Consider the following 144,179-nt stretch of genomic DNA (forward strand, 5'->3'; position numbering starts at 1 on the left):
TATTTGGGTCTATTGTGAAGGGTGTCGTTTCCCTAATTTCTTTCTCAGCTTGTTTCTGTTTTGTGTAGAGGAAGGCTACTGATTTATTTGAGTTAATTTTATACCCAGCCACTTTGCTGAAGTTGTTTATCAGCTTTAGTAGTTCTCTGGTGGAACTTTTGGGATCACTTAAATATACTATCATATCATCTGCAAATAGTGATATTTTGACTTCTTCTTTTCCGATCTGTATCCCCTTGACCTCCTTTTGTTGTCTGTTTGCTCTGGCTAGAACTTCAAGAACTATATTGAATAAGTAGGGAGAGAGTGGGCAGCCTTGTCTAGTCCCTGATTTTAGTGGGTTTGCTTCAAGTTTCTCTCCATTTAGTTTAATATTAGCAACTGGTTTGCTGTATATGGCTTTTACTATGTTTAGGTATGGGCCTTGAATTCCTATTCTTTCCAGGACTTTTATCATGAAGGGGTGTTGAATTTTGTCAAATGCTTTCTCAGCATCTAATGAAATGATCATGTGGTTTTGTTCTTTCAGTTTGTTTATATAATGGATCACGTTGATGGTTTTCCATATATTAAACCATCCCTGCATGCCTGGGATGAAGCCTACTTGATCATGGTGGATGATTGTTTTGATGTGCTCTTGGATTCGGTTTGCCAGAATTTTATTGAGTATTTTTGTGTCGATATTCATAAGGGAAATTGGTCTGAAGTTCTCTTTCTTTGTTGGGTCTTTGTGTGGTTTAGGTATAAGAGTAATTGTGGCTTCGTAGAAGGAATTCGGTAGTGATCCATCTGTTTCAATTTTGTGGAATAGTTTGGATAATATTGGTATGAGGTCTTCTATGAAGGTCTGATAGAATTCTGCACTAAACCTGTCTGGACCTGGGCTCTTTTTGGTTGGGAGACCTTTAATGACTGCTTCTATTTCCTTAGGAGTTATGGGGTTGTTTAACTGGTTTATCTGTTCCTGATTTAACTTCGGTACCTGGTATCTGTCTAGGAAATTGTCCATTTCCTGCAGATTTTCAAGTTTTGTTGAATATAGGCTTTTATAGTAAGATCTGATGATTTTTTGAATTTCCTCTGAATCTGTAGTTATGTCTCCCTTTTCATTTCTGATTTTGTTAATTTGGACACACTCTCTGTGTCCTCTCGTTAGTCTGGCTAAGGGTTTATCTATCTTGTTGATTTTCTCAAAGAACCAACTTTTGGTTCTGTTGATTCTTTCTATGGTCCTTTTTGTTTCTACTTGGTTGATTTCAGCTCTGAGTTTGATTATTTCCTGCCTTCTACTCCTCCTGGGTGTATTTGCTTCTTTTTGTTCTAGAGCTTTTAGGTGTGCTGTCAAGCTGCTGACATATGCTCTTTCCTGTTTCTTTCTGCAGGCACTCAGCGCTATGAGTTTTCCTCTTAGCACAGCTTTCATTGTGTCCCATAAGTTTGGGTATGTTGTACCTTCATTTTCATTAAATTCTAAAAAGTTTTTAATTTCTTTCTTTATTTCTTCCTTGACCAGGTTATCATTGAGTAGAGCATTGTTCAATTTCCACGTATATGTGGGCATTTTTCCCTTATTGTTATTGAAGACCAGCTTTAGGCCGTGGTGGTCTGATAGCACGCATGGGATTATTTCTATCTTTCTGTACCTGTTGAGGCCCGTTTTTTGACCAATTATATGGTCAGTTTTGGAGAAAGTACCATGAGGAGCTGAGAAGAAGGTATATCCTTTTGCTTTAGGATAGAATGTTCTATAAATATCTGTTTAGTCCATTTGGCTCATGACTTCTCTTAGTCTGTCTACGTCTCTGTTTAATTTCTGTTTCCATGATCTGTCCATTGATGAGAGTGGGGTGTTGAAATCTCCTACTATTATTGTGTGAGGTGTAATGTGTGTTTTGAGCTTTAGTAAGGTTTCTTTTACGTATGTAGGTGCCCTTGTATTTGGGGCATAGATATTTAGGATTGAGAGTTCATCTTGGTGGATTTTTCCTTTGATGAATATGAAGTGTCCTTCCTTATCTTTTTTGATGACTTTTAGTTGAAAATTGATTTTATTTGATATTAGAATGGCTACTCCAGCTTGCTTCTTCAGATCATTTGCTTGGAAAGTTGTTTTCCAGCCTTTCACTCTGAGGTAGTGTCTGTCTTTGTCTCTGAGGTGTGTTTCCTGTAGGCAGCAGAATGCAGGGTCCTCATTGTGTATCCAGTTTGTTAATCTATGTCTTTTTATTGGGGAGTTGAGGCTATTGATGTTGAGAGTTATTAAGGAATAGTGATTATTGCTTCCTGTTATATTCATATTTGGATGTGAGGTTATGTTTGTGTGCTTTTCTTCTCATTGTTTTGTTGCCAAGACGATTAGTTTCTTGCTTCTTCTAGGGTATAGCTTGCCTCCTTATGTTGGGCTTTACCATTTATTATCCTTTGTAGTGCTGGATTTGAAGAACGATATTGTGTAAATTTGGTTTTGTCATGGAATATCTTGGTTTCTCCATCTATGTTAATTGAGAATTTTGCAGGATACAGTAACCTGGGCTGGCATTTGTGTTCTCTTAGGGTCTGTATGACATCAGTCCAGGATCTTCTGGCTTTCATAGTTTCTGGAGAAATGTCTGGTGTGATTCTGATAGGTCTGCCTTTATAACCTATTATCCTTAGGTTTAATCTTCTCATTGAGTCCTGGATTTCCTGTATGTTTTGGACCAGTAGCTTTTTCTGCTTTACATTATCTTTGACAGTTGAGTCAATGATTTCTATGGAATCTTCTGCTCCTGAGATTCTCTCTTCCATCTCTTGTATTCTGTTGGTGAAGCTCGTATCTACAGCTCCTTGTCTCTTCTTTTGGTTTTCTATATCCAGGGTTGTTTCCATGTGTTCTTTCTTGATTGCTTCTATTTCCATTTTTAATTCCTTCAGCTGTTTGATTGTGTTTTCCTGGCATTCTTTCAGGGATTTTTGTGACTCCTCTCAATGGGCTTCTACTTGTTTATTTATGATTTCCTGGAATTCTTTCAGGGATTTTTGCGATTCCTCTCTGTAGGCTTCTACTTGCTCTCTAAGGGAGTTCTTCATGTCTTTCTTGAAGTCCTCCAGCATCATGATCATATATGATTTTGAAACTAGATCTTGCTTTTCTGGTGGGTTTGGTTATTCCATGTATGTTTTGATGGGAGAATTGGGCTCCGATGGTGCCATGTAGTCTTGGTTTCTGTTGCTTGGGTTCCTGCGCTTGCCTCTCACCATCAGATTATCTCTAGTGTTGCTTTGTTCTGCTATTTCTGACAGTGGCTAGACTGTCCTATAAGCCTGTGTGTCAGGAATGCTGTAGACCTGTTTTCCTGTTTTCTTTCAGCCTGTTATGGGGACAGAGTGTTCTGCTTTCAGGCGTGTAGTTTTTCCTCTCTACAGGTCTTCAGATGTTCCTGTGGGCCTGTGTCTTGAGTTCACCAGGCAGGTCACTTGCAGCAGAAAAGTTGGTCTTACCTGTGGTCCCAAGGCTCAAGTTTGCTCTCGGGGTGCTGCCCACGAGCTCTCTGCGGCAGCAGCAACCAGGAAGATCTGCGCTGCCGTTTCTGGGAGCTTCTGTGCACCAGGGTTCCAGATGGCGTTTGGTGTTTTCCTCTGGAATCAGTAATGTGTGCAGCGTGCAGTCTTTTCTGGTTTCCCAGGCGTGTCTGCCTCTCTGAAGGTTTAGCTCTCCCTCCCACGGGATTTGGGTGCAGAGAACTGTTTATCTGGTCTGTCCATGTACTTTCTTCTTAAAGCAGTAAACTGAGTCACAGAATAAAGCATACTTTTACTTTTACACTTCCTCAATGTGGTGGTTTATGTATGCTTGGCCCAGAGAGTGGCACTATTAGGAGGTGTGTCCTTGTTGGAGTAGGTGTGTCACTGTGGGCCTGGGCTTTCAGACTCCTCCTAATTTCCTAGGAGCCAGTCTTCTCCTAGTAGCCTTTAGATGAAGATGTAGAACTCTCAGCTCCTCCAGAACCATGCCTGCCTGGATGCTGTCATGTTCCCTCCTTGATGATAATGGACTGAACTCTGAACCTATAAGTCAGTCCCAATTAAATGCTGTCCTTATAAGAGTTGCCTTGGTCATGGTGTCTGTTCACAGCAGTAAAACTCTAACTAAGATGCCCAAAATCTTACAGTCAGGAATGTAACAGAGAGACTGAGATGGTTCAGTTGGGGAAGCGCACTCACAAGGACCTAAATTCAACTCTCTAGCATTCACATGAAAAATAAAATAAAACAAACAGAACAAGAACTAACGCAGCAGCACATGCCTACAGTCCCAGTACTGGGTAGAACCAGGTGGATCCCTGGAGCTCACTGACCAACACACTGGGCTGGATTAGTGAGCTCAAGGCTCAGAGAGAGACCCTGTCTCAAAAAAGTAAGATGGATAGCCATTGAGGAAGACATCCAACATTGATCTCTGGCTTCCATATACACATGCTTGACTGTACACACAAATATAACCCCATGTATACATACAATGTACACACAAAACATGTTATATAGAAGTTTTGAACCGTGAGATTGTACTACTTTTAGAAGTTTTGTGTGTTGGGATCTGTATCCATGTATGCTTGCAGTTGGGTATTGATTTTTCTGTGTGCAGTAATATTGGCCACACTATTTCATTTGAACAAAGTAAGTTTTCCTTGGTATTTCCGAGGAAACAGAGCTGCAGGACATATTTTCCTGGCTTCTAATAGAGCAGTTCCTGACCTGAGCACTTCTAGTTTGAACCTATCAGTAATTATATTATTCCCAATCTTTTTACTGTTCTTAGTAATGCCCATGCCTTTGGAACTTATGGTAGGAGAGGAGAGTGGATGGCAGATCAAGGCAAATTAGAATTATTTTTCTTTTCAAGAATAAAGGGATCAGGGATTAAGAGGCATGGTGGACTTAATAATGTTTCTGTTTTCCTGCCAAGGCCTGAGAGCTCAGTCGCCTCTGTATGTGGAAGGCAGCCTAGCATCTCTCAGCATCTCTGGTACAAAACAAGAACTCTGCAAAGCCTCATTTGTAAAAGAGTCACTTACTGGACGCTGTGAATAGCCCATGTCAGAAAGTTGAACGATTCAGAGGATTTAGACCCATAGATCATTTCAGATTTTGGAGCTTCAGTACCACAGACCCACAGCCCAAAGCACCATCACTTACTATTTCGTTCAATTCAGAAATGGCCAAGGCATGGCTCGGCGATGATAATCAGAAGCTAGAAGAGCAGCTGTCCTTGCTGTGGTGGGGGGAGAGGCAGTCCTGTGCTTTGTAAGACTGGACCTGTGCCATGTCATTGCCGTCTGGGTACCAGAAAGAGCTGTCAGTTCTATTTCCTATGGCTCATCTCTTGGTTGTGTTTTGTAACATGTGGTCTTTGGTCAGTCATTCTGGTTTTCTGTTCATATTTGGTTTGGCCACCCTCGGTGGAATCTTATGGAAGAATTAAGCTGAGGCTTCCTGTGGAGATGAGAATCTGTGCAATCTTTAACCTACTTTGCAAAGACTTCAAAATGCAAGGTTATGCAATCTTGGCTCTAACAAGTCCTTTCTTTTACCCCTTTAGAGGCCTTTACTTCCACAAATGTTTTATTTTCTCTTTTAAAAAATTTACATGAGTACTTTTCTTATAAAAAAAAATTGACATTTCCCTCCACCCCCATACAGTGTATTTTGGCCATTGTCCCCTCCCACCCCCACCCCCATCCCTGTTCCCTAGATCCTCCCCATTGGTTTCTCCACTAACTTTCCATGCTCCAGTAACTGCTATTGTCTTAACATTTTACCCAGGGATTTTATATCCTCAACGTCAACAGCCGCCTGAAAGGCTTTCTTTTTATTTATTGATGGAACAACTTATTTAAGTGTTTGTCTTGGACAGAGTCTGTGCTGGGTGCTGTTGGAAATGTTTGCCGTTGACATAGATCCCCAGGCTAAGAAGGGCATGCTGGGATTGTTTCAGCTCAGCCCTGCCTCCATGGGTTTGTTTAATTCCCACATTGTTGACAACAGCACTGAGAAAGAACAGGAGTCAGGCTGTCTCTCTCTCCCTTGGTCTTTTCTTTGGGGAAAGATGAGAGCAAGGAAACCTTTCCTAATAGCTTCCAGAACTTTCCCATCCTTTTTTTTTTTTGGTTTTAGGATTAGCTAACAACTATTCTTATTACAATGTTTGGCCTAGACATTTCTGATAGAGTTGAGAAAATAACAAGCATGTTCAAAAAGTCATAAAATATCAAGATGGAGGTGAACCAGAAGGCAGACATAACCGGCATGATTTGGCAATGAACTTAGTTTTTATGAACGTGCTAACTGCTGACTTGGTGACTGGCCTTGAGTGGAGAAAAGGGGGAAAGACACTTTAATTTGCCAATGAGGCGATAGCAATAGGATAGACTCAGGGACGTAGAAGGTTATGGGTAACATTCTTTGGCTGAGGTAAAGGTAGTGTGAAATGAGTAAGCTTTGGTTGTTTCTGCAAGAATAAAACCTCAGACACTTGCAAAGCCTTGCTCGCAGGTGTCCTACAGCCTAGCTCAGCTCTGTAGATGTCTTCTTAGTCCTGGACTCAGACAGACAGACTAGCACCATTCCTAGGACATACTTTTTTTCATGACAGAGACTAGAAATCAAGCATATGAGGTTTTCAGGCATCCAGCGAACTAGAGAATACTGAGTGTCCCATTTAAAATCTTACCAGATTGTTCTGTCTTAGCCCTAAAAAGCAACCCTAGCACCTGGGGACATGTTTGGGTCCTGCAGGCAGCAGATGTCATGACCAGTTGTGCTGTTGTCCACCAGGCATCTAGGTACCAAATCATCTTGGAACCAGAAAGTTTTGCAAAGGTCCAGGGGGAAAAAAAAAGAACACAGCCCCCACTTACTATACACTGTTTTACAGCGTGGGCTATTTGATTTACCAAACACGGTGGTGGTTCAGGTGCCTGAGACTGCAAATGGGGCCTCCATTTTGACTGTGCTATAGATCATTGGTGTAGAAACGCATAGCTATGGTTCTCTACTGCAGTTACCGCCTGTTTGTGCCACACAGTTGTTGGCTTGCGATGGATGGAGACTAAATGTGCGGAACATGAGAACCAATGGCCAGCAGTCAGAGCACAGCCGTCTCCATACAATCCTGGCCTTCCGTTTTCTATTCCAAACTCTGAATGATGGCTCACATTAGAAAATTCTAACCCAGAGCAAAACAATGTAATCTGTGCTTTCAGTGTAAGGTAGAGGAGGTTCTGGGAGAGATGGTGGGGAGGCCGAGTTGTCAAGGCAACCAGTACAGATAAAAAGAGGGCCCAAGAGTATAGAGAGAGATCAGGACAGTACTTCTTTATGCTGTTTGTCTGACTTCTGGGACAATAAGAAAAAAAAAGCTGGAGACAATCGGCGTATGAATAGGAAAGATAAATATGACAATCTGCTTTGGAGATTCAGTCTCTGATCACTCAGTGCATTGCTTGGGCCTGTGGTGAAGGTGGCACAGTATACAGCAGGAGTATGTGGCCAAGAAAACAACTCTTCTCATGGCCAATGATCAAAAGAAGAAAAGGAAGGGGCCTGGCTACGGTTTCACGAGCCTCCAAAGACCCAAGGACAGTCCATTAGGTCCCAACCTTCAAAACTTGTACAGTTTCTCAAGAGTATTGACCTGGAAACCAACACTTTAATATATGCGTCCAGCTTTAGCTAGAGCCCTAAGTGCTATTATTTAAAGACGATAGGTAGAAGACTTTTTTTTTTTTCCGGAGCTGGGGACCGAACCCAGGGCCTTGCGCTTCCTAGGCAAGCTCGGTAGAAGACTTTAAAACCTTAAATATGAGGTCTTGAGTGATGGGCTCTAGGACTGAAAACACTTGTTGCCCTGGCAAAGGACCGGAGTTCGTTTCTCAGTGCTCACACGGAGGCGAACAACCTGAAGAGGATCTAATGCCTTCTTTTGGCCTCTAGAGGCACTGCACACATGTGGTGCACAGGCTTATGTGCAGGCAAATAAATACATATTTTTAAAAAATGTTTAAAAAAATAAATGTGTAAAAAAGTTCCGTGATCGTGGGTTGGCTTTGAGCTTTGACTGGGACCCAACAGAACCATAGTAACACTGTGCCTCTGTGTTTCTTAAAGTTTGGAATGGAAAATGCATCTAATTTAATCCTCATTCCTATGTCCTTTAAATTTTTATTTTATCCTGATCAGGTAAATTTTTAAGGTAAGGAAACTGAGACTCTAAAAGACTATCAACTGACTCAACCTTCCCGCTGCTACCAGGTACATCAACTAGCATCTAATTAGGTTTCTGGGATCCCAGAATCCAAACACTTCCCATTACCTTGGGCCATTTCCCCTCATGAACTAGGTCACAGAAATGGAGTCCTATACCCTGAGGCGGCCCAAAAGGCAAGCAAGTCAGAGGACCTAGCATCTCCTTTCTTGTATTTGTTTCTTTATGAGTTCCTTCGTTCAACAAGGAACCTACCTAATGCCCAGAAATGTGCCAACCCCGAAATGGATGCTCTTGCTGTAAAAACAGAAGGATTAAGATCATACAGCTCACAGGAAATTCAAAGAGCACTATGTTAACCTGCCTTTACTTGTGGAATTTTAAGAGTTATATTTAACTTGGATCCAGGTAAATTGCATCCAGCCATAATTACCGATTTAACTCCCAACCACCGCCAAGTGAAACCCAAGCTCCAAGAGGACAGTCTACTGTTGCGTTCCTATTGTCTATTTTAAGATAATTTCTCAATAAAGCAAATCCTCGTGTGACTGAGTGACTGACTGAAAAATTTGGGAAGGATAACCCTGGGGTAAGAATTAAGTGCTAAACTTTCCTTCACTCATTAACCAGATCTGCTCACAGTAGCCCAGTACCCCTCTAAGCCTCTTCTAGCCTAATTCTCCCTAATCACTTACCACAGGGTACAGTATCTGAAGCAAAGACCTCATTCATCATATTAGCCTTCTGATGACAAATCTCCACAGTTCCTCCATTTGACTCAGAGTTTAATGGTACATCTGAGACCTCGGTGAGAGCGTGCACACAGTCCAAACTGTCTGTCTATACTGAAAAGCCAAACTGAAGCTTACATGGCCTAGATTGCATACTCTGTCCATAGGGACCATTTGCAATTTCTCAACGACTTCAGGATCTCCTCTCCTTCAGGACCTTCTCCCCCTGAACTCCAAATTATCCTCTGTGGCACAATTCAAATGTCTTGACGGTCCCACCAGTGTAGAGTCATTTGTCTCTTCTGAGATAAAAGGTACTTTGTTATCCTGGTCCCTTCTGATTGTGAATATTTGTTGTCTCTGTATCCCCAGACACTGAACTCAGTGGCGTCCGGCTACTCATCTTTGCATGGGTGATTCCTAGAGCAGTATTGTGCCGATCATAGGCGTTCAGCCCAGGGTGGCTGGACAAAGGAAACTGTCAACAAGAAATAATGAGGCTACTGCTCATCAGTAAGGCTTTAATCCAGGTTTCCTTTTCAGAGTCTCCACACGGGCTTCAGATCGCTGTTTGACCCCCTGTCACTGCCAATGAAAAAAATCTCCCATGAATGTGTAATGTACAGGTCATGTCTTATAGTCACAAGACCTCTCCGGAGAGGAGCAGTAATGTGAAGGTGGTGTCTGAAACCAGGGAAGTCCTCATAGGCTGTCTGGTATAGATTCTGATAGGTTTACATCTAAGTGGAGCTGCTTGGGTCAGCCTGATCCACATTCACCCTGGCTCTGTTACTATAATCTCCTCATAGTAAAAGCTACTTTGTGAACACAGCACCGAGTCGATCATTATGTGAAACAGGTGCTTGCGCTGTGAGTCACTCGGTGCTGGCCTATCAAAGCAGGCTCTCAACAGGAAGCAGCTACGACATTTTTTTAAAGCCCAGGAATGTCAAGAGTCTGACCGGATCTGCTCGCTTACAGCTGAGAGCTGTTCTCCTCTCCTTTGTGGCAAGGATGAGGATGACAGCAAACTTTCATCTTTCCTGACAGGATAACTCAGACGTTTTCCCCAGGGAGAGGCGATTGATCATTAGCTTCTGTTCAAAAATAACGGGGAGCACACGAAAGCTCTCACAGAGCTGCGTCCTTTGAAATGCTTCCTTTGAAAACCTATGAGAACCCACAGAATGTCCATCGTTAGACAAGGAGGCCACTTGTGATTTGTTTCTTTCTTTTTTTTTCTAAAGGCTTTTGGGTAGTTGGTCCTATGACTGAAGGCCCCTTCTGCTCTACGACGAAGACTGGCAAAACTCGCCTCAGCCCCCAGAGCAAGGCTAACCTATCCACTCTACTCATCACAGATCACCCTTCTCTCTGATATCTAAAAGGCGCTTTCTGCTTGTCACTTACTGTGGGATAGTCATTACTTCTAATGTATCGGACTGTGTACCCTCGTCTTAGGTTTTCTGTTGTTTCTAGTAAAGTGAAGGTTTCTCAAGGACGAGGGAATTACAGTGTGCTTTATGGAGGTTCCGTAGTGTCTGCTGCAAAGCTGAGTGGAATAACATCTTCAAAAAATGCAACTGCACCTGGAGTCAAAGGCACAAGAGATATTAATCATATCGAGTCAACCTGTTTTCAGTCAACTGTGTAAAAAGCTACTGATTCATGGCTGAGTGCTACTTCTTTGAGGCAACCTAAATAACAGACAATTCTTTTCTTTTCTTTTCTTTTTTTTTCCTGGAGCTGGGGACCGAACTCAGGGCCTTGTGCTTGCTAGGCAAGTGCTCTACCACTGAGCTAAATCCCCAACCCCGACAATCCTTTATATAGCCACCGACTTGCTAATTTGCTGGCAACCTGAAGCTGGTCCCTAATTTGTGCTAACAAACTCTATCTCTAAGAAAGAGATACAGAACTTGAAAAACAAAGATTAAAAATAATAATAATTAAGTGACCACACCGTTACAAGTCCCAGAATCAGTAACCTAAAGCTACTTGGGAAACAATAAAATTTCAAAAAAATAATAATAAAATAAATGATAAATAATAATATAATAATAAATAATAAATAAATAATAAAATAATAATAAAAATAATAATTGCTTCAGCTTCCTGCTGCCTTGGTTTATCATGATGGACTGCATTTTGAACTATGAGTAAAACTCAGGACAGATAGTGTGATGGTTTGCATATGCTTGGCTCAGGGAGTGGCACTATTAGAAGGTGTGGCCTTGTTGGAGGAAGTGTGTCACTGTGGGGGGTGGGCTTGGAGACCCTCCTTCTAGCTGCTTGGGGATGCTTAGACTGTTCCTGGCTTCCTTCAAGTGAAGATGTAGAACTCTCAGCTCCTTCTCTAGTACTATGTCTGCCTGCGTGCCTCCCACAATAATGGAGCAAACATTTGAAATTGTAAGCCAGCCCCAATTAAATGTTGTCCTTTATAAAACTCACATTGGTCATGGTGTCTGTTCACATCAATAAGACCCTAATTAAGACAGATAGTACGATGGTTATTCCTTGTTGTCAAATTTACTACATCTGGAATGAACTATAATCCAGAATTCAGGACACATCTGTGAGCCTATCTTGAGGCATAATGGCCATGAAAAGCTTAGGCCCAGGTAAGGTGGTATATGCCTTAAATCTCAAGAGACAGAGGCAGGCAGATCTCTGAGTTCAAGGCCAGCATGGGACAGAAGAAGTTCCAAATCCAGGCAGAGTTGTACACACCTTTAATCTGGTCCATACCTTCTGCTGGAGGCTTACATTAGGAAAAGGGGGAAAGGAAGTGTTCGTTCTTCTTCATCTGTTTGCACTGGCTTGTCACACATCTTTGGAACCTACCTCTTCAGGATTCCAGCTTATACAGATGTCCAGCTGAAACACTTAGCCTCATGGGACTGAGTTGCCCATTTTGGGGTTAGCTGGATTGCAGACTGTAAGTCATTCCAACAATATCACTTAATGTATACAGACATTCCATAAATTCTGTGATCTAGAGACTAATACAGATGGTTAGAATCAGTATCTTATGAAGGAAGTCAAGACCACGCTGTATTCCTTCTAAATTAATCCTATTACATTTTTTTTTAATGTGAGTGCACCCATAGGTGGGCTTGTGTGCTATAGTGCATATGTGGAAATCAGAGGACAATTTGGGAAAATCAATTCTCTCATTCTATAGTGTGGATTCTGGGGATTGAACCCAAGTTGTCAGTTTTAGTGGCAACTGCCCTTACCCACTGCTCTGGGTGTTTTGTTTGTTTGTCAGCTTGTCACACACAAGAGTCATCTAGGAAGAGGAAACCTTAATTGAGAAACGTGCCTCCATCAGACTGGCGTGTACATTGCCCTTATCAATGGTTAATGTACAATCCACAACAGGCAATAGCATTCCTAGGCAGGTGGTCATGGCTTATAACAAGAGCAGGCTGAACAAGCCAGGAGGACCAAGCCAGGAAGCAGTGTTCCACAGTTCCTGCCTCCAGTTCCGACTTGAGTTTCTGTCCCAAATTCCCTTCAGAATGGACTGTAATTGAGATGTGTAAGCCGAATAAACCCTTTCCTCCTCAAGGTGTTTTTTGATCGTAGCGTTTTGTTGCAGCAACAGACAGTACACTAAAACACCCACTGAGCCCCATCACTTGGCCTGGGCTGGGTTTATGTACTGACGAGCAAACACTGGGCTTACAAAACTCATATGCAGTGACTTTCTCAGACTCACAGTGATGGGGAGCTGAGGAATTCTGTTATTCCACTATTATATGCCTTCAAATTTTTTCTCAAAAATTGCAGTGGATGGAAGGGGTTAAGTACTATGCATGTGGATTGATTGTTCCCTTCCGACTACAAATGTAATATGACTGACGGCTTCAAGTTCTTGCTTCCTTAGTGTATCATGATGGACTGCATTGGAAAAAAATTCTGCTATGGAAAAAATTTCACTACAGCTACAGTACAAGGCATTAACTTTGTATATATTAGTATATATTAATTTTATATAATGGGCTTCATTATGAGGTTTTCATATATATACATATATACATACATGTATATGTATGTATATATACACATATATATGTATTATATATATATGAGATATATTTTGATCTGTTTGCTCTCAGTTACCCTATTTTATTTCCTCTCATCCCCCACTTATCTCCTTTCCCCCCAACTCATCCCTCTAGAACTTCCATGTCTCGTTTCTTGAATGACTTAGAGAGAAACATTAAAGCTGCTTAAAGGAGCATTGGTGAGAGCTATTTACCACCCCACACACCATCCATGAACTGAGTCTAAGTCGTCAGGAAGCAGCGCGAGGGCGCGTGGGCTCTTCACACTCCCTGACAGGTTGTTGTCTGGCCCAGTCTCTCCAAGCTTTTGCACAGGCGATGGCAGCCATTGTGAACTCAGGATTGTTCGTGCTATGGACCTCCCGGCCATCAGTTTTCTACACTTCTCCCCTGACTCCTGAATTCTTTGTGAGCCTCCTAGCTAGCCTCAGAGCCTTAATGGAACAGCCTGGGATACAGATGTCATTACAGCTGAGCATCTGACTTGTTCATTCTCATCACACCCCAGGTCTGAGCCTCTGGAGTGACTATCATTCCCTTTAGAGGAAGCTTCTTTGAGCCAAGCTGGAGGCTGCAGTAGCATATGGGTATAGAGGGTTATTTAGAAAGCTCAAGGTGTACACATCATGACCTACAGAACAGTTTTGGACCAATAATGTACTATCCATTTTCTGGGTCTTTATGTCTAATAGAATAAGGGGGTTGTTTATCTCACTATGCTTAGAAGGCTTTTCTTTCAAAACAAACAATAAGGGTGATATGGAATATGAAAACGATGCTCGTGGCTGATCTTTATATGTTGACTGGCCTTCTGTTCCTGTGATAAAATCCCTAGGAATAATCAAACTTGAAAGAGAAAGCATTTTATGTGGCTCAAAATTTAAGAGATTCCCATCTCGGCCCTGATCCTTTATGCCATGCCTCTAAGAGTACATGATGAAGTCTTCGCTGAGTGCCCTGTTTAATTCATGCTGGCCAGAAGAAGATACCTTTCAGTGGCATGGACTCGGTGATCTAATTTCTTTCCCACAGACCTCACCTCCTAAATGTTTCAGTCACTTCTCAGTCAAGCCTGGGGCTGCTGACCACACCTTTACTATAAGAGTCTTTGGGGGAGATATTCAAGATCCAAACTACGGCAGTTTACTACGCTCCCACTGCAAATGGCTGCTTATTAGGTTTTATTGATTTCGATCCATTTCGCTACATTTGTCGTTTGTATGTTAGGTCTGCTAACACTAGCCATAACATGATTTGAGAAGTCAGCAGTGACAGGCAACTTCACTGGTTTGTTTTCCTTTGGGTTAACCCGGGATGGGTGGGTCTGATGGTGAGTCAGATACAGTCTTGGTTTATCTTTTCCTTTAATTTTCATGAGCCTGTTTGACCAGTTGGGGAGTGTCAGCTCCTCTGGTGATGAATTTCTCTCTCTCCAGGTCCCTGTGCAGGGATGGTTACCTGGTAGACACACAGCACATTCCCTTTCACTTGTATGCTTTACACTTTCCACAGCCCTGATTGTGAACTTGACATAATGGTGAGGATGGGTGAGGACCACTCTGAGGAAAATATAAATATGATGAATGTGTATCCCTTCAAGACCTATAAGGGAGCCCACACACAACATATTATTAAGGCAATGAGAAAACCCATATGTCCCCAACCAGCTCGTTAATGAGTGTGAGAGATCCTTGATTATTTCCAACTATTTTGTCAGCATCTGTTGTATGTAGGCATGCTCTTAGATGCTTGGGTTTGAAATCTCTGAACACTGTAGAAATAGTAAAAGAGAAACTGCGGGCACTCCAAATGGCTTAAAAATAAATCCCATACATCCTCCAGAAACTCCCCCTCCTAGGGGAATTATTAACTTGTGAGTATTGTATAGGCATTCTCAACAGACCCCGTCATGTCTCAGGGTGTCCACTGTTCACTTTTTAGAATGAACCTTTCTCATATTTCTCGTGGACTCCCAAACACACAGAATGGCCCAACAAAAACAACTGTTCTTCCCACCATCATTTTTTTGTACTGATCCCCATCCTTCCCAGTCTGTTTTGGCATTTCCCTTGGGCTGTCAGCCTCTCTGAGAACTTACTGTTGGCCAGTAGCTATTGGAAGGAAATGATCGAAGGTGTCATGCGTTTAGGGAACCACAGTACCTGGTCTTTGATGCTCATCACAACCTGAGAAGTTCTAAAACAGATTAGTTTTCTAGAAAGAAAAAAAAAAAAAAAGCATGACATTTCCCCCAAAGACAAAGCTGAACTCTGTAGAATTCCTCCCCCTTCTCTGATTGGTGCAGGAATCTTAGATGCCGGCTTGCAGGGTTAGCTGAGTTTCCTGTGGTTGGTGGGCAGGGTAAGCCAAGATGGCTGAATTCCCAAGCTCTCTGGATGTGTGTGAAAGTTCTCAGCCTCTACCTAAGCATTTTTTTTCTTTGTCTGCCAAGTGGTATGATAAAACTTGTGAGAACAGGTTTTCCCGAGGTACCTGATGCATCTGCATCCATTCCTGGCAGGAAACCAAAGGAAAAAGAATTCAAAGCCTTCCAGAACACTAGAAAGGGCTTCATCTCAACTTCCGGGTTAAGGATTATTCCAAGGAGCGCTGTTTATTTTGACTTTACCTAAGAAGTCCCCGTGGTGGTTGTGCACAACACCAAGCAACTTGAACTGGCTGAGGCTTGCGCCAGCCTTGTCCATCTGGATGGATTGTAAGGTTTATTTTTACCAGATGAGCATGAGGGGGTCTGTGACCTGAAAGGTTCCTTTCAACAAGGAAGCTGTTGTGGAAACTCAGCCATCTTGATAGCAATTGATCTTTAGATGGCCAAGTCCTTTTACATGAGTGTTTTCTTTAGTCTTAGGGGGAAAGACTCCATCTGTTGTGAAGGCATTGATATGCATATCTTAGTTAAAGCACGCCTTCCCTCCAATAAGAAACAGAATCACAAGAGAAATATGTGCTGTTGGCTTCCTTCAGGAATGAGCTCGCTGTCCCACTTTCTGGGGAATGGGTAGAGGTCTTGATGACAATACTATGATAGGATTTAATCTTTGTTAACCTTAGACCTGTGGGAGCACTGAGAAAGGCTGTCCTGCATGAGGAAGCTGAGTTCCCCTTAGCTTCTCCTTTTCAGTTCTGCTTAGAAAAGCCCACGGGAGTCCAACTGCCCAATACATATTTTGTGGAGAGCAAGGACTTTTCTAACCCAAACTTGCCTCTTTGAAAGTCTCCAAATTATCTTCTAGGACAGAGATTGTATTGTTATGGTGATGGTTTCAATAAACAATACATGGGTAGGGGGGTGGGAATACAATTCCTTGCTGCATCGTTGATAAAAATAACAATGGTGTTTCAACAGCATTAACTTGGTTTTGCATCATGGCCCATATATGCTGGCTCATTTGTGTAAATCTAGCATATCTTTGCTAGTCCAAGCAATATCTGTGAATGTTGGCCTTACATGGAGATTGGTCAATGATTTCTAGAACATTGGACCTGGACATATGTCAGAACCAGATCCCTAATGTCCTGCGTATAAATGAAAGTACGTGGTGTCAATTTTGCTCCTCCACAATACTGCCTCCAGCCAAAGAAAACTCAGCTGAGGCCTCAAACACAGAGTGAGCCAATGAAATGGATGGTCCCTGGATGGGAACGCCAAGCAGGCTCAGTTTAATTTTGTATTATTCATCTTCGGTAACTCTCAAGATTCAAATTTCCCCAACTTTTCCAAGTCTAGAGTCTACGCCCAGTATATCTCAGGGGAGAGTATTCGTGTGAGTAGTTTGAAGGTTTCTAATGAAAACAAAGCAGTCCATTATTTCTGTTAATTCAGAAATCCTAGACGACATAGTTTGGAGAGAGTCCATTTAACTGGAGTGCTATTGAAGATACTTATGGATAAGAATTTTTTTTGTTACTGTTGAGCAAAATCTCTTTTTGGTAATTGGTAGTTATAAGGGACCAGGAAAGGTAGAAGAGGAACTCGTGAAAGATCCCTGAGAAAAGGATTCTTCCGTTCTACTCACTTCTGTGCTTCCACCACGGCCTCTTCTGTTTTGGGTTTTTTTGTTTTGTTTTGTTTTGTTTTGTTTTCTATAACATATTATTTTATTTCAATAAAACTGTGTCTAGGATCTTTTTCCCTTTCTGCCTTACAAATTTCACATAGGATTCATTTGGAAATCAAATGGCAAGATTTCAGAGCCTGAGAGGCCCCTTCCCCCATTATCACCTGCTTTTCTGTAGCAAGCTTCCCAAGGGGTCCAGGGCTACTGTGATGTTTGAGGAATCCCTTTGTACTTGGTGAAGAGCCACAGGTGTCCCCGGACTTGGGTGATGTATTTAGGAAAAAAATGTAATCTGGTCCTCAAGTTTAACTTGTTTCGTCTGGGCCCCAGAACTCAGAAATTCAGACTCTACAAGACAAAAGGACCCCAGAGGGGCTTGCCTCTACCTTCCATTGTGAATGCTCAAGAGCTAAACAAAATTTGATCTAGGGCAAAGGTCAGATTCTTCTCTTCTAGGTAGGTTACTGCACCAGTGACTCATAGGCCTCTGGATGCTCAGCTAACTCTCCTTAAGTGAGTGATAATTTGAAGAAATAATAATATCATTATTTTAATTGTTTGTGTATGAATGAGGACACGTGGTTGCCATGACCTACATGTGGAGGTCAGAGGACAAGCTCTCATGAGTTGGTTCCCTCCTTCTACTGTGGGATTCTGGGTTAAACTCAAATCATCAAGTTTGCTTACCAACCACCCTTACAGCTCAGTCGTCTCGCCAGCTCGCTTTTGATACGATAGGACACTTGTCTGTAAGTTTCCACCCCTGGTGTATTTTCAGCCCACTTACGTTCTGAATCTCTGACTCTGGAGCTTTGCACTCCATTCCATTGCTCATAATTCATCCTTAATACTTTCTACCTTATGAACTTCTAGGTAGTCTATAAACATCTTCTAGCCCAAATCTTACACATCATTATACACCTAAATCCCAGCATTCCATTTGTTATTCCTGAGCAAGTTAAAACCACTCTGACTGATCATTCAATCTTACTGGAAAGCTCCTTTAATAGATTCCTTTGATGGAACAAAATCTGATAATAGCCCAAAGTCTATGTGACACAGAAATCCCATCCAGAAAGTTGGAGACATTTAACATATCCATGTCTCAGAATAACATTTACCACGGGACACAGACATAAGACCTTTGTGCTTTATTCTGATTTTCTTTCCTTTGAGAGAAGACTCCAAGTAAACATATCTGAGGCTGGCTTTGATCTCTTTGTGTAGCCCTGGTTGTCGTACAACTCTTCTGCCTTACTGCCCTGTGTGCCGGAAGTACATACTCCCACCACCCATGTTCTGCTATTAGTATTTTTTTTAAAGAATAAAAATAGTATTTTCATAGTTTCTCCTTTCTCAAAGTTTGACTTTCTACACATTCAGTTAGCCATGGACAGTAGTAACATGATGAAAACCCATGATGTCCTATTCTCTCCTGCCAGAGACACAGATCTGTGATGTATATGCTACCCGCCCATGTATTACTTACTTAGAAGTCATCTTCATCAGAAGCCAAGTTCATCAGATCAATTACTGCAAGGTCCAAGTCAAAAAACTCTTATATTTCTTACTTAGCTCCAGAAAGCACATGAGTAGGGTTGTTGACAGTTCACATACATCAAAAAAGAAGCAGTCACTTATTTTAATTTATGTGTTTTTGTGCCTTCTCCCTATGTAACCAAAGCTAGTCATGAACGTTCACTGTATACCTTGTGGTGGGACTATATACCATTACATATGGCCTTGAAGTGTGTCCTTAAAGAGAAAAACAAAAATATGTACATATAGGCAAAATCAAATATGTAAAAACTAATGTAAACTATGGCTTCACAGACTCACTAGACTACTTGGGGTATATTCTCTGGGATTTAAGGGGGTGATTATTCTCTGCAAACAGACAAATTATATTATTGTTTTTCAATTGAATTAAATCTCCAGATCATGTTTTGGAGTCCTAGTTGTTTACCCTACTTAGTATGGATAGTCACTAACTTGTCAAGGAACACATAGTAGTCATTCAGCAATTATGATCAAATGACCTCTACTCCTGCCTTAAAACGGTATGTCCACTATCTGACTTGGCTTCCAAAAGTCTCCAAGATGCCCCAGATGCTGGAAAGTTTCAGAGCAGGGTCCTAGCAAATCTTCCATAAGTTAAACAAACTGGCTGAGTTCATTCAGTCTGCTACCTTACCATGGTTGCTTTCCACAGCGAGATGCTCAGCAATTCTAAGAGATGGGGCTTGAGCAGACAATACTTTCAACGGGAACAAAAGCAAATAGTATCCTATTTGCCATCGACATCTCGGAAAACCCACTAAACAGAAACAGGGTATTAAACAGAAAACAAAGAGTATCGATATTATAATATGCCCTTCGTTCAAGTACTCATGTACATATACCAAAACAAGGCAAACCCCTTTTAGGGGCAATATTTGTGGTAGAAATAATTACTGTCTACTTATTGTTGTTGGAGCTGTGACTCAGCAGGGAAATAGGGCAGAGCTGTGGGGGAGCCAATGGGCATTAAGCAATTTACAAAGGTCTCGGTTTGTTCTACCTGGAGAGAGGAGTGTATATTTTAAAATATCACGTTTAATTAACACTTGAGGAGAGGAAAGAAACGGCTCGCACCAGTAATCCTAGGCAGCTTTTGTGTGGAACAGACGAAGGAGAAAATAATCTGATTAGGCGCTGGCCTTAAGTACAGTTTCCGCAGATTCCCGTTCGCCTCCTTACCATATAATAACATGGCTTAAAATTAGTTCTGACAGCTAATCAGAGTGAGTGGCCTTTTCTTTTCCTGGAGTGGTTAACAAGTACTGTGCATTGTGCCAACAAACTATACTGCGGCCTAGCTGTAAGAAGGGAAGAGGGCTGGTTTGTTCTTTCATGGCGGGAAGCTCTGTGGCTCTTTTGTTAGAATCGGAGCCTTCTGCAGTACGAGAATCTGCTCTGTGACCCAAGGCAGTCTGGAGTTATCAGAACCCTCCTCACTGGATAGGACGGCTTTTCCAGTCCACCCCATCCTTCTCTGCTGTCTCTCACTCAATTACTTCTGTGTCTGACCGCTCCCTGGCAATCTGGGCTATAAGAACGGAGTGATGGGCTGTTCTGTGACAGAGTGGGAGGAAAAAATATACCTGACTGTCTTTTTAAGATAAGGACTTGGGAGCCAAGAGGGTATCTGAGGCTGAGGACAGACACCTGTGTTTAACTGGGTCAGGCAGAGGTGGGGCAAGGTCAACTAGGAAGCCTCTCTTTCTCCCAGAGCTGTCTATCTTTATGTGGATCTGAAAACAGACGTTTCCAGATCCCAATTCTCTTTCCTGGTTTGGGATTCAAGAGAACACCCATTGCTCAGGGGGAAGTGACCGTCTGCAATGGAGAACTATCAAGACTTCCCATTTGAAAGCCGGACAAAAGGATACAAGAAATTGCCCCCCGATGTAAAAGAAAAAGCAACAGCAAAAGTGGCTTTGGGGGTGGTATCTGGGCCCGACGTAGTCCACAAGATCCCAAGCCTGTGCCAAAGCTGGGTCACATTCAAAATCCCGAGCATCTGTGGGAGTTGTCCTGACACCTCCCCTCTAAGAAAAGGAGCAGGGGAAAGGCTTAGGATTCAAATGAGGCAAGCTCAGGCCTGAAATGTTGGCAGGTCCCCTAGCCTATCTAGGTAGTAGGTCAAAGTGAAGAAGCTTAAGGGCATAGCCAGGCCCTACAAGGTTCTTGACTGGGCTCATAGACTAGCTCTCCTTAAAGTCGTTTTTTGAGGGAAAGCAGGAATGCTTGAGGTCAGTCATTTTGAAACTTTAGTGTGTCACTTAGTACAAACGCCCTGCCTTCTAAAGGTTTGCTGTTATCATGTCCATGCAAAAGGAGAAAGAAAGAAAGAAAGAAAGAAAGAAAGAAAGAAAGAAAGAAAGAAAGAAAGAAAGAAAGAAAGAGGGGAAGAGGGAGGGAGGGAAGAAAGAAGAAGGAAGAAGGCTTGAAATCACTTTTAGAAATACACATCTAATATCAATCACAACCAGGTGGGATGATACATACCTTTAATCCCGGCTCTTGGAAAGAGCCAGCAAATCTCTTTGAACTTGAGGCAAGGCTAACCTCCATGACAAGTTTCAGACCATCCAGGGTTACAAGGTACAAAGTTGTCCCAAATCAAAACAAGCAAACCGCGTTAAAGTCGATCTTGGTGATTCAAGGCCTCGGCAGTGCAGACGCTGCAACAAGAGGATCTTGAGTTTCCCATCAGCCTAGACTATTGTATAAGACTATTTCAGAAAAAAAAAAAATCAAAACAAATGAAACCAAAAGCATAAGTTACACCTTAGTTAACTTGATACTTGTCATTTTTATTGCATAAAAAGTACAAAAAACGTATTTCAGTCATCTTCGGTGTGCAGCTTAGTCGCATCACATGTGTCTGTGAGACCACAAACTGCCAATGTTGTCTTTTTCCAGGATGATTTTAATACTCCACAAGAAAACTGTGCACAGTCCTTCCCCATTCTGTCCCTGCCTTCTGGTCTCTGGACATCCATAACCTATCTGTTCTCTGTGTCTAGTTGTCTGCACTGGACATCCGTTGACATAGGCTTCTTGGTGTATGTTGTTTCCTGTCTTCATTCACAGAGCACCATGCCTTCAAGGTCACTGATGTTACAGAATGTTATCATGGGCCTCACTCCAGCACATGTCAAAACCTATTTAACATATATGCATCATTCAGCTAGTGTTTGGGTTGGCTTGATTCTGTGGACACTCTGATGAGCATTTGTGCTTTTATTATTATTATATTTTATTTATAACTTTTATAAAACTATTTCATTTTACACGTATGACCGTTTTGCCTGCATGGAGGTCTATGCGCCACATATGTCCATGATGCCCTTGGAAGTCAGAAGAGGACATCCGATCCCACGGAACTGGACTGAGAGACAGTTATGAGCCACCTGTGGGTGCTGGGACTCAAATCAAATCATCTGGAGAGCAGCTGGTACTCTTTTGAGTCAATTCTTTTTCTGGGTAACTGTGATTGGATTCCTAGTCTCAATGCTTTGGGTCATTCCGAGGAGTGGAACTGCTTAGTCATAGGATATCATGTTTAACATTAATAAATGCCCAAATGGTTTTCCATAGAGGCTGGTGCACTTCCCAGCGTTGGGGTGGGAAGGTGTTAGCTTCTAAGCACACACACACTTGCATTATTGATGTCATCTTATCATGCCAGTGGAGAAGGGCTATGTCATCATCCCTTCGATTTGCGTTTCCTTGGTAACTAAGGGTGCTGTCTATCTCATGAGACTGTTGGCCATTGGTATGTTTTCTTTCCAGAAGTGACTTTTCAAGTTCTTAGTTTATTTTATTTTCATGCTCTTGAAAGTTGTAGTGATTTATGTATTCTGTATAGCAGGCCCTTATCAGAATGACTTATAAATATTCTCCATCTCTGTGGATTGCCATTTATGGCTTTCGATTTTGTGGGTTTTCTTTTAAAATAAAGATTTATTTATTTTTATTTAATTTATTTTTATTTACTATGTGGATGAATGTTTTGCCTCCAACTATGCAAATGTGCTGCTAGTTTTTCTGGTGTCCATGGAGTCGAGAAAAGGATGCGCTAGGCTCTGGAACTAGAGTTCCACCTCTGTAAGAGGAGAGAACGCACCGAACTGTCTCTTCGGCCTGCAGTGCTCTTGTTTTGAAAAGGTAGCTAATGAACAAAGCACTCGGGTATCAATGGGATGAAAGCCACCATAAAAGGTTTGAGCAGAGAGGTCTCTGTGTCACCTCTCTCCAGTCCCTCATAAGCAGCGCACACCCAGCTTTGCTGTGATCACTACAGCCACCTAGGCTGTGTGAAGACTCATCTCACAGCCGTGTACCCTCTGTGTCCCTTCTGCTGTCTGTGGGTATCCTGCCTCATAAGTGCTGGTGCTTCCGTTTTCCAGGGGAAACTGAGGAACAAACACTTCAGTGAGTGACTCGAGGCTTTGCTGCCCCATAGCAGCAGAGTGAGGATCTAAACCTGTCTGACCGATTTGACAACTCAAACCGTCCATCCACACTTGTTCACTAAAGTGCCCTCACATGCTGTGAAACATGTCTGCTCACAGGTAGGAGGGTCAGAGGAGGGTTCCGGTCTTGGTAGCCATCCACGCTCCAACCGTGGCAGCTTGGCTTTGCTTTCTTTTTGTAATTTAGGACTCTGGAATCAGATTCCAGATTCTTGAGAGACAAGAAAAGAAGATAATGGTGTTTTTAAAAAAGCATTTGGGAAAAAAAAAATGACAATGAACTCATGTCACTTTGGTGGAACAAATTCCAAAGCCCTTGTAACTTCTCATTAGATGGAGGTTTCAAATAAAGGACACCCAGTTCTAAGCTTAGAGACAGAAAAGTTGGATTTGTGCATACTCGCATCTGCACATGTGCTGTCGAGTGGCATTTCTATGCCCTATCTTTATTTCCAAACTCATGCCCGTTTCTGGCCCAGGGCAATGCCAGCCGTAGAAGGAGTTACCTCTAAACTCCCACTCACTGGGGAAAAAAAAAAAGTAGTGGCCACACCCACACTTCCCAGAAGTCCTAGCTGCCACCATCATCAGTCAGCTATGCTGTCTGCTCACCTTCGAAAGGCTTTTCAGCAGCCAAGCAACTTTCTAAACCAGAGCTGCCCATCTCAGGCTTTGCCTTTCCGTTAGCAAAATAAGCTCCCATCAGCCCCCAGGGAGGCCTTAGCTTTTCATCATTCCTAGTCATGAGGCTGAAATCCGGCAACAGCTATCCTGAGGATCCCTGGCAAGGTGAAGACAGGTCGTAAGAGAAATAGCTTGCACGTGAGTGGCCCTCCTCCTTGCCTGGCTTCGGGCCAGGGCAGAAAGGGATGGGTGAGATCAGGGGAGGGGCCACTGGACCACCCACTCCCTCCCACAGAACACTTCTTATCTTCCAGACAGAGCTTGTCTTAGTAGGGTGGTGATCTAGGCCAGGAAACTCCCCTGGCCACTGGAAATCGAGCTTGACCTCAAGCTCTCTGCATTTGCCTTGGTAGAAGACCCAGGTAGCTAAGGTGAGTGCTCTGTCTCACCACTACCTGTGAGATTCAGAAGCCCATGCAGATGAATAGTCGCTGCACAGTCGCTGGGAGGGTGAGCCTTTGAAGTGGACGGGAGGGGAGGTAGATTTTGTGTAGCTTCCTAAGACTCTATCTTGATTTTTCTGAGTGCTCCGATGTGCCAATAAATCACTACCAGATGGCTGCTCAAATATAGTTCAAGTGTGAGATTCCATGAGAAGGTTTGATGTTATTAACTGCTTTGGGAAGGTTGGGGAAAGGTGCTGGAGAATGCTCCTGCCCGCTAGATAAATTGGACGGAGGGGCAGAATCTTTTCATCTTCTGTCCCTATCTTCAATTGAACATTACATAAAGAATGTTGTTGGCTCATGACCCTGAAGATTCCTCAGCTAGGGGTATCAAGCAACAATTCCCTGGCTTGATGATGCTTTCTGGTTCCTTTAAGAAAGAGCCAAGGCAGACTGGGACTCACAAGCCACAGATTAAAAACTGCAGTCTCAGGTGGCAGTGGGTGCTTTCAAAATCCTCTCCAGTGACTTGCCTGGGTACCAATCCTTTCCTGATCCAGCCTAAACTTTCTCCAACCGCCGGTTGAAGTCAGCAGTCATTAGCCAACCGATTGGACTTATGGTACTGAAAAGGACCCTGGAAAAAATAGCCCTTGTATGGCAGGCTCAGCTGCACAGTGACCAACCATTGTGGAAGACCTAACTCATGCTGATCAAAGCACCTAGGGTGTGCCCTTCCTTTCACAGGCAGCCTTTGGTTCACACCCGTACTAGCTGTGCTTGTCAGCAACTGGCTCATCCAGACTTGCAACTCCCGTCCCCAGACACAGAGAATGAGTTAGTTACTCATGGAAAGTTAGATGCTCAGACGTGCAGAAAAATGCCCTCGCCTCGTCTTTCTTCTGTGCAAAGCCTAGAGATGCGACTGAAATGTATGCCCTTCTTTGCAACGGGAAGAGTCTGAGACAGAGTAAAACATTTGGTGCAGCCAAGTCTGCCTGATTTCCAAGACCTCAGATCATCTTACATGCTGTGATGTTTAGTCTTTCAGTGACACGTGATCCATCTGGGAGCACAAGGGAGAGTGGAGAAGGTCACATTCACCCCTCACATACCCAATGGGAAACTGCTATTGGCTCTATCATGACAATTAGACCGTCACGGTGCCTGGCTGCTACTCCCATAACAATTCTTTGTGTTCTTGCGGGGAGGGGTGGAATTAGCCCTTAGATACCTGTGGAGCACAATGGAGAGGGAGAATGTGTTTGGATTAGAGTCTAAGCTAGCCTCAGAAGGAGGCAAGGGATGTGGGAGAGCAGCTGAAGGCAATAGGAGGAGACCCCGTCATGACCTGGTATTTACGACTGTCCTAGCTTTTAGGATTTCATAAGGAAGGTGCATAGTAGACCTCGGGGATGCTGGGTTAGACATCTCGTAGATATGTTATAGTTAGGATCATCTCCAGAACAGTGTACCAGGTTTCAATAAGAAGCAAATACGGATTTACACTTGAGGATAGGCATTATTAAAAATCAAAAGAGAAGATCTATCCTTCTGCTCACATGAAAGGAGCCCCCCAAAGCCCCGTTCTCATTACTGGGACCTCATAGCACAGGCTGCAGACAGCGTGTGGGAGAGAAAAACAGCACACTGTTGTGTTAGACGTTCACAATGTGATTGGGACAAACCCGCTCCCTCTATTAGCTACAGCACACAAATGACTGGGAACAAGGAAGAAAGGACCTGAACTCACTGGCCAATTATGCTTATTAACTTTGTAAAAGATCATTTCTCTCTTGATTGTTTCTCAAGAGAAATAAAGCTGATGGCTGTTTAAATATTACCGTGGGTGTCCGGGAAGACATCTGAGACATTGTTTCATTTCTAGTTCATAAAATAATTCTTTGCTTCATCGGCGCGGCATCTGGGGTTCTATCTAAAGGAGTGGATGTTCAAGTTGGAGCATAAGCAGGGAGATGGGTGTCCTCGTTGTGTTTGGAGACTAATCCTGTTGCCCTCGGAGCAACCTGGCTGTGGAAATCAGCAGAGTAGGTATTTAGCAAACTGTGATTTCAACAGCACAGTGCTATCTGCTCCACTAAATGTTCAAATCGTTATCTGGAAAGGAATAGCAAATTTCCGTGAAAATAAACAAAGTATTTAAAAGAATCATTTCTGAGAGATTCAGTCAGAGAAACCCACCCTGGTGTTTCCTGGTAGTCATTCTATATGTCTCTCCTTATGCTTAAAGTCTATATTAAAATGTCTTTATTAATTATATATTATGTATACATATTACCTTAAAATATGAATATTAGCTGCGATGTTGGCCATTGCTTGCCATTTAAGGGCTGGAGGGAGAGTTTCATTTTAATGGAAATCCCTTTACATACCTTACATATTTTAAATCATTAAACATTTCTTAGATCCATACCCAAGGGGAAAAACAATCCTTTACTCATTTCAGGATGAGTCACCCTCTTTAGCCCAGGTTGTCCTATAACTTATCAGTCTGTCTAGGTATGTTTCATAGCTGGGAAGTAGGATCAATTATCTGTGGTCTATTGTTCAGCTTTAAAAAAAAACCAAGTTAAACACTCTTAAATGACTCACTTGAAGCAAATAGCACATTTAAACATCATATGGTATTTGTACTGTGAGTTTGGTACTTCAGTAATGAATGTGTCTTGGGATAAAGATTCACATTTGACCTAAATCTCATTATTAGCCATGAACCAAACTGTCCGTCTGAAGCATACTTGATATTTAAAGACTAATCAGAAATAATTCCTTATAGGTATGTTTAAGTGATAGTTTCTAAAGGGCCATTTAGTTTACTTAGGATAGATCGTTCTTTAAGAGAGAGAAGGAAAATTGTCACTTTTGAATTTCATGGAGAGAAACACGAATTTATACCCTCCACGGATTACCTCATTCACTCCTGTCAATTCTGGGACAAAGTTCATGCTGTGTTCTGAGACTCAGATTGTTTTGTTTTAACCAATGCCAAGGGTCATGGTATTAGTGACCTGTTAATCTTATTTCTCCCACAATGCTGGGGTATATGAGGACAGTCTTCATGGGGTGAGGGCAAGGTCTCAAGGCAAAGTTCATTCCCCACCCTTCCCCAGACAAGTTAAAACAGAACTTTCGGGTGCGGGATTCAGAATCCTATTTTAAGACAACACTCCCATGTGCTTCTTATGCTCCATGTAAGGAAGTTTGCTAACCACTGTCAAAGAAGAGGGAAATTGGTTTGTTTGTGCATCTATTGACTGCTGGTATCTTTATTGATTGATCAAAAACCAATTGGGGACAAGGACCTTTAGCATCTGCACATGCAGATTCCCAATTGAATCAAAGCATTAGAACCAATCTCCAACAGTTACCAATCAATATACATTTACTAGGAGCAGAACACATCTAGTCTTTGTAGTGATAGGATGTGAAATCAAGAGTTCCTTTCGTCAGGACCCTAACAGTTGAGATCAATTTTTGCAACAAGACATAGTTCTAATACCATTACCAGGACATAGTCACATGTAATCCCTCTTAAACTTATTTGTAATTTAATTGAAGAAAGAGTTGAAAGGGGTCCTTTTCTGGAGGGAGAATTCAAGCTGTAGTTGGGAGGTAGGTTAACTGTTGGAATGCACAAGCTATTGTAAGAAAACAAAATTCAATTTTAAGAAATTGTCACGGACTGGAAATTCCCTAGAATCAGGAACACAAAGCTGTTGTAATATTTTTTTAACATGGAAAATGTTAGCATTTGATTAACCTCCAGAGTGGCTTTAAGCCACCAGAACACAGGCACCTCCAACACCCTCAATCTTCTCTTCAGCTCTTCTGCTGGAGCCTTCGGCCTTCACCATGACAGGTTGCTTAGGGAGCTTCCTCTTCCCCGGAACTTTATAGTAGCCTGATCAAACAACATCATGAAAGCAGCTCTAGTCTTGTTTTTGTTGCACTGATCCATGTCTGCTCGCTGGCCAATGTCCATCCAGGTTGACAGTTGGGCAGAAGCTCTGGTTCCTCTTCAGGTGGTAACGCCTCAGACTGTCTTTCCTGTTACAGTATTGTCACAGTTGATCCTGTGGAGATGCTCGCCTCCAGCATTCCTCTGGCCTCCTCGGTGCTTGTGGTGCTTACTGATGCGACTGTGACTGTCGCTCACGTGGCCCTGGAATTTCCGGGTCTTCCTCAGTCTGCCTGACATGGCGGTGGCAGAAAGGAAAGAGAGCAAAGCTGTCATTTTTTAATGAGGCAACCAGTAGCCTTCTGTTCTCTGATGAGCTGAAAAGTGACATAACGAGCTTGACGATCTACTTTTAGCTCATGGTTTCATGAGCGTTTAGTCTGTGGCTACTAGGCTTACATGTTTGAGCATCAGGGTGGTGGACCTTGTGGTGGGGTGGGCTCTTTCTTTCTAAACAGACAGGCAGCAGAAAGAAGAAAAAAATAAAAAACAGAGAACAATGGCAGAGAGTGTAGGTCCCAAAGACAAGCCCCCAGGGCCCTACTTTCTACAGCACTGATCCTCTCTCCACTTACTTTTTATCTACTTACCAATAACATCATTGTGAGTTTTTCAGGATAGTGGTCTTGTCACTCAGTCAGAGCCTCAAGATCTAATCTCTTCTGCAGAGATTGTCATAGAACACATAGAAGTGTGTTTGGCTGATGTCCTGAATATTTCTTCAGCTACCAAGCTGGCAAACAATATCAGCTATTGCAGTTTACCCGACTGACTTAGCTTGCCTGAGAAGGCTTCAGAATCAGTGAATCCTCAGTAAACTTGGATTGCCCAGTCACCCTAATATTGGCACATGGGATTATTTAAATAAAAATTAATTTTACTTTATGGTACTGGTCCTATTTCAATTGTCCCAGGACAATCTAGTAGCTAGTTGCTATGTTGATGATCAATGAAAAATTAGAAATCGTCACTATTACAGAAAACTCTGTGGGGTGGTGGTGAGCTTAGAGGTTATTTCTTACAGTTTCGTACAACTAGCGTCCTTGGAAACAGCACACTAGTCAAGGACTGGGCATGCTCATCCAGTGAGGATACTGCCTCAGTGAGCACACAGAACCTGCTGTATCAGGAAACCTTCAGTGAACGGTTTCTCAGAGTTTGTACCAGGTTTTTCGTCTCTGTGCCCTCAATCTGCTTAGCTCCCAGGAATGTATGAACACCTACTGGTGCTTAGTGGAAGTAGGTGAATGACATTACAAATATTTAATGCATATGCAAAACAAAACCACTTGATCCTATTTTAAATTGCCCACTAAGCATGAGAGTCCCAGTCATTTCCTTCCATTAGAATATCTCCCTTGACGTGCCACACTGCAGAAACGATGGCTGATGCAGCTTGCAGCTGAGGGTGGGCAAGCATGAGGGAAACTGCCTTTTTGCAACCGGATGACTTGTAAGTCCATTGCAGCCCTACCCCAAGCATCATTTGGATGATGGGATGTAGTGGCCATAGTCATAGAGAGGACCACTCTCTTCCCTAGGGCAAAGGCAAATTAGCCTCAGAAACAGAGACAAGATGCCCGTCTGTTTGAAGACCTACTCTGGGAGGATCTGAAATGTGAACACGGGGATTTGTGCAACTTTTATTGACCACTACTCTTGCTCCTGGGGCATTCAGACCAGAGAGAGAGAGAGGTGACAAGAGAGAGAGAGGAGACAGGAAGGAGAGTGGGAGGGAGGGAGAGAGAGCAAAGGGGGCTAGCACATTTACTGATTGTAAAGGTATGATGTAAATGAAAATTTGTGAAGGCTGTGTTTGCAACGATGGCGGTGGTTTTAGGATGATATCTAGTGTTTATTGGGAGCTTCCCATAGGACAGGCTCTCTTCGGCTTTATATGGGAAAGTATAAAGCAATACGTTGGGAATCAAGATGCTGAAAGGAGCCTTGGATGAAACGTGACATTCTATTTCTCAATATTTCTAATAAAATTATCACGGAAGCAGAGTAAAACTCTTGTCAATTATATGTAGAGAAAGAATCTTAGACTAATGAAAATGATGGATTTTATTCTTAAAATGATCATTTTTGCTGGGCAGTGGTGGTGCAGTCCGTTAATCCCTCAGCACTCAGTAGACAGAAGCAGGTGGATCTCTTTGAGTTGAAGTTAGCTTGGTCTACTACAGAGCTAGTTCATGTTGGAAACTCTTAAGATTTTTATAAGCTTCAACAGTAGCAGCACTGAGTTCCAATGGGATAACAGGGCTCTGAGTTGATATAAAAATTATTTTCATAATGAATATTATAATAATAAGTTTTGAAATTATAGCTGACATTTCTGCCAGTTGTCCAACCTGTATGCTTTAATAACTTACTTAACTCGTAAGCATACTCAGATGGCTTTCTTTAGTTGTCAAATGACATAACGATGTGTGCCTTGGTGTTGGAGAGATGGCTCAGAGGTTAAGAGCACCGACTGCTCTTCCAGAAGTCCTGAGTTCAATTCCCAGCAACCACATGGTGGCTCACAACCATCTATAATGAAATCCGATGCCCTCTTCTCATGTGTCTGAAGACAGTGACAGTGTACTCACATATATAAAAATAAACAAATCTTAACAAAAAAAAACAAAGAAAGAAAGAAAGAAAGGAAAGAAAGAAAGAAAGAAGGAAAGAAAGAAAGAAAGAAAGAAGAAAGACTTGAGAGACTGTGTACAAAGTGCTTAGCATGCTTGGGCCATTTGTACACTTAATAAACAGTTCTCTTTATTTATACAAATGGTATATTTGCCTTAATAATTTTATGAAAATAATATATAATATTAAATGGACACTGTCTCCTAATGCTTACTATAATTCCCTTTTTTCTGTAGTCCATTTCTTTCTCAGTTAGAAGTTCACACTAAGTCACGTGACTCCACCATCTTTTCGCCTTGTATCATTCACGACCTTTTTCCTACTTAAAGAGACAGAAGGAAGCTAGACTTGGTATACCCTCTGTCTTGGTCATTCATGTTGTTTTAACAAAATTCATAGTAGATCAAGTAGCTGAAACAACAGAAACATTTCTGTATAGTCATGGATGGTCAAGGTCAAGGTGCCTATCCACTCAGTTACTTGTGAGGGTGCTGATCCTGGCCACATCCTCACAGGAAACAGAGAGAGGACAAAGTTTTCTGTGGTCTTTTATGATAAGGGCATCAATCCTTTGGGATGCGAGCTTCCCAAAGACCCCATCTCCAAGAACCATCTCACTGGTGAGTGGAGTTCCAACATAGCACTCATGTTCTGTTCAGGGACTCACTGGCAAGGGAAGGGAATTGTGTAGCACTGTCTTAGGCATTCTGAGCATGGGAACAATAACTTTCTTTCTTTGTGGAGCTACTAAATGACCCACTGACCAACTTCCTATTGTCTACTTCTGAGCTATAGAAAAAAGTGTGGCAGAGAACTAAAGTACCAAGCAACTTCTACAGTACCTATTTTTCTTATCATCCTTAGTTTGCTGACGTCATGAGCATTAATTCTATCTTTAAATGGGGTAAAAAAGTTTTCCAATCTTTCGTGGAATGTAGTTAGTTAATGTGGATTTCCTTCATTATTGATTTTTTTTTTATGGTTCCACACGGAGAGGTTTAATGAGAGGAGGAGAGGAGAGGAGAGGAGAGGAGAGGAGAGGAGAGGAGAGGAGAGGAGAGGAGAGGAGAGGAGAGGAGAGGAGAGCGAGGAGGGGCGAGGATTCATCATTGATTTAACATCATGCCTACTACCTGATTTCTTAAGAACAAGTGTTAAGAGCAAAAGAGGCATCTGGGAAGAAAGTAAAGCACACAGGAGCACAAGTGTGGTCTCCTCAAAGAGTCAACAAGAAGAAAAGACTTTAACTGATCACATTTTGGGTTATATATTCAAAATTGGTTTTTTGACTCCTCAGAATTTGATAGGTTATTGAATAGATTTTGATTTCCCATCTTTTTTACTGTTTCACTGAAAATACTTCTAATTATAATTTGATCTGTTTTACCTAAAACAGATGTCAACTCACCATGGTTTGCTTCCCTTCCTACCCATACTTTTTATTTTTATAATCCTAATTCATTAGCATTCTGGTTCCTTCTATCTCTCACACTTGATAATTCACCACCCTTGGACTTCAGGTCAATTTCAGATGCCCTTTCCAGTTCCTGAGAAATGTAGGAGGGACTAGTGGGAAATTCTGGGTCATTGAGGTCTTAATGGAAATCCCCAAATTAAGAATGAAGGTTTTCCTTCAGTTTGGAAGCTAATGTTGGCCTTAAGACAACTATGAAATATTCTTGGAAATTATTCCCCTTGAATATTTTCTGGAAAAAATCATAATGCTAATAGTGGGCATCCTCATGGCTGAACTGTTGCTTCTACCATGCCTTTAGCAGAAAACATATCTCTAAGTTATTCCCATAGATGCACCTCCCAAAGCCATACATTTCTGTGGATCACTAGAATGTTTGTTCTCTTCGGTTGGTAGTCACAAGTTATAACATTCTCGCTCTCAACCTGTGGATCCCAACTCCTTAGGGGTGGGTCCAATGGCTCTTTCACAGAGGTCACCCAAGACCACTGAAAAACACAGATATGTATATATATATATATATATATATATATATATATAATGTTTCATAACAATAACAAATTACAGTTATAAAGTAGCAACAAAAATAATTTTATGGCTGGGTGTCACCACAACATGAGCAACTGTATTAGAGAGTTGCAGCATTAGCAAGGTTGAGAAATCACTGCCCTAAAAGCTATTCTTATCATAAAGCCTAATACATGTTGAATATTCACAGCCCTATGGGTTGTGTACAGCATCCATAAGGTCTGTCTCATTTAATGAGCCTTGGAAAGCTGTGAATGGGGAGTTATATTACTGCCTTCATTTCACACTCAAGAAAACAGGTATAATGTTTTACTGACTCACACATGAGTGGGAAGAACTGAACCCATGACTTGACTTTGGAACAAGCACTGCTGACTGCTTGTGAAACGGTTTTCTCTTTGGAGCCCACACAGTTTCAGAAGCAAGGCATGGTGTGGTCCAGCTGTTACAAGCATTTGCTCAGTCCTCTTCTCTGCCCTAGAATCTTAGCAACACTATCACTGATTATAAACAGGTTTGACCAGCGGTTAGGTAGTAGGCTGAGGGTGAGAGTTTCCTAACTGACTCTGGCTACTAGATCCAGTGTGTTCTCCCTTAGCTTCCAAACAATACCAACCTTGAAAAGACAGCTGGTCTTATAAAAACATGGATGCCCATACGAATGCCACTAAAAATCCAAAAGAGTATATAAAATCTACTTCCTGCTAACAGAGTGCAGGCCAGATTATCTTTGGCAAGAGCAGTAGTACACTGTCACTGAACATAATCTAAGCACTATTACGTCTCAGAACAGAAAAGAAGTCATCACCCTAGCTACTCAACTAAGGGCACACGAAAAGCATCCTCTGTGGAAGACAACTTTGAAGAGCTTATCTTTTTCTCCATCTTCACCTTTTTCATATCCTTTTGACAGGACTCCTTTTGAACCTTAAAAAATGGGCAGAGAAGGAAAGGCAGAAAGAAGGTCATGGCAGGGATTTTGATACCATTCAAGACAAGGAATGCAAGGGCTGAGTCAGCGTTGTGGAACTGTTGCTCTGAACATCTAAGAACTAGCTACACTTCTTCTGTCCAAGGAATCCACAGTTCATAAAACATCCTCATCCCCAGGAGGCTGAGTTTTCAAGAAGCTTAGTTTTGTTAGAAGTCATAAAGAGAATTGAATTTGATTTCATCTAATTTATTTTGGGCACCTAGGAAACAAATTGGAGTTGCCCAGAGTGCCCTCAGATACCTTGAACATTCTAGAGGACACTGGTGGAAAATGGTCAGTGACCATGGGTGCTCCCAACCCAATTAGAAAACACCTCCGTAAAAGCTGAGTATGGCCTCAGATGCCTGTGACCCCAGCACTAGGGGACAGAGGCAGGCAGATGCTGGGAGTTTGCTGGTCAACCATAACACCAAAACAGCAAGCTTTGACCTCAATGAAGATTCTGTCTGAAGGGGATAAGGTAGGGAACGACAGAGGAGAATATTCATTTTCCTTTTCTGGCCTCTATGCGCACACACATGAGCATGCTCACTGGAATACACACGTGCATACACATGCACACATAGTCAAGTCTTCTGATACCCAAAATTTGCGTAATATAAGTGCAATGAAGCAGTCATGCCAAGAATCAGGAAAAAAAAACACATCTAGAATAAAAAAAAAAAACAAAACAGTTCAATCAGATACTATAATCATCTGACAATGACTTTAAGACAACTGTTATTTTTAAAAAATCTTCCATGAGTAATTGCAAACTCTCTTGAAGCGAGTGAAAATAGAAAATATCATTAGAGAAGCACAAATTATAAAACAGAAACAGAGAACTGAGAAATATATTGGCAGGAATAAATATAATGACCGCAATAAAATATTGTTCTCGCCTCGTGGGTGCAACCATGAAGCCAAGAGGACTGTCTGGCTGCAGAACCAGAGAGGTGAATGGTGCAGTCACCGAACCCAGCCGGTCTGAAGGCCAGAGAGAGAAAGGAGATGGATGGAGCAAAGGGAAAGTCAGCTGAACTGTCAGACAATAATAGAAGACTTTTAAAGCATCTCATTGAAAAAAATAAAGACTGAATGTTTTCCAAATTAAGTGGAAGATACAAACTTACAGATTTAAGAAAATGAAAAATCCAACAGGATTAGAGCAGGCAAATTCATATCTCAGCTCATCATCATTACGTTTCTGGATGTTTTTTGACGATGTCTTTAAAAGGAGCTAAAAAATTATGCACACAGGAATGCAAGTTAAGTAATTGTACATTTTTTCCTGCAGCCACGAGGGCTGAAAAGAAAGGGCACATGGCCTTTAACCTGTGTTGTAACTGTGGCCAAGGATGCCTTCAACTTCAGAAGTGAATTATTCAGAAAAGAAATACAGAGAACTCACTCCCATGAATTGTCCTCTGACCTCTGCATATACACTGTGGCATTAGAAAGGCACACACACACACACACACACACACACACACACACACACACACACACACAAATGTAATAAAACTTGTACTAAAAATAAAGGAATTCAAGCTGAAAGACAATGATAAAAGAAGGGAATTTAAAGCATCAGGAAAGACAACCAATGGGATGCATGAAAATCAGAAATAACTGAGAGGAGTAGGAAGGATACTGGGCATGGAGTTTTCTACTTACTGCCCAGCTCCCTGGGTACAAGGAGAGGGCGGCTTATAGTTGTTAATTCAGCAGCAGCAGCCACAAAATGTTGAAGTGGGGATGAGGACAGGGAGATAGTGGATAGAATGGGGGATGACTAGGTTATCTAAAACTATGGGTAAATGAAGCCTCACAGAAATTAATAGCTTGGAAGTTAATTAAGATTATAATATAAAATAAAGGATGTTGAATAAAGGATGAGAAATAAACTCCAAGGGCAGACGATGTTGCTCCCAAAGATGGCATGAGTTACTGAATGGAAAATCTCAGTGCTGGGCACAGCATACCTCCCTATGAATTATCATCGATCAGGGAGGCCCAGAGGAACCCAAATCAATGCAGGCTATGCTCTTGACCTTGGTTGCCCAAGTTAACCAGATAAGAGGGCCCTATTGCAGAAGATATCACTAACTTTGGATGTTGGACATAGAAATTAACCTTAACTGACCAGAAAACTCTCCCTTGATGGCTAGCTTACATGGTACCAAAAGTTGCTATACAGAATTCTGGCTCAGAAAATATATAAATGACTTCACTCAACACTGGACCCTGTATGGTAGAATACCAACTTGCTTCACAGGGTATCTTCACTGTTGAAATGGAGGTATACAGGTTACAGAATTGACCAAGCTCAGTCTGATTGGATAGGAGGCCTGTTGCTCAAGATGGATTTCAAAGCTGGCTAAAAGCTCATCACTGGGAAGATCATAGATCTCAAAGGAGAACCTACTATTGTTACATTAAACAGGCTCACTGAATTCCAAATATTTACACTTATACCCATAGGTTTGTGCTGCTTTTAACTTTGGTTAGAGAAACTTTCTTTTACAGTGGGTAGTAATTAATGCAGAGACATATAGATGGTCAAAATGTCAAGGATACATAACTATAAGCAACCCCATGTGGTTAAAATATCTATACTAACACCTCACCCCCTCACCAAAGGCTTGGGAAACGTTCCAGAAGAGTGAGCAGGAAAGATAAGGAGCGCTATGAAATGCAGATTTTTTGACCTGCCATGCTGAGGAACTTAGCAGTTCACAGCAGTTGGTGTTGCTTGTACAAGACTGGCACAAGATGAAACCAGTCAAAATTCCAACACATATGGGGAGGGGGCTCCTGAGGATCCACCCTTGGAGGAGAAGCTATTAGCTCTAGATGATTGCAGAAGGAAGGGGTCCTTTAGTGTATAGTCTCTTGTAGCTTGCCCGTATTCCAGAGGCTGGCCCCATACCCAATTAGTGCATACGGGTAGCACTAATTGAACTCAGGGGGAAGACATGAAGTTGTGAGGGAGATGGGATGATGGACATAGGAAAGGTGGATGGATATGATAAATACATTGTATAATATATGAAAATTTCAAACAAATAAGTGAGCAATGAATACTCTGTGGGGGGAGGGGGGATGACAAACAACACCTCCTTGCCCACCAGCTGCGGGACAGTCAGAAATAGAGTGACGCTTAAGATTACCATAACAACCAGAAACTTTTATTTGACTGTTGGGCAGGCTTTCCCTGATTGGTCATAGGTCTCACCTCATTTGCATAGGTCTCACCTTATTTGCATGCCAACAAGGGGCTATCTGTGACCCAGTGGTTTTTTAGGAAATTCAGGTTGCCAGCAGCTTCTATACCCTTCCTTCACTGTTGGACTCAACAGAGGAGGACCATACAAAAACATCAGAGCCAGTGGTTGATGATAGGAGACAGTCTCTAGCCAACAGCCACTTCAATTATGCATAGGATAAGAGTAATTCTTTTGCATCCTGCTTAGAAATTAGAGTGAGTAGCACCAAGTGAAGCAAGACATAGGAACATAGGAAAGATAAGGGCGTCAAAACAGAAGGATAGAAGGAGGCCATATTTCAACTAAAGTAAAAACATATATACAGGTAGAATACAATGGACTCTGGGTGTATTGTCATGTTCAGACATTCAAATGGATACAATCAAAGCCATATAAATAAATCAAGATGAAATCTTAAAATGTATTCAAGTAATGTAGAAATTCATGGAAGTAGGATCAGAGGAATAAGACACAGCAGAAATGTACTGAAAACAAAGAATTAAATGGGAAATTTGAATCCTGACAGGTAACAGCTACCTTAAAACACAAATAGGTAAACAAGACTATAAGGCCTATGTTGACACAATTAAAAAAAAAAATAAGCCAAGAGCCAGCCTTGGTGGTACGCACTTGTAATTTTAGCATTTAGGAGACTGAGATAGGAGAATCGTGATTTGGAAGTCAGTCTGAGCTACAAAGTAAAACCTTACTTACAACAACAACAAAATTAAACAAATTAAAATATTGCCTGGTCATGTACGACTTACAAGACACTTACTTTCATTGTAGATTGATTGCTAGAAACAAAAACTATATAGAAAGAAGTCATTAAAATGGTTTGCCGTGGGCCCTGCATTGATAGTTCTGTGATGTTGGGTAAACTCCTCCATCTCTCTGAGTTTTAATCTTCTTATCTGAAGTATAAAGAGGTTGGACTGACTGCAAATGCCTTTCCTCCCTGACCTAAACTCTTAATGTGACTCAGTCTGATGCTCTCATAAACAGATGAATCCTTTGGACCTTTAGCTACAAGTGTACCCTGGAGACTCCTTACAGTGATCCCGTCTCCTCTCAGGGACTCTAGGAGCACACAGAGCCCTGCGTTCCACCCCAAAGCAAAGCTGGAGAGCATGGGAGAAGGCTCCTCTGAGCCAACGACCTCAGTGTAGCAGGCAGAGGGGAGCTGAAGAAAATAATTATCTTTAAAATGGAAGAAAACCAAGAACCACCTCCTACGTCATTCAACACCAGTTTAATGTGGTCACTAGAAATGCACGTGCTTTTTTCGAAACAGACTTCAGGAGGTCACCTAGAGCTATAGATTTTTAAGAAAGGGGCCATTCATGTTGGTTTTCCAGACAAACAAGTACTCCTGGTTGTGATAAAAAAATGCAGCTCAGTGGCCCAGCACACCATTCTAACCAATTTCTTAGCAATGGCCAAGAGCTCTTAGGGTTGTGAAATCCCCACTTGGTTTCTGTGTACTTTGACTTTAACTGTTTGTGACACAGTCCCAGTTATTCTAGAATCACCCCCCCCCCATTCGGAGAGAGGTACTATAGAAGAAGACAAGCTGATACAGGTTCAGAGGCACTAGGGGATTGGGAGAGTACATAAAACATCAGCGGATGAGACCACAGTCAGTGGCAGCCCAATGCCACCCTTAGTGATTATCACATGATGCCTGAATGCATAGCAAATCTTGTGAGCAACTAGAATTCGCCTGCCACCTGCCTAGGCCAGGTGCACAGAGATATGTCAGACGTCACCAGAAGAGTTGCCAGTTCACTTCCTGTCCCAGGATGTCCCATCTTTCTTGGGGAGGCTACTATTACTTTGGGGGATGAAGGTCAGAGTTAAACAGCTCTTGAGGCCCCTGATGAACTTTTAAGGGAACCATCTATCCATCTTAAAAGGGCTCTTCAAGTAGATTGAGCAGTTAACCTAGTAAGCATGCAAACTCCCATTCAAGTCTGGGTCCCCTCGCTCTCTCTTCTTCCTGCCTTTTTACAAGGTGACTGTGAAAATGTAGATCCTATATTTATCAGTGTAATGACTATTCCTAGTTGTCTACTTGACTATATCTGGAATGAACTACAATCCAGAATTGGAGGGCTCACCTGTGATCCAGATCTTGAGGCTGGAAGACACAGGTTTCTGACCTGGATCTTGGCATGGAGACCTTGAGGCATAGTGGCCACGAAAAGCTTAGGCCCAGGCAAGGTAGTTCATGCCTTTCATTTCAGGAGACTAAAACAAGAAGATCTCCGAGTTCAAGATCAGTCTAGGACAAAGCAAGTCCCAGATCCAGGCGTTGGTGGTACACACCTTTCATATGGGCCACACCTTCTGCTGGAGACCTACAGAAGGACACTGGAAGAAGAAAGATTTTACTCTTCTTTGTCTGCTTGCATTTACTTGCCAGCACATCTGTTGGAACCTACTTCTACAGAAGACCAGATGAAACCAGCCTGAGAAACTATTAGACTCTTGGACTTCCCATTCACAGCTGACCGTTGTTGGGTTGGTTAGACTACAGACTGTACATTATCACAATAAATTCCATTAATATATAGAGACATTCCATAAGCTCTGTGACTCTAGAGAGCCCTGACTACTATGATCAGGAAGAACCGTTGGTCTTACTACTAGTACGGTCTGTAATTTATCTGTTGCCATGAGGCCCACTGAGGACACCAGACTGGTCCGGATCCACAGAGAGGCTTCGCCATCCCATTGGCTGTACCTGTTGTGTTCCTGAGGCAGCCCCCTCCTGTGAAGGGTGAATGATGAGATTGAGAAGCTGGGGAGGACTCTCCTCGAGTGGGTGGCCACGGGGTGACTTTAATATTTTTTCTTCTCCTGTCTAGCAACTGAGTTTCCGGTGATTTCCTCAATGCATTCAACCCTAGTTCAATCTTTGGAATATTTTAAATGACAGAATAATCTGCAGGATAATTTAAACTCCATTACTACTTTATGCATATCCCCATTATAGCACTTATCACATCTTGCTGTAATCTTTTGTTTACATATCTGTCTCCTCCACTTGGCTTTGAGTTCCTCCAGGACTTCAGTTAGATAAATTCTTCATCCTAGATTCTCCCTCCTCCTCTGAATAACAGCTTAAGGCTCTGAACAAAGTAGGTTTTTAATGAATGAGTCAGCTCTGAGAGGCTCAATAGCCAGATGTACCTGCTATTCATATAAACATTTATCTGTAGACATTTTTACAGTAATGATTTGTTTGTAAGAAAGTGTGGAAGTATACAAATGGTTAAGCCAAGCTTTACTTTACATGCATTTTGTGGTGAGAATACTTCAAATCTTTTGGAAGTTTTCTTTTTATTGATTTTATTTGTTCTCTGACAATTTTACACATATGTACATAATGGATCCTGTTTGCTTGTGACCCCCACCTCTACTCCCTCCCTCCCACCATCACCACCTCCTTACCCCTTCCCTCTCCCCCATTCCCTCGGGTCCCCTTCCCATATTTGTCTTGATTTTCATCAGGAACATCTGTGTAGCCAAGTCTGGAACTATCCAGGAGAATATCACATACCAGAAACCATTAGAGTATCATGGTATATAACTGAAGGGAATGACTGCCCCGCCTCCAGATCCGTCAATAGCCAATAGTTTAGCAGGTAGGTGTGAGGCCATGTGAGCTCAATTGGCTATTGACAGACCCTGTCTTGTGCAGGCAACTGTGGCCATTGTGAGATCACATACACAATGGCTGTCATTCTTTGGAGACAGCATTTTGTATCTCTTCTTCCTATCTTTGGCTCTTATAGTTTTTCCAATCTCTCCTGCCAAGTTCCCTCTTGGAACACATGCATAATACACTGTTATTAACTGTAGTCACCACGATATATAACTGATTTATTGAACTTACTTTCTTTGGAACTGAAATGCTGTCTATGAACAAACTCTAATTTCTACTCCTACCTGGGCTTAATTCCCCACAAACCACAGTTCTATTCAATGCTTCTATAAACTTAGGTATAGACTCTTCATATAAGGGAGACCCTGCAGTGCTTGTCCTTATGGCCCTGTGCATACTTTGCATATTGTTACTAAGTTGAGCCATGTTGCTATTAGCAAGATTCTTCCCTATACAAGGGCTGTGGCACACAAGTATCTATCAACTGCCATATGTCGTCCATGCCATTTGTTTACTGCTGGGCATTTAAAATGACCTCATACCACAAGTACTGAGGATGGTGCTGAACTAACACAGGAGGGCAGATGTATATTTGGCATTCTGACCTCATCTCACGAGGAAGCATATCCAGTTTTGATGATGTAGGATCATATGGTGCATATTGTGGGGCTGTTTTGATTTTTAATGGAATCTTCAAAGTCTACAGTGGCTGGATCAATTTCAATTCCCACTCGGGATATACAAGGGCTCCCTTTTCTCCACAGTTTCATCCATATTTATTATTTTTTTATAATATTGTGACAGAAGTAAGTTGATATCTCAACTTTGCTTTTGCATTTGAATTTAATGAGGATTAGTCATATTGAACATCTTGTTCATGCATTTGTTGACCATGGGTATGCTTGCTTTTGTGAATCTCTTCGGGTCTTTTCTTTATCTTGTTTTATATATTGTATCTTATTGAAATAAGTCATCACTATGTAGTCTTGTCTGACCTGGAATTCACTATGTAAACCTAGCTGGCCTCAAACTCCTGCCTCTACCCACCACACCCAGCTTCTTTACGTTTTTTAAGTGAGTTGTTCTTTCTCTTATTTGACAGACATTTGTAAAGCACTATGTACACAGCACTCCTATGTGCTCGACTGTCTGATAAGTTTTAGGAATTACATCAGCATCTCTGAACCCCAAAAGCAACAGGGTATTTAACAGTTTCATTCTTGATCATTTTGCGATTTTTTTTCTGAGATGCTTGGAGTGTCAGAGAAGAGATAAATGTTAGGGAAGAGGTGGGGACCATTTTATGTGCCTGGATCAGGCAGGCAGGCATGTCAGGAGGTCAGGGAGAAATTCCAGAAAAGAAGCTAGGCTGTGCTTCAGTGGATGATTCTGAGATAACCAGTCAGACTTCTGGGAAATCTAGGAATGTGGGCACATGTAACCTGGGTGGGAAGAGGTGGGAAGTTCTGTTTATTTCTTGTTCTTCAAGGAGCAACGTGTGACAGCAACAGATAAGGCTGAGGGGAAAGTGCCAAAGTCAGGTAATAGTGGGCGACTCATCAAAGCTTGTGAACACAGATACTGTGTCATTACTGATATCCATACATCAAAGGAACACACATCAAGAATGACTTTGGCAGCTGGGCTGTGCTGGTGCACACCTTTAATCCCATCACTGGAGAGGCAGACAGATGGATCTCTGAAGTCAAGGCCAGCCTGGTCTACACAGCAAGTTCTAAGACAGCCAGGGCTGCAGAGAGAAACCCTAGGCAGGGGTGTGGGCACGTAGATGACTATGGCATTGCAGAAAGAACCACCTCTTAATTGTAAAGAACAGGGTTGGGGAAGGAAACTGGAGTAAGGACAATCAGTGAAGAGACAGTTGTTTTTGCCAGTGAGAGACGAAGACCTAAACTAGACCAAGGAAGGATGGACAGAGAGAGAGAGACTGCTCAGAGCCCAATTTAGGACGCAAACTGGCTGGTTTTCTTCCTCTTTACTCTGCCTCTGCTTTCAAGAGAATACACTTCCTGATATCAGGGAATGGGTTTTTATTTCTAAAGAAACCCTTGGATGAAGAGCTTCAAGTGGTCAGTGCCTGCACACAGTTGGAGAATTAGTCTCTCCAGGGGCCCATTCTCATGTAGGTTGGCCCAGCCCAGTGGGGCACCCCTGGACACATGTACAAACAAGCAAAGATAAATGGAGCCAGTAGGTCTCACATGTAACAGTGATAAATTTTAAAAAGATGACGACTTTGGGAAGGGAGACCCTGGAGGAGCTGGGAGTGGAGGGATTGGAGTGATGTAGATGTAGAGTTTATGTGTGGAGTATTCAAAAAGTTATAAAACAAAGGAAGAAATGTCCTTGGCCTAGTTAATTCCTGGAAAAGTGCTATTGTTTGATATGCAGTTCTTCGACACCAGGATGAATTTAAGAAGCTAAAATCTTACACCCTGTCTCCTGAGAGCACAGAGCTATGAGAAGCACTTTTGTGAATCAAGTTGTCTATGCAATGTTTAAAGTCTCATTATTGCCTCTTAAAATTAAATCTAAAAGGCAGCCCCCTTTAAAAATACAGTTTAGTTCTTTCCTTTCTCCTCTCTATAAAATGTAGCTTCTAATTCTTGATGAAAGGGGGCATGCAGGCAAAGAACAGACTAGACCTGTGTTAGTTCAAAAGTGGTACCATTTATTGCTTGTTAAAGTACTCCCAGACCCTGGATGGGAACTAGTTATCAGAGTCCTTACCCAGCATCATGAAGCCCTAGGTTTGATCTCTAACACTGAACACTGAATTAGGAGTGGCAGCCTATAATTCTAGCACTTAGGAGCTTGAGACAGGTTGATCAGAAGTCCCAACAGTCAAGGTCAGCCTGGGAGATGGCTCAGTTGGTAAAGTGCTTGCTCAGAAAGAACAGGGACTCAGTCCCTAGCACCCACATACAAATGTTAGGGATGATGGGACATGACTATGCTATCCTAGAACTGGGGATATGGATGTTAGGTCTCAAACCTGAGACAAACAATTAACTGAGGTGTTTATTGACATATCTGATACTAGCTGTCAGGTTCTCCCAACATCCCCCAATCCCTACTTGCTGTAGAGTCTTCCTGGATGGCATACCTGAGACCCTACCTTAAATTTCTCCACCCCAGAGAAATGGTGGAGTCAGACATTTTTGGTCACCAGCCTTTGTAAGTCACTTTGCCTTTTGGTGGCTACTCTTGGTTGCTGTCCTCCTGGTCTCTTGATTCCTGGTTCTCCCCTTCCCCCCTCCCCAACTTGTTTCCTCACATGGCCTGGTTCAGTTTGCTGGCTATGTTCATTCTGGACTCCCCCAAACACCTCTGACTGTGTTCTCCATTACATTATAATGGAAACCTCAACTCCTTAGGAGTAATCATGGTCTCTTTTCATTTTTCTCCCATTCAATGGAGACAAGAGGACTCTGAGAGTTCACTGACCACCCAGTCTAGCCTAATACATGAGTTCCAGGCCAAATGAGAGACCTTGACCCAAATCAGGTAGGTATGTTTCTAGAACAGCGGTTCTCAACCTTCCTAATGCGGTGACCTTTTAATGCGTTCCTCATGTTCTGGTGACCCCCCACCCCACCCCCTGACCACAAAATTGTTTTTATTAAATTATATTTAATTACTTCATAACTGTACTTTTGCTGCTTTTATGAATCATAAGATAAATATCTGGTATGCCAGACACCTGATATATGACCACTGTGAAAGGGTTCTTTGACCCAACCCCCAAAAGGGATCACAACCCACAGGTTGAAAACCATTGTTCTAAAGGATGGCATTTAAGATTGTCCTCTGGGGGTTGGGAATTTAGCTCAGTGGTAGAGCGCTTGCCTAGCAAGCGCAAGGCCCTGGGTTCGGTCCCCAGCTCCGAAAAAAAGAAAAAGAAAAAAAAATAGATTGTCCTCTGGTCTCCAACACACATGTGTACAAATGGAGATACCCTGTGTACACAAGTGTAGTTCCCCGCAACACACATTTAAAAAGTTTACAATCGTCCTTAAGTACAGGAGTTCTGGGACAACCTGGGTCTATTTCACAAATTAAAAACCAACAGCAGCAGCAACAACAAAAAATCAGATAAATCAACAACAAAAGTGGCAAAAACTCCACCTGATGTCATTGCTGGGGACAGATATGAAATGAAAGCGGCTCTGGTCATTCATCCAGGGATATTTATCGTTGAGGGCTGGTCTGTTGCTATGTATTGTAATGCTAAACCCTGGCTTACCTTAGGGAAAGTCTCACGTGCTCCAAATGATGCCATGTAACTTTGCCCTCCCAAGTATTTCTGATTGGTCAATGTCCTAGCCAGGGTTTCTATTCCTGCACAAAACATCAGGACCAAGAAGCAAGTTGGGGAGGAAAGGGTTTATTCAACTTACACTTCCTCATTGCTTCGTCACCAAAGGAAGTCAGGACAGGAACTCACACAGGGCAGGAACTTGGAGGCAGGAGCTGATGCAGGGGCCATGGATTGCTTTCCCTGGCTTGCTCAGCTTGCTTTCTTATAGAACCCAGAACTACCAGCCCAGGGATAGCACCACCCACAATGAGCCCTCACACCCTTGATCACTAATTGAGAAAATGCCTTACAACTGGGTCTCATGAAGGCATTTCCTCAACCGGGGCTCCTTTCTCTGTGATAATTCCAGCCTGTGTCAAGTTGACACACAAAATCAACAAGTACAGTCAATAAAGATGCCCACAGTCTATAGCTGGGCATGTCATTTTGGCCCTAACATCGTTATGATCTTTAGTGTTCAGAGAACCAACATTAGTAAACCGCTCAGAGCCATGCTTAGCCACAGTGCTGGAGAAGCAGGAGACACTATTGTTATTTGCAGTTTTAGCCCTAGCCAGCATTGCTTCCATGTCCTGGATTGCTCTCTCCGTAGTGAATGGTTTTCTGTTTTAAGTGTGTGTGCCTTTGCCAAATTCATAGAGTGAAATCCTAACTCTCTGAGTTGATGATATTAGTCACAGGTACGGCTATAGACAAGTCCTGGGGACATAAAGACAGAGCCTTCTCAGGATTCTGGCCCCAAAGGTGCCCAAAGGAACTGTTCTGTTTCTTTCCCATGAGAGGTCATGGTGACAGGATTATCTGTGTTAAGTAGAAAACAAACCCTTACCAGACACCAAACTTGCCAGCACCCCGGTCTTAAAAATGCTAGCCTCTAAAAATAGGATAAATAAAATTTCTTGTTTATAAGCGTACAACTGTGTAATATTTTGGTACAACATTTCCGACAGACTGGGAAGCGGTTACCCTGCAGGCCTGCTGGCTCAGGGCCACTGTCCTCCTCCGGCCTATGAGTCTGAATGTTTGGTCCAGTTGACTTTTCAGAGGGAGAGAGTCATGTTCTGGCTTTATTTGGGTTCCCATAGCTCCTTATGGCTCTCTCTCTCAGTTCTTCTAAGCCCTGGGGAAATGGTGAATAACGTCAACTGCAGACTTCCCTAATGCCTCCAGGGGCATTTCTCAAAGAATTTGCTCACTCCTCCGAGTTGCCCAGGGAAACAAACCAGTGATGTCACAAGGCATGACGCTTGCAGTTCTCCTTAAGTCCCCTTCTGCACAGGTGGAGGTAGGGACCTGTCCTTTTCTCTCCCAATCCAATTATGTCTTGTACTCCCCAGCGCAGTACAGAGGCCCTTGCTACCCCTGACATATACCCACGACCAACCATGTCTACACTCAGGTATGATGGCTTGCCAGCGGTGGATGTCTCTCTCCTTATGCTTCTTCCCTCCGGGAACAAATGCAGTGCGGATGAAATGTCTGGACACCTTTCTGTAGTGTAAGGGGAGCGGGCAGACCCAGACTCCTTTGAGCCTGTTCTCAGAGGATCAAAGGCTTTTCTCAAGCTTGAAAAGGCCTCAGAGATTTCACAAGTAGAATGACTACACCCTATTTCCTTTCTTCCGGCTATAAACACATCCAAGTCTGTACTTCCTGGTTTAAAAGGACCCTCCCCTTCTTTGCTGGGACGCTGTTGCTACCTAACTCTGACCTTTCAGCCAAATGAAAAAAGAACAGAGGCATGACCTTTTACCTAGATGGCATCTGTAACCGGTTCTTTAGCAGGCTAAGCCCTCTGTTCAAAGTGCAACTTCCTTGCTCTCCTCAAAGCCCTGTTTTGAAATGGGTGCAAACTGTCAAGTTATCTAAACGTGGATATCTCTGAATTCCGTACTTGTGAGGAAAGGTGCCTCAGAGCGAAGCAAAGTCCAGCCTGTGTTGAAATGCTCATCCCCAGAGGGCTTTGTTTCTGCAGCTCCGGTGTGAACAGAATGCAGCTGTGACTCCCAGGACCGAGTGAGAGCAGAGCAGGTACACCGCCACCGCCTTCGTCGTCGTCGTCATCGTTCTGATCCACGGAAACCATGACGAAAACAACTACTTGCTTGTATCACTTCGTTGTTTTGAACTGGTACATTTTCCTCAATTATTACATCCCACAGATTGGAAAGGATGAGGAGAAACTTAAGGAATTCCATGACGGTGGACGGTCCAAGTACTTGACACTCCTGAATCTGGTAAGTTCATTTCTCCACGTCTAGAACCGAGTTCTGATCACTAACGGGAGAGTTTTCCCACACACCACTTTACTGAGCACAAGCCCCCCACCCCCGTACGTCTTCCTTCTTCATGATTGGTGAGTTTTGGGCTTCCCCTGATCACTAGTAATTTGTTCTAAGGAACTAAATTTGGAGACTCTCCGTAGCTCCTGGGGTGTCTAACTATTAAATACTCTTTTACAAAGACTCTTGGAGCCCAACTAGGGGACCACAGGCTTGAGTACAAAACACAGGAGAGATTTTTGAACCTTGCTCGGGAACGTCTGTGAGAAGAAGGCAGTGTCGAATGTTGAGTAGGAAGTGTGACTCCCAGTGGAGGAGTAATGTTATTTGACAGCACACACCGACTCACAGATTTATCCAAGAAAAGCAAACACATTTTGCCACCTTCCTCTCCCACCATGATTTTTTATAGGCTCAAGTTTCATCTGAGAGGAGAGATCACCCGAGCCAACAGCCAGTGCACAGTTTCAGCTATTACAGATAAAGCAAAGTGAAAACCAAACTTATAGCTTAATTCCCTGATGTCTTCCTAACCTGGCTGACCTTGTGCTAATGGACAAAGTCTGGATGAGTTGAAGAAAACTGCCTTGAAAAAAGTATTTTAGGGGGCTGGAGAGATGGCTCAGCGGTTGAGAGCGCTGACTGCTCTTCCAGAGGTCCTGAGTTCAATTCCCAGCAACCACGTGGTGGCTCACAACCATCTGTAATGGGATCTTGGTGCCCTCTACTGGCATATGGGCATATATTCAGGCAGAACATTCATAATAAATAAATAAATAAATAAATAAACAAACAAATAAATTAAATAAATAAATCTTTTTTAAAAAGTATTTTAGGAATATACTTTTAAAGTTAAAAACTAAAAATGGAACATCCTTCAGACATGAGGATTGACATCTGAATTTTTGTTGTTGTTGCTAAAATACACAGTTCTGCAGGGTGGTGGTGGTGGTAGCCATTAACCCCTGCAGAGGCAGGAACAGAGGTGCAGAGGGGCAGAGGGACAGAGGGGCAGAGGGGCAGAAGGGCTGAGGGAAAGAGGGGCAGAGGGGCAGAGGGGCAGAGGGGCAGAGGGGCAGAGGGGCAGAGGGGCAGAGGGGCAGAGGGGCAGAGGGGCAGAGGGGCAGAGGGGCAGAGGGGCAGAGGGGCAGAGGGGCAGAGGCAGAGGATCTCTGAGTTTGAGACCAGCCTGGTCTACAGAGTGAGTTCCAGGATAGACAGAGGTATACATAGAAACTTGTCTCAAAAATCAAAAATAGGTAAATAAATAAATAAATTAGTAAATGTAAATTTAAAATAAAATATACCCAGTTGTAAAATTACCTGGTGTCAGGAAGCTGCAAAATATTTCCTGTTCTCAAGATTTATTTTTATTTTGACTTTATGGGCATGAGAGTTTTTCTTGCATCGCCTATGTGCATGTGTCTCCCATATGTGTGCCTGGTGCCTGTGGAGGCCAGAAGGGGGCGCCAGATCTCCCGGTACTAGAGTTAGAGGTGAGCTGTCAAGTGGGTGCTGGGTTCTGTGAAAGAGCAGAACGGTACCCTCAGCTGCTGCCCTGTTATCTCTCAGGCCCCGGAATCAGAATGTGTGAATCCCTCAGAATCTTCAGAACCACAATCCTCATTTTGCGACCAGAGCCGAAGCATGGTCAGAAAGGATGGCGAGGTGCTGAAATGTCAGGCTGGAGATGTGGAGCTCAGGTTGAAGAGCCCCCTTGAGGCCCTATCCCCTTCCCTCTGGCCTTGTGCTCTCCTCTGGGTATTAGCCTGGATAGTTTAAGCTCTGGACACAGCTCTCTTGTGCTAGAAAGTGTCAAGGTGACTGTTTCCGTCTTGAGATTTTTATGAGGGAAAAAGTTGACTCATTAAAAAAGAAAACAAAGACTGATTTTGTGGTGTTCTAAGAGCACTATACATATAAAACCATGAGGTATTTTTAATCTCCGTTGCATAAACTGGGGGTGACTTTAATCTACTAATCAAAGGCAGGCTCCTCTCTGGGCATTCTATTTCCTGTAACTCTGCAACAGGACAGATTGATCACAAAGCTCCATAAGCCACCTCCCTGACCTCTTCAGGCTTCTGATGTCACATATTCTGTCTCCTGGCAAAAAGAAAAAAAATTATAATACTTTCATCTATTTTGTGTGCATGTATGTATGTGTGTATGTGTTAGGGTCACAATGCATGGGTCGAGGTCAGAGGAGTCAGCTCTCTCCTTCCACCGTCTGGGCCCTGAGCTTGAACTCAGGAAGTCAGGGCGAGCAGCAATCATCTACCTCGTGAGCGTCTCCTGGGCCCAAATCTTATTCCAGTGTCATTCCTTTTTTTGCCTTCCTGGTGAATTAGCCATCAAATCACATCCCATTGGCTTTTCCTTCCGTTGGACGCACCTCTCCCTCCCCAAACTTCCTGCTGTCTCCTTCCTAATTCTGATTACTTTGCATCAGAGGACTACCACACTACCCTGTCCTTTCCTATCCAGAGATCTGCCCATCCAATACTCAGATCCCAGGTTAATCTTCCAGAGCTCTTTCTCTCCTCTCTCTCTCTCTCTCTCTCTCTCTCTCTCTCTCTCTCTCTCTCTCTCTCTCTCTCTCTCTCTTGAATTCCTTTAAACAATGTGGCCTCTTTGGTTTGGGGAAGGGTCGGGGGGGGGGTGTCAAGGAAAAAATACAAAAAGAAACAACAAAACCAACCAACCAACCAACCAAACACCCAAATTCACCGCTCAGGTCCCTTTTTCCCCCAGGATAGCTAGTGTCCCTCTGAGAAAGGACTTGGTCTCTAGTTTTACCTACAGGCTTCCTTCCTCCTTTCTCTGCCCATATCCCCTAAGGCCAATTCGCCTCTGTTCAACACTTCCTCCGTTGCCTTCCGTAGACCACCTAGAGTCCTGTTTACAGCAATGTTTCCTCGTCTTTTCCCTCCCCTTTATGTAAATGTAAAAAGCATTCGAACTCTCACTAGCTCAAAACCAGTTCTGCCTCCCACACTCTTATCAACCCAACCCACTTACAGTTCTCCACTTTGCTCACGTGGTCGGCTGTGGGCGTGGCTAAATTGAATAGCATCTCCTCTGGTTGCTTCTGCCCCAGCCTGTGAGCAAAGGAGCCCTGATCTGTAGGGATTTGTTTCTATGCTCTTGAAAGTTTGACTTCGCCGAATCTTCCCCAGCTGACAAAGACGGGTTTAAATATATTTTAGGGAACACATCCAAGGATGGTTTTCAAATAGATTGTTCATCTGTGCCAATTCATTCTTAACTGACTTATATTTTAATGGAATAGAATGATCAGGTTATAGATCTCCTAACTTACTTTTTTTTAAAAAAAAAAATTGTTTATTTAATGTATGTGAATACACTGTTTCAGACTCACCAGAAGAGGGCATCGGATCCCATTACAGATGGTTGTGAGCCACCATGTGGTTGCCAGGAATTGAATTCAGAACCTCTGGAAGAGCAGTCAATGCTCTTCAGTCCCGCCGAGCCATCTCTCCAGCCCCTCTAACACTCATGTTTATTAGAAACTGATGAACTCAGTATCCAATTCAAGCTAGTAAGAATTATAAATTTTATTATATTGTATTTTACATGTTAGTTTTTTGCCTTAGTTTTACATTAACTTTTGCCTGCATGTTTGCATGTGTACCATGTGTGTGCAGGGCCTGCGGAGACTAGAAGAGGCTGCCAGATCTTCTAGTGCTGGAATTATAGGCAGTTTTATACCAACTTACAGGTACTGGGGACTGAACAGGAGTCCTCTAAGAGCAGCAAATGTTCTTTAACCACTAAGCCATCTCTGTAATCCATCCACGTAGCAGGGATTGTATCCCTTCTCTTCTTATTTATATCTTAAATCAAACATAACTTTTAACATCTTTGTTATGTGCCCTGTTAACCTTCTATATGTGCTTTCGTGTGAGCAATACAAACAAAAATGGGCATTTCATGGAATTTTCATACCGATTTTGATTTTATTGATCCCCACCCACACTTCCTTCCTCTGCCCTCCTACCCTTCGCCCTGCTTGTCCCCAGTAGTCCCCAACCTCCTTGCATGTCACGTACATCATTTGACTTTTTTTTCTTTCTCCCCATGACTTCTTTCCTCCCCTTTCTAGTTTCATGACCTAGAGGCTCCATCCCATGCATAGAAACAGTTACATCTAGAGCCTACATATGAAGGAGAATGTGTGTCTTTTATCTTTCTGAGTCTGCTGTACCTTCCCTCTCAGACATTCTAATTTCTAGTCTGCTGAGTGCATGTCTGTGTCCCAGTTGAATAGCAAAGCCTGTCTTATTACAAGTCAGCTTTCAGAGCTTCACGCCATTTTTCTCCCGAAACTGCCCCCCGGGAAGTCTCAAAAGAAGCTATGGAAGCTGCCAAAGGGTTGGTGGCTAGTAGAGAGCTTCTAGCTAAGAAGAGAAAGGGCAAGGGGACAAGACAGAGAGGTGGCCCCAGAGAAAGGGACTGTGCTCTGGTGGTTATGTCCACTGTAAGGGTTCCTCTGTCCTATTGCTTAGTGTCTGTGACCCAGGGCTAAGGACTTTATGCTGTCCATTCCCATATTTGTTAAGTAGGAGAACAAATAGAAGCCAACAGCATGGCCATAAACTTAGAAGGCTCTCAACATGGTGTAAGGAGAAAAGAAGAGAAGACAGAAAGGAAACAGGAAGGTTGGAGTCAGTCTTGTGTTTGACGGATGGTTAGTTACTGTGGGACATATTGGTTTAGTGGAGCATGGGTCTCCTTGATAAGTTCTTAGTGGGTGATCTGGATGAGAATCAACCACCTCATACTACCTACATTCTACATGCACAGCTCCCGTATGTGCCTCTCCACCCTACACTCCCTGTCATTAGCTAGGAAAGGATGTCAATGGAGAACTCTGCTCTCTCTGCTGTAGCTGTTGGGGTAGACACCCTTGACCCGGGGGCTTTGGGGGAGGTACAGCTTCAGGTGTAAGCTGAGAGCACTGAGTTCTAACGAGTGATGAAGCCCTAGCAGCTGCGTATGGAGATCATGCTATGCACAATTTTAGTCTGATTGTCCTACTTCAGTTCAGTCCTTCACAAATGTGCTTCCTGGTTTCCTTTACTCCCTTTCCATCCAAGAACTGTCCCTGGCCCTAAGGGACACCTATTAGTGAAAGTGACGAGTCTTCAGCCACTTCTTGATGTGCAGGGTCATTGGGTTTGCTCAGATTTCCCATTTTTAGGAGCCCCTAGGTAAGATTCTTAGAGTCTCTCCCCCTTCTAGCCCAAATCTCTTTCTCCAGCAGACACGTGCTTTTCCTTCATTCCTCTCTTGTTTGAGCGACCCAAACCTCATGATCCTCCAGTTTTCAGCATGACAGCAATGTGATATCATTGCATATGTCCCCAGAGAGGATGATTCATGGCTAGAGAAAAAGAAGTCCCCTCCCTATTGGCCCAAACTCCAAGACAGCCTACAAACAGTAGAAAGGCAGGGTTCCATTTACATTACAGTTCCCTCTCTGGTACCTAGAAGGAAACCCTCAATTCCTATCACCGAGTTTAGAGCTTAATCTGTGAAGATCTTTAGCTTTACAGGGTCCAAAAGACACAAGACTGATGGTGGTCACAAAAATGTTTAAAACTCTTCCTGACTTAGCACTCGTGGGTCTGAAGGGATTGCAGATGACAGCACAAAAGGAATGGACACCAGCAGCACCCGAATAAAGCAGCTAGAATGGATTAAGTAGGCAGGATGAATAGCATTTTTGATACGTTCTTTAAACCCAGTGGAGAGATCTGTGCTGAGAAGCCAGGTTTCTGGAGCTAGAGCCCTGGCTGTCTACTTACTTCCTGTGTGATTCTAAGAGAATTGTTACCTAACTTTTCACATCTCGGTTTGTTCCTGTGTGGCACTGAGGAAAACATATCCTCCCACCTCACAGAGCTGAGAGATTCATTCCACAGCTCCCAGATGGTGTGTGGGCTTCCGGTAGGTCACAGGTGATCTCTCTTCCCAGAAGCACCCTCAGCTGAGGGAAGCTGCCTCCACTAGGGTTTATCCCCCTTCCCTGGGGGCTGGCAAAGGGCTGATTCAGGGAATATCTGCAGGGTAGGGCAGGGCAGCTCAATACAAGAGCTCCTCTAGATCGGCACTGCCCCAAATCCTTCTTCCTCCCTGTCACAGATACATCGAGGATATTATCCTCAATGCATTCCCTATAGGCACGTCTCAGAATCACACAATTTTCCACTCATCCTGGCTTTTATCCTACCAATAACAAGTTACAGAAAATGTTCCTTTCTCCCTCCTCCTCTTTCTCTTTCTCCTCCTCATCCTCTTTCTCCCCCATCCCCTTTTCCTTATTCTGACATGAGCCAGCCCATTCTATCTCTAACACAATTCTGGGTTCCTAACTGGCACTCCAGGGATATTGGCTGAATGGATTGTCAGCAGTACATACTTCTAATAGGGATGAGCCACTTACCAGGAGACCCCATCCTCTCTGTAGGTTGCTGTGTCCCAGGGAATCCTGCTATAAGAAAGCTGCTGCTCTTAGCCCCACAGTCTTGGCCAAGGCTTCCTACCCTTCTTAACCAACACATCCCACAACTCTTCCTCTCCCTATTTTTCTCCTTGTTATTCCAAATTGTATTCTTTACATTTGTCCTTCTGGTTTTGTTTGTTTAACGCCCTCGTTTATCTCAAGGGAGTTTTGTTGTTGTTATGTTGATGTATTTTTATTTAATTTGTTTGAGGATGTCCTATATGAGTACCGTATTTACATAATTTTACCACTCCCTCTCCCCCTCCTACTCCTCCACATCTGTAACCACTCCCACTCAAACTTACAACTTCTTTAGTTGTCAGTGGTTTACACCTACACGCTCCACTGATTCCATAAACTCAGGTGAGCATCTGTTTAGGGCTCACCACCTGGCTTGGATAACCTATCAGGGGCCTCATCCCTAGAGAACACTGATGCTCCCTCGGCAGTCCTGGATGGATTGCTTGTGGCCCTTGATTGATGGGTGTGGCCATGTGAAATGTCCCACGCCCACCTTGGCATGCCAACAAGTTGGTATCAGTATGCTTGTCGTGTTTAGACAGCCAGGTTGATGAGATTACATGGACGAAGGAAGCATTGGCATCTTGTTGCTGTTAACTTTTGATTGGTTCACTGTAAATTCCACACCATGTACTCCAATCCCTCTCTCCCCTGATACCCTCCCTCCACCCTTGCAACCCACCGTCCCAACAGAGAAAAAGAAATCTCATTGTGGAAGCTGTAGGGTGCCCCACAGTCTACCCTTTTGCCACACATTTCAGCATCTTCCTCAAATGCACATGAACTATGAGTGGGATTGTGCTCTTCATAGACCCAGATAGCCTTGACTGAGAGGATCCTATCCACCTTCTGGTCAACCTTCTCTGATACCACCAGGTAAAACATCAAATCCTGTTAGTCCTTGTGTTCTCTTTAATTTTAGAATGGTCTTTCGCTGCCAGGGTTGCATCAGGTTGACAGAAGGGTAAGGAAAGTCCCAGTGTGGCCGATTTAGGTCTGGAGCCTTGAGCTTGGCACTGGCTTGCTTGACTCATCCAACAGGAGTCATAATGTCTTGTTCAGGGAACTTGTGGAATCTCCCTCTCTAGAATTATTATTCTTTTTTTAATGGAAGAAATTTTCATTTCCTGGGGTTGTTTAAAAAGGTTTTGGCTTTAGGGCAAGGAAATAAACTTGATGACTTAGAGAGGGTAAGTTTCCATGATTTTAAGATCCTCGTGGACTTGTGAAGACATGGAATATATAAACTAAATACCTTTCAGCTACAGTTTTTTTAAATTACGTTCGTTATTTTTTTAAAATGTAAATTCAGCTCTGTCACTGGTCGTAAGTTTGTTAGCTAGCAACAGAAACAAAAAGACAGCTAACACATTTAGAGCAGCAGCCTTTCAGGAAAAGTCCCAGAACATTCCACTGGAGTAGAATCAGGGAAGAGCTGGTAGAAAGATGAATCAAAAAACATCAGCTGTGACAGGACACCATGAAGTTTACTTTCCTGGGCACCAATGTCCCAGGATGATCGAAGAACAGACCACTGTTTATTCAGATGAACTGAGATGATCCAAATGTGCACTCAATACCACACAGGACTCCCTAGAATTCGTGTGTGTGTGTGTGTGTGTGTGTGTGTGTGTGTGTGTGTGTGTTATTGTCTTATTATTTTCTTCTTGGTAGATGAGCAGATCACTACCCATCTGGATGACCTGGTTGACCCTACTGTACCCTTGACACCCCTCCAGACTCCCTAGAAATCCAGGCTCCCACTACTCCATATCCTCCAACTCTGTTCAGTGGCCTCTTTAAACCCTAGCACTAGCCTGTGTCTTTGCCTAGGCCAGGCCTTCACCTCATTCTCTCCTACACCCACATGGGACCTGCCACTGCCCTAGTATTCCTTGTTGGTACTGAGGTAGTGTGTCAGCACCACAGATCAATCACAGCAAGGCTGCTTCACACTGAGTTGACGTCTGGTATATGTCTGCAAGACAAGACGACATGTGTGAACTGGGGGGTGGAGGGGGAGAGGTGATTGGCACATTTACAGTAGGGAGCCAATTTGTATTGATGGGGGAGAAACCTCGGAGGAGCTGAGTAATATGCTATCTTCCTTAGTCTGATTTCCACACTCTGTGGCTGAGAGGGGCAAGGAAAAGGATGGGCTTGACTCCCTCTAAGACGCTTCTTTGGGGGTTGGGGATTTAGCTCAGTGGTAGAGCGCTTGCCTAGGAAGCGCAAGGCCCTGGGTTCAGTCCCCAGCTCCGGGGAAAAAAAAAGAACCAAAAAAAAAAAAAAAAAAAAAAAAAGACGCTTCTTTGACCAAAGGACATCATGGGGTGGGGAGGGAGTATAGACTTCACTCTCAGAGAGGGCAGGTCCAGAGGATGGTCAGTGTGTGTGTGTGTGTGTGTGTGTGTGTGTGTGTGTGTGTGTGTGTGTGTGTGTAGAATGGCTGTGTTGATCAACAGAGACCAGGTCCCAGGGTTGCTTCTGCAAACTGAGGCAGCAAAGGGCTGAGTATCTGGAACTGAAGTATCTGGAACTGCAAGAGTATCTGGAACTGAAACTAGGGCTGAGAGCTATGTGAGATGGGGAGAAGGCTGGAGAAGAAGCAACTTCTGATATCCGTGTGCAAATGACTTCATACTCAGAACTCTACAGCTCGTGGGCTTTGAGCCAAAGGCACCAACAGTTAGGGCTAAACATTCTTCAGGGAACCTCTGATAGCATTTAGAACTGTGACTCTTTCCCTCCTTCCCACACCTACCCTCTGCCCTTGGGAGGCCTCCTCCTCCTAGAGGAACCTTTGGACTCTCACCCAGTCTGTGGGTCTACCCCAGAATCTGCCTCTGTGACCTTGAATAAGCCTTGCCTCATCCTGTGCCTCACCTGAGGTAACTTCCTGGCATTTGTTCCCTGCTCACAGTTCCCTCAGCAATTTCATTCCACCTGAGAGGACTGACTGACTACCTAGGTCTTCTCCCAGCCTCGTCTCTCTGTAACCACTTGATAGTTGTATTTCCAAGAGGAGGTTTTACTGGACAGGTAGGCTTCAGTCTCGGATACCTAGGATCAGCATTCCCCAGGGGTATGGCTAGGGAAGAAGGCTCAGCTGGTCAAGGGCCTGAGCACAAACACCAGAACCAAACTTCCATCTCCACCATCTACATGTAAGGCTAGTCATGGCGGCATGACCTTGAAATCCCAGCACAGAGGAGCTGAAGACAGACAGGTCCCTAGGAATTGCTTGCTCACCAGCCTAGCTGAGGCAGAGAGTCCCAGACCCCAGTGAAGAACCTATTTCGAAACCCAAGATAGATGTTGTCTCCTGACCAAGGTTGATCCCTGGCTAACCCTACCACCGCATACCCAAAAGAAAACAGAGCAATCTTGGGAAGATTTATAAACCCTAATACCTGAGCTGTGTCCCCTTAGGCCCATTAAAGGGGTAAAAACAGCACAGTGTTTTTGTTTTTTTGTTTGGTTGTTTTTTTGTTTTTGTTGTAATTTATTCTCCTAGCCATATAGAATTGTTTCTCCTCAATTCTGCTCAGGAAATCTGATGTTTCTTAATTCCGGCTCAAGAACCAGAAGCCTTGGGTTATAAACTTGCAAGTTTATTAATCTCTCTTTAGCCCATTTTTCACATCTTTAAATGGAGCTGAGAGATTAATCCTGACACATCACTAGGACAGTTGGGAAACACAAGCGAGTCTTGAGTCTGGCATAAAACAAGCCAGGACCAAAAGTCAACTGGAGTCAACTGTTGGAGTTGTGAATCCCTGGTAAAGACCATGAAGGATGGATGTCTAATCCAGAGGGTTCTGCCCACCCAAGGACCCCATAGAGTGCTTGTTAAAAAATCACCGCTTACACCTCCTTCTCAGGGGCTGTGATTCCAAAGTCTGTGGGCAGAGAAGAGTCCCAGCTTTCTGGGAAGCTCCAGGCAGTGCACTTTCTGCTGGTCTGAGAACTCAGCTGCCAATCATGAATCATTCGTTTCTCCCCATCCCCCTCCTGCTCATTCCTCAGCCTAGGGAGTGTCCTGAAGTTAACTTTAGATCCTTGCTCAAGTCTAAACTTCAGACACTGTTCTCCAACAGCCAGCTCAGATCAATTATTAACCCAGCTCCCCGGGTCCCATAAATCTCCCTTCTCATACTCTAGGCTAGAATCCAACAGCCCCTCACATGCCAAGGCAGAGCCTCTAAGAACTTATATGACTTCTAAGGCAAACATACTTCGAATAAACCCAATCTTTGTATAGCCAGCACCCACCAGAGCTTAAATTAGCAGCCATAACATTACACAAAACACACAAGGCTTGATTTCTAGGCCCTGCTTACTATCCTGAATCCAAAGATCTGACAATTGACTCTAAAAATCAGAGTGTCTTGGTCACAAGTATGATGTTGCAAATAGAAAATTTCACACAATCTAACTTGATTTCATGCACGAATCATTATTAAGAGTATGGTACAAGGTTACCTTCAAGCTATTTTTAAGAGGCGAACATAAAATATGAATTAATTTTGTTTGCATGCATGAATTCTCTCTTCATTATGAGTCAATATTCTAAAATCTGGACAAAGAAATCCTCAGTCCAGAGTACTTCTAGTGCCAAGCATTTAGGATAAAAGGCTTCAATCTTGCTGACGTGAAAGGGGTTCTACTTCTCTCCTGCTTTGCTTCAAGCACCTCACAGAACTCAGCAGCTGCCACAACTCCTGCACTTGCTTCCTGGATCCCATGATTTAAATCCTTCCAATTATCAGATGGCTTCCCTACAGCCTTCGGGCAGCGCCCTGTAGGTAGGGGCTGTACTGGTTTCTCACTCAGAGTACGGTGTCATGATGTGCACTTTCTTCAAATGCCACAGAGCTCCATCCTGGTGTTCATGACCCTCATTATGACTTTCTCAGTGAGAGTTCAGTGCGTGTGTGTGTGTGTGTGTGTGTGTGTGTGTGTGTGTGTGTGTGGTGTATGTAAAAGAGAAAATATGTTCATGCATTCATGCGTTTATGTGCACATGTGTGGAGACCAGAAGCCAACTTTATTTCACGAGTTTCTTTCTTTCTTTTTTTTTTTTTTTTTTTGTGGAGGTGGGAGGGTGGGACACCTTTCTCTGCCCTCACCCCACAGTGCTGAGGTTACAGAGTTACAGACATGTGCTGCACCCCATCCTGCTTTTACGTGAATACTCGGGATCTGAACTCGGGTCCCCAGGTTGTAAAGTAGCCATTCCACTGACTGTTGTTTCTGCCACCCCCTAGGCTTTTTTACCTCCATTATCTTTCCCTAGAAGGGACTCCCGACCATGTCCCACTGTGCCTAGCCCTTCACCCTGAGCTGTATATTTGGTTCTTACCTCTGTGCAGCTACGTATCACAGCTCATTACTTTCTCTGTTTAAACTCTATTTTGTTTCCATTTTAGCCGAAGACCATTAGACTAAATACTGTACACACTATTATCTCCTAAATGAATTTCCTCAATCAGTTTTAGTGTGCAAGGGTCAAGGCCCAGTGAGCTGGAATCCCAGCCCTCAAATTGGCTCTGCACCCAAACAACCCGGCATCTCCTCCTCCTCAGGTCCACATTGCTCCCAGAGGGCTGCAGCCCTCCATCAGGGAAGGATGTATTAATTAAAGCCAATGAAAACACTCATTTATTGTAATGAATTTAGCTCTTGCAGGCCGTTTTCTTTGGGGTCGCCTGCCTGGATGATGTGCTAAAAAGAGTCATCGGAAGGAAAGACATCAAGTTCATCACCTACTTCAGAGATCTGCTTTTTACTACGCTGGCTTTTCCTTTATCCACAGTAAGCGCCCAAATGTTTGTCCAACACCATCATTTCATACAATGGATGGATGCTTCTCTTGGAGCAAGGTGGTCTGGAGACTGATTGCTATAACCAGAGCATCTACATTTCCACAGTTTCTGTCTCAGAACTGACTGCATTGGCTAGCATCATCAGGGAGTGGGGTAGTTAGCAAGTGAGGTTATCATTAAATTTCTATTTTGGGGGAAGGTTTTGTGCATCGTCCTTGCTGGCGATATCCTTGTTGTTGACTGGCAGGAAAGCACAATCAAAATAAAACCAACTCTCCATGTTTGGACTTTGCACCCACAAATTCAACCGAGTGCAGATCAAAAGTATTTGACAAATGAATAAAAATCAAACTGGAAAGACTTGTGACAACGATGTGACATTTACATCGTACTGGATATTATAAGCAGTCTCTGGGTGGTTTAACATACACAAGGAGATGTGTGTGGGTTCTATGTAAATATGACTCCACTACATATAGAGGGTACATATATGAGCATCTGTGGAATCTGTAGTATTCTTGTGAACGCTAAGGGATGACCATATTAGTGGGACAGCTTGGCTTTTATCATGATGATAAGGAGGAGAGTCCTAGGTGGGAAAATGATCTACTCTCTTTCTACACGTCTGGGAAGCTATCAAATACAAAACTTGTAAAAATTAAAGGACATAGGACCTCAAAGTTGAGCCACAGAAAAGACACATTAAGACCACATGACAGCCCAGTGCAGAGAACAGGGAGGCTGCTTCATTTGGGTCCAGTGGACAGAAATCAGGTAAAGCGAGCTGTGTACAGCAGAAGGAAGCTTGTTTTCTGGTGCTGCCACACGGCCGTTCCATTGTCCACGCCTTCATTCAGAGCTAGGACTGAAGCAGACGGAGATCACGCATGCTCCCTGCACAGCAGGGCCTGGCATTAGAAATGGCGGCCTCATTCCTCCACCCAGTGCTTTCTGTGTCTCTGAGACTTCAAAACTCAGTGCAGACCGGAGCTCTCCACCTCTGGTGGGGCTCAGAGGCAGCAAGTGCTTAGCATTCCAGGTTTCTTTGTGGAATGCCTCCACCTCCACTCATAGAAAATCTCTTCAAGTTCAAGGTTTTAAAAGGAACAGTGGAGTCTGTTCATTTCTCTTGCAAATCGAGCCTATGCGTGTTCAGAAGGTAGTGTGAAGGGAGAATGAAAAGATGGTCTCATCTCCACACAGAACACAGAGGGCAGACACAGTAACAGGACATACAACGGGTACAGCAAAGGCAAATAACCCCAGAGTTCTAAGCAACTCTTGCGCTTAGATTGGATTAGTTCTAATCCAACTTGCGCTTTATTAGCTTACAAATGACGTAATGCTCAGAACTACTCCAAGCCTTCCTGTTGTTCTTGGCTATGGCTACTTAAAGGGAGGACGGGGCAAGCACATACATGCATATGCATATGCATAAGTGTGTATGTGCATAAACATATGTACACATACATGTACACACACAGATGAGAAAGGCATCATTGATGACAATGAGGAGCTTGTGGTCCATGCCTCCTTTTTATTCCTGTCTTCTCTGCCTGCCACCATGGTCTTCGTCATTGCTTTCTAACACATTGCCTTCATTGACGAATCCCCAGAGAGCAAGGATACAGACAGCCGTTCTACAGTAAGCGTTTTCTCCTTCATTTACATCTATAAAATTATGTTTGATATCCTTCAAACTGCCATCAATTTTTTACATTGTTGTTTCTTTGGTTGGCTTACAGACCTCTCCTGAAAAACAAACTTAATCCTGGTGTTTTTCTGTTTTCTTTCCAGTTTGTATTCTTGGTATTCTGGTCCCTCTTCCACTACGACCGGAGCCTCGTTTACCCCAAGGGCTTGGATGATTTCTTTCCAGCATGGGTTAATCACGCAATGGTGAGTGGCAGAGAATTCATGAACACCGAAGTCAGTGGCTTCTATACTGAATGCTAAAGTACCTGTGTGTGTTTCCAAACTGTTCAATGCCCTCCAGTTCACTCCGGTCTCTCGACCCTATCACTATTTTAAAAGCATCCCGAGGGGTGCTAGAGAGAGAGATGGCTCAGTGGTTAGAAGCACCTGTTGATTTTCCAGAAACCTGGTATTCAATTCCCTTCCCAGTGGTCCACAACTGTCCATTTCTACCATTCTAGGGGATCTGATGCTATCTCTGACCTCCACGGGTACCAGGCATGAGTGTTTTGCACACACGTCATACATGTAGACAAATACGCATATACACATAATAAAAATAAATCCTTTTTTAAAAAAAAAAGCATACTGAGGATGTAAGTGAATAAAATCTAGTGTTGGAGCCCGGGGTCCACTGAAGCAGATGAAGAGATAAGCCGTTGTTGTGTTGCTTAGGAAAGTCGTTAAAAAGTCTTGCTAGCAGGAAAAAATGACCCTTGGCAGTTCTGAAAAAGAAGTGACTTTTGCCCATGACTAATAATGAAATTCATTTCCAGGAATGAAATAAAGGAAGGTTTAAACAAAATCTATGCCCATGTCCAAATAATATTCGGAAAAAGGGCTCACCAAGATTTTCCAGGACTGTGTACCACTAACGGGACTAGTACTTAAATATTTCGATCTGTTTTATCCAGTCGTGCATTTTTTTTCATTGATTCCAATGTTTTTGAGGAGTTACACAGAAAGCAGAACCTGTTCTGAGATGTTCAGGTCCCTGGTGTCTGAAGAGGCAGCCGTGACCCACACAAGCAGGGCTAGAGAGAGTACCCAAGTCTCCACACAATGCTAAGCCCGAGTCATTAGAGCTGTGTATAAAACGTCTCCCTGGGCAATTGTGGCTCAGCAGCTCAACGCTTGCAGATGCATTTCCACCATATGAGGCAGTTTAAATAGGAAGACCTCAGATTCTAGGAAACAAGACATGTAAAAGTCAGGAGAACCCATAGAGCTTAAAACTCCCAAGGTCACCCAGAGACGTTCTTCTACCTTTCAAAGGTCCTATTGGCTGCAAATTCATGACCATCAGTGTGGAAAAACTTCTCTGCCCACTAAGACTACCCCATGCACCCCACTCCCAGAAAAAAAAAACTTTAAATATTCTTCTGAGAGACATCCCATTGGCTGAGTGCTGTGCTCTGGATTCTGATCTAATTTAGTGACAAGATCCAAATCTAAGCGTTCGATAATCCTCTCCTCTCAGTGTCTGTCTGTGTTAGGTTTTCGTTAGTATTCATTGGGATGCCTTCATAGCGAAGATTCCCAGTGTGGGTAGGTCACGGGGTGTTTGTCTTCACATACATAGCTGGGCATTCAGGAGTGTGTGTGTGTGTGTGTGTGTGTGTGTGTGTGTGTGTGTGTATCTGTGTCTATATCTGTGTATGTGTGTATGTTGTCTGTCTGCTGGTATGTATGTGTGTGTATGTCTATGTCTGCATGTGTGTATGTGTGTGTCTCTCTCTCTGTGGGTAAGTATATGTATATGCTTGTGCATGTGTCTGTGTGTTTGTGTGTGTCTCTGTGTTTATGTGTATGTGTGTATATATGTGACTGTGTCTGTGTGTTTGTGTATATGTGCGTATGTATGTGTGTGTGTCTATGCTTGTCTGCGTGTCTGTATATGTGTGTATATCTGTGTGTCTGTATCTTCGTTTGTGTATGTGTGTATGTTTCTGTCTGCTGGTATGTATGCGTGTATGTATATGTGTGTGTCTCTGTGTGTGTGTATGTTAATATGTTTTTGTGTGTGTGTCTGTGTGTTTGTGTGTCTCTCTGCTTGTATGTGTTTGTGTTTGTGTGTATATATGTGTGTATGTATGTGTGTCTGTGTGTATGTATATGTGTGTGTGTACATGCATGTGTGTGTGTGTGCATATGTTCACACAATAGCACCTATAGCAGCCAGTGTTTGATACTGAGTATCTCTATCAGTCTCTATTCACCTTATTTTTTGAGACAGGGTCTCTCACTAAACATAGAGCTCACTGATTTAGTTGGGTTGTCGGGGCCAATGAGTTTCCAGAGATGCCCCCACCTCTCTCCCCCAGCACTGAGGTCACAGGCAGGAGCCACCTTGTCCACTATGATGTGCGTGCTAGGAGCCAGGCTTAGACCCTCATGCTTCTAGAGCAAGTTCTTCACCAACTTGAGTCATCCCCACCCCCATTTTTTAACATATACATTAAAATTTTTACATTATACCATGGAAAGCATGTTTCTTGAATATGATTTAATTCACACACCCTTCTTTAGAGAAGTGCCACAACTTTGAGTTTTACAAATAAAAGCTGAGAGGGTATTATGTCATCTGCCTGGGAGCCAGCAAGCTTGGCTCCTCTCAGGAGGTGATCCCACAATAATACGAGGCTAATTTGCTGTTGCTTTTTACCAGTTAAATTCAGAACCTGGGCTTTGACCCAGCTTTACATTTCACTGGAAAATTAAGAGGATTAATTAATATGACAAAAAGTGAGAATTTTCTCTCAGACTTCCCGTCTCTATGCCAATAAGCCAAAACCTAGAGAAAAGTGAGTGGTCAGAAACCATGCACGCACCCTGGGGCTGGGTGCTACTCCCACAGTTTAAAAGGCAGAGTCTTGAAAGTTCGTTTTATCTGGAGCCAAACACGATTACCAAGCCCACTCTTCGGGCTTCGTGAACTTAGCCGGTTTTCCTACACTGACTACCGACTCCCTCCTCCTTTGAGTCCCACTGTCTGCGTAGATGCTTGGATTTCCTCCAGTCAGCTGTAATGGTGATGCCCAATCCTAGTGACCTTGATAAGTAAACAACCATATGCTTGCTTGATCATTTGGGAAGTGAAGATCTGGATAATGCTGTACATCACGTCCATGAGCCAATTATTAACAGCAAAACAAAGACTGTGCTGTGGAGACGCTGAAGTATTTTTGTGCCTATACCACCTAGGATGGGGGATGTTAGAGACTCTGCCTCCTTGCCCTTTGGTTGCCCATGTCACCTCCATCCCTTGAGGAGAGCAGGCCAGAGTCATAGGAAGTGTACTCTAGATTAGGAAAGAAGAGGGGGAAGGAAGCCTGACATGGGTTAGACACTGATGTTTCCCTGTTTCTCTTCGCTTAATTGGAGAAAGTCCCTGCAGTGTTATCTCAGCCCAAGAAAAAAAAATCAGCAAACCCACTTGGAGTTTCCTAATGGAACCATCTCCAAACACCCTGTTTCTCCTCAGTGTGGGCTCATCTCATCCCTTACTCCAGAGTCTTGCCTCTTCTGGTTATTTTCTGACCCTACTACTAAAGCCTTCTAGCCTGATGCTTCAAGGATGCTGCCTCTACAGAGAGTGGTTGGTTAAGGGCTGGCAAGATCGTTCAGTTGATAAGGTTCTTGCTGGACAAGAACAGAGATCCGAGTTCCATCCCTCACTCCCACATAAAAGCGAGGCACGGTGGATGTTCCAACGCTGCTAGTGTTGGAGAGATAGAGACCAGTGAGTTTCTTCAAGCTCATTGGCTAACCAGCCTTGCCGAATAGATAAGCTTCATGTTCTGTGAGAGATTGTATCTCAAAAAACGAGGTGATGTGATGGCTAGTTTTTATGCCAACTTGACACAAACTCTAGACAGAGACATCTGAGAGGAGGGAACTTTGGGAAAAGGCCTCCATAGATTGGGCTGTAGACAAGCCTCTGAATCCTTTTCTTGATTAGTGGTTGATGCAGGAGAGCCCAGCCCATTATAGTAAGTGGGACTACCCCTGGGTTGGTGGTCTTAGGTTCTATAAGAAAGTAAACTGAGCGAGCCATGAAGAGCAAGTTAGTAAGCAGCACCCCTCCAAGGCCTCAGCATCAGCTCCTGCCTTTGGGTTCCTGCCCTGCCTGAGTTCCTGTCCTGACTTCCTTTGATGATAAGCAATGACGTAGAAGTATAAAGCAAATAAGTTCTTCCCTCCGCAAGTCACTTTTGGTGTTTCATCACAGCAATGACAACACAAAGACAGGTAGATAATCCTGACAAATTTCAAAAGTATTACATAAAGATGGAGAAATAGCTGAGCTAGAAAAGTGTTCACAAGCATGCGGATGTAGTTGGGTCCTCAGACCCATATTGTAGAGCCTGGGTGCTGCAGCCCATGCCTGTAACCTAGGACTGGGAAAGCAAAGATGGCCAGGTTACTGGTGCCCATCTAGCCAATCGCGGGGTGGCGGAGGTAGGTATTTGGTGCTATAGTTCACATGTGGAAAGGTCTCCAAAGCCTTGAGTACTAAAGCCCGGGTCCCTAGGCCCTTTCTGTTGGCAAAGTATGGAACATTGTGGATACTAGCGAGAGGCCTTGAAGTTACTTGTGGCCATGCTCTTAGAAGGGACTGTGCAATCCCAGCTTCTGCTCTCTCTTTCCTGACCCTGAGGTAGAGTTAGGAGATGTTTTTATTGTTTTTGTCTCTCCATGCTCCCTGGTATGCTATGCCACTTTTCCATGGGTCTGAAAAGCAATGGAGTGAAATGACGATGAAAAGGAACCGGGTGAAGCTGTGAGCCCCGATAAACCTTTTCTTTTTCACAAGCTGCTGTCTCGGGCCTTCGTTATCACAATGGGAAGTTGAGTGAGTACCTTACGGGTCAATTTGTTAACACTTCCCGTTTTGCCGGTGCCCATGTAAGACAACCCAAAGAAGATGATTCAGGGCTGGGAAACTGGGACGAGAGGGATGATGGGCAGTCTCCTGGACGTGTGGCCTAAGTGCTTCTGTGTGAGGCACACTTCCCTGTAGTGATTCAGGCCTGTACCACTGAGCCTTTCTCTCTGCCACAGAACAACTGCAGCATCAGCACCACCTTCTCCTGACAGTATCCCTCATACCAACAGATGCTAGCTTTCTTCTTGCAACTATTTTCTTATCGTTATCTGTGGTGTTGTCCCCCGGTTTATGGCACCCCCCTGTGATGCTGGCCCCAGTTTTGTGGCACTCCCTTCTGACACTGTATATTTCTAGATGCTTTAGAACTAATAGTCTTTGGGCTTTTCCTGCCCAATGATTCTGACTCACTGGAAATCTGTGGTTCCTGTAGGACCCTTCAGAGCTTCCTGCCGCTCTGTGTTCAACAGACATTTTCCTGTCCCTGTCATGTTTTCGGTCCAAATAGTCCTCTCAGAAGGATGTTAGCATCCACCACTGCGGACAGGCTGCCTGAGCTGCTGTGAGCCTGGCTGCCTTGGGTGAAGCAGATCAACCCGATCGTGTTATTGTTGAGCAGTCGTTCTCTGGCCTTCGTAAAGGAAGAAACAGAACAGAGGATTCATACTTCAGGGTTTGCCAGAAAAACATTAACTCCTCAGGTCTTATCTAAATGCTTACTAAAGATAGAACCAGAGCAGACAGATTTAAATAGCAGGAAGAGGATTCAGTAACTGAGAAATAATGACGCTATCCTGCATCACAGGGGAAGCTGGAGAAAGGATTTCTCTGGAAATCAACCTGAATTGCTCAAGTTGGAAAGAGGCATGGAATAGATCAGAGTTTCTCCTAAGCCCTGCTGCATTTGTAAAGCATGCATAATTATCTAGAATGGGCCCAAGTACTTTAAAGAACAGCCAAAGGCAGCATAAATGGAAGTCATTATCATGTAAAATATGAGAATCCCAGCCAGGACCCATCACGCTTCTCTGTATCCACAACCACAGTCTGAGACCCGTCAAACTCAGTAGGTATGAATGGGACCCTAGGAACAACCTCCAATTAAAAGAAAGCTAGTTCTTTACTTTAGAGGAAGGACCCAATTCAGCTTCCCAGTTACCGGCTCTACTGTCCTTTGTTCATTTGAAAATAATTACTAAGCCCTGTTATGTGCACGGTGCCATTAAGGTTAAAACTATCAAGTGTCCCTCTAGAGGGCACAAGTGTTGATGGATGGATGGATTGGCCCTCTGTTCCTGTGCTACTGAGGGGTGGCTGGATCAAAAGATTCATAAATTAATTCATGCTATTAGAAGATGGGCTGACTTAGAGGAAGTGGGCCAGGAGAGTACGGCTTTGAAGAATGTCTCTTCTCACTGGGTAGGCTTTTGGTTCCCACGCTTCCTGGCTGCCAAGGAAAGCAGCTTTGTTGCTGCCCCTCCCTCATACCCCAACTTTCTACTACGATGCTCTGCTTCATCACCAAGGACTAAAAACACAAGCCCAAATCAATCCTTCATCCTTTAGATTGTTTCTTTCCCATATTTTGTTATAGTAAAGGAAGCTAAGTAACACAGATGGTGTGACATTTGACAAGTGTTGTCATCCAGTGATTTTGAATCCTGATTGAGCCCATACACACACACACACACACACACACACACACACACAGAGAGAGAGAGAGAGAGAGAGAGAGAGAGAGAGAGAAGATAAGCTATCATCAACATTGATTTATTTAGATGGTGACGTGCTCTGGTATTGGCATATGATTCTTGACCAACGAGGTTGTCCTAGGCACAGAAAGTACAGCTCGATAACTTAGAGGCATTGTCTCAGATTTCTCTCTCCCACCCGTAAGCTCTGTGGGAGATGTTTGGGCTAAGTACCAGTTAGTGAATCCTAAGAGTAATGCAGATACACCCTGGCCATGTCAGCCACTGATGGCTGACCTTGGTTTCCAGGCCTGTGTCTCCCTCCTGATTCCTCCTCCTCCAACCACTGTAACCCACAGCCTAGACATTTCTCTGTGTTGTCAAACTTTCAGGGATTTCTCCTATGACTATGAGTGGATCTTCAAGCCATTTCTCAGAGATAACGCAAATATCCATTAAATTAATGTGCTATTTAAGAAGGCCTCAGACCTTTCACGTCCCAGTGAATGTTAGTCTCGGGACAAGAAGAGCCAATGTAAGTGAACAGAGGATCCTCGCATCATATCCAATACGTAGCTTAACACACAAGGACAAAATCAAGAGCTATTCATTTTTTAAATAATCAAAATCGTGTGCTTAGCACTTTTCTTTCTTTCTTTCTTTCTTTCTTTTTTTTTTTTGTCTTCCTGGGATAGCATGAGAAACGAGAAGTGAGACTGATAATACGTTAATACTGACGAATTTAAATACTATGCTCAAAAACTCCACCCCCTTCAGATCAGGATAAGCAAGACATTATATCTTTAATGTAAGGGAGATGGAGAAAACACCTGAGGTGAGCCGCTCTTTAGGAGGGGGTTTGTTTAGCACAAAATTTGGGAGGCTGAACATCCAAGCAGCGTAACAGAGGCTCTGAGTGAAAATGGTGCCATGAAAAGTGATGGAGGTGTGCACGGAAGTAGATTACGTCATCCACCGGAAGCCAGAGAGGGTGAGAAGTCCATCCAGGCTTTTATAGCCACTTGCTCTGGAGAGATTTGCCTTCATTCCTCCCAAGGGCAGAACCTCCAATGACATAGCAACCTCTGCCTTCTGGGCGCCATTTCTGAAAAGTCCAAACTTCCAACCAACGGTACCTGAGGGACACATTCAAATAATACTCAGCTTGTAACAATCACCAAAGCCCTTTTCCCATGTTTAAGTAACGCTCCCAAGGAAGGCTTCCGGGAAATGGGGTGTGGATATCTTTGGGGAGCATCATTCAGTCACTGTGCTTCATGATGGCCATCCTTACTGCATATACTTTCTCCAGTTTGCAAGGCTCCTCCTAACACTGAAGACGGAGGGATTCTGTTCCTTCAGCTAGACAAAGGTAGCGATGTGATTGAAGCTTGTGGTGAGTGAACTGCGATCAAGTGCTGTCTTTTTAAAAACTCACGCACTGCCCAGGTAAAGAAGATAAGGCACTATGTAATTTGACAATGACACTGTGACATAGGTGAGACAGTGGTGGCAGTAGACAAGGAAACAGGCCTCGGAAGGAGAAAATTGGATCTTGAGGGATATTGATAACCACATTCTCATATGTTGATAATGTCAGTTCCTAGTTTTTCTTTTCTTTCTATTTCTTTTCTCTAGAAGCTTCTACTTGCCTTCTTTCCTTCTTTCCCCCACCAGCCCCTGCTTGGTAGAGGGAACTGTTGTTTGTTAAAACAGAAGCCTTTCCTAGATGCCACTCATGAAGAAGCTGCCTCTCCATCCCGCATTCCTCTGCGCATGTGCCTCTGAACCTTCTCTTCTAAAGAGGCGCTGATCAGATTGAAGTAACAGTGTCCTGAGACCCCCAAGAAAAACACCAAGTGTTTGATCTGGCAGGAACAGAGGGATTGAATAAAGAAGGGGGTGGGTGCTGATGCAGCCCAGCGGTGGTAGATCTCAGTTCTAGAATGTAGGATGCTTGAAGTTGGAGTTGGGGCTAGAGAGACATAGGTGACAAATGCTGGGGCTTTAACGCTAAGAACTTGTTTCATTGATGTTGGTTGTTGGTTGGATAGCTTGCGGTTAAACCAGACCGATGGCCAGTTTTGAGCTTAGAATTGTTTGTGTCCATGAATGAGTATTAATAATTAGACTTAAAAATTTTTTAATGGGATTATTTATAACTTATGCAGTTAGCCGTAATGGGGAAATCTCACCAGACCAAGGAGGCGCCTCAGAAGCTTTCCCCAAATCTCTTTCCTAGTGAGATTCTAGGAAGAGACAGTACATTTTGTCTCACATTAAATCTTATTAAATCCAGAGAAAAGGACAAAAGATTAAACATCTCTTTGTATGACATTCTTAAAATGGCAGTCTTGACCCTATCCTTAAATGAGCATGGTGTTTGTGGGCATTTGCTTATTATGATCGGCTGGTGATCTCACAGTGCTAGCCACGATCAAACGTTGGTGATTCATCATACCTCGCCCTGCTTCCTGGAGACACAAATGCAGCTATAGAATCGGAACTAAAATGTTTCCAACTTGCTGTGCTGAACACCTTGTAGGGGGACAGAAGAGGAAGTCGAAGGTGAACTGTGACAAGTTAGCTTCAGCTCACGACTCTGAACAGCAAACCTAAGTTTTCTCTGACATTTTTATACTTACTACAACTTTCCCTCCAGGCGCATGAATCACTGGACAAAAGGACTTGTTTCCCTACCCTGCACAATCTTTATATGCAAACATGCAACACCTACTGTATGCATGGTTTTCCTTTATTTCTTCCTTTGTTCTTAATTAAGCTATTTTCAGATAGTTATAGCTTTGCATACAGGTGCAAGAAATAAACAAATCCTTAGTGTACTTTGCCCAGTTCCACCAGGGTCATTGTTTCCCTCTCTCTCTCTCTCTCTCTCTCTCTCTCTCTCTCTCTCCCTCCCTCCCTCCCTCCCTCCCTCCCTCTCTTGTTTATTTTTCCTCTCTGTGTTTCTCTTTTCTCTCTGTATCTCTGTCTCTGTCTCTCTGTCTCTCTTTGTGTCTCTGTCTCTGTCTCTCTGTCTCTGTCTCTCTGTGTGTGTGTGTGTGTGTGTGTGTGCGTGCGCGCGTGCACACATTGCTCTAAATTCTGTGAGTACATGTGCTGTGTGATCTGCCTGCAAAGCCTCAGAGATCTTTGGTATCCGTTCTCAGTGTCTATAGCTCTTGTTGTTCAACTAGTTGGTTCTGAAGATAGGATTCTCCTACCTCTGCCTCCCCTCTTCTACTGAAAATGCTAGGATTACACATGTGCTCTACCCTGCCAAGCATGTGTGTGTGTTCTGGAGACACACACATGGGTCCTCACACTTGAGCAGTAGGCACTCATCCACAGAGCCCTCTCCCCAGTCACCCCTCTCCCTCATGCATTTTGAATGTGTCACTTATTGAAGGATATGAAGTATCTTTGAGTCATAAGCTCAGGGGCAACCATTTCTCATCACCTCTGATCCCAATGTTGTTGTATCATGAAATTCTAAAATGTTTTTTGGCCATTTTCTACTCTAGATTAGCATCTGAGTCCATTTCCCCTTGCTGTGACAGAATGCTGGAGGTTAAACGATTTATAAAGAAAAGGGGTTTATTCAGCTCAGCAGTCTTGGAAGCTCAAGATTAGGTGGCTCCACCTGGTGAAGGCCTCGTGCTGTAGTAAGTGGATGGCATCAGAAGAGGTCTACATGAGAACTTGGCAGCCCAGCATATGGAAAGGGGCAGGCTGGGGGGGGGGGTGTGGAATACTTTGTATGAATGTGTAATGATTCCATTGCTACAAAGAGCAAACTAATCCTCTTGAAGAGCCAGTCAAGTTACCTCAAATCCTTCTCAAAGGCCCCAACACTGCTAGCTTGGCAACAAAGTTTCAAGAGGAATTTTGGCGAGAGGGGGCCATATTCAAAGCATAGCCATTGTGTTTACACTGTGAGCAGAAAGCAGTGCCGGGGATACAAATTCTCCTGTGATTCCAAAGACGGTGAGCATTGGTGAAGGCTAGACACTCCTGTGGACACACCATAGGGAAGCGCCCCAAGGAAAAGCATAGCTACTGACCACGCCCCTTATTTGGACAGGATGCCAGGCCTAATGACAGGGGTGTGGTTATGGGTTGAGCATTGCTTAGAAACACTGTCACCATCCTTGCTTTCCTTTGCTGACTTCCTAACCTAAGCTGGGTCACTGTCTGCCGGCATTCTCAAGCTCTCTCTGGTGAACTTGCAAACACAGGGGCATCTAACAATAACCTGCCTCAGGATTACCATCTACTGCAGGCTTTTGTAACTAGAATCAACCAGACTTTCACTAGGCCTGCTTTCTTCCTCTCTGGAGAACGGGGATGACATCAGCTTCCCTGGTTCTGTTGTCTTTTGGGTTTTTGTTTGTTTGTTTTGTTTTGTTTTGTTTTGTTTTTCTTCTTTTAATCCCAATTCAGAGACATTCCAATTTGTGCTGCAGTGGCCTGCTCTCAAAGTTCCATTTATTCTTGGTCCTTTATCAATAGCCTGCTTTCATACAGGTCACCGATTTTTAAAAATGAATCTCAATTTCTAAATCAAGGTCAAAGGTTTTCAAGCGTCATCAAAACCACGGAGATGTCTTCTGAGAAGCTGCAGGGATTTAAGTAACTGAAATCATCCAGTGTGCTTGAGGGCTTGCTAGGGGGCCCCGCTCCCCTCCTGTGTGACTCAGCCAGCTCTCACTTCCATGGCAACCGACAACCGAGTATAATACCCCAAAAGGAAGAATGACTTCACTGGAGACTACCAGGAGGCAGACACTTGAAACAGTGGATCCTGAACCTCTCTGAAATACCAAGAGACAAAAATAAAAAGCTAAGTAGGTAGGAGAGACCAAAAGTCCCATAATCTGGAAAATACACATAGTCGGCCGCCTGGTGTGTGGCCTGGGTAGACGCCCCAGGCAGACTTGAATGGATGCCCAACCCCCTTTCTGATAGGCAGCCAATTCACTCTCAGAGTCCAATAACTCCACAAGCCACGGGTGGGGGTAAAGGGGCCTAGTGCAGAGGGCCTAGCTGCTGTCGGCTCCTTACCCCTCCCACAGTGCTCATCCCTTGCCTCTTCACCTCCTCCTCAGCCCATCCCATTGTGTTTAATTGGGAATTCTACTTCCTCCCCTCCTCCTGGTGGATCACCAGCCAGTAGGATAATCCTGCTGGGCATTACCCAGAAGCCTCCTGGATGGTCCAGTAAAATCGCCAGAGGCTTCTAGCACCTGCATGGCTTCTCATTTCTTCATGCTTTGTGACCTGAGTTTTCCAACTTCCAACTCTTCCTCTCCACTGGGCCTCCCAGCCCATGGCTTAAACATTGCACATGTGTGCAAAAGGCCTTGTTTTGCAATCCTTGCCTTGATCTCTACAACTCTATTGAAATCACTGCTCCACGAGTGGTGTGGTTTGAATGTTGCCCCGAATGTTTCCCATGTTGGCAACAGTCCCCAGTGCAGCAGAATTGAGAGGTAGGACCTTGAGCAGTGACTAGGTCATGAGGGTGCCCCTCTTCATAAATACATCAATTGGATTTCATAAGAGCGCCATTAAGTAAGCTGTGAGAATGGGTCGATGAGTCTGTCCACTCCCCAGACTCCAGCACTGTCAGAAAGAAGCTTCTTTATATGTTACGGAGATTCTGGTATTCTGTTTCAATGATGCTAAGCAGGCTAAGACATCTGTCTGGTTTCTTTCCTCTCCCACCATCTTCACCTATTTGCCGGATCCACCCACTTCTAAAATATTTGGTTCAAACAAAGCTGAAGAGGAGTGAGGAGAGGGGTAGGAACTTTCTTCAGGAAGTGTTGGGCCAGGAAACATTCCTGGACCCCCCAAAAAGACCACCAAGGAGCTGAATCCAAAGCAATCACATTAGGGTCTCTATTCATGCTTGAGTTTGGGCCATGCCTCAATCTGTGACACAGGAAAACAGGAGGGGGCCCCTGAGCCCAGTTTCAGGCAAGCATTTATAGAGGCAAGAAGGGGGTATTTAGCCTGGTATATATCTGACCAGGGAGATGGGGGGAGGGAGATTATGGCCTTTAACATAATTGACTGGTGCTAGGAACTGAACCATAAACTTAACTTCTGCTTTCCTCCTGACTGGTGGTAGTTAGGAAGTGAAGTGTCAGGGACAGGCTTGTAACCTGGAGGTGCAGATTTGTTGGGGAATAACTTGGAAACTGGTGTTACAGGAAGGCCTTGTTGGGGGCAGGGGTAGCCTAGAAACTGGTGCTAGGTACTGGCCTGTTAATTACCTTGAGTTCAATCTTAGGTCAGGTTTTCTGAAGATCTGGTCTCTCAGAAGCTTAAGCATGCCAAGCTATGCGAAAGTCAGGAGTGTGTGTCAGAGTCTATGAGTGTAAGATCTGCTCCAGTTACAAATGTTGTTTTTAGCTCAGAAACTCTTTAGAGAGCCAAGTGTACACCTGTAACCTTTTAACAACCATGGGCAGCTAAAAACGACTCTAGACATCAGTATTGAGTATTGCAAAACCTCAAGATATGCAATAATCAGTTATCAAACTGTGATGGTCTTAACCCAAAGGAAAAAGTAATGCCAACTGTCCCGCCGGGGAAGGTAGCCGGACAGCGACTTCTGTTAGCAGATGTCATTATTGCTCGTCTTGTATCCTCAGGCCACATGACTCTAGCAGATAACCACACCTTGAGATTTTCTTTCTTACCTATTCTATGCTCTACGATGAGTATTCTCCTCTAGGAATGATTGGCAGAGATATTAAAACACTTAGCCTGTCAAATAGCATTTAATAAAGGCCTTTTGTCTCCAATCAGCACAGGGAGTCGAGTTCAAGGCTTCTATGTGGGAACATTTTAATTAATATGCAGAGTTATACTGACATATTTTAAAATAATACTTCATAATCCAATGTCAGAGTTGGTAGCATTAAATTGTCATTGTGAGCACAGAAAATGTAAGCTTAGCAGGAGAAGCTGCTCGAGAAATATTTGTTGGAGGATATTTGACAATGGTAATGTGGGGTTATATGTCCAACTGAAGGTGGACACTAATTTTAGTAGCTTGTTTTCCCCCATTTGTATTGAGGATCTAGAACATGAGGGAAATGTGGGGGCATCGTTATATGGAAGCCATTAGGAAATGGCCTATGTGGTAAATGGATTTCCATCTTCACAAACGTCCCTCCACGTGTGTCAAAGGTGTATTTGGGCTAAGAGGTTGAAAAGGATCACTAGGAATGAAAATGCCTTAGCTCAGTTACTCACTAAACCTTGTGCCAAGGTCAATGAAAGCAACCCCTCTATGTCTAAGCCTCTATATATCAAGCACACACGAGTTTTATTTTTTATTTCATTGGGAAAAAAAGACCAGTACCAGGAAACCTTGGTTTTGATCAGTTTTAATTGCTTTCTCATTGCTTTAACCAAATACCTGATACCAATTTAAGGGAGGAAAGGTGCATTAGTGCTTCCATTTTGAGGGGACACATGACATCATTGTGGGGAAGGCAAGGTGGGAGGGGCAGGAGGATAGCCGGTCACCTTCATTGGCAGTCAGGAAGCAAAGAATGAACAGGAAGTGGCCCGTGGACATAAAACCCCAAGGTTTGTCTTCTGTGGCTTCTTCCTTGAGCAAGGCTCCACCTCCTAGAAGTTCCATAACCTTCCCAAATAAGGTCACCAGCTAAGGACCTATTCATGTGTTCATGTGTGCCTATTGGGGAAGATTTTTGCAAACCATAACAGGATGGTATTTCTGCCATTGTCTCACCAGGTTTCAAGAAAGTTATTAAAAATGTGTCTGAGCATTGGATTCCTTAGAACAAGGAAAGTATGTAGACCCTCTTTAAAGTCTCAGAAATGTTATTGAGAATGAGTGAAATGTTGCATATGGGACTGGGGAATTGGCTCAGTGGGTAAGGTATTGTACAAGCCTGAGGACCGGAGTTCAAAGCCCCAGCACCCCTGTAAAAATCTAGGTGGTATGGCTATAAATTCTGTAACCCCAGTGCAGTAGTTCTGGAAGGGAAAGGGACAGAGGAGGCAGGTCTCCTGGGCTCACTGGCCAGCCACTGTAGCTGAAATGAGACGCCTTGTCCTGATAAATAAGTAAATAGATGCTAGACAGATAGACAGACAAAAATGGAGAATGAAATAACAAGGTGGCTGGTGCTGGACCTTCATTGCTTGTGTACAGACATGGGCAAGTATACCCGTACATATATATGCATATACCCTCCAGTGTGCACTTGAATTATAGCTATGCAATGAATGGCATCAAACCGAGGCCAACTTGGAATTGCCCAGTTTCCTCCCTATTCTCTTCATTGCTCAGAGAGCCCCAAATCACACAGTTCCAAGAAGTAGAGTCCACAGTTATCTGGTGGAAATGGACAAAAAGTGTGTGGGAAGACCGCAGACCTGGGGCTAGCCCCGGCTCCTGGATGAACATGTAGGGGTCCTACACACTCCACACAGTAAACAACGAAGGCCATGGTGACTCGTTTACAGCATTTGATAGAGAGTTCCCTCTTCTATGGGAGTTTCTCCGATGTTGCCAACGTGTGTTTCACGATAGTCACCTGAACTGCCAGTCCTTGTAGCATTGGACTCCTTGAATAGATTTTGATTTTTCTCAGTGAATCCGGATGCCACGTGATCATAAAACTCACACTTGCCTCTGAATCATGTTCATGGTGTTTTTAAAAGTTTCACACTTCAAAACCTTTGTGTGCGCATCTGTGTTGTGTGTGTGTGTGTGTGTGTGTGTGTTGTGTGTGAAAGAGAGACAGACAGACAGACAGACAGACAGACATGCATGCAAGTATGGCTATACACGTGCAATGGTGTGTGTAGAGTTGACAGCCTTACATTTGGACTTCCTCTCCAACGTTGCTTAAGACACAGCCACTTGCTCACTGCACCAAGTTAGCCGAGCAGAAAGTCTCCAAACCTCCTGTCTCCTTCCCATTTCACTGAAGGAGTGCAGAGATCGCAGGCACTTGTTACCCTGTCTGGCTTTGTGGGTTCGGGGGATCCGAACCCGGTTCCTTAGACTTTAAAGCCAGGCACTTTCTCACTGAACCACCTCTCTCTGCTATTCATTTACATTTTTAAAGTTAACCTGCAGAATAATGATGGGTTTTATTAACATATGGAGAAAGGTAACCATAGTTAGAGGAATCAGAACCCAAAGTGACTTTCATCTCCGCCACATGGTAGAAAAGTGGCCCCGAAAGGAAGAACTCTCATTAAGAAAAAGATAACCTCAAATATTGAATAAAACATTTTTTTCAAAAAAAATCTTTTCAAGTGCTTGGCTTACATACAAGAAAGGAATGGAAATTTCCCAAAGTTAAAATAAAATAGAGGGATAACAAAAATGTGAGATAAAGGCAATGTTTGAAGAGATAATTACTGTTTTTTTTTTTTTTTGAGTTAAAGAACAATGAGGTATCAGATTCAAGACATAGGGAAAAAAGTTCCATGTGGGGCTAAGAGGCAGAAAGGAAAGGAAAAAAAAAAAAAAAAAACACTCTCCCTCGTGTGGCACTACGGACACCTCAGATGAAAGAATCCTGGGAAATCATTAGTAGACCACATTTCGAATGCAGACTCAATGATGACTGGAAATAATTGGGGAAAGTACTTACGTCCCAAACATGTTCAGACTTTCATCTTGTTGTCCTTTAAGTAATCACCATAGCTTTACATTGAATCGAGATAATATTTACATTGAATTTACATTGCGTTAGCCATTGTAAGTACTGTAAGGGTGACTTAAAGTGTGGCGGATGGTTACACAGCTCCTAAGTAAATGCCATGTTTTTCAAGCTGGCCAGATGGCTCTGAATGAAAGTGATTGCCCCCAAATTCTATAACCTGCACTCAGCCCAGGTCTCACATGGGAGAGAACTGACTCCTACGAGTGTTTCTGTGACCCCCACATACACATCACTGCACGTGTGAACATGCACACACACACACACACACACACACACACACACACACACACACACACTGAATAAATAGATTAGAAAAATGAAAGAAAATTTTACCATGTTTTAGACTATTGGGTCTCAACTTTGGGGCTGCCAATCAGATATCCTGTATATCAAATATTTATATCACAATTGAGAACAGTAGCAAAATTAGTTATGAAGTAGTAATGAAATAATTTTATGGTCGGGTGGGTCACTACAATATGAGGAACTGTATGAAGAAGTCACAGCATTAGGACTGCTGGGAACCACTATTTTAGACAAAGGACTTGAATATCCAAATAGTTTGGTATTCAGACGAGTCCTGTAGCCAGGCCTTTGTGGACACTGAGAAATCGCCATACTGTCAGACTTGGGGATGGGTTTCAGCAGCAAAGGTAATAGCTTCACAGTTCTGGGGAGGAAAAGAGAAAATAAAGAATAATTTGGTTTAAGACAATGTGCTGAGATGTTTGCGTCTCCCACCTTGGGGTCTTGATCAGGGCTCCCTCTAAGAATGTAGTAGGCAGACAAAAGAGGGACACAGCTCCTCAGCTGCAGGAGGATGTAACCAAGAGAGCTCATGGGTACTGTAGCCTGTGCTGTCTGTCAGTAGGCTATGGGTGCCAGTCAAGAGAGGTGGCGAGCATCACAGTTTTGTGCTCTCAGCAAGCTTCAAGGTGCCAATGGAGAGACTGTTGGCAAGAGTTTAGCTGGAGAGATCTCAGAGGGCTTTGGGATGCCAACCAAAAGCAGGTCTACAGAAAGCAGATCAGCCATAGGAGTATCAGACTTTCTCTCCAAGGCTGGTTTCAAGGCAGGGACGAATTCTCTTCTGCAGCCCAAGCTCAGAGTCCTGGAGGCTCGTGGCAACAGGCTATGTCCTAGAGGCTGGGCCAATAGGAGCCTAAGCAAGTTCCTGGTTTGAAGCAGAAGACTCTGGTGCAGCAAGTCTCTGAGCCACTTGTTCAGGGAGTCTTGAAATCAGTATTCCTTCCCTTGAGAGCCTCTGGAAGCCAAATCTCTGGGATCCTGGTCCCCAGCAAAATCCAGGATTTAGGGCTGGACTCCACCAGGAAGTAGGGTCTAAACTCTTCCTCCCCTGTTGTAAAATGAGACTGCCTCTCTAAGACTTTTGGGTTGAGCTTTATAGAACCAGAGAGATTCTGATCTGATGAATGGGATTGCATGCAATTAAGGTGAAAAACAGAATCAAGGAAGAGCTGTCAAACTGGAAGATGAGGAAAAGAAGAGTTCCCAGACAGATCTGGATGCAGCCTTCTGCCCCTGCTGTGGTGGGGGAGTTTTCCTAGATTTTCAAAGACTCTCATTGATCACCTTTGCACCTAGTGCCCCTGCATATTACCCCCCAGAAGCTGAGGCACTCCTGTTAGGGAAGCAGTCTGACCTCAGCCCTTGTAGGCTGCTTCCTGTTTCCTGTCCCCATCATCCTCTCTGGTTTAGTTCTTCACTCTTGGCTGCCACATCTCTGAAAGCGTGGATCATGGTTGTCTGTCTTCTCGTCTACGGGGCTTAAGTCTGTTCTTCCATTTTGGGACCCTGTTAAATCGGCACCTTAGAGTTCGGGAGGCTGAGACAGGAGGATTGTGAGTTTGAGACCAGCCACGAAGTGAATCCTGTTTCAAAACCAAAACAACACAAAACCTGCAAGAACAAACCCCTGCAAGTTGTCAAGTCACTGAGAACGTCCACTAAGAGAAGAGAGAGAGAAAGAAAGAAAGAAAGAAAGAAAGGAAGAAAGAAAGGAAGGAAGGAAGAAAAGAAAGAAAGAAAGAAAGAAAGAAAGAAAGAAAGAAAGAAAAGAAAGGAAGGAAAGAAAGAAAGAAAGAAAGAAAGAAAGAAAGAAAGAAAGAAAGAAAGAAGGAAAGAGGAGCAATAAAGGTAGCCCATGGGCGCTTACATAGATCTTAGTACTCAGGCACCGCCACCAAAGAGTGCGCATAGGATAAAGAATGAGATCTCAGAAGGGAAATTTGAGAAAGCCCATGGGCTTCTGAGAAGGATGTGTATTGGTGTTTAGATGGAATATTCTGTCAACGTCTGTTAAGTCTGTTTGACCTGAAGGTTTTAACCCTGTTGTTCCTTTGTTGATGTTTGGGCTGGATGCTTGTAGTATGGTGAGGGAGGTCTTGGTGTGACCCACTGTTCTTGGATGATGTCAGTCTATGCTTTGACATCAAATAGAGGTGGTTGGTGAAATTTGTCCCACCGTTGCTCCATATATTCGTGCTTTGGATTATGAGGCTTCTTGATGGGTTGTTCTAATCATCAATATGAAGTGACTTTTTTCATCTCTTCTCATTTTGGTTTGAAATCTATTTTTGTCCCATGACACCAGTGTGGCATCTGCTTGCTTTCCCGGGTTGTGTTTTTCACCCTCCTCATACTCTTGGGTTGTGTTGGTCTTTAAAATGGAGGATGTTTCTTGTAGGCAACAAATGGAGATGTCTGTTTTGAAAAGCCAGTCTGCTTGTCTGTGTCGTTTGGCGGGAGAATTGATATCAATAAGTATGCCGTTATTTTGAAAGCCATGCGTTCATTCCTCTCAGTTTTCTTTTTGGAATATCTGAGGTTTTCCTGTGTTTGCTGTTCTGAGACAGGTTTGGCTTTCTTGGGACCTTATGGGTGTTCTCTCTTCATTGTGTGACATTCTTTCCACTGTCTTCTTCTGTGTTGCCTTAACGGTCACGACTCCCCTTCTTTGTTTGAGTTGCTATGTCCAGAACTGATTATTTCATTTTCGTAGCCAAGCCTATTTGGTGCTTTCCAACTAGAGAATTGGAGCCATGCTCTAATTGCCTAGGACAGACGCCACATTGGAATTGTGGTTTGAAGGCTATCTGGAACTATATTGTGAGACTCTTACGCTATAAAATCAAAAAATAAAATGAGTATAGAGGCTATAACCCCAGCAGTCTGGAGGCTGGAACATGAGGGTTTCTGTGAACCTACGACCAGTCTTGGCTACAGAGTGAATTCCAGACAAACCTGGGCTGTAGAAGGTGACTCTATCTGGAAAATAGATTCTGTTAAATGTCATCATGTTTTGTGAAATGAGCCAGACTTGCAAAGACAGGCACAGCATACATTACTTAATTGTGGATCCTGAGTTTTACATAAATCAAAGCTATACACATATATGACATAAAGCAGAAGGGGAGACAGAGGAAGGAAGAAGACACATTGTGGGGCAGGAGGGAAACACAAGGGTGGTGGGAAAGAATATGGTTAAAGCATGTGACATGTTTGAAAGAAATTCTCTTTACAAAACCCAGAACTGTGCTCTGAGACTATATACACCAATAAAATTATTTAACTAACAAACAAACAAAAATCCAGTATTGGCCTTGCCAATTCCTTCGATATCTTATTCATTCTACCCAAGGAGGTAGCACTCCTGGGAACCTTCTAGAGCTACTGCTGATGTGCTAGGGGCTACAACCACTTCCTGTATGATCCCATTGCAGAACTCTAAACTGGTCATAACCGTTGCCATTCTCAACTTTCTCCTCATGATAGGAAAACAGATTGGAAAATACCTTCTTGGTTGGTTCTCCTCCATGGCTTCCTAGCTCATTTGAACTGTGTTTATCAGGCTTGCTTACTACTGACAGCTCAGATGGGCCCCCCTCTCTTCTTGATGTGCTGAGATTAATTTGCCTGCCTGTCTGTCTGTCCGTCCGTCTATGTTGAGGCAGAGTCTTACCATATAGCACTGGCTGGCCTCAAACTCACAAAGATCTGCCTGCCTCTTCCTCCAAGTGAGTGCTGGGATTAAAGGTGTATGTCACCAATGTCTGGTGAGTTTTAGGTGATCTTGCCATTTCTCTTTTCCAGTGAACCTTGAAGTCTTTCCTTCACCAGGACTTTGCCTATGCAGTCCTTCTTACCTGGAACCTTCTCTTGCTCTCCTCTTTATTGTTGCAAAACAGTATGGCCATCCCTGATCTGTCTACCCTGGGCCTTTCTGTGTGTGTTCCCCAGCACAGTTTCTCAGTCTCCCTTCATGGCAAACACAACACAGCATGTTAGCATCTGGGTTTTCTTGATTACAGAAAATGTTGCCCATCAGTGAAGTCTGCAAGAGTAGAGTTTGCCTTTTGATTGTAAATGCCTTATAGATCCAGTTGTCTCTAAGAGACAATGAAGATTACATGAAAGGACCAAGGTGTCACTGCTTCGTTTCTTTGTTTCTTTGGAATGTTGACTGGCCCCAAGATTCTTTCTACTTGGGGACATGTAGGGTGTGATGAAGTCAGGTGGCACTGGAGGCAGAAGAGAAGTTTACTGTGGAGGCAACTGACACGTGTGTGTGTGTGTGTGTGTGTGTGTGTGTGTGTGTGTGTGTGTATTCCTTTTCTACAGAAAGTTGTAATAAAATTCCACTGAATTTCCTAGTGCCTTGCAATAGCTATGGAAACTCTGTTCCTACTTGAGTGCACTATGGTATATTTGAGGATGGCTCATGTTTAAGACAAGCATAATGCCATGTTCAGAGCATCTGTTTTATTGAAAAAAGCACAGCGTCCACCATGGCTTCCGTTGTAGCTCAGTGGTAGATCTTTCAGTGGAGACTTTCGCTGATCTCCAATTCCCTTGGTTATCACCATCGCAGGTGTACATTGGGCAGCAGCATTCGTGTAGCCAAAGAGAGTTAAGAAGGCCAGTGGAGCAGGGAAGAAGTGTGACTGAAAATGAAAGGAAGAAGAGAAACAGATACACAATCATGGAGGTCACCAGAATAATGAGATGTGGTCAAAGGAGAGGGAAGAGACCTGGTTGAAAATAGAAACATCCTTTCTTGGCGAGTGAACATGAAAGGCCCATTTCCCTCCCTTGGGCAGTAGTTGGTCAGAGCTTGACACTGAGAAGTGTACTCCATCTATAAGCAAAGGTTCTTACAGACGGGTGACATGTGGGGTCATCTTGTATAGAAGAAGTGAACCCCTAAAGTATGATGTTTCACCAGGAAGAACCAATTCTTTAACGGCCTCCACAGACCCCAGCATTTCTACTGCTGACTGGTAATCATGGACACCTTATTTTAAGAACAGAATCTTAAGAAAAGCCTCAAAAGATTTGAGCCTTTCACTTCCCTTACAAGGAACAGATGCTGCCATCGAGAACTCAGACCTGAAAGCTAAAACGCATCAACATGCGGAGGACTGCAGGGGAGTTTCTGTTGCATTGGGTCTCCTGCATTGGGAAACTGAAAAGTGCCCAATCACTTCAGAGGGGCATTCCAGACACTCTGCCAACCATATTTTGGGCATATCATCTCCAGACACATATTCAGGCTCCTAAAAGCCACATTTTACTGCTCTCTGTTGAGAAGATGTCTCATGACCTTTAGAGCCCTTTTGATTTTGTTTTCTCTAAGAAAACCAGAAGAAGGAAGTAAGTCTACTTTCTGGGTGATGGGAAGCTAGCATTGGTGTCCCGGGCATGCTTTCTCAGGAGTGTGGAGGCCCCTGAGAGTGATCTTGCTACCAATTTAACCTGTATGTAAGGTTGCCAGAGTTTATACTCATCAGTGAGATTTAAGTCATTTCAGGTTTGTGGAAGAGCTAGAAATGACAGAATGGAGGTGATCCATGTCTAAGAATACCATACATAGAAGGCTGACACCCAGTGGTCCTCTGGGTGAGGAGTACAGGGCTCACTGTGGAAGAATGACCAACGTGGGAATGAAGGGAGGAGCTTAGTCTTCCTACCTCTTTAATCTGTCAGTTTGGCGCTGGGTCTTTGTGGTGAGTGTGTGTGTGTGTGTGTGTGTGTGTGTGTGTGTGTGAGAGAGAGAGAGAGAGAGAGAGAGAGAGAGAGAGACAGAGAGAGAGAGACAGAGAGAGAGAGAGAGAGAGAGAGAGAGAGAGAGAGAGAGAGAGCGTGTGTGCGCGCCCATGCATGTGCACGCTCACATATGCAGGCTCATTCGCATGTGTGCATTTGAGGATACATGTGCATATGCATACATGTATGTGGAGACCCAGAGGGTTTCTTCTCCATCACTCTTCACATTATTTTTTGAGACAAGGTCTTGACTGAAACTAGAGCTTACTCATTTGGTTAGACTGACTGGTGGGGGAAGTCCCAGGGAGCCTCCTGTCTCAACGCAGCACTGGGATCATGTACATACGCTGCCGTACCGCACTTCTTACATGGAGGCTGGGGATCTAAACCCAGGTCCTAATGCTTATTCCACAATTCCATCAAATAACTCTTATAACATAAGCTAACTCTCAACTTCAGTGGAGTCCTCTTTCCATAACAGTGTGTGGAGGCAATGTGGATTGTCACATTGAGAGCAGGGACTGTGTTCCTGACATCTGATGTGTTTGAGCCACTGATGGTACTTGATAGCCTGTGATGCACAGGGAGCCCCCAGTACAAGGCTAATCTTGTCTACTCTATCAATAATGTTCAGCTTGGGAAGTGTTGACTTTACCGTGGTTGTCCCTCATTCCAGGTACTCATCTCTTCTCCCTCTACTATGACGTTAAAAGAATTCCTACTTCTTTGTCCTTATCTAAATATTTCTTTAGTACCCAACATCAGAGTGGATAGCTTTTGTTTCATATCCTGATACCTACCCTACACAGCCATTTGCTTTTTGGTTTGTTTGTTTGAGATTTCTTTTCCAGAGAGAAGGGAGTTTATAATTTCAAAAGCAGTTTAATATATGTAGTTACCTAAAAGAACCATTTCAAGACAACCACCATCACCACCACAATTTGGTAACCATTATGAATGGTTTCTGAAGATCGGGCTAGAAGGCCAAACCTACTGAAGAAAGATCCCCAAGTTTATCTGTAAGACAAAAAGATTTGGACCCAGTGGGCCTCTAACAATAAGCATATATCTTTGAATTAAACAAACACATGTTTGTTTAATTACTTAATTTACTTCTTGTGGTCTCCAAGGACTCAAGTCCATGTTATGTACCGCTATCTAATGTTTTCAGAGTTTCTACCACAAAGTAGTTTCAAAGTAGTCTGGCCCTAAGGGTGACAGGGTAGGTTTGAAAGAAAGACAAGTTTAAATTCATTTATATTATTTTTCACTTGCTTAAAGTGTAGATGCAGAACTGTGTCTTTTGAGATATTCGATGGGTGGCAGAGGAGGACATTTCCCAGCCCAAATTCTTATCTATTCTCCTCTCCACAGCGACCTCAACAGGAAGTGCACAGAGGGACACTAACCCTAAACCCACTGATTGCGTGCACCTAGAAAAATCACCAATGAGCAAGAGCCACCCACACAGAGCAGCTGTTGAACTCTTTCAGACTAGGGTGATGGGTGTGCATGAGGAAGGAAGGAGAAAGAAGTAGAAATGGTCCCTTATGGGATCTGCCTTGAAGAGGGCCCAGAACTATGCTGTAAAACTTGCACTTATGGGGGGGGCGGGCTTTCTGCATCATCCTTGTCTTCCAAGGAAACCAGTCGTCTTTGTGTCCCGAGTTCTTTGCTGATGTGGTAATAGGATACCGGAGAGGAAATGATGTTGCCCGGGGAACATGGTGCCTACGAAGCAGGTCAAACCTGATGTTTACTAAACCCACTCTGTTGAGAACAATCTCTCCTCAACTTAGAGCAGCCATCTAGAGAATGTCCCGTCTGTCTCTTTAGGTGTCTGTATGTTCAATGGAGCCAGACAAGGGGTCGTGGAGGAAGTATAGGAGGAGACTGATAAAGAGGAGGAGGATAGAACATTGATTCAGTGAAGCCATAGGAGAGAGGGTTCCACATGGCCCAGCCTCAGGATGGAGGTAGTCCTAGGACAGACCAAGGGCTGCCTTCGGGTCTTCCAACTTCCTACAAGGATGTTGCTTCTAAATGTCCGTTCTATTGGTTGAGCCTACAGTGTACTTGATCATAGTGTTAGCACCTGTTGGTTATTTCCAGGGGCCTCACTTACTCATGGGCTTTCTTGCAGTGCCCGAGGCCTACCATGTCATCCCCAGCCATGATGAAGTTGTTGCTATCTAGTTGTGAGGTTGGCTATATCACTCTTCCCGAAGGCACATTTCCTGACTTGTAGAATCTCATGCCTATGAGTACCACTCTGGGTTCCTTGCCAGGCTCTGCAGAAGAACTCTCCACCTGTCCCTTTACTGTTTCTCGGCCTCCCTCATTAATGCCATGACTATTAAGTGGCCTAGGAGGCCTGAGAGGCTTCAGTCTCAGGAAGATCTCAGCTTGTAGCACACTAGGGTGGGAATGAGTACAGACGCCTCCAAGCAGGCCATGAAAAGTACCAACTAGAATGCTGGGACTCACCCAGGAGTCACTGAACCCTCTCTAATGGGAAAGAGGTGACAAGGCTGGGGAAGTGGAGGGACAAATAGGTGATGTATCAGTGCTAAGAGAGGGCATAGGGATCTTGGGGGTGGGGTGGGGTACAGAGTGACCAAGAAGAGGAGGTAGAGAACTTGGGCACAGAGCTTAAGAGAAGATAGGTGACTGTCTTAGGGTTTTACAACTGTGAACAGACACCATGTCCAAGGCAACTCTTATACAGACAACATTTAATTGAGGCTGGCTTACAGGTTCAGAGGTTCAGTCCACTATCATCAAGGCAGGAACATGGCAGCATCCAGGCAGGCATGGTGCAGGAGGAGCTGAGAGTTCTACATCTTCATCTGAAGGCTGCTAGCAGAATACTGGTTTCCGGGCAGCTAGGATGAGGGTCTTTTATTATTATTATTATTATTATTATTATTATTATTATTATTATTATTAACTTGAGTATTTCTTATTTACATTTCGAGTGTTATTCCCTTTCCCGGTTTCCAGGCAAACATCCCCCTAATCCCTCCCCCTCCCCTCCTTTATGGGTGTTCCCCTCCCCATCCTCCCCCCATTGCCGCCCTCCCCCCAACAATCTAGTTCACTGGGGTTCAGTCTTAGCAGGACCCAGGGCTTCCCCTTCCACTGGTGCTCTTACTAGGATATTCATTGCTACCTATGAGGTCAGAGTCCAGGGTCAGTCCATGTATAGTCTTTAGGTAGTGGCTTAGTCCCTGGAAGCTCTGGTTGCTTGGCATTGTTGTACATATGGGGTCTCGAGCCCCTTCAAGCTCTTCCAGTTCTTTCTCTGATTCCTTCAATGGGAGTCCTGTTCTCAGTTCAGTGGTTTGCTGCTGGCATTCACCTCTGTATTTGCTGTATTCTGGCTGTAGGATGAGGGTCTTAAAGCCACAGTGACACACCTATTCCAACAGGACCACACCTTCTAATCATGCCACTCCCTGAGCATATACAAACCATCACAGTGACCAAACCACACTTAGGACTCTACCCTCCTCTGTAACAAGTCAATCAAATATTTATCCAACTGGAGCGGAGTACAGAAAATAGTAAATTAGATCTTTGCCCTCAAAGTATGAGTAGTCTCATTGAGAATAAGAGTGAGAAACACAAAAGTCTGCAGCAGAACTGGTACTGACTGACCTGGTGCTGAGGGAGGGCGGGGAAGGGGTGTGTGTGTGGGGGGGGAGACAGGGAAGGGGAGTGGAGAGGCTCTCAGGACATACTGTAGCAGAGAGAGAGGGAGGTTTATTTGCTTGGGTGGACTTATTTGCAATGCAAAGATATCGATATTATTACAGCCTTTAAAATAATCCCTCCAAGTTTTATATCTGAATCACCAAAAGTAGACTCTTCTTGCAGTCCAGCTTTATACAAAGAGGCTGGCTGACACGCAATGCAAAGCCGAAATGAAAACACCCATGAGGAAAAAAGTACCTATGATCTGCTGCTCACACCACAAAATGGCGCCCCGTGACCTGAATGGCAGAGGCTCTCCACCTATGTTTTGTCACGCTGCCTTCCAATGATGTCGGTTCACAGATTCAGGAACCCTGAACTATTTGCTATGGGGATACTGTTAAAATCACTAAGTCACTTATGCCCCCCTCCCCAATGAAATGCTACGGTAAAATTTTCTCTTCAGTTTTCTCACAAGAGGAAAAACCTTTATTTTTCTCCCAAAGAAACCCCAAATGAGCCATGTCAGTCCTTTCTCTTTCATATCAGCTGTCTGGAAACACACCGCTCAGTGACATGAGCCTTGGCATCAATGCAGTAAGCTTTCTGGCTGGTCTATTGTGTCCGTTCTCTTGAGTCCTGTTTTTCCTTACGTCTTCCAATGCTAATTAATGGACTTGAGATGAAAGGTGTCTCAAAGGTATGCAGGGCTAGTTAAGAGAGGGGCGGGGGGATGAACTAATTTAAAACAAAGGGAAGGGAAGAGCTGTGGGAAAAGACGACAGGCAGAAGCCAGACTACAGCGAGAAGCTGATTTGAATGTGCAGACAGCCTGCTGACACACCTTGGAGAATAAGGAATGCGATGTGAGAAGGGAGGCATAGACAGGAGAACCGCAGAATGGTTTTGAGCAAGGAGTAGTCATGTGAGACTTGATTTAGAAGATCAACCCCATTACAATGTGGCAAAATATGAACTAATTCCTTACTGTTTTGTTGCTAGGACAGAATGCCATGACCAAAAGCAAGTTAGATGAGAAAAGGGGTTGATATGGTTAAACTTACAGTTCCACATGGGCTACAGTCCATCATGGTAGGAGGCATGAGGGCCAGGAGCTCAGATACCATCCACACACTGGGGGTGGGGGTGAGAGAGAGAGAGAGAGAGAGAGAGAGAGAGAGAGAGAGAGAGAGAGAACAAAAGGGCAAGAGAAGAAGAGAAGTTGGGAAGGAGGAAGTAAGGGCAGGCTGTATACTACCTCAAAGCCTACCTTCACTAATAGACTTCCTCCAGCAAGGCTCCAAGTCCCAAACATTCCATAACCTCCCTACACAGCACTACCAACTGGGGACCAACTATCCAACTACATGAGTCTTCGGGGAGCATTTCTTATTCAGAACACCGCAGTAGGGAAAAAGCCAGCAAGCTGAAGCTTGCAATTTAAATACTAAGCAGCTACGGGAAATAAAAAGTTTGGTTATAAGGTCTGAAGGAGTGAGTCAGTGGTTGCAAGAACCAGTGTTGCAGACATCGAAAAGGAAAGGACAGAAAGGGCAAAATACACTGACAATACAGTCCTAGGCTCTCAGAGGTCTGTCTTGTTCGAGCCTGACTAGACATTCTCCATCACCATTTTACCAGGCTAGACTAGCTTCCAGGTAGAAGGATGATGCTTGGGTTAACCTGTAGTTAACCCAAAGGATAGCAGGCTGTGTGTGGAATACAGCTTACAAAGCTTTTCAGAAGTTGTCCCTCAGCTACCCATTCAGTTAATGTAAGAACACATTCATCATAAATACTAGCACACGTCCTCCTTTACCCTGCAGGAACATCAGTGAAGGCTATTCAACCCTTTTAGTGGCTTAGTAAGAAAACTTTCGGGCTGGAGAGATGGCTCAGTGGTTAAGAGCACTGACGGCTCTTCCAAAAGTCCTGAGTTCAATTCCCAGCAACCACATGGTGGCTCACAACCATCTGTAATGGGATCTGATACCCTCTTCTGGTGTGTCTGAAGACAGCTACAGTATACTCGTATAAATAAAATAAATCTTTAAACAACAAAGAAAAGAAAACTTTTCCAACATAACAGTGAACATAACGGTTCTCAGGGTGAACCGATGGTTCTACACTTGCTGGTTCACTGGTTCAGTTTTAGCATCAATCTGTCCGTCTCCCATGCATTGGTTCGTGGGTTCAGGTGCATTTCAGAGTAAAATGGGGCAACCACGATAGTCCTTTCTCATACATGAGACAGTTTCTAAGTTTCTCTTTGCAGGTGGCCAACCTGTGTCAGCCTACCTAGCTGGATAGCGGAGATGAAACCAAAGCGTTGAAGCTCTGACTGTGGGTGGTTTATGTCCCACCATTCTCCACCCCTTGCCTGAGGCAACTTCACAGTGACTTTGTAATTACAGAGAGCCTTGCCAGTGAGTTCCTAGAAAGTAATGGAAGTTTATTTTACAACTGCAGGCTTCTTCTAAAACTGTGATATTGAGACAGGAGAAGAGTCTTGCAGGTTGCAGAGACACAAGAGTTAAAACCAAAAAACCCCCTAGAGGTAAAAGCTGACTGACCTGTGTGTGTACTTCTGAATTGCCCTATTATTAGATTTACTTCAAGCAAAACTGCACCTCCCTTTCTTTCTCTCTCTCTCTTTCTTTCTTTCTTCCTCCCTTCCCCCCCCCTCTCTCTTTCTAAACATTAGAGGGGAGTCTGCAATACAGATGGCTTCAGTTTGAGAATAAAAAATACTCCCAGCTACATGTCCAAGACCTCTATGGTTGTCTTGTGGGCATTTGAGGCAGAAAGTCAGCTAGGGACATTAGTTGAGGAAGCCGATCAAAGCTATTGGCTGGGGACTGTATGGTGTTAACAAAATTGCCCTAATAGGATTAGCCAAACAGCGCTCACTGGATTTGTAATGACAAACCATGTGACAAGCCCGGAGTAACAATACGTCAATAAGGCTTGCTGGCTCTTCACTTTTCCATCTCTTGCATTTATACAACTGTGATTTGGTGTTTTTGTCACGTTTCTCCCTAAAAAGATTTTGTACAGATTCCTTTTATTTGTTATGGTCTGTCTGGTTGATAAGATTCAACTTTAGGTATCCAGAAATGAGGTCGTATTAGCACACTGAAGTTCATTTAAAAAATATCCACCCCTTTGCACCATTTAAAAACATTAGATTAGTCACTTTTCCAAATGCCTGACAGAAGCAGTTTAGGAAGGAAGGGTTTATGTTGGCTCATAGTTGAGGAGACACCAAGGCTGGGAAGCCATGGTGGTATGAGCTTGAGTCACATTGTGTTCCCAGTCAGGAGGCAGAGAGTAAGAATGTGAGGGTTCCGGCTCCATTTCCTTTACTGTTTAATGTGAGACCCGTGGAATGGTGCCGCCCACGTTTAGAGTGGGTCTTCCCTCCTCAATTAAACTCATTTGGAGGCTCCCTCACTGACACGCTTTAATGTTCGGGAAAAGTTAACACCAGTAGTTGATTCTTGGAGAATGGCAGAGATGATGAGAGCTTGGAAGCCTGTATGAGGTAACAGTGTGTCATCTTGGGCGGGAAAGCGCATCTAAAGGAGAAGCTGCCCGAAGAGGACAGAAGTTGGCTCGTTAATCTTAATCAAGTCAACACAAGCAAGATTCTGAGAGGAAATGAAATAGAGGGAAGAAGCAGAGATCAAACATTTTAAGGTCATCATCTGATTTTTAAAATATGTAATCTCCCTAGTATTTTTCTTTCCCCCATTGGAGGAAACGCCATCCCACACGCAGAGTCATAAGTGATTGGTTGGCCTATAGATGGAGTCTTTGGGACTTCCATGACTATGAACAGGCTAAAACTGCTGGACGGAGGAGTAAGACCAAAAACAAAAACAAAATAGAAACCAGAAACCTGTGGGGGAAAAAATACCAAGATTATTAATATTCTGTATCTATTAATTAATGCTGGAAATTAATGTGGCAGCAGTTATTCCTTAACCAATGAGCTCCCCAAATAACCACAGAGACCTTTTAAATTTTCATGGCGTAAGCCTTAGCTAGGCAGACTCTCTACTAGGTCGTCCAAATTAAGTTAACCCAACCACCTAGCCCTTTTCAACCACATGGCTATCAATACCTTCCAGGCCTGAAGTCAAGGCAGTCTCCTAACATCTCCTGGCAAAAAGAACTACCTATTTCTTCCCTGGAGTTCCTTTCTTCCTCCTAGGAAGTCCCGCCTTCCTCTCTCTACTGCCCAATCCCAGGCTTTATTTAGCCTTATATTGGCCAATTAACTTGGGGAGCAGGGTTTGCGCAACAAAAGCTGCCGAATGTGAGAATTCGCTCTTCTTGGGGGAACCAGATCTTGGGGTACAGAATTTTACTTTTGAATACATAGCCCCAGAGCAACCCCAACACCTGTGAGCTCCCCTGCTTACTTCATTGGCTGAGGATGGCTCGAGAGTTGAACAGAGGAGGTGCCCATCATAGATTTAGTCCCTAAGCAGGGTCATTGCAACCACTGCTTTTCTGCAAGTAGGAGGTGAGTAAGAATGCATGTGCAAACCATCATTGTGTTTCATGTTGCCACTCTTGCAATCTAGTAAGAATGATCTATGAGCCAGGAAATTTCTGGTCATTGTTCACAACCTCAGAGAATCTAAGGTACAATTATTATACTATTATTTAAATTAACATTGCATATGTATCATTCAGGTTCCAAAGCATTCTGACGGAAGCTGGCATTGTAGAAAGAATAGGGGAAGAGGAATAACCAGGAGGGAATAATAGGAAAATAGCAGCATTCTCCTCATTTTTTGGAAAGACAAATTCAAAGGAGAATCCACACAAGGACAACTTCATTGACTAGGAGAGGTAACTTGGCTCCGCCCACCGTGTTTACATAAAGCTATTGTTTCAGCCTGTGATGTTTTGTTTACTTCCCAAGGAAATATTTTACCCCCTCTGAGATAATTAATTTTTGTCAGCTTCACTGTTTATAAGGGAAACTGAGAAACTGTTAATTGAAATACAGAATGAGTCACTGTTTTCGGTAATTTTTGGCAGCGTTCTAATTTATGTCAATCCCAGCCTAATTATTAGATTTTGTTGGAAGCAGAAAGCATATTTGATTTTTTTTCTCTTGCTGAATTCTCTTTCTTCCCCATTTAAAAAAAAATATGTGCGAGAGCAAATATCTGGCCAAGGTTATGTAATTTATGTCAGTATGAGATGAAACACAGATACATCTGAAATACTGAGAGGTTTACTATGTCATGCTTGGCTCTAGTCAGTAGGTTGATGTTTACAAAGCCTGTAGACTGTAGTCTTACTGCCTTGCTCCTGCCTACCTCAAGCCCCCGTGAGAAAATGTGATTCTTTTAAAGACCTTTTTTTTTACTGGGGTAGAGCCACTATCGATGGACCATCACTAATGGTATCACGGAAGTGAATTTCCTAGAAGCCATCAGGGAGACTTCATTTGGAAATTCAATTGAATGTCACTTGCAAAGGGCAGGCACCTCAGTAGAGGTGACCAGTCATGCATCCCCCGAGTTGTTGGTTGTGAAAGCATTAATCACCATGAACTCATTTACTCCTAGTGCAAACATACTGCGTTATTCCACAGAAATTCTGTTCCCAATGATCATTAGTGCAGACATCATGGAGCTTCTGGTTGTGGGCGAGGTTAATAAAATCTGTCAGCTCAATGGCCAGCATAATGAACCTGTTAATGACTCTTAATAGAAGCTGGTTCCTTCCAACTGCTTCAGAGCAAAGGCAGGAAGAGAGTAGAGGCAGGTGTCTGTACAGGGCAGACAGCTCTGTCCTTTAGCTCCCACGGTGTTTTCTAGATATAGGCGACACTGTAACAGTCACTGAGTTGGATCAGGAATCAGAGTGTGATGGTTTACATATGCTTGGCCCAGAGACTGGCACTATTAGAAGGTGTGGCTGCTTAGTTAGGGTTTTATTGCTGTGAACAGACACCACGATCAAGACAAATTTTATAAAGGACAACATTTAATTGGGGCTGGCTTACAGGTTCAGAAGTTCAGTCCATTATCATCAAGGTGGGAGCACGGCAGCATCCAGGCAGGCATGGTGCAGGAGGAGCTGAGAATTCTACGTCTTCACCTGAAGGAAGCCAGGAACAGACTGAGCAGCCTCAGGCAGCTAGGAGGAGGGTCTCTAAGCCCACCCTGACAGTGACACATTTCCTCCAACAAAGCCACACCTTCTAATAGTGCCACGCCCTGGGCCAAGCATATGCAAACCATCACACAGAGTCTGCTGGGACTGGGGGCATTGGTATCTGTGGGGAGGTCCTCAGAATGACCACAATGGCCCTGATCACATCCTCTAGAACACATGCTATCACTGCTTAGAAGCACAGGCTAGGAGCATCCAAGCACTTAAAGCTATGAATAGCCCAAGCCTCTTCTCCACCCTGAGTCTACATAGAAGAAGGATGGGATTCACAATAAGAACAGTGACGGCCATGGTAGGTGGTCCCCAGATGCTGTCAAGGACTCATGTCTTGTCCTCATTTGACAACAAGAAAGTCCAAGTCCAGAGGGCTTCAGTTACGACAAGCAAGGTGGTATTTAGAAGGTTACACCAACAAGCACCATGCTTCTTCATTGGAAAAACACACGAAAGCAGCAAACTATAGTCAGACCCATAAAACCATACAGAGCATGAGAGAGAATGTGGGACTTTCTCCACTTGTACATCCACCTAGCCAGTCGGTACATTCAGAACTAGGTTCAAGGAAAGTACATGAAAGCTATACTATCTACAATGCCTTGTTACTTCAACAGACGATCCCAGGCCTTTAGGATGCTTGACTGTTCAGTGTTGTCCACTCGTGGCCCTAGCTGTGATATTCCAGCCAATGAGGCTCCTGCCCCTATTCTTGACATTTGTTCCTTATTGCCCCAGTCCCATTTGTCACAAAACTTGTCACAATTTCTGTCCCTGAAGCTCATCTTGATCTCCCAATTGGGCCCTAGGTAAAAGGGACAAAAGAAGCTCTTTTGGGGACTTCACTTGAGCCCAAGCCTTGTGAGACTTAACAAAGAATGCCCAGAGCCAGAGACCTAAACTCCATCCCTATAGGCTGGGTAGGAACACACAGACCCTCTCAAACCCTAAGGTCTCTGCAATTCTGGTGCTGATGGTCATTGGGACTCAGAATCAGGAGGCTTTGGAAACCCAGGGGCTGCAAAGAACTGTATAAACCAGGGTGCAGAGTGACTGAAGGGCTTTGTAATGTCTTGAGCAAACCAAGGGAACACTGTCCAGGACCAATCCTGGAGTAGCTTCCAAAACCCAGGAGGGAGCAGCCCCAGTAGTCTTTGCCAACAACCCTGTCACTAAAGGTGCATTTACTTGACTCTCTCTCTCTCTCTCTCTCTCTCTCTCTCTCTGTGTGTGTGTGTGTGTGTGTGTGTGTGTGATTTGTCTTGTTGATGGTTATAAAACAGGAAGACACAGGAAAGATGCGGTGGACTTCGGGAATTTCAGATGGAGCCTTATGGGTACTCCATATGCATAATTCACAGTCCCTACCGTCCCTGGCAGGACTGAGCTCAGTGCTGACTGCAGTAGAGAATGCAGAGAATGCCGGGTGTTTCATGCCCCACCCCCCAGCTTATGGATGCCCAATATAAGTGTGAGACTACATACGGAAGCAAACTAAGAGAAACGAGCAATAGGGAAGATTTGCAGGAGGATTGCAGTAATCTTAAAAAGCATAGAGGATCCTCACATCCCACTTATGGAGACGAAATACAGTATGAGGAGGTGTCTGGATTGAGAACAGCATGCGGCATACAAAGGAGAATGAAGGGCACTGCCCTGTCCAAGTGGGAAAGGAAGGTATTTGAAGGCATACACATAAGAGAAAGCATCTCTGTGTGAATGAGAGTATATTTGAGAGGGCATGGGAGTGTACATGCTTGGTGTGTGTGTGTGTGTGTGTGTGTGTGTGTGTGTGTGTGTGTGTGTGTGTGTGCGCGCGCGCGCGCGCGCGCGCGTGCATGCTAGAAAGGCACAGCAGGCAGTATGTAAGGTCAGAGCGGATGTTAGTACATTTCTGAGAGCCTTAGAACCCAGACAAAGGAGTTTAGACCAACATAGGTCATGGGAGGGCCGTGAACATCCAAGGAGAATGATCTAACTCAAGTTTTGGAAAGGTCAACCTGGCAGTGCCTAAATGGATAGACTGGAATGGGACAAGGGAATCGTGGGCGCTTGAACAGCTGGGGAGCTCTGCCTCACAGTTTGTCATATTTTCTCCTACAGCATACCTCCATATTTCCCTTTTCCCTGGCTGAAACCGTTCTCAGACCACACAACTATCCATCGAAGAAGCTAGGACTCAGCTTGCTGGGTGCCTGTAATTTTGCCTACATTATCAGGTAAGAACGGCATAGAATGGGTCAAATGAAACTTGTTCATGACGCAAATGAACATTCCGTAAAAGCATACCCTTAAATCAGTCCTTTTGTTGGTTTAGTTGGTGATCTAATCCATTTTACAATTTCCAGGGGAGTAGGGTTCTTATTGTTAAGTTTTTTTTCTCTTTTTTTTTTTTTTTCTGAACCCAGGGCCTTGCGCTTCCTAAGGCAAGCGCTCTACCACTGAGCTAAATCCCCAACCCCTTGTTGGGGTTGTTAAGTTTTAATACTCATAAACTATTATATTCAGAGAACACACAGGCTTGCCTGAACACACACATATACATGCACACCCCCCCACACACATAATTTCTTCGTCTACCCACCATGAAAAATAATTATTGCTCAGCAGCACACAAGCATATGTATAAGAATATATTAATTTAAATTTCATTTGCAATTAGAATTTGGCTGAATGAATTAATGAATGGTCCAAAGCATCCATATGCACTCCTTTTACAAAGACATTCGGCCAGAGGAGCCAGATGCTACTGTCCTACATCATCTTAGACCTCAGACATCAGTGTCCCGAGGGCAGTTGCCAGAAACCTGCAGAACAAGGGAAATGAATCCAGAATCAGTCACCAAATGACACTCTTTGCAATGCTGCACCGTGGTCTGCTATCAAGGGCACTCACATGACCTTCTGTCTGGGGCTTGAGATGACCTGGTTCCCTTCCTTCCGTAGATTTCTTTCTTCCCTTCTTTCATTGCCTGTTTCTTTTTTTCAGAGATGAGGTCTTAGGTAGCTCATTCTGGCTTCAAACTATCTATCCAACCAAGAATAACCCAATAGTTGTCTCCTCGTCGTCGTCGTCTTCTTCTATTTCTTCTTCTTCTTCTTCTTCTTCTTCTTCTTCTTCTTCTTCTTCTTCTTCTTCTTCTTCTTCTTCTTCTTCTTCTCCTCCTCCTCCTCCTCCTCCTCCTCCTCCTCCTCCTCCTCCTCCTCCTCCTCCTTCTTCTTCTTCTTCTTCTTCTTCTTCTTCTTCTATCTTTCTGTCTCTACTTCCCAGGTGATGGAATTATGGAAGTGTATCATTGTCTTAGGACTTCTGGTGCTGTGAGGAGACACAATGTCCATGGCAACTCTTATAAGGAAAACATTTCACTGAGGCTGGCTTACTGGTTTGGCGGTTTAGTCTTTTATCAGCATAGCCGGAAGCATAGGGGCATAAAGACAGTCATGGTGCTGGAGGATCCTGGATTGGCAGACAGAAGAAAGAAAATGACATTGGGCCTGGCTCAAGCATCTGAAACCTCAAAGCCCACCCTCAGTTGACACATGCTCTCCAACAAGGCTATACCTCTCAATAATGCCATTTACTAGGAGCTTAAGGTAGCCATTCTCCTTTAAACCACCACAGTCACCTCGCACAGTTTTATGATGTTGTGATTGAACTGAGGACCTCATGCATGGTAGGCAAGCACTCTACCAATGAGCTATATCCCCAGCCTTACCTTTCACAGCCTGAAAGGGTGAAACTGTCCATGTACAGGACCTGAATTCCAAACCCATAGGACACTCAGGATCATTGCCCCAGTCTCTATATGGGAAGCCATTTAGTGCAGTGCTCTGTTAATGAGAGCAAAGCATGACATGGCATTTCAGAGGACATGGGAGATTTCACAGAAGTCACCAGAACTCCATGACCTTCTTTCCCTCCCATAATCTTCCTATCTTCTCCCTACTCTTCTTCACTTTCCCCTGAGTGCTAAAGTCTTTCTTCCTTTTCTCTTGAAGAAAGTTCTTGCATAATATAATTCCATGAGAATTAAATGTTCTTCACTGTTCTCCACTTGTTGGGGCCTTTGAATTTTAATAAAGGGACACTTTAAGAGACCCAAGCCCTACTTGGGGTCCATTTGTAGGCGACATCAGGATCATTGAGCTAAGAGGGATCCTGAAGCCATATTGTATGACTTAATTAGATACTGGGGACAAAAGGTGGTTTAAGAAGCCTCAGTGGCTCTTAGGGATGAGAAGGGACAAAGGACAAAGAAGACACAGTAATGAAATTGGTGAGACCATGGTGCTCTGGACTGATGGTCAGGGCTGACTTTCTGAAGGGAAGGATCATTTAAGCTGAGATCCAGAGAAAGAGTAAGAACAACTCAGAAGAAACGTGAGAAAAGATGAGGCAGAGGGAGTAAGAGCTCTGAAGGGCTAACAGAGTCAGGGGCATAGCAGAATTGGAGGCCAGGGCAAAGCTAAGTCATGATTACATGTCAGTGAACTTACATTTGCAAACGATGTACTTTTCTGCTTCAAAAGTGTTTTAAACATAGAGTCAATAAGTACCAGGAGTTAAGTACAAAGGAAAGTCAGGCGGCCATGGCTGAAGTATAGGGATGGGGCTGAGGAAAAAGGGAGGTAGAAACTGAGGAGTGTCAAGTCAGTCAAATGCTGGAAAACTACGATTGATCTTGGAGCATGCATGGAGGACAGTGGCCTCCATGTCACTGGCCTCTGAACACTGGGCTCCATTGGGTTAGATGCCTTCCTCAAGGTCACGAGAGGCAGAGGGACCTGGTGGGAGAAGGAATGAGGTATAGGCAGAAATCTGGAAAGAAAACCTCAAAAAAGACTTTAAAGGGCTGAGATTAGGGTGAGCTTTATGGCTACCCATTCACCCTCCTGGCCTCCAACATGGTGGTTTTATACACACCGGGAACTGAGCAGACTCTTGGCCATGTGCACACTGTGAAGAAAGAACTAGGTGTGGAAACAAGAGACCCCAGTTAAAAGTAGCTTTGGGCCCACCTTTGTACTAGAATAAATGGAATACAGTATAGCTGAGGGCATTTTGTCATTGTCACTTCCACAGTTTCAGTCCAGTCCCCAGTAAGAGGGGGCATGTGACTCTGTTGCCTGCCATCCCTGCTCTGTTAAACACAATGCATATCCAGACTCTCATGCACATGGGGCCACAGGAAGTTCCACAGTGCTAGACACCCGTGTAGAAGTGCTATAGGTTGGCTCCGAGGGTATATCAATTGAGATGGTCAGATGAAGAGATAGCATAGCAAGAGTGCAGTTCTGAACATGGATCATAGAGGGCATGAAAAATAAACTTTACTCGGCAAGGAGGTGCTAACACTGCACCAGAAAGACGTCATTCCAATAAAACCACAGTACAGTGACGTAAATATAGCCACATAGACACTTGGGGGCTTCCCCTCCCCGCCCCCATAGGCTGTTCACTTGCTGCTAGTACATTTCAGGTTGCAACATTGGCAGTCTGGCCTTGCAGAGGAGCGATGCTAAAACTCTTTCATTTCCTTTGGAAAGCTTTAGTCACCTATAAATCTGCTGGCTTTGCGCATTCCTTCCTGCTGCCTCACTCTTGAAACACCTCACCCCACTCTGTCTGAAGCAAAGGTGAGGGGTAGGGAAGGGAATGTCCCTACTGCTGGCCTTATCCTTTTTAAAAAAAAAGGATTTGAACACATATTTACCTTGATAGGGCACTGGTCCTTAAAAGTGAAGTCATAAAAGGCCAGGCTCCAGCCTGCAAGGTTATTGACAACTTACTGAGTGGAAATGAGTCGTGCAGACAGACTACAGAAGACTGGGCTGGAAAGAGCTAAGATAATAAAAACACACAGAGCTGTAAGAACACAGAGAAGGGAGAACTGGTGTGGGAAGGCATCATGAAGGCATATCTAAGGTCTGAGACCCCAAAGATCCAGCAGACTGAGAAGGGCAACACTATCCACACTGCACCCACAGCCAGCAAAAGGGAGACAATAAATGCTTGTGAGCCAGCTAACTTCTCTCTGTGGTACAGTCTAGTATCCCAGACCAGTGAATGGTACCACTCACTTTTAGGGTGACTGTTCCTACCTCATTTAACCTAATCAAGATAATCCCTCATAGCTATGCCCAAGAGGTTAGCTAACTGTGGCGATTTGGGAAAAAAAAAATTAGTCTCATAGGCTCACAGAAAGTGGCACTGTTAGAAGGTGTGGCCTTGTTGGAGGAAATGCGTCACTAGGGGCGGGCTTTGAGGTCTCAGATGCTCAAGGCAGGCCCAGTGTGGCAGTCTGCTGCCTGTGCGTCCGGATGTACAACTCTTAGCTACCTCTCCCACATCGTGTCTGCCTGCACGCTGCCATGCTTCCCACCGTGATGACAATGGACTACACCTCTGAACTGTAAGCCAGCCCCAATGAAAGGTTTTCCTTTTATAAGAGTTTTCCTCATCACGGCGTCTTTTCACTGCAATAAACCCATCACTAAGACAATAACCAAGTCAGAGTCATCCATCAAAGGTGCATCCAGGGGCTTGCCTCCTAGATGATTCCAGATCCTACAAGATTGACAGTCAACATTAACCCTCTGCTACTCAGAAATAACAGTACTTAAACCTACTCTTTGTTTATGCACACAACTATAAATCATATCCCAAGAAAATGGTACATGTTGCTAATGTGGAAGCAAGCCACACCCCACACATAGAATTCTCCAATTAGTGCATGGTGCTGAAGTCGTTCCAACACCTACTTCTGAAACGCAGCCTTCATCTAGAACAATCATGGTCAAAGATGGTTGTTAAACTCCAGTCTTAGCAAGGGCGAGAATCCCTGTCCCATTTCCCACAGCCAGGCTCGCCAGCCTTCATGTTGATGTATTAAAATAACGACCAAGATGTCACACAATGTACCTCTCCTTAGGGGTTGACCTCAGAGGGGCAAATTAAAAAATAATCGCAATGCTTGTAACGGAATCTAGAAGTAATAGCAGCCTAAAGAAGTTACCAGATTCTTTCTAAGTGAAGAGCCTACCAGAAATACATTGTTGGAGGAATGGAGTAGGTTTATGAATTGATTGGCATGTAACAGGTAAATAACACGTTAAGGATACTTTTAAGAATTTTCACAAATCCCGTATTTACATTCTACTAAAAGCTAATGGTAAGGGCTGGAGAGAGATGGCTCAGTGGTTATGAGGACTTGGGTTCAATCCCCAGCACCCGTATGGCAGCTCACAACTGTCTTTAACTCCAGTTCCAGAGGGTCTGGCACCCTCCCAGAGACATGCATGTAGGCAAACAAAACATCAATGCGCATAAAAATAAGTAAATCTAATGCTGGTTTAATTTGCTTAGGATACTTCTTCCTCTAGAAAAGCAGTTCCTCTCTACACAGAAAGTAAAGACCCACCAAGAGGAAAATCACTGCCCACATTCTGAAAGGATGCAGGCAAGGGGATGCAGGTAGCTGGCCCCTCAGGATGCCATTTCTGGAGTCAAAGGAGAAAGTAGGGGAAAGAATCAGGAAGCAAACGCTGGGGAAACTCTTTTGTTTTCGTGATCAGATGAGGCCAGAGGGCGGCTGAGGTAGCAGCAGCTGAGACCAGGCAGACAAGAATCCTCCCGGTCTTTAAAGGAGGATGCCTCACACCCAAAGGAGAAGAAGGTGTGTCAGGATGACCTGGGTGAGGTTGCAAATTCAGTCCATGCAGGAGATAGAGGTGACCTCTCTTGCCTCGGACTCCACTTGGCTTTCTTCTGCTTTTCCTGCCGTCAACCACTTCTTGGGCGTGTTCTCTGTGAAAACCCTCAGTTGATTCACTAAGCCTGGGATCCGAAGCTTTACTGCTGAAAGGAAACAAAAGTGAAACAAAAAGCAAAGTTTTTCAGGCCCCTAAGGGAATGTCCTGGGTTGCGGACTGCCTCACATAAAAGGACACGGGAGTTCCGAAGCCCTGATTTCACAGAGTTAAAGTAAACACTGTGAACGAATTAATACAACCTGTTAGTGTGCACAGAGATCCATTCCTGTTTGGGGGATATTTGTTTTCTGCCCCTTGTTCCTACGCTGATCTGTACCACAAGATAGCCACGCAGGCAGGAAGCACTGTGAAAAGCCCACAATGCATCACTGCCCTGCACATCTTCATCCTACTGTCAACTATAATGATGATACTGATGTTAATTTTGTTACAGTCACAACAGTATCCATGTAGAAGGACTAGCTGGGCAGTTTTGGGAGACTAGTGATCCCAGCAGGGCAGGACTAGGGACCAAACACCAAATCTACATTTCCTTGACCTGAAGACCGATGCTGTCCATCTTACTTAGGGTTTATGTCGCTTTAATGAAACTCCACGGTTGGGGGTCAGCAGCCCAGTTGGTGCTGCTATGTAGTCTAAGGCCAAATGCTGGCCCCCCAAGTCTGGCTGTCCCTCGACTAGAAGATTCTCAGGTACATCAAGTGATGCTTTGTAAACTTAAACTATTGGTTAAATAAAGGTGGCTACAGCCAATTACTGTGGAGAATTTGTGGTAGGAACCACAAAGAGAAAGGAGAGAGAAGAAGGAGAAAGGAGAGTGAAGGGAGAGGAAGATGGAGACAACAGGAGGTCTCCTGATGAAGCAGGAGCATGTGCCCAACTGAAATCACCCCCAACCCCCAGGGACGGACTGTAGGAGCAGAAGCAGCCGGAGCAAGATTCAAATAGCAAGTACTTGGGTAAGACAGCCAGGAAGCAGACAATCTAGTGATTAGAAAAATAGATTTAGGGCTGGAGAAATGGCTCAGCCGTTAAAGGCTAGGCTCACAACCAAAAATATAAGAAAAATAGATTTAGGGGTAATCCCCCCAGTAATTGTGCAAGAGCTGATTTAATAATCCATAGGACTCTGCCTCCGTTATTGGGGGGTCTGGCCGGGTCATTTTAGTAACTAATAGAGTTTATTAAAATCCATTTACAGACCACGATCAAAACAAGGGTTTGTTTCAGCTTACTACTCCCAGGTCACCGTCTCACAGAGGGAAGTCGAGGCAGGAAGTCAAACAGGGCAGGAGCCTGAAGGTGGGAAGGAAGGCAGAAGCCATGTGGTGGAATGCTACTTACTAAATTGCTTGCCCGTGGTTTTCTCATCGCCTGCTTCCTATAGAACCAGGACCACCTGCCTAGGGGCGGCACCACCCACAGCGAGCTGGGCTCGACCACATCAATCATCAATCAAGAAAATGCATCACAGACTTGTCTACAGACCGATTCAGTGGGGGAATCAGGGGGCATTTTCTTTATTGAGGTTTCCTCTTCAAAAATGACTCTAAAGGAAAAAAAATGACTCTGACTTATGTCAAGTTGACATAAAAGTGACTATCACAGTGGCCCTAAAATGGTTTTTTAAATGTGACAAAATAAACATAGGGTAAAATTGACCATTTTATTTATTGAAAGCGCGTACTTCCGTGGCATTAAGTAATTCACATTACACATCCATCAGCACGGTCCCCCTCACAACTCTGATCCCACTCAATATCTCCCCATCCCTTCTCTGCCCACCCCTCACACTTACCATCGACCTTTCTGTCTCTATGGCTCTGACACCATAGCCTCCTCTTATAATTGGAATTATATAGGTCCTTTTCATACCATAGCACCTTCAAAGCTTACACATGTGTTATAACCTAGGTTCAAATGTTTTTTCTTTCTTAAGTCATGTTTTATTCCTCTGTTCACATCAATGGATTCTCTCCACCACTGGGCTACAAGCCCTCACGTACAGATATTGCTGGGTCCCTGATTTCAAGTCTTTGACTGTATAACCAACTCAGCAGCAGAAGGCGGGTGATAACCTTTCTTAACTCGCTGAAAAACTTCCATATGGTTTTGCTAGCTGATGACAGAGAAGGGATCCAATTTCTCTATGTCCTCACAAACACGTTGGCTGGTTTGATTTGTTTGAGGTTTTTATTTTAATAGGAGACAATCTGTGTAATGGCATGTGATAGCTCACAATCGTGATCTGCGTTCTCTAGATATTAGGGACACCTGACATCTTTTGATGCGGTCCTGTTACTTGAGTCTGTTCTTTGTGGAATGTCTATCTGAGTCAATCATTTATTTCTAATCAAGTTTTTTGGGGAGTGTTTTTGAATTTGGCACATTATTTATATATTCTAAATGTTAGCCAATTACTATGCATATGATTTGCACACATTTTCTGGCCTCCTATTGACAGCCCTTCTACACTGATGACAGTAGCCTTTGATGCATAGAGATGAGACTGTGAATTCCAGACTCCATATTCCTCTTTGCCCCACCCTAGGCCTGGTCCCAACAATTAATCCTTGTCCTCCAAACTCTTACCAAACTGAGTGTGCTTGAAATGTTAGAGATTCCATCCAGGTTTCTGAAAGCTTACTTAAGCACAAAGCTTTCTGTTTCTGTCTGAATTCCAGTAGCCACACTGGGGTTCTGTTTCTCAGGCCCAACCTATCTTCCCTCTTACGAGAGAACTCTGCTGGCCCGTCACTCTGTGAACATGGCCTCTTTAGGAACTCTTGTTAAACTCCTACATGCCAGGCACTACTACCTTACGTATCTTACACGTGACATAACACCAGTAACAAACACATGTTTCACTCCAGTAATTCTTACAGCAGCCTGATGAGGTGTGTGTGTTTGGACCCCACCCACCCAAGTCTACACCAGCAGAGTTGATAAGCTGCTGTGGGTAATGCAGTTAATAAGTGGCAGACTGAACATTTAACTAACAGAATACTCTTCCAGATTGAACACACTTAACAACTGTAAGCTGTCACCAAGGTGGCATCGTCCCTTAACACATATTCTGGGCTTTAAGTTATCCCACACTTGGGCATCTTCAGTACTGTTAGTTTCCAGCATAGTGCATTCTTTTAGGCTTCACTTAGACATCATGGCTTCTCTCCCAGCATTTCTTTTCTTTCCTTTGGCTCACAGAAACAACTTACATTCTATCCTCATGTGAGTGAGTTGTGAACCTTCCTACCTATTCATCCATTCCTACCTAGTGCTTGGTCCCTAAGAACTCCTGAGCTGGTCAGGGATAACACACCACCTTCAGGCATCCCCTCTGAGGGCTATGAGGCACCACCACCTCTTCCCCTCCTGTGTCAACAAAGCTTGGAGAGCCGAGAAGAGCCGCCACTGTCCTCTTAGGTACCAAAACCAACAGCAACACACATCATTACTTTAGCTTCAGGACAGATCTTTAGCTTCTTCACAGATCTGATCTCTCGGCCATCTCAAAGAAAGCAACAGTCCCGTCATATACTCTCATACCCTTCTTTGCTGATGATATGTTGGGGGCTTCTATCCATTCACCAAGATGGGTCACAGAGTATTAGATAGGGAGAAATATCCCTCATTCCACGAAGCAAGATGACTTATTAAAACAACGAATGGTGCCGGAAGATGACTGACTCCCTATAGATCTGTGGGAAGATGTTCACAAACAGTCCCCGTGCTTGCTTTTCACCTGCTGTCTTCTGGTATCCCATGGAATCTGAGGTGAAAGCAGCTCCTGGCTTCCATGATACTAACAATCATCTTGACCTCTTGTTCATGCAGGATCCTTTGGCGCTACGTTCAGACCGGAAACTGGGTGTACCCCGTGTTTGCCTCCCTCAGCCCGCTGGGTATTATTCTCTTCTTCTCAGCCAGTTACATCCTGAGTGCCAGCCTCTACCTGTTTGGAGAGAAGATCAATCACTGGAAATGGGGTCAGTGCTTCTCTCTTTTCCACAGCCCACAGAGAGTCTTCTTACTGGTTCTCTACTCTTCCCCCAAACCAAAGGAAAACTCAGTCCAAACTCAGTCCCACTACTAGGTACCTTTGGTCACAGGGCTCAAGTGGATCCTATGAACACAGGCAAAACAAAATCCGGGTACACATTGGCATTTCCTCAGAGAATTCTATGTGTTTCCTCTCTTCCTTCAAATAACATCTCATTTAACTCAAATACCAAATCTTCTTTACAGCTTTAGGACCCAAAGAGCAAAGTGATAACCCTTCCAGCAGGAGAGGGAAAATCCTATAAGGGTCTTTGCTCACCCCAATGGGGGCTTCGAGGGACATAAACTGTTAAAATAGACTTCCTTTTGGCCAGAAAAGCATGACTTTCATTCTAAACTACAAGACATAGCTTATCCTGTGCCAAATATGAGCGAGCATGAACCCAGAACCATGGACTCAGGTAGCCCGGAATGACATATACTCCTCCTCTACTGAAGTCACGGGAACTTACAGAGTCACAGAACAAAGGGCAATCACAAACCATTACATTTAACCAAATACTGAGGCTTTGGTGAGGACAGCAGGTGGGTGAGCCCGTGGGCTACGGCAAAATAGGAAAAACTCTGCCATCAGTTTCAGATATTATCTGATGACTCTTAGCTTGGGGGAGAGTGGAAGCCAGTAATCTGCCAAGTTAATCCATTCCAAAGGCTTTGTGTGACAGGCAAAGGCCAGACACAGAAGTAGGCGACAAATGGCTATTAAGGGGAGCAAAGACATTCTGAAACAATCGTGGTGCAACATTCCTAGGATTTGGGGGTGATATCTTATGGGTCAGTTCTGCAAGGGAGCATGCAGAAATTCCACCCTGGTTCGTATATAAGGCGAAGAATCTCTACAGTCTCACCTACCATTCAGCCATCAGCCACACTGCTCCATCAAAACAGAAATAGCATCTCCCGCCCATTCTCTGAATTCATGCAAAGCATAAATTTGTGGATGCAACAAGCGGGCAGTTCCCAGGGGCCCAGAGTGAGTTACTTCTGGGGGGCAGGGAAGACCTCGGAGATTTGTCACACTTACTTCTCTTGGAACATTTAGTTTATGAAACTCTTAAAGGGAGTGTTTTCTGTAAAAGTAAACAGTTAAAATGAGATGCTCCAAACAAGGAAACAAAACTAACTCAAACAACAACAAAAACCTCTTAAAACCAATATTTCAAACCCAAGATTCCAATCCCAGGGAATTCACTGGGGTGTGGGAGTGGGGATTGGGATTTTAAAAGTACTGGTATCTAATTCTAATGAGTTAGGTAGGGGTCCTTGAATTTCTGGGTAAAGATACCTATCATCTATTTTTCTACCTATCTATCTATCATCTGTCTGTCTGTCTGTCTGTCTGTCTGTCTGTTTATCTATCTTCCTTCATTCATTTATTGGGTTTTTTTTCAAGACTGTTTTTCTATACAGCCCTGGCTGTCCTGTACAGCACTCTGTAGACAAGGCTGGCCTCAAACTTACAGAGACCCTCCTGCCTCTGTCTCCATAGTGCTAACATGTGCTCCCACACTGGGTTAAGATTTCTGATGATTTTCAAAATTTGTATTTAAAAAAAAAGGGGGAAAGAGGAGGGAGAAAGGGAAGGAAAAAGAGGAGAAGTAATCTGCTTGAAGTCCAGCGGGTAGAAATACAGAGAAAATGAAGTCACTTAGAGATGATCGAGAACAGTAGATTTTTAAGTCACTTGTGTTGAGTTTGAGGATGATTGATGTTTTACATTATTTCTGCACAAGAGCGAATGTTGAGCATCTTGAATTAAAACATGAAGCATCACTCCAAAATTCTTGGGAATCTGACACCCTCTGGCCTCTGAGAGTATTTGCCCACCCATGGTGTACATAAAGTTACACAGACAGACTTGCACATAAATAAAAATAACAAATACATTTTTAACAAAACAAAATCTCACTGCCTTTATCATCCTTCAAATCCCCAGGACAGCGAGTTCCTACCAGGCCCCACTGCTGTGCTTTGTGTCCTGTTTTTCTCACAGTCGGGTCTCAATGAGCAAGTTAGCTAACATGAGCAAACAAGCACACTCATACCAAGAGCATGCGCGTAGTGTGCAGGGCAGAGATTAGGACAGCCAATGACGTGTCTCCCCTCCAGCTCCACATTCATGAGATGAAACCCAGATGCAAAGTCTCCTTGGATCAGAATAGAATAGCAGTTACATCCTGAACAAATTATTGTTTATTGCAAAGAGCCAAATGATTAGGGAGAAAAGGCAGTGAGGGGAGGTGATGGTTGACACACGTCTATAGTGCTCCTGATAGAGAGGCTGAGGCAGGAAGATCGGTCACAAGTTCGAGAGCCAGCCCAAGCTACTGTCTCAGAGCTGGGAAAAGTATCAGAAGGGAAACTAGATCCCGCAGCATTCCATTGGCAGTGAATGCTTTTAAATGACTGGGAGCCCCAGAGAATCACTCATGTGAATTTATACCCTTCCTTTCTGCACATACTTTAAGGGCTCCTCCAGCTTACAACAGAAAGCCCCAGCCAGTCCTCAAAGCATGCAGATTCTCTCTGACTCAGTTCCTATCTTTGTGTTTTCTCATCATCTTCCTCTCCCTCCCTCCACACTGGTATTGCTTCTTCAAACAACCCCCTTGTTATACACACATGTATAAAAATTAGAAACTAGGATCTACATATGAAAACTTGTGTTTGTCTCTCTTGAGTGTGGGTCACTCACTATAATTTACAGATCCACGTATTTTCTGGTCATTTCACAGCTGAGGAGCTTTCCATTGAGTGTTTAGCCTCACTTTCGATATCCATTCATCTGCTGCTGCTGAATCTAAATGCAACCATCTGCCAATTTGTGATTAGAATGACAATCAGCATGGATGAATGCCCAAATATTTTTATGGTAGAATATAGTAATATAGTCTCTCTTTATATGCCCAGAAGTGGTACAAGGGGGTCATATGGTAGTTACATTTTAAGAATTGTTTTGCTGTTCTTAAGAAACCTCCATACAGATGTTCATAGTGGTGACCCCAGTTCATATTCCCATTAGAAGTGAACAAGGGTTCTTCCCCATAACATTCTAAACAGCATTTGTTGTTGCTTGTTTCCTTGATCATAGCCATGCTGGCTGAGATAAAATGGAATTTTCTTTTGTCTTTCCTTGATGGCTAAGGGTATTGAGCAACTTTTAAACTATTTATTGACTATGTTTCCTCTTTTCTGAACTATTTAGTTCATTATCCTACTTTTGAATTGATAGCTTTGTTTGGGGGAGTTTAAGCTTCTGAGTTCTTTATGTATGTGAGATATTAACCCCCAACTGAAGCATAGCTGGCCATGCTCATCTCCCATTCTGTAGGCCGTCTGCCTACTCTCCTGCTATCTGCTGCCATTCTGGGATCTAGAGCATGGAACACTGCAGACCACACCTAGCATAGCTCTGAGTCCCACAGAGAGGAAGAGACTGAGAGCTGAAGGGGAAAAAATTCAAGGTAGAAGTGATAGCAATTAGCGACAGGCACTGTGGCTAATGAGCTACAGAGAGGTTATCAACTTCAAAGCTTGTGCCAACATTGGTGATCGTGAAATATGGAAATGCCAACTTAGATGTTGGCTAAGTGGAACCCATTCTAGGAATGCCATACTATATTTAGTTTCTTTTTCTTTAAAAGATATATTTATTTATTTTATGTATGTGAGTACACTGTCGCTGTCTTCAGACACACCAGAAGAGGGCATTGGATTCCATTACAGATGTTATGAGCCGCTATATGGTTGCCAGGAATTGAACTCAGGACCTCTGGAAGAGCAGCAGTCAGTGCTCTTAACCACTGAGCCATCTCTCCAGCCCCCATACTATAGTTTCTACAGAAGAATGAGCCTATTATGTGCTTGATACCAATCCTGTGCCAATACTGATGTAAACTGATTTGGGAGATGCCATGGAAGACCCTGATTAGGGCAGACTTTCATTTTCTATTTCCTCTCTATCTTGATGCAATCTCTTTATCTCCATCTGCAAAGTCTCTGCATATTCCCTTGGATGTATACAGTACACCGTGCTCTTCCAAAGGAGCAACAACTGCAGGAGGGGGCGGAAGGCTGATTTGAGAATGCCCTGCAGATTGATAGCATTACTGAGTATCTGGCTAACCACACACACACACACACACACACACACACACACACACACACACACACACACACGGGAGGAGACTAGCTTGCTTCTTCTCTCTGGAGCAGTGGTGGCTGTTTATCAGAGTTATTCTCTCCTTGTGAAAAGGTGTTTTTGACTTCTTACTGCCCCATCTGGGTGAATCTCAACCCACTCAAGAATACCTATTAGGGAAACCTATTTGAGGTGTCTCTGTGTCTGTCTGTACAGGTGCCACAGTGAAGCCACGGATGAAGAAGAATTGACTACACACTGTTTTCCAAGAAACATGGAAGAAGAAACTTAAGAACTGGTCCAATTTCTATTATTCTCCTTCTTCTTATTTCTTTTTGGACCAGGGTGGAATTGCTTGGGGAGATAAAAAGGATGGAGAATGTTGCATAGTTTTAATAAAGAGCATGAAGGGAGCTTGGCTTGGGATCTCCTGGTTTTCTAAAAGACTGACCAATAATTCTTCACATGTCAGAATCTGTTATGTTTGTCTGACCTCCATGGGAGATTTTGTTTCTGGCTAAAATAAAGGCTAAATAAGCTTATTTTAAACTTGCTGCTGGACCGTTTAGAGAATGGGTGTGGGGACAGGAACCTAGAGACATTAAAATCACTTTACGTTCAAAGGGCTATGGGGAAGGCCCAGATGACATGCTACATACATCAAAATCATTGTCAAGCTGGAATAGCGGTGCACACAGGGCATTCCCAGCACACTGGAGGCTAAATCACGAAGATCATGAGTTCAAGGTTGGCCTGGGCTGCAGAGTAAGACCCTGTCTTTAGAAGACCAAAAATAATTATTAAAAAAGTTGTTGTCAGAGGCGAATGCTAGCAGCCAACCATTGAACTGAGAACTGGGTCCCCGATGGAGGAATTAGAGAAAGAGTTGAAGGAGCTGAAGGGGCTTGCAACCCCATAAGAACAATAATACCAACCAACCAGAGCTCCCAGGGACTAAACCACTACCCAAAAACTACACATGGACAGACCCATGACTCCAGCTGCACATGTAGCAGAGGACAGCCTTGTTGGGCACCAATGGAAGGAGAAGCCCTTGGTCCTGCCAAAGCTGGACCCCCCAGTGTAGGGGAATGTCAGGGTGGGGAGGTAGGAAGCAGGGATGGTTGGGGAGGAGGAACACCCTTATAGAAGAAGGGATAGGGGGCTCATGGACAGGAAACCGGGAAAGGGATAACATTTGAAGTGTAAATAAAAACAAAAAGTTGTTTTCACAATGAAGAGTGACTTCTTCTCCCAGATCACCTAATACCCAACACTGGGCAGTTTTTCAATAATCCCCACTTCTCTAAAAATAAGTATGTATTTTTAATAAGCTAAGTTGTTTTCATTGATTTCTGACCTATTTTCCCTTGATTTAGAAGTGTACAGAAGCTCTCTTTGCCCCATCTACTGCGAGAATGAAGACCATTCTCAGCAATCAGACTGTCGACATCATTCCAGAAAATGTGGACATCACTCTGAAGGGGCCCAGGGGAACTCTGAGGAGGGATTTCAATCACATCAGTGTAAAGCTGAGTCTTCTTGGACAGCAAAAGGAAAGGCTCCGTGTTGACGATGGTGGGGTAACAGGAAGGAACTAGCCACTGTCAGAACCACCTCAGTCGTGTTCAGAACACGATCAAAGGTGTGACACTGGGCCTCCGTTACAAGATGAGGTCTGTGGATGCTCACTTCCCTATCAGCGTCATTATTCAGGAGAATGGATCTTTGGTTGAAATCTGAAATTTCTTGGGTGAAGAATATATCTGCAGGGTTCAGATGAGGACAGGTGTTGCTTATTCTGTCTCTCAAGCCCAGAAGGATGAGTTAATCCTTGAAGGAAATGATATTGAGCATGTTTCAAATTCAGGGGCTCCGATTCAGCGAGCCACAACAGTTAGAAACAAAGATAACAGAAAGTTTGTGGATGGCATCTGTGTGTCTGAGAAGGGAACCGTGCAGCAGCTGGACAAGTGAGACCTCAGTTTCCTAGCTCCAGAAACAAGATCCTGATCACAAGTACAATTTGGGCTCTTTGGGAACAATAAAAGACTTATATATTGAAAAAAAAAGTGTACAGAAATATAACCTGGTGGCAGCTAACTTTATAATAACGACTAATAAAAAAATGGCAGCAAAGTCTCTGGGACAGTGAGAATAATTTATGACAAGTGGTGGGAAGTCCCACTCTCTCCTGAGCAAACATTTGGGGTGGGAATTACTGACTAATGTGGAATAAGGGGGTGTCATATGGCTCTCATTTGGATACTGGTTTGCAGAGAGGCATGGGTAAGTTATCGGGAAGTCAGTGTGTATGCCATATGCAGACAGGACTTTAGCTGGGAAGAAGGGTAACTGTGAGGGTGCTGAGGAGCTCCTTGGCTGACCAGGTGACTCTCAAGAGCTCACGAAGCCTTTCCTTTCCCTGGTGGCTTTTAGGCCCAGCTTTGTCACTGCTGTATACGTGTTTTTACGGAGAACAGGGTCTTATAAAAATAATCCCTTTTAAGAGATCATGCATTTTAACCATATTTCCTTCCCGAGAACATCACATTTCTCCCCACCCCCGCCAGCTCCCCTTCTGACTTCATCTCCCCCCTCCACCCTCACCACCCCCACCACGGTTCCGTGTGTCTGTATATAATCTAGGATCCACATAGGAGAAAATCCACATCTGTCTTTCTGAGTTCGGCTTGTTTCCCTTAGTTTGATGATCTCTGGGTACGTCCGCTTTCCAGCAAAGGATGCCATTTCTCTCTTTATGAGTGACTGAAACTGCATTTCGATAAAGATTTATTTTTCAGGTTTCTTGTATTTCTGGGTTAGGGTTTGCACACGCGGGATTAAAGCGCTTGGTTGGACCACCCATATTCTTTAAGGGGAAATAGCTATTCTTGCTTTAGTGGGAGTGGGCTCTGCGAGCACCACAGTGCAGGTCCTCCTCCAGACGCGCAGTAGTTACGTCATCAGCCCCGAGCTTCAGGCGTCAGATTTCATTCTCTGCTGTGTCAGTTGTTTTGGGTTTTTTTTGTCATTTTTTTTTATACAAACCTATACATTTCCAACAAGAGGGAATCTTACCTGGGAAAATACTTCCATAAGACTGGCCTGTAGGCAAGTCTACAGAGCATTGTCTTAACTGAGGACTCATATGGGAGGACACAACTGTTGTGGGTGGTGTCAGCCTGGATAGGTAATCTTGGGCTGTATAAGGAAGGTTGAGCAAGCCATGGAGAGGAAGAGCTGTATCCCAACTTCCCTCTGTAACGAATTGTTTCCTGAAAGTTTAAGGAAAATACACCCTTTACTCCCCAAGTTGCTTTTGGTCATGCTGTTTTCTCACAACAATAGAAGCCCTAAGACATGAGTAAAAAGGGCTATCATATTCAGGAGTAGCCACAAGTGACAGAGAGGCTCACATGAAATTACAGCAATAGCCCATCAAAAAACACGTGCCAAGCCTGTCTCTGTGAGACCCCTCAGGAGGGCAGGCCTCCATCTGTATTGTCTCTTTTGGGTTTGTGGGTGCTGGGGCCACCTCTGTACCAGGCCATATATGAGTGGACTGAGGCTTGTCTCTATACAGACCACAGCTAAGATAATGTTTCTGCTTCATGCAACTCTTCTGTATAGGTGTCCTGAAGGCCAGGTCACAGTAGATCTGTGACACTTCCCAGATGAGTCATGCAGGGAGGGATCTTTGACTCTAAAGCTGCCTCGTAATTTTTTTAAAATGGCATTTTGCTTTAGCTCATGTCTGGTACCAAAGACTGAGGGCTTAGTCCACAACACTCCCCACCTCCCAACTGTCATAGCCCCTACTTGTCCCTCCTCCTTCTGGTCTTTCTTTATTGTGGATAGTAAGATGTGAATTTTCTCAGGTTCTCTTTTTTTTTTTTTTTTTTTTTTTTGGTTTTTAGAATCATGTATACACAGGCATGCACGCACACATGCACTAACTTGCTCAAAGGCACATAAGTGGCCTGAAGAGGACTTGAACTCCTCTGGAGTTAGGGTTAGAGGTGGTTGTGAGCCACGTGCCTTCGGTACTGCAAACTGAACTCCAGTCCTTTGCAAGCGAAGTATATGTTCTTAACCACTGAGCCGTCTCCTTGGTGATCGCTTCATTTTAAGTCACGGTTACCACCTTGTGTGTTGCCTTCACACTGGGAGGAGAGAGCCCTCCTGAACAGATGTTGGCTTCTCCCTTTCCATTCCGTTCCCAGAGCTTTCTTCCTGTCATCATTACCGAAGTCTGTGGGCGTTTTCCCTGCCCGCAACCCATCTCCTACCACAATTGTTCTCGCCACTCTGCCCAGTTTAACTGCTGACATTTCTAGCCATGGGTACTTATCTGCCACAGTCCTCCTAGGGTCACTTTCTGAAAATGCAATGATCAGTGTCTGGTGGTGGGAACATATGATTGGGTCCTCTGTGCTCACATGGGTTGGGAGCGGGCACCAAGGTGGGACGTACTTTGGCTTCCGACCTAACATCATATAGTGGAGGCTGGGTACAAGGGGACACCAGAAAATCCCTTAAAAGGTTATGAAAGTATAGAAGAGTGGAATTGGGGTTGGGGATTTAGCTCAGTGGTAGAACGCTTGCCTAGCAAGTCCAAGGCGCTGGGTTCTGTCCTCAGCTCCGGAAGAAAAAAAGAGTGGAATTGTCTGATATTTTGAGGACACGTCCCAAGGGGAGACTACCAGGCGGGGGCAAGTACCAAGAATCTTGTTTCATTTTTTTCTTTCTTTTCACGAAGGTGGGGATATGAACCTCCAGTGGGGTTTTTTTTTTTTTTCCTTGAAATGAAAGCTCCGCCTCCTGCTCGCACCTGCTGCTGTTCTTAACTGCCTGGGGCACCAGGTCTCTGTAGAGGCCCAGGAGCAGTTGCCAGGCTGGAAACTCCCCAAATATGCACCTCACAGGGGATCGCCCAAATTTTCCACACCCTGAAGATGACCTGCGCTGCTGCTGCTGCTGCCTTCTCACAGGCATAATACATTCCTCTGTCAGTTGAGCCCATTTCTATTTGTGGCTTTACTGTCCTGGCACCAAATTAAACGTGGATGGCAGCGTGGCTGGCCGCTGTGCAGTTCTGTTCTGACACCAGAAATACCTCAGCTGGGTGTCCCACTGGGCACATGCATAAAATCAGCAGACAGGTGCTTCTTGGAGCTGGCGTAGTTAAATTACGGGCAACAAGACACTTCTAATGAACACTGATTAAACATTCATGAAAAGACATATAGCATTTGCTACCTGCAATGCTATGTTAGGGCCCTTGGTGGTTAGAATATGGTAACAGGAGCCAAATGGTGCCAGCAGTCATATTTGAATAGTGAAATTCCTAATCACTCCCATTTTAGCCTCAAAATACTATGTATGTGGAAAATCGATCGGGTCCCATTTTACAATGAGTCAAACTGACCTCCTGATAGTGGTGTGCTGGTAAATGTTTAATGACCAACAACAAATTAACCTCCTGATTCATGATGTTGGCTCCTTTCCATAGTGTAAACATCCCTCCCCCCAACACAGCCCTCCACACCCCAGGATCTTTTTTTAAGCTACCTACGAGCTACCAGAGTTGGCCAGAGATGCCCTTAACCTGTTGGGCCCAGAGAGCCTGTTTCCTGTAGACTTCTGGATCCAGAGGGGGTTGGGGGTGAATAACAGGTCCGAGTTCACTCAGGTACCTCATTCCTCAGCCCACTTTCTTCCTTTTTTGTGGCAGAGCAAAATGCCAATCCTGTTAAGAAAACTGACCCCTTCTGGCAATGATAGACAGGATAAGGTGGTCAAGTGTCCCCACAGTAGTTGGAGACCCTTATCCTGGCTGTTTGGGAGAGGAACAACGGCTCCTCATCCCTAACCCCAGAGCTGATTGGCTTCTCATCCTTAACCCCGTACCTGATTGGCTCCTCATATCTGACCCCACGACTGATTGGCTCCTCATCCCTAGTCCCGTGTCTGATTGGCTCTTTTTCCCTAACACTGCACCTGATTGGCTCCTCACCTCTAACCCCACAGCTGATTGGCTCCTCATCCCTAATCCCGTGCCTGATTGGCTCTTTTTCCCTAGCCCTGCACCTCATTGGCTCCTCGTCCCTAACCCCGCACCTGATTGGCTCATACCCAAGCTACCATTCCCTGGTCACTCTCACAAAATAAAACCAGTTCTGCATTTGAGTAAATGCTTGTCTTGGCGTCTAAGGTAACATACCCGCCCCCCTCTTCCTTCCAAAGGGTCACACGTTCCACAAGCTGTTTTAAGCAACTCAGCACCTACTACTCCTTTGAAGTATTTGTTATAACAGGAAGCCAGTTTCGTATACAGTAATCCTCAAACACGTTGAGGTGTACATGGGGAGTGTGAGTAGGGCTAAGGGAAAATTGTGGATGCCAGGGGCGCCTTAAAATCCCAAAGCTCTGAGCCGCAGTCCCAACCCAGTATATATCAGCCTCCTTCCCAGCCCCAGAGAATGAGAAACCCAATTATTCCATAGTCAGGCAGCCTGATTTTTCTTCTGCATGTAGTTGGTGGTGGCTTTTTTTTTTTTTAATAAAGGATTTTGAGTAGGCAGCTAAGCCAGTCAGCTGTTTATTTATAGCTGCAAATTTTCAATGCTGTATAAATTAGAAATCAGTGTTGAATGAGGCTCGCGCCCACTCACACACGCGGGGCCCCTATCTGTGAGGCCTTTCACACAGTTTGACTGTACACAGTCTAAAATGGGAGAAAATGACATGCTCCGAGTCAAATGACGGAGTCACAGCTAAACGGCAAAGCAGAAAACCAGCAATTATTTTTCCTCGGCACAATATGGGAGGTACGACAGGTGCAATTATCCAATATTATTTAACAGCACCGGTTTGTGGTGTACAGAGAAAATAAAGGTTTCGGTGTCTTGGAGAGGAAAAGAGAGAGAGAGAGAGAGAGAGAGAGAGAGAGAGAGAGAGAGAGAGAGAGAGAGAGAGAGAGAGAGAGAGAGAGAGAGAGAGAAAGAACCTGCCTTGCAGCTCCTGTTACTGTGGATTAAGCTTTGTTATGTAAATTGAAGCTGGCCAGGATTCTAAATCTGGGAAGGGACAGCCACCTGGCTCCAGGGCCTCCCTCAGGCCCTAGAGACAGGGATTTCTGAGGAAAGACCCCAGACCAAGAGGCAAGGAATGAACGCCCACCCCACTGAAGACTGGAGGTGGGGAGAGCAGAGCTGAATTACTTCTGTCCCTTTAAGGAGACTTGTCCTGCACTTGACTCCCTCTGACAGGGTAGCAGGGAAGAAATCCAAGGAAGTCCACAGGGACCATTTTTGTTTTGGTTTGTCTGTGAAATGCCCCCATAAGCTCATGGATTCGAACACTTGGTCCCCAGTTACCTGGTTCTGTTTTGGAAGGTTATGAAACCTGTACTTGGGGGCTTCCTGGAGGAAGTGAGTCACGTCACGGGACTGGGAACTGGGGGTGGGTCGGGGCTGGGAGTGTGTTGGGGTATTTGGGTTTGATGGTCTGTTCCCACTTCCTGTTGGAAATTGGTTTCCTAATTGAAGGTGGACCACACTCTCTCGTGCCCACTTGGCTGCACTGATGAATTGTGTATCCTTTTAGACTATAAGACAAAAGAAAGCCTTCCTCCCTGACGGTTGTTTTTGTTTGGTGTTTGGTCATGGCCACCCCACCGACCACCTTCTCTTTAGCCTCTGGCCTCCAGTTGTCTCTTCCTAGGCTTTCACTTTAGATAATCTATCTGGCACTACCATTGATCTCTCAGAGGGCCATCCCCAAGCTCTCCACAAAGCAGAAAAACCTTTTTTGACCAACGCCCTAGGGCTTCTGATCCTCTGAGTACCCACTCTGTACATGCCCACTTGGTGTTTGTTACCTCACTAGGGTAGGATACTGAAAACAATACCTCAGACACTGACAAGAACTAACCTTAAATTCTGACTCCATGATCACAGTCTTTATTAGAGCTAAAGACAAAAAGCATTGCTTTTCTGCATCTTTATTCCTTGTCTGTGCAGATAAGATTGTAATACCTTCCAAGATTAGAGGAAATAGGATTATAATATCTTGCATACCCCTTTAATCCCACACTAGAGGTCTAGTAGGCAGATCTCTGTGAATTCAAGGTCAGCATGGTCTATATAGAGAGTTCAGGCCAGCCATGGCTACATAGTAAGACCCTCTCTCAGATGTTAGACATATATATTTACACGTATCATGATTAGTAATCATTAAATGCTGGGTCCAAATACCTGGTCTCCAAGAACCCATCCTTCTCTGCTGATTGCAAATGCCTAAGGCACTGCCATGTCTGCCTTTGTCCTCCCTTAGTTGTATAAAACACTGGGCATATAAACAGATTTAGGGTTACACAGAGTTTCTTCATCTCGTCTTCTTTATCTAACTCTTCCTCAAAAGCTGAGACTACTTTCTGACTTTACAGACCATTATCTCAAATACCCATCATTGGTGACATCCAGAAAGACTTCCTTTCAAGTCAGTGGTCAATTGACGATTTCCACATAGGTCTAACTTAGTGAACTAATGAATTTATTGAGGTTACTTACAGGAGCATGGGTAAAGGAGAGCCTACAGCAACATAGGTATCTCAAAGGCAGCTTTGTCACAGAAAAGCCCACCCCAGCAGGAACAACAACTCATGACAGCTACAACTCTAGAGCTCCCTGAATGACATGCAGACAGTGGGATAAGGTGACCAAGTCCCTGTCCCTAGCAGTCCTTACTGCTTATGTAATTTTGAGGAAAGGCACCATAGATCTTGTAAATTTCAGGAATTCCTTAGCCTTTTGAGTTTTCTTTACTCCCTCAGTCTTAATGAGCCTTCCTCAATTTAGAACTTCTTGGCATTTAAATTCAGAGCAAACTGCTACACAACAGAATTGCCTGTAGAACAACTAGATCACCTTGGTTACCCAGACGATCCTGTAGAGTGCAAGATTCCTTAAAAAGAGACAGAAAAGGAACATCAAAGACACATCCTTTTTCCATAAGAATTGGGCTGGAGAAATGCTTCAGTCAGTTATGTGCCTGTTATACAGACACTAGGACCTGAATTTAGATCCCTAGAACCTGTATAGAAAATTGATGTGGAGCAGCCCAAGTGTGGCTAGAATCACAGCCCAGAGGGGTCCAGGGGACAAGAAAACAGGAGGATTTTGTAGGTTCAGTGACAGACCCTTCTCAAAGGATGAAGAATGGCCAGCTTACACACACACACACACACACACACACACACACACACACACACAAGCTCATTTTACTGTAGGTGGCTTCTTCCTAAAGAATGTGCTACGTTAAGGCTTTGGTGGAATTCAACTGCATCGTTTCCAGCCTGATCTTGAGAGGCCGAATCTTTTAAGTCCAGACTCCATTTTAGAGACCCTGACCTAAGTTTGAACTCAGGTAAACTAACAGACTGGTACCTGGCATTAGTTTCCAAGTTGCCCCCCCCCCACAAAACCCGAGTCTAGCCCCAGTCTGTAGGCTAATCCCCAACAAGACTAGCATTTCCAGGTTACACCCTCAACAAGACCAGGGTCTCCAGGTTATTCCTCCTGACATACCTGCACCCCCAGATTATAGCCTACCCTCTGCCTAACAACCACCAATGCAGAGGGGAGCAGAGATTAAGTTTATGATATGACTCCCAGCACCAGCCAATGATGTTAGAGGCCACAGTAGCTTTCCAATTAGATGCTCGCACACTTACCCCCTATTTATTGCTTACTATGAATTCTTGCCCTGATAAATATTCGGGGCTCCAAAACCATGTGCGTGATGGTGGTGCATTGGGGGGCCTGAACTAGCTTGAATAAAATAAAGAGTTGCATCAGATTGGCTCCTGTTTGTTTTTGGGAGGCATCAAACACTTTTTTACAATCTCATCAATCTGCCCCACGCATGGTCTGATTCGAGAGGAGTTGAGGATAAAAGGCCTCTGTTCTTATTGCCAGACCATATATCTTGCTAACGTTGAGAAGAGAAAATAAAATTGTTAGCAAGAATAAAGCCTTCCATACTCTATGGAGAAACGATTTGAGTTCGTAACTGTCCTATGTGTGCCCTCCTCCCCCAAAAGATTGCTGAACAGTATTTATATTACTCAAAACAGAGTTGGCCGGGAGTCTTGGCAGCTAATGGGCCAACAGAAAGAACGGTGCACTCCCTTCGAAGTGTAGATGGAAAAGACAAAGCTGTCTTAGTGTCTTGGAGTCGTGTCCCCCCTCCCCTCCCATCTTGAAGGTCTGACTTAGATTGCAGGAATTTACACTTGCATCATGCCTGGAGCGAGAACTGGTGTTGGGTTATCAGCATTCTTGGAAAGAGGAGAGACAGAATAAAGCATCCCATTGGCTCCTTCGGATCCAGAGGCAGCACTGGACTTTGCCACAAACATCTGTTTTATTGATCAGTCAGAGATCTTCACGTGCTTGTGAGAGACCAGATCTTGGGTTCAGATCCCGTCTTAGAGATCTGAACCTAAGGGTAACCCACAAGCCGGGCCCCTAGCACTAATTTCCAGGTGACAAGCCTGCCCCCCTGACACTTTACTTCCTAACAACCACCAAGCAGACGTTAAATTTATGGTTTGGTTACCAGCATCAGTCAATTACTTTAAAGGGCAAAAAAATTCCATAATAGCCCCTCAATCCGATGTGTGCCAGGCTAGGGACCCCCTCATTTTCTTGCCATTTGCTATAAGCCTTGTGCTGCTGAGAGGCTCAGGGCTTCACCTTCCATTTCTGCTGTGTCTGGGAAGGCAGTATGCCCAAAGCTGGAGCTTGTAATAAAGACCCAGGAATGATTGCATCAGAGTCAGCTCCTTGGTGGTCTTTTGGGGTCCACAAAACAGGAACAACACTTGAATAATGAACTCTGTGCTTATGGGGAAGGGCAGTGAGATATCTTCTTTATCCTCAAATCCCCTTCAACGCATAGAACCTCGTGCATGGCACGTGTGACATACATGTTTGGTACCCAGTCAGATTTAAGTATCGTGCTCATTGATTCACAGGGCATCAGCCCTGGTCCATCTGCAGAACCCACACGCTCCAGTAGTTTCCTCTCAATCAACATCATTCAATCTTACTGAAACTACACTCTCAGAAATAACTTTTTGGTCATGGCCTCAGAAGAAATACACATACAACCAAAGTGCATAGGCCTGTGCATAACTGGGAGAAAAATTTCATAAAATTTTATTCATTTTAAAATATATGTGAGAGGTCCCTCTATTTCCCACAAGTCTTTTATCTTCTTATAAAGTTATTTAAACTCTAACCATTACGGATTTTCAAATCCAATCAGTGTTATGGAAATTATGTATTTTGTAATCTAATAATAATAGTAATAATAGGGTTCAACTTAATATTGAGTCATATGACACTCTACTCTCTCACTCTCTCATTCAACAAATAATTGTGAAATGCTTATGGCTGTGGCTGTCTGCATCTCATGGCTGTTCAGAGACTTGGTGTCCTCTCCCTGGGACATTGGTATCAGGGTTGAATGTTCACATCATTTCCTCCAGTGCCCCCAAAGGAGAGGCAGAACACAGCCTGTGTTCCCCATCTCACACTTGCAGCTGCTCTACCACTGCAGTACCTCTGAGCTGATGACAGTCTCTCCCTGACAGCTTCCACACAAGAGCCTCAGGACCGACTGCTGGGGCCCCAGCCCACCTGAGCACAGAGATTCCATTTCACTTCAGGGGTTTGCTGGCACTCAGCACTAAATTTTGTTAAGTATTGAATGATGAAATTAGCTGATACTGAGTTAGTTTTATCTGGCTAGGAATCTGCTATGTGATCCCGAGGGGATGGGAGGGAACAATCGAGACACGCTTTTTCGTGTGAAATTTCTGTGTACACCTCAAAGACAATTATGCTGTCATTTTATGTATAGTACTAATTTAACCTGTCCAAATTACAAAATCACTTGGTTAAATTGAATTTTCTTTGCTGTACAATAGACTGTATGGCTGTTTGCCTCTGCAAGATGCCTTCTGCCACTGTGACCTTTGACTGTCCCCATACATCATCACACTGAAAAGGAAGAGGCTAAAGAGAGCCATGGGCCACAAGACCGTCATGGTTTTGTCCCCAACTCAGAAGGATGTATTTCTGAGTAATAATCAAATCAAAAGAAGGAAAGAACCACATCAAAATGGCTTTGAACCATACAGAAATCTCTCAGTCTACCAGGGAGCCACCTAGAACTTGGGCATATAAGACCGAGAATTATTCACCCAACAGCACAGTAGTTCTCTCTTGGGAAATACATTCCAAGACCTGCAGCAAATATCTGAAACACCTGAGGGTACTACAAACCAATATATACACTATGTTTTCTCCTGTGTGTGCACACCTCTGGGGAAGTATATTAAATTAGATACAGCAAGAGAGCAACCATCATAAGTAATAATAAAACAGGACAATTATAGAAATGGACTGTAACAAAAGTCATTAAAAACCTGCCAACTAGGGGCTGGAGAGATGGCTCCGTGGTTAAGAGCGTTGACTGCTCTTCTAGAGGTCTTGAGTTCAGATCCCAGCAACCACATGGTGGCTCACGACTATCTGTAATGAGATCTGAGGCCCTCTTCTGGTGTGTCTGAAGACAGCTACAGTGTACTTATAGATTTATAATAAATAAGTAAATCTTAAAAAAAAAACTTAGCAGCTAGGTTGCTTATTTCTGGAATGTTCTGTTTTATGGTTCGGGATGAGAGTTATAGCTAAATAAATGAAACTTTAGAATTTGTAACAGTAGCTAGAAGAAGACCAAGTCCTATGATGAAAGGAACTTAGAGGATTCTTTTTTTTTTTTTTTTTTTTTTTTTTGGTTCTTTTTTTCGGAGCTGGGGATCGAACCCAGGGCCTTGCGCTTCCTAGGTAAGCGCTCTACCACTGAGCTAAATCCCCAGCCCCAACTTAGAGGATTCTTAAGCTGAGCTTAGTGGAAATTTCTGACCTCCACAACCCCTGGTGCTTTGGGTACTTGCTGAGGAAGAGATGGAAGGTGTAACTCCTGAGGAAGAGATGGAAGGTGTAACTCCTGAGGAAGAGATGGAAGGTGTAACTCCTGAGGAAGAGATGGAAGGTGTAACTCCTGAGGAAGAGATGGAAGGTGTAACTCCTGAGGAAGAGATGGAAGGTGTAACTCCTGAGGAAGAGATGGAAGGTGTAACTCCTGAGGAAGAGATGGAAGGTGTAACTCCAGAGAGGGACCCACAACAGGTAACTCTAAATGACTCATGGTCTCCCTCCATGGTTGACGGGTGGGGATGTGGAGATGCCGCTCTTGGCTGTTGACTGACCACCCTGCTGCATCTCACTTCCACTGCACTCAACACCTGTCATTTCTCTGAGCCACAGAGATACTCATGAAAGACCCATTAGTATCAAACAGTCCCAATGTATGTTTAGTTAAAATGTTATCATTACCAAATCTAATCACCTTTACAGTATGAATGCCTTATGGTCGCAATACCTTAGAAGAGCATGGTTGGTAATTGTTTTAGATCTTTATAGTTACTGTAGCAAAATGCTACTAGCTGGTGACCTTAAACACCATGAAAGTGTATTCCCGGGGTTGGGGATTTAGCTCAGTGGTAGAGTGCTTGCCTAGCAAATACAAGGCCCTGGATTTGGTCCCCCGCTCCAAAAAAAAAAAAAAGAAAGTGTATTGCCCCACAGTTGCAGGGGCCAATGGCCTTACGTGCCAAGCATAGTAGCTATATGTCCCCTTAGAAGATGATGAGGAAGACTCCTTCCTTCTGCTGGCTCCTAGTGGCCCTAGTTTAATCACAGCAATGCTATAATCCCTGCTTCCACTTTCCTTACTATTTGTGACTTTTTTCCCCCTCACCTTACAGTGAATCTGGACTCTGGACCCAAATGTGCCTCTCTTTTCTCACAGAAACCCCAGTGGTAGGAGGGATGTAATGTCTACTCCAAGCCCAATGCAATTCACTTCAGGATGCACAGCACATCACATAGGCGAGGGTCTTAGTTCCCACTAAGGTCCCTTTCTGATGGTCTGGGAGTTTGTGAGCGCCGGAGGATGCCCTTCAGCTCAATGACCGTCTCAGCAGGAAAGACGCCAGTCAGGTGCCCTTCTCCCTTCAGATAGGAGACTATTGAGCAGTGGACCCACAGAATTGGAATTTCCCCCAGAAGAAGGAAAGGGGGGAAGAAAAGACTGGGCTCTACTGCCAGGCATAGGGGAGCTTGTCTTCCTGGAAGAGACTTCTGTCAGCATATTGACAGTTTTCCAGATAGTGGAAACCAGGAGCCACGCTCCATATATTCCCTGCCTTTCCCAGCTCTTGACTATTAGGCTATTGTGTTGGCTCATTGAGGGGTGAGCAGAGATGCTTTTCTTGTTAGAGTTGTGAGGCCTCGGGCTTGTACCATAAAAGTTCTGGTGACAACAGTGAATAATTTCGGCTTAATAAATGAGAGACTGGGGATTTAGAAGTCATAGATACCAAAAGAGCTCTTAACTCTTTCCATCGGTCTGTGATGACTCAGAACCCATACAGTGTGCTCCCCATTTAAATGGACATTTGCTGTTTGTCATTCTGGAACCTTCATTCACCATCGCACAGAGAGACTGACATCATTATCTGGTAGCAAAACACCGCTTAAGGTCAGTAACGTTGATGGATTTTTCTCAATGAAGAATTACGCAAGAGAGAAATGTCAGACAGAGCTGTTTCCTGTACACCATATGATTTTCTTAACAAATCCTGCTTCTGTCTCCTTCATGACGACTGGAAAATCTAATCCTTCCTCTGTGTCTTCAACACATTAGACGTTTTTCTTTCAAATCTTTTAAGCCAACATGTGATGAATGCCGGTTTAGAGAAAAATGGTATCACTGTGGAAACACCTGCTTTTCTAAACCCAAGGAACGTTAGCGAGTGAGTTAGGGGCAGTGAAACAGCTCAGCAAGGCACTCTTGTATGGGCACCTGGGTAAGACCATCAAAGAAAAACAACGTACCCATCAGACACTGAAGACAGCCTGGCAAAGGAAACACTGAGGGCTGCTAAGGGTGGCTATGGTTTGGGTGTCACCCAAGAGTTCATGTGTTAGAAAATGAACCCCCAAATTTGCATGTTAGTGGTAGTAGTCCTTTGCGAGGTGATTAGGCTAGATGACATGAGAGGGAGGTCTGCATGGTAACTTTACTGAAGGATGAAGACTGAAGATTCCATGCCTCAGAATTGACTATTTGATGGCCTCTGCTCTATTAACATGGTGTGTAGAGTCCTCCCCAGAGGCAGAGCAGTTACCAATGCCACATTTCTAGATTCCCCAGACTCCAGAACCTTGAGCCAACTAAGGTATTTCCCTTTCTAACTGACCCAGTCTGTTACCCTGTTACGACTGCCATGTTCCATGGATTTCCATCCAACTTTCCTTGTATTTGAGCAGCCACTAAGGAGCTTACAGGAATACAATTTCCCAGATGCTCCCTTCACCCCACCCCAGTTCAGAGATTCTGAATTTGTCTGAACTATGAACCCCATGCTAGGTGTTTAGCCCCCCCTTCTAGATAGTTCTAATATGCAACTAAAGCTGGAATTCCCCGCTGATGTTTAAGAATCTTGATTTAACCATCATGGAAAGGCAGCAACTAAGTCTTCAAGCCACTGCCTGCATCCTAGCTGCCTTGAGCAGCCAATGCCAAAGCAGAACTGGTGACCTGGCCTCTTTGGGGACACAGCAGGAGTGACTTTGAGGCACAGTGTGGGGCCAAGCTCTGTTAGAGGTTTGGAAGCATCTATAGAGATCCTTGGTCAAGACTTCCCACTGCTCCCTGTGACCATGAACCACTGTGCTTTGCTAGCATTGGACACCAGGCTGTGGGCACCACGGTGGTGGCACCCGTGGGAATACTTTTGACATTCCACATCAGCCCTTCTCTGGGCCTCCAGCCTGCACATTTGAGCTTTGCCAGACTCTGTCATCACTGGGGCCTATTCTTTTGAATGAAATTGCCTCCGACATGCACTTGAATCTGATTGGTGCTGTTTCTCTGCAGAGTCTGACTAACACTCCCGAAGCGTTGCTCCTTGCTCTCCCTCATTCCTCTCAGTCTGCCTCAAGCCTGCTCTGTGCCCACACTCCCTCCGTCGGCCCACTCAGTAGCATTCGCCTGCAGTCCCTGTGACTCATAGGCCTATATTAATCCTGCGGCTTCCACTTGCCAAGCTCCCACTCTCTCTCCTTTCTTCATTCAAGAGTCTCCCCAGATCTCACATCGTCCAATCAAGGAAACAACAGCCTGTGCCTCCTAGAATGAACCAACTGGTGGAACAGAGTTAAGGAAGATCAAGGGAACAGATGAGAGCTATTTGAAAATTAATTTCTGAGACTGTTCCACATACAACCCTAATAGAGTTCCAAGAAGAGATACGAGCTGATTGCTTCATAAGACACTTTGTCACCACCCACGGCCTGTGTCAATCTTACCTTCCCAAATGGCTAATGGAGCTCCTAAGCCTACAGCCCTGGGCGAAGCCTTCTGAATGGGTGCTAAAAGCCATCGTTCTGAATGGTGATGGGCTGAAAAGACAAGCTTCCGTTACCATCCTCCTCTCGGGATGGTTTCCCTGTGTAAGGCCTGGAGGAGTCAGGGAAAACTCATAAGAAAGGCATCATCATGGTAGCTTCGCGGTAGGATTCGGGTCCTATGGTACGCTCAGTGCGAGCACTTCCTAACATCCACAGCAAGGAGCACCAGCATGTCTGGGGATGGTCCACGAACCCCACCTATGTTTAGAGTCAAGAAGGTCATTATTGTCTGGAGTGGAAAAATAGCTGTAACCGGAGCAGAGTAGTTACTTTAAAAGATGTCCAAACTTTCTCATTGCCACCCACATGCTGCAGATGACAAGGGACCCAGACACCTCCCCTCCCACTCAAATACCAGGAGGAGCCCTTGTAATGCAGCAGCCACCAAAGAGACGCACTCCTAATCGTTATTACCACGCTGCAGAGCAGGTGGCCTTGCGGGTCCTCCAAGGAGCTACTGTCCCAAACACCCTGAATGACTTGAGGAAAAAGGGATGTCCAAAAGGACGGAAAGCCGGCTTGGCTAATTCACTTTCTGTGGGCTCCTAAAATGTCAAGGTGAAAAACACATAGACTCCCTAGACACTCTAAATCCAATTAGTTCCAATTCTAAGGCACTTACAGTCATAGGTGACTCAGCCCTGCAGAGTTCGGTCTCTTCTTATGCAAATTGGGAGCGAACCGTCAGCTTTCTGCTGGTTACCGGGAGAGTAGATAACAGAAATAAGGAACTCACTCTCAGGACTCGCTTAATAACATTCTCGTCCCCGCTCTCCTGGTCCAAGGGCGCCATTGGTGCAACGAGGAACGGTTTTCTCAGTCATCACTTGCAAGCACTGGTAAATTTGGTGTTAAAGCCTGGCACACAAAGGAGCAAGGTTGACCCCAGGAATAAGATGTGGGTGGGAGGAAAGAAAACTCGCTCAGTATCAGCACAGTATTCACCAAGTCAGCAAGAGGCTCCCAAATCACACCTCATTATTAATATATTAATAGGATAAAAAGAAGGTAGCACAAAGGCAACAAATATCATGATTGCCATGAACTCCAGCAACCTTAGATTTCAGTGGCTTTTCACCGAGCACTGAATTTTCAGTAATTAACTCAGCTTCAATACAGTCACCTAAAGGGAAGAGGCTCGTTGTCACATCCTCCCTCTTCCCACCCAACATATGGACAACGTTTCCAGACAGCTTCTGCATCACAGTGCACCAGAAATAAATTCAAACAGCAATTAGGAAAAGACAAGGAGGAGGGCCTGCTCAACATTTGCAGATGGAGTATTTGTTTAGCTTCAATCTCCCATCTTATATTAAGATGGCTTGGCAGGATGTCTTTACAATGGTTGCATAAATTCAACAGGGAGGAGGGAAGTTGCCTCGTGTGTGTGTGTGTGTGTGTGTGTGTGTGTGTGTGTGTGTGTGTGTGTCCTTCTGGGCTTCAATTGTGTTTTTCTCTTCATTTAGTTCTAAACCTTCCATTAAATGAGAAGATGAGAGCCCCCTGGTGGCTGGATTAATTCTTCATTTCTTTTTTTTTTTTTTTTTTTTGGTTCTTTTTTTCGGAGCTGGGGACCGAACCCAGGGCCTTGCGCTTCCTAGGTAAGCACTCTAACCACTGAGCTAAATCCCCAGCCCCAATTCTTCATTTCTTAGAGGCATTGAAACACGTTACCTTGAGCTGTAAAATTCCTTTGCCTTGTTTTGTTAGCGAATCCAGTTTGTTACACGGGCTATGCCGCTGGTGGTATCACGCCTCGAATTTCTTTGTTGTGCATCCTCTGCGCTTAGGCAAATAGTCAAAGCACCTTCCGAAAAAAAAGACCACTTCAGTAATTGCCTCCCAGATGTTTATCTAACACTATTTATTGGCTATCTCTACAAAGTCGGACACCCTACTACCTAAAAGAAAAAAAAAATACAAGGAAATTTAAGTCACCTTTGGCCTTGAGAAGCTTACATCAGAGAACAACGGAAAAGAATGGCCTTGAGGTTTTTAAAGATGTTTTCCCTATAAAACTGACCTAGTTCGTGGAGTGAATAAGTGTTCTTATTATTACACCTCTAGGCTCCCTGTCTTTCTCCATTTCCCTAAACTCCGATCCAATCATGAACAATTTACAACCCACTCTCCTTTCTTGCATTGCTGTTGACATAAGCTTCATTAACTCAGGACACCATCATTTCAGATCCTTCCAATATATGCCTTAAACTTTTGGGGTTTGACAATAATTTTGAATGTATGCAATGGACCATTTCCCAGAGGTTCACGGGTTGGAAATGCCCTATGTCTAATGATACTGAGACATAATGGGACCATAAAAACGTGAGGCCTGATGGGAAATAAAGCTATGGGATAAAATGCTCAATAACGTATGGGTGTCTGTCTTAGTCAGGGTTTCTATTCCTGCACAAATCATCATGACCAAGAAGCAAGTTGGGGAGGAAAGGGTTTATTCAGCTTACACTTCCACATTGCTGTTCCTCACCAAAGGAAGTCAGGACTGGAACTCAAAAGGGTCAGGAAGCAGGAGCTGTTGCAGAGGCCATGGAGGGGTGCTGCTTACTGGCTTGCTTCCCCTGGCTTACTCAGCTTGCTCTCTTACAGAACCCAAGACTACCAGCCCAGGGACGGCACCACCCACAATGGTCTGGGCCCTCCCACCTTGACCACTAATTGAGAAAATGTCCTACAGCTGGGTCTCATGAAGGCATTTCCACAACTGAGGCTTCTTTTCTGTGATGACTCCAGCTTGTGTCAAGTTGACACACAAAACTAGCCAGTACAGTGCCCTGTAGAGACTGGGCTAGTTCTCTCAGGAGCTAGACTAACTCTGTGGACATGCTCATCCTCCCTCTGCTCTGTCTTGCAGACGAGCCTCTTTTGCTTGTCCTTCCCATGGTCAGCACAGACACATACTCAGAATGTAGAAAAGTGACTTCATTAGAAAGGCTTTCTTTCTTTTTTTTTTAAATCCAAACCTTAGTCCACCTAGTTTCCTTCTTCCAAGCAACTATAAGCCTACGTGAGTTGATTGTACTTAAAGAGAAACCAGTAAGCTTTTTAAAAAATGATGACTGCTGTCTGGTTACTTCTACTCTTCTCTTTCAATGAGCATTGCTGACAATTGTAACTCAATGTAAAGCAGGCGACTTCGTCATTTTTTAAAGAACTACATAGAAGTCTATTATGTGCATCATAATTTATTTAATCAGTTCCCTGTTGGTGGAAAGTCAGACCTTCTTCAATTGTTCACTATTACAAGTTGGCACTGCGGTGAATGTCTTCAGACAGACATCATTTTGTACATATGCCAGAATATACTTAGACTAATTCCTAGAAGTGGAATTACTGGATCAGAGGGATATGGATATTTTTACTTTTGACAGTTACTGCCAAATTATCCTTTATCAAAGTCTCTCCTCCCTGACAGAACAAAGGGCTCTGCTTTCCAAATTCTTCAGCAATACATTGAGTTATAACTTAGAGTTTTATCTGGACCAATCCTATGGGAGGAAATGGAATCTCGGTAGAGATTTAACTTAAATTATTCGTCTTCTGAGTGAAGTTAAGCATCATATAAGAACATTTGAAAAGTATTAAACTACATGTTCATATTTATTTATAATCACTTTTGGCAGTACCGGAAAAGTAGTCCAGGGCTTTACATATACAATGCAAATGTTCTGCCATCAAATTACACACGCCACCAGAATATGACATAAATGACTTTTCTATAAACATGCTTTCTATATATCTCATCCTCTCTCCCTTCCTCTCTCCTTCCCCATCTATCTCTCCCTCTTTGTCCACTAGCTTGATAATTTTAACTGTCAACTTGACCCGACCTATTCTCACCTAGGAAGAGTCTCAATGGGAAATTTTCTTCATTAGGTTGACCTGTGTTCATGGGGCCGGCTCAGGACTGTATGAGAGTAAACAGAAATAGCTGAGAACTAAGCAGGAAAGAAAATATTCATGTATTTATTTTCTGCTCTTGACTGTGAGCATGCTACTTTAAATTCCTACCTGGACTTCACCACAGTTATGGACTATGGTCTGGAACTATAGGCTGAATAAACCTTAAGTTACTTTTGACAAGGATGGTGTATTGCAACAACTGAAATGATGCTCTCAAGTCTTCTCTTAGAGGCCTTCAAATGAGGATGGAGAACTCTCAGCTCCTCCTACACCATGCCTGTCATGCTGTAACCTTGATGATAATGGACTGAACCACTGAACCTGTAAGCCAGCCCCAATTAAATATTGTCCTTATAAGAGTTGCCTTGGTCATGGTGTCTGTTCACAGCAGTAAAACCCTAACTAAGACAGAGGTTGGTACCAGGGACTGAAGTATTTCTGTGATAGGCCTGACCATGTTTTGTTTGAAAGAGTGTGGATTTGGGAATTTTGGATTTGGAAAGCCACGGAATGTTTTTAAGTAGAGCTTAATGAGTCATCCCAGTAGCGATATGGAAGCCCCAAATACTAGTGTGGACTGGTGTTTGTAGGATCTTAATGCTATGGAAGTAATTCAGTGATTACTGAATTCATTCCTTGTATCCCAAACAATTAGTATAAAATGGCAAGTCTTGCAACAGGTAAGTACTTTGCAAACACAATGCCAGCACTGACACATATATGTACACCCTCCCAACATTGTACCATGAACTATAAAACACCACAGCCAAGAAGCAAGTTGGGGAGGAAAGGGTTTATTCAGCTTACACTTCCACATTGCTGTTCATCACCAAAGGAAGTCAGGACTGGAACTCAAGCAGGTCAGGAAGCAGGAGCTGATGCAGAGGCCATGGAGGGATGTTACTTACTGGCTTGCTTCCCCTGGCTTGCTCAGCCTGCTTTCTTATAGAACCCAAGACCACCAGCCCAGGGATAGCTCCACCCACAATGGACTGGGTCCTCCCATCTTGATCACTAATTGAGAAAATGCCTTACAGCTGGGTCTCATGGAAGCATTTCCTCAAGGGTAACTTCTTTCTCTGTGATGACTCCAGCTTGTGTCAAGTTGACACACAAAACCAGCCAGTACGCAAACCAAAAATGATGGTAATGATGGCCGAAAACTTTCCGGATTAGCTTATAAAAAGTGTTCAGCTTTTATCTTGGGGGGTTGTCTTGAGCTGCTGCTTTGGGGACTCAGTAAGCATGACATGAGCAGACAGATGAAGGCGCCATGTGAGGGGTAACTGAGGTCTTCAGTGACAGACAGACACCTCTAGCACATCTCACACAGACTACTACAGAAATGGTCCTCTGGGCTCATGAGTGGGGCTCATGGACCTAGTACCATCTTGCCATGCTACATCTAGGTTCTGCCCTCAGTCCTGTGAGATAAAAAAAAAAAACAAAACAGACAAAGAAAAACTAAAACAATCCTTGCTGGTTTTGCTTAGTTTTATATATATCAACTAATGTCAGTATAGAGTTCTCAATATATTAAGAAATTTGGTGCTTTCTCTTAGGCTTCAGCGTACTGATGAAACTTTGAAATACCTTTTCTGTTGAAAGGCTACTGGTTCCCTTCGCACATACTTTTTTTCTTTTTCCTTCCTTGCCAGCCCCGAAGATGTTTATTTACTTACTTTACTTTTTAAAACACCAACTTGGGATTACTTCTCTATTTGGAAATGATGAAAAAGATATTTAGGGAAAAAAATTCCAAAATTTCCCCTCTTCCAAGAATAAAGGCCTAGGCTAACTGAGACAAATTTCCTGCTAATGTCAATTAAACATAATAGGAAAAATCATGTTCTAAAATAAGACAAAATGGCATGTATTCTAATTTGTCTTTTGTTACTGTGACAAAACACTAGGCAACACTAAGTTGGAGGAGAAAAGGACTTATTCATCTTATAAGTTGTGCAGTCCATCATTGAGGGAAGCTAAGGCAGGAGCTTGAAATTGAAACCACAGAGGAACACTACTTCCTGACTTTCTCCCTCTGGCTGGTTCAACTGTCTTACACAGCACAGGCTCATGTACCTAGGGATTGAACCACCCACAGTAGACTGTACCTTCCTGCTTCAATTAGCCATCAAGAAAACGCCTCATAGTCAACCTGTTCTAGACAATTCTTCAGCTGACATTCCCTTTACAAGGTGACTATAGGTTTGTGTTGAGTTTATAGGAAGCTAATAATGATGGTAAGAAATTATCAAAGCAATGCTTTTGAGAGACCCTGGGGTCTCAGATAGGCAAGAAAAGCAACAGGAACCTTTGCCATGAGGATTCATGAAGGGACAATAGTGTTCACAGTTTTGAAGACCTTACACAATGTAAGAGGGTCAGAAGTCAAGTTCAGAGTCCATGCAAATTGAAAGGCCAGTCTTAAGTTGCCCTCTGCATTAACATAGAATCTCAAAGGGAAAACTACCAATTACTTGAATATTTTTACCTAGAGGTAGGTCTTTCTGTAAAATTAATCCAAATTGAGAAAACTTGGGGAGGTCCAAAAAACTCTAAACCAGGAATTAGATTTAAAGTGATTACAGAGAGGTAATGCCCCTAACTACCTGTCAAGGACAGCTATCTAGAGAGGGACACCTTCCCATAAGGCATCACCAGATGCATGCTTCTCAAGTGATCAGTACATGGCTAGCATACAAGCATACTGCTGAAGGAGGTGAGCAGTCAGGACAGAGAAAAGGAAGTAGTAACAGACACTATAAATAGACCCCAAAGGGGTCAGCATGGAGGTAAGCTGATGAGGTCTAGAAGACTGTACTTAAAGGAAGAAAGGGGCTGGAGAGATGGCTCAGTGGTTAAGAGCACTGACTACTCTTACTGAGGTCCTGAGTTCAAATCCCAGCAACCACATGGTGGCTCACAACCATCTGTAATTGGATCTGATGCCCTCTTCTGGTGTGTCTGAAGACAGCTACAGTGTGCTTATATATAATAAATAAATCTTAAAAAGAAAAAGGAAGAAAGACCAAATGAACGAGGAATGATAAAAAGAAGAGAAGACCTCACTGATCTAAAAAAGAACAGAGAGGGACTTCTAGACTCACACTAAAAGAAACAGTTGAAAGCTCTATCTATCTATCTGTGTAAGGAGAGAATGGATACAATCATGGAGGATTGAAAGACTGGCCCAAAGAAGTGATTCTAACCAAAGGACAGAGAGAGACAAAAGAAGTGAAATGTGGTTAAAACAAATAGCAGAGTGGTTAGAACTGTGTGTGTGTGTGTGTGTGTGTGTGTGTGTGTGTGTATGAACAACTAGAAGTGATTAGTGAATTTATTAGTGTTAGAAAACACATGGTCAATATTGAAAATTAAATGTAAAATTACATGTTAATATAAACATCTGAAAGATGGTTATTAAAAAAACAATACATCATATATAAACACATAAAATACCTAGAAAACATTTATCGTGGTATCGTTCGTTTGCAATATAGAGCTTAAGTGTTAGTTGGTGACTCTCAACAGATGATGCTTTATGCTCCACCCATCCCCTATTCCTAGTGAAGACGGAAAACTTTTCATCATCTGCGTTATTCCAGGAGGCCTCCTCAGACTCCTCAGGTTCACCTCTAGCCCCGGCAGCCTGAGTTCTGATTTCCTTCACTGCAGCTGAGGACAGATACGAGTTAACATCACGATAGATGCACATGGATGACTTAGAGTCTTTGTCTTGGCACAGGCCTCATGTTCCCGAGGCTCACCCATCCACATTTCATCATTTTTATTACTTTTCCTATGTCCGAGGACATCACACACCAATTATGTTCTTGCCTAGACATTCAGGTCAATTTCAGTTCAAGCTATTATAAATAATGTTGCTGTGAACTTTTCTGTACAAGTCTGTCGGCAGTTGGATGTCTTCATTTTTCCCAATGTGCCTAGAGGTGAAACGGCAGGCCACATTGCACTCACAGCACGTTTAAATCATCCACATAAGTGGTAACCCCTTGGACTGTCAGGCCCTGAATACAGGGAGCAGGTGTGGGTCGTCCCCTTATCTCTGATGCCTTGCACAGTAAAACGCACACAGAAAGCAATAGGACTTATGAATTAAAGCGATATAGTTAGGAAACATTTTTTAAAGACCAAAGCAAACAATGCATATTCAATTCAGTTTTTCCTTGGTTATATATTGTTGTTCTTTAAGAAGACATATTAGTTTAAAAAAATTAATGAAATATAAAGACTCATGAAAGGCCAGGCATTGTGAGGGCAGCTTGGGATGAATGATAATAAGTTGTCTCAAAACAATATAAAAGCAGAGAAATGCTCAAGAAAATGTGAACTGTTAAACTAACACTAGTTTGACTGGTGTTTGTATGCTCTTAATGCTATGGAAGTAATTCAGTGGTTACTGCATTCATTCCTTGTATCCCAAACAATTAATATAGGATGGCAAGTCTTGCAACAGATAAGTACTTTGCAAACGCAGTTTAGCCTGTTAAAAGTTTTGCTGTTTCCCTAAAGACAGCTCCGTGGCCAGCAGTGCTTACTGCTCTGGTAGAAGACCCATGCTCTGTGTCTATCACCCACACAGCATCTCCTAACTGCCTTTAAGTCCAGTTCCCGGAGACCCAATGCCCTTCACTGACCTCCACGGCCTCCTGAACAGACGTGGTGCATCTAAATAGATGCACACAAATAAAAATAACAAATAAATAAATGTTGGTGTATCTATAGTAGATATGAAGAAGGAATTTTGAGTTTCTATTTTAGTAAGTATTATTTTTGAAAGCCACTTCCAAGCTGTTTCCCAACACCAAGGATGAAAACAATAACAGTAGCTTACAGTAACACATGCAGTTAATTGGTTTTAATTTCCTCCGTTATCAGAAAAGCTTGATCCAAAGTGATATCTCATGAATTTCGACATCATCATCGGTATCAGTGATTACCATCACCATTTGGCTACTTATGGCCTACCCTTGGGTAGGATAGAGTGGACTGGTGAAATGGCTGTGCTATTCTAGCATACTCTGAAGATTAAAGGCTACCATGTGTCTAACGTTCCCCCAGTGTGGTTAGCAGTAAATCAAAGCTCAATGCAGAGTCACTGCCACCGCTCTTGACTGTTGAAGTCATGGTTCTTGTTTGTATTTTCATTCCTGGCTGTCTGAGCCTCTTCTCCTGTTGCTGCCATAAGCTAGGCAAAAGCAACTGAAGGGGAAAAGAGCTCATAATTCAAGAGTAACAGTCTGGCGGGGTGGGGAGTGAAGGAGCCTCCAACAGTTGGTCACGTATCCACAATCAGGAAGCAGAGAGCAATGCATGCTGCCCCTCAGCTCTTTGTCTGCTTGTGTGGTCCAGGATCAGGAGTGGATGGGAGGATGGGATAGAATGAGGCTTCCCACTTCACTTCCTGAAATCATGATGATCCCCCCACAGGTATGCCCAGAGGCCCATCTCGTGGGTGTTTTAAGATGGTTTCAGGATGCAATTATCAGTAACCACCACAATGTTTGACTGGTGCCTCCTGTGTAGGTGAGTGATTCTCTTTAATCAGACTTCAGGAGTCTCTTCTCAACCATACATGATTAAGCCACCGGAATGTCCATCAGCGAACCCCCTGGCAGCAATCATTTTAGGTCCTAGCAATAAGTCAAACACCAGTATCCTTTTCCCCCTCTGGGAATCTTAAGATTCCAGTTTAGAAGTTATAGCCTCAACTTCCCAGTACCATGGATCAATACGCATTTATAAATTGATCAATTCCTCTAAGCACGAAGCACCTTATGAATAGTCTTACAGTTTTCAAATTAACCAGAAAGTAGAATTCAACCTCTGCTTAGCCACTTTTCGTTATCACGTGTGCCCCTAAACACTGAAATTACAGAGCCCTTCACCAGAGCCATCATTTTAAAGGGGAACCGCGGGAGTTATGACGTCTCATTAATTCAAATCAAAACCAATAGATCTGCTGCCCAACTTTTATGTCCACAAAAGCTAGGTGTCAAAAAATCTAGAAGCTTAACAGAGAGGACTAGGCGTGGTCACTTGCTTAAAGCTCCACACCCCTTTCCCCACGTATCCCTGAAGCTGTCGCAATGGCTCTGACAAGCACAATGGGGTTCTTAGAAAGCGGTGTTCAGCAATTTGTTATTTCCCAAGGTGATGCTTCTAATGCCATCCATCCCATGCCTATGCCTTCCATAGCAGTAACACAGGAGTCTGTGAATACATATGTGGACCTCAGTTCGCAATCATTGCGGGAGTCGATGTCAGTCTTTAAGTGTTGGAATGCACATCCTTTGGACTCCAGTTCATCATCACTGAGAGTGGCCAGAGGGCCATCCCTTGTCCCTGGAGAGACAAGCTGTAGGGGCAAACGTGTGAATTGTAAGCATCACAGGGGTTCCTCCATTTGACCTGTGAGTTAAACTGAAGACAAGTACTTTGAATCTAAACAAGCCCTCCGAAGTGCCAGGAAATGGTCCTCCACTGGGCTCTAAATGTTCTGACTCATCTGGTCACTAATGAGTCTTCACTTTCACACAGATCTGCAAGCTGTTTCAATTTATTTACATAGATGTATTTATCTCAGAATGCCAGCATGGACAAGACACCGGGAATGAAGAGCTCAGGCAGGGCCTAAGGATGCACATAAAGACAGAAAGCAGGGCTGGAGAGATGGCTCAGTGGTTAAGAGCACTGACTGCTCTTCCAGAGGTCCTGAGTTCAAATCCCAGCAACCACATGGTGACTCACAACCATCTGTAATGGGTATGTCTGAAGACACATGAAGAAAGAACCTATTAGGTGACACACGACATTTATAGTACCTGTCACAATTGACAAAATATCCTGACATATTTGATGATCTGCCGACTTCTTAATCACAAATAAGTGTCCCCTTGGCTACTTGGATTAGAGGTACATGTGCTGCAAGGAAGTAAACAGTTCCCAGCATTCCCATGACCATCAGAGATGTGCAGTCAGGAGCTAAGGGAGGCCACTACATCTAAGCGTGCAGGGGCTGGGCTTAGGCCTCTACACATTAGTAGCGCAGATGTGCAGCTTGGTCTTTATGTGGATCCCCTCTTGGGCTATCTATGACTCTGTTGCCTGTCATTGCATCCTCTTCCCCTACCTGGACTGCCTGGTTGGGCCTCAGAGGGAGAGGAGTTGTTGAGCCCTGCTGAGACTAGATGTCCTCGGGTGGGTACCCTGAGGATGTCCTTGGAGAATGGGAGGGGGTAACAGAGAGAGGGATTTGTAACGACAGAAGTTGGAGGAAGGGAGGGAGATGGGGCTGCAATCAGGATATTAAAGTGAACAATGGAAAAAAATAAAAGCTGTCTTAGCAGCTATCTTCCACCAGCCATTGGCCCCTCCTGTCACTGTGAACTTAACCTCAAACAGTTTCTGAAGATTCCTGTCCATCCACTCAGATTGCTGAGTCAGTAAAATGTTTGCTGAACAAACCAAGAGGAGCTCAATTCCAACCCCAGAACAAGTGAGACCTAAGGCACACGCATCAGGGAGGCAGAGAAGTGGGTCTGGGAGATGATGGGGCAGGCTATTGATTCTCCCTTCACACTACCTTCTGAACAGGCATAGGCTCGATTTGCAAGAAAAATGGAACAGATTCCATTGTTCCTTTTAAAACCTTGAACTCAAGGTCATTTTCTGTGAGTGGAGGTGGAGGCATTCCACGAAGAAACCTGGAATGCTAAGCGCGCCCTTGCCTCTGAGCCCCACCAGAGTGGAGAGCTCCGGTCTGCATTGAGTTTTGAAGTCTCAGAGACACAGAAAGCACTGGGTGGAGGAATGAGGCTGCCATTTCTAATGCCAGGCCCTGCTGTGCAGGAAGCATTCGTGATCTCAGTCTGTTTCAGTCCTAGCTCAGAATGAAGGAGTGGACAATGGAATGGCCTTGTGGCAGCACCAGAAAACAAGCTTCCTTCTGCTGTACACAGCTCGCTTTACCTGATTTCTGTCCACTGGACCCAAATGAAGCGGCTTCCCTGTTCTCTGCACTGGGCTGTCATGTGGTCTTAATGTGTCTTTTCTGTGGCTCAACTTTGAGGTCCTATGTCTTTTATTTTTTACAAGTTTTGTATTTGATAGCTTCCCAGATGTGTAGAGAAAGAGTAGATCATTTTCCCACCTAGGACTCTCCTCCTTGTCATCATTATGGAAGCCAAGTTGTCCCATTAATATGATCATCCATCCCTCAGCATTCACAAGGATACTACAGTCCACAGATGCTCACTATCCTATATATGAAATGGAGTCATAGGACCCATATACATCCTCTTTGTGTGTCTTAAATAACCTAGAGACTGCTTATAATATCCAGTACAATTTAATAGGCATTTTTGTTTGACTATATCTGATCTTGAAACTTGTTCTCTAACCTTTATACACATGCACACATGCATACACACACAAAGACACACAACACACACACACAACACACACACACACACACAAAAGAGGGAGGAGCAGAAAGACGCCAATAACCAAAATGACAAAGGGGAGCAGCTACAGATGAGGGGGAATGACAAAGACTCCCTTCCTTCCTATCATTCACAGCTGGCCTTAACCACAGTTGTCGACACTAGGCCTGACTCCTCCTGACCAGATGGAACCCGTCATTTTCTTTCTTTATTTTTTAAAGCACCTCAATTCTGCAGTATTTTCCTCCCCCAGGATATTCATTATCTATGCTTAAAGCTAGGCAAGATCCAAATCATGGGCTCCATTCTTGCCCATGGACCATTCTTGCTCTCTGTGTCTTAAAACATGTTGAGAGCAACGGTTCACCTCAGTATGACTGGTGTAGCCAGCTCCCTTTCCCCTGGCAACCCCTTACTTTCCATTTATGTTAGAAGAATCGGAAGCTGGCCATATTATTTCCTTGATCACCGTTCCACAGAGTTCCTAAGAAGGTGTGAATGCTAAGAGTCTCTGCTACACTCAGCAAGGAGCAAATACACAAAGTGGGGCAGAAATGGGCAGCAAAGCAAGAGACGGAGCTGGAGCCCGCTCATCACGTAACACAATTAGTCTCCCTATAAAAAGGCAATGCGGAGGAGAAGGAACTCTGGTTCTTCCCTCTCCCCCTGGAAGATTGTGAAGATGGATTAAATAGCAAGAAGGAGATGTTTTAATACTTTCAATTTATGTCTGAGTCTGCCCCACCTCCCCTGGTCTCTGTAACGCGCAGTTCTCCAATAATAAATATGGGCTGTAGTAACCTAAAATTGCCTGGGACCCTGGCTGGCTTCAGATAAGTTTGCTTCTGGCATGGTGGGAAAACTCCAACTTCTCTTTAAATGAGCTCTCTCCTCCGTCTAGAGAATCCCCAGGCAGCAATGCCACGAGCCTAGAAGGTACATCCTGACATACGTTAAAGAAACGAAGTTCATGCTATAAATGACTGGCCCCCCGGGGAGCAGCTTTAAAACAAAACCAATAATGTCTCCTTCTCTGGGGAAGAATACACGTTCTGGCCCCTATCCTTAATGAGCGTCCTAACTCTGATCACAGCTTAGAAATTCACTAAGTGACAATGTGGCAAAGACAAGATCCCTGTGGGCTTTGTAAGAGGGCCAGAAGTTAAGCTTCTAAATTGCCTTTGTGAGTAGAGGGTGGGGGGTGGCAGTGCAAGCCCTGTCACGGCTCAGCCAGCTCCTTCCAAACCAGCCCCTGCCAATAGGCAGCAATGTAGATGATGGGAGAGAGACTCTAAGGAGAGAACCCTGCCTTCTCACTGCTTCTCATGCTATCTATGATGACTACACTCTCCACATTGGTAGTGATGATGGACAAAGTAATAGAAGTGGCTCCAGTTTGTAAGTTGACACGAACACTCCTCAGAGCTACCAGCTAGCGGGTGTTCCTTCTTTGCAGGTGCAGGACCCAGATCTGTGGGACCCTCAGGCAAGTTCAAAGGCAACAGTGTAGTGTTAGATAACGGAAGCTTCATTTCAGAGGTTTGCATGTTGGCTAGCCAGGGAACTTTCCCCGATCTTAATAGCTTTGAAAGTTCCAACCTTGTCCTTCTTTCTCAAATGTTAGGAGACAGCTACCTCCTATAGGTGCTACTTGTGAAACTTTTAATAATTACTTATCCACATGGCATGTTTTAAAAGAATCTCACACCCAATGGGTGTGTGTTTGTATGTTCTCTCTGTGCTTCTCCCCCACTCCTTTGTGGGGTGTGTGTGTGTGTGTGTGTGTGTGTGTGTGTGTGTGTGTACATGTATGTGGAAGCATGTGGAAGCCAGAAGGCCTCAGGTATTTTTCTTCAGGGTACATCTACCTTGTCTATTGCAGCAGGCTCTTTCACTGATACCTGAGGCTCACCAGCCATCAATCCCCAGGAATCTGCCTTTCTTAACCTTCCTAGGACAATGGCTACAACTGTATGTTACATGCCTGGCCTTTTAAGGGTGGTTGGGCTCAAAGCAGGTCTTCATGCTTGCACAGAAGCCATTTTACTGCTTGAACTGTGGCCCGGGACCCTAAATTACATAGAGATTGATTCAGAATGGATCAAAGGAATCCTTCAAATCCTTTAACAATGGAACCTGGGGATTGTTTGCCAACTTTGCAGAACAGGGCTGATCTCTCCATCACTGGTCACTAGAGTTCTAGCAACTAATGGCACAGAGCATTACAGCGAATGACATTAGCGCCCTCCGTTGACTGTAATACTTCCTAAAGCGAGAGCCTTGGGAGGACCACGGGCCTGCTGCCCTGCCCAACAACATCAGAGTAGATGACTGCGTTGACTACAACATAGGCTGGCTTCTCCTGAGTGCTGAGAACCCATTCACATCTGAAGACGTGTTCATGTCTAAATTCTCAGCTCAAACTGGAGATTGACAGTCAAGACGCTTCCAAGTTTGTCCTAAGAGACTCTCCTCTCTTCTTGATGAAAATAAGTGTGTGGATTACACAATGCGAACTGAGGTCAGACACACAAATTCTCAACTTTTACAAGTGATGGTTTCCAGTGTCAACTGGAAAAGAGAAAGTACCTTAGGATTATGATGAAGACACATGGATAGGTTCAGATGGGGCCCAGTATCCTCCCTTGCCTGCAAAAGTTTCTTATATTTCTAGAGATGCCAGCCTCTCTACTTAACTGAACTTTAGTGATGGAACAGAGCCTTTGCTGTGAAATATCTCTTCCCTTTAAGGCCTTTCCTATTGGTTCCTTTCACTATAACGCCCATAATTAAGACCTCATCTGTATTATTTTATGTTATTGCAATAAGACATCATGACCAAGGTAACTTGTGGCAAGGACCTCCCCCTAATGAATAAAGATTTCAGGGGACCAATTATTGGGTGAGGAGTAGGCGGGACTTCTAGGTCGAGTGGGGAAGAGAGATGGAGAAAAGGGACTTGAGACTTTGAGGAATGAGAGAGAGCTTAGGGTAGAAGATGTAAGGAACTAGAGGCCCCCGGCTCCGCCAGGATCCACCATCAGAGGATTTAATTTAATATGGCTTACTAATTAGGATGTTAGTGTTTGTGACCAGGGATGGAGTTCCCTGTTGATTTTAAACTAAGTTTGTGTAGTGTTTTCCTTTACGAGGTAACTCAACTGAGTTCAAGAGAAAGGTACAGGGCACACAGAATCGGATGCATGGGGCTGGCATGGTAGCAACCCACCACGGGAACATAGCGAGTGAGTCAGGTGGAGACATTTCGAGATCCTCGTACCAGAGAGTCTGCTGAGATGAGAACAACCAGCCGGTTCCATGGTGGCCCGACAGTGCCCCGAGTAGTGTGGGATGGTGCGTTCCTTTCTAATAATTTAACACAACAGTAACTTACAGAAGAAAGAGTTTATTTGGGTTTTTGGTTCAAGAGGTTTAAAGTCTATGATGGCCAAGGGGAGGCAGCAGGCAGTAGGCATGGTGGCTGGATCAGGAAGCTTAAGGATGACATTTTGAACCACAGCACAGAGCAGAGAGAGCAAACTTGAAATGGAGCAAGGCTTTAAAATTTCAGTCTACCTCCAGTGACAGGCTTTCTCCAACAAGCTCCACCCCCAAACCTCCGAAACAGCATCAATTTGGGACGAAATATTTAACTCCCTGAGACTATGGGGGGGACATCACTTCCAAATCAAACCATCACAAGATTTGAGCACTTTTTATTATAGGCAAGTACTAAGCTAACCAAGCAGGCAATCGAGTGAGTCCGCACTAAGATAATTATAAGATGGGGCAAATTAAATGTACAGTGGGTGAATCTGAAAAAGACGCGTGAGTATCTCTTCTAGAGATATAAGATCAAAGGCAAAATGAATGGAATGCAGACGAGGGTGGAGTTTATTAAACATAATGACATGGAATTAAGTAGCAAAGTCTGGGTCTGAAGCTATATCTCCTGCCACTTGATTGGGCGTTAGCCGTTTGCTGGCAGCTTTAGAACCGTAGAGGTTCATGGTTACTGAAATGGGGATACTACCATCCACGGTAAAGTCCAAGGAGCCTGTCTAAGTCTTCTTAGGAACATGAGGTCGTGAGAGCATATTCCCAGTGTGCTACCTAAATTTACAGTCTCAAGGTAGCTGGAAGGCGCTTGTCTTATAAAAGCATTGAGACGTCCATTAGTGATGTAGGTTTTAGCATCCTTGAGCAGGTCTATGAATGGCATCGTCTGTAGATTGGTGCCATCGCGGAGGGTTTACTGAGACTAGGAGGAGCTAACAAAACCCAGGCAGCTTGGCGTGTTGATTACTAACAAGGTGAATTACATTCGTAGAAAAGCACACCAGAGGTGAGGCAGTCATTAGATCCTTTCTAATGTACGGTCTGAGCCTCCCTGTCAGCGGAGTGAGGGGCTGCCCATAAGTGTGCTGGTGGACCTCTCCTAGGTTTGCAAAAGGTTTCCTATAAAGCTAGATATAGAAATATCTTGTTTGTTGCAGACCAAGAGGCAAGAAGGGAGGAGAGGGGTTCCAGAGGTCCTTACATAAAACAGATAACAAAAACCTCAATAAGTGTTCACTGATGAAATCAAAAAGTATATAGTATTATGAACTTGTAATTTTCTTGTAATAATTGCAAACATCATCAGATTAAAGCTGACTTTTTAATAAACTTTGTGAAGGTAGCCTAATCTATGAAACTCTTTTTACACAGATAAATATTGCCAAATATTAGCGTCGAGACCAGGAGCCTATCATTTTAAGGGTATTCATTACTTAGAAGTTATTTATATAACTCAGGCGCTTCTCTTCTATAGCTGGCCATTTGTAGTGTGGAGCGAGGACATGTTGTAGTTATATAAATATGGATCGCACAGTACACACCGATGCAGCCTACCTGGTGTAATCAAGAGAGACACAGGAAGCAGGAGATGATGAGGCTGCCCCAAGCACAACACACTGTGTTATTTTATAGTAAATGGTTTGTTTTAATACATATGGAAAAGGCATTTGATGCTGTTTCTTGCCACAACCACTAGTTATGCACTATACATAACTGCGTGTGTGTTTCGCTTTAATACAGCAGGGTTAGCCACAGCAGCGTCACCGCAGATATGTCCGGGATGCACCATGTTAGGATTCCGCCATGGTCGCAGCACCACTAGCTTTCACAGCTTCAACATAATTACAAGACTCCAAGAGTCGGACTATGCCTGCTCGCCAGCCCTGATCACACCACTGGGCTTACCGGCTGCTGGCTGGGAAAGAGAAAACAGAGAGGAACCTTCGCCTGAGCCTCTGGCCTCTCCTCCCAACCACTTGTATATAATTCTGCTCGAATTCGCAGGATGTCAGGGGCTTGGGAAGGGCCAGACTAAGAGGATTTAAGTGGAGAAGGATTATCAGGGGAAGTGGGCACCATCTGCATAGCTATGGGGAAGCCATCATCCATGTTGGCCCTGTACCTTCCAGAACGGCTGCTTTAAACTCACC

The 144,179-nt window shown here is 43.9% G+C and overlaps 2 protein-coding genes and 1 pseudogene across 8 annotated transcripts; 2 read left to right on the forward strand and 1 right to left on the reverse strand.

Moving 5' to 3' along the window:
* Positions 1–23,708: 23,708 nt before the first annotated feature.
* On the forward strand, positions 23,709–110,234 carry Adtrp (androgen-dependent TFPI-regulating protein). 5 transcript variants are annotated; one of them, XM_087591009.1, is made up of 7 exons: positions 23,709–23,973; positions 47,066–47,327; positions 59,605–59,739; positions 61,548–61,649; positions 95,813–95,928; positions 105,320–105,471; positions 109,902–110,098. In XM_087591009.1, the coding sequence occupies exons 2-7, from the start codon at positions 47,175–47,177 to the stop codon at positions 109,934–109,936; spliced, it is 693 nt and encodes a 230-aa protein (XP_087447135.1). In that variant the 5' UTR covers positions 23,709–23,973; positions 47,066–47,174; the 3' UTR covers positions 109,937–110,098.
* LOC148000069 (uncharacterized) lies at positions 82,497–101,567 on the reverse strand. 3 transcript variants are annotated; one of them, XM_087591682.1, is made up of 6 exons: positions 100,114–100,171; positions 99,424–99,476; positions 97,426–97,540; positions 96,757–96,916; positions 88,579–88,648; positions 82,497–82,716 (listed from the first exon to the last, which is right to left on the reverse strand). In XM_087591682.1, the coding sequence occupies exons 1-6, from the start codon at positions 100,169–100,171 to the stop codon at positions 82,498–82,500; spliced, it is 675 nt and encodes a 224-aa protein (XP_087447808.1). In that variant the 3' UTR covers position 82,497. The 3 variants fall into 3 exon arrangements, 1 of the variants encoding a protein (XP_087447808.1); XR_015641208.1 differs by lacking the exons at positions 82,497–82,716; positions 88,579–88,648; positions 97,426–97,540; positions 100,114–100,171 and adding an exon at positions 101,131–101,527 and having other exon boundaries at positions 96,330–97,166; positions 99,424–99,551; XR_015641209.1 differs by lacking the exons at positions 82,497–82,716; positions 88,579–88,648; positions 97,426–97,540; positions 99,424–99,476; positions 100,114–100,171 and adding an exon at positions 101,401–101,567 and having other exon boundaries at positions 96,108–97,166.
* Positions 110,235–111,103: 869 nt separating the features above from the next.
* LOC148000070 (large ribosomal subunit protein uL6 pseudogene) lies at positions 111,104–111,662 on the forward strand (annotated as a pseudogene).
* The last annotated feature ends 32,517 nt before the right edge of the window (positions 111,663–144,179 follow it).

Source organism: Rattus norvegicus, chromosome 17 (assembly GCF_021556685.1).
Source record: "Rattus norvegicus strain SHRSP/BbbUtx chromosome 17, alternate assembly SHRSP_T2T, whole genome shotgun sequence".
Classification (NCBI taxonomy): domain Eukaryota; kingdom Metazoa; phylum Chordata; class Mammalia; order Rodentia; family Muridae; genus Rattus; species Rattus norvegicus.

Coding starts and splice junctions, on each gene's coding strand:
- Adtrp (XM_087591009.1), top strand. CDS start 47,175: ATGACGAAAACAACTACTTGCTTGTATCACTTCGTTGTTTTGAACTGG. Junction 59,740..61,547: donor TGGCTTTTCCTTTATCCACA/GTAAGCGCCCAA, acceptor TTTTCTTTCCAG/TTTGTATTCTTGGTATTCTG. Junction 61,650..95,812: donor CATGGGTTAATCACGCAATG/GTGAGTGGCAGA, acceptor TTTCTCCTACAG/CATACCTCCATATTTCCCTT.
- LOC148000069 (XM_087591682.1), bottom strand. CDS start 100,171: ATGAGGAAAACTCTTATAAAAGGAAAACCTTTCATTGGGGCTGGCTTA. Junction 97,541..99,423: donor AGGACCAGTGCCCTATCAAG/GTAAATATGTGT, acceptor TCTCATTAACAG/AGCACTGCACTAAATGGCTT. Junction 82,717..88,578: donor ACTGTAGCCCATGTGGAACT/GTAAGTTTAACC, acceptor TTTCATTTTCAG/TCACACTTCTTCCCTGCTCC.